The sequence below is a fragment of the Schistocerca gregaria genome, chromosome 2 (assembly GCF_023897955.1).
Source record: "Schistocerca gregaria isolate iqSchGreg1 chromosome 2, iqSchGreg1.2, whole genome shotgun sequence".
Taxonomy (NCBI): domain Eukaryota; kingdom Metazoa; phylum Arthropoda; class Insecta; order Orthoptera; family Acrididae; genus Schistocerca; species Schistocerca gregaria.
In genome coordinates, this window is record NC_064921.1 from 184,196,055 (window position 1) to 184,340,233 (window position 144,179).

General features: G+C 42.7%; 2 protein-coding genes across 3 annotated transcripts; both read right to left on the reverse strand.

Annotated features, from left to right (window-relative positions):
• Positions 1-20,904: 20,904 nt before the first annotated feature.
• LOC126335615 (putative mediator of RNA polymerase II transcription subunit 26) lies at positions 20,905-74,665 on the reverse strand. The gene is made up of 3 exons (XM_049999068.1): positions 74,472-74,665; positions 47,831-49,495; positions 20,905-21,743 (listed from the first exon to the last, which is right to left on the reverse strand). Exons 1-2 carry the CDS (start codon positions 74,585-74,587, stop codon positions 48,094-48,096), a joined length of 1,518 nt encoding a protein of 505 aa, XP_049855025.1. The 5' UTR covers positions 74,588-74,665; the 3' UTR covers positions 20,905-21,743; positions 47,831-48,093.
• A 29,634-nt stretch (positions 74,666-104,299) lies between these two features.
• Positions 104,300-137,615, reverse strand: LOC126336646 (dehydrogenase/reductase SDR family member 11-like). 2 transcript variants are annotated; one of them, XM_050000569.1, is made up of 6 exons: positions 137,447-137,614; positions 127,900-128,062; positions 116,059-116,188; positions 114,687-114,816; positions 109,569-109,715; positions 104,300-104,644 (listed from the first exon to the last, which is right to left on the reverse strand). In XM_050000569.1, exons 1-6 carry the CDS (start codon positions 137,582-137,584, stop codon positions 104,603-104,605), a joined length of 750 nt encoding a protein of 249 aa, XP_049856526.1. In that variant the 5' UTR covers positions 137,585-137,614; the 3' UTR covers positions 104,300-104,602. The 2 variants fall into 2 exon arrangements, with proteins under 2 accessions (XP_049856526.1, XP_049856527.1); XM_050000570.1 differs by lacking the exon at positions 109,569-109,715 and having other exon boundaries at positions 137,447-137,615.
• Between the last annotated feature and the right edge of the window lie 6,564 nt (positions 137,616-144,179).

The window sequence follows — 144,179 nt, forward strand, 5'->3', positions numbered from 1 at the left end:
TGATATGAAACTTCCTGGCAGATTAAAACTGTGTGCCCGACCGAGACTCAACTCGGGACCTTTGCCTATCGCGGGCAAGTGCTCTACCATCTGAGCTTCCGAAGCACGACTCACGCCCGCTACTCACAGCTTCACTTCTGCCAGTTTCTCGTCTGCTACCTTCCAAACTTTACAGAAGCTCTTCTGCGAACCTTGCCGAACTAGAGCACTTGCCCGCGATGGATACAGGTCCTGAGTTCGAGTCTCGGTCGGGCACACAGTTTTAATCTGCCAGGAAGTTTCATATCAGCGCACTCCGCTGCAGAGTGAAACTCTCGTTCTGGAAACATTCCCCAGGCTGTGGCTAAGCCATGTCTCCGCTATATCCTTTCTTTCAGGAGTGCTAGTTCTGCAAGGTTCGCAGAAGAGCTTCTGTAAAGTTTGGAAGGTAGGAGACGAGATACTGGCAGAAGTGAAGCTGTGAGTACCGGGCATGAGTCGTGCTTCTGTAGGTCAGATGGTAGAGCACTTGCCCGCGAAAGGCAAAGGTCCCGAGTACGAGTCTCGGTCGGGCACACAGTTTTAATCTGCCAGGAAGTATCAAATTTTTTCGTATTTAATGTCCCAAATCTACTAGTAAAACAGACGATCTACGACTATTTTTTGTTCTGCACTTTTTTTTTTCTTCCGACGGTTCCGCAGGTTTGAGCTATCCTCAAGTTCGGTAAATTTCGTTGACATTTTTGAAAAACTAAAAGATGATATCTAATGTAATGCGAAGCATTTCTGAAGTTATTATTTCGTTTAGAGTAATTAATTTTATACAGATTTCGCCGTATTTCTATTAGTCAAATATTTTGCTGAGGGGCTCTCGTAGTTCTTCTTCTCGCATGCTTTTCAGATTATCAGTCATACATACAGGATAATCAGTCTATTCTATTGTCTTCCACAGTTGACTGTGTTAACATTATCTGAAATGTTACAAGGTTTATGCGTGTTACTTGCGGCACTCCGAAATTTTATCTAAAAAACATAAATAATTCCCACAAACGGTACTGTAATATCTAAATAATGTATTCTTAAAGTCTGCTAATTCTTAAATTTCAGCCTTTTATCTTTGTGTGTTTTAAAACTTCAACGGATTTTGGAACTTCTCTAAAACCAGATCACGCACTGCATTCAAGCTTTATTTTTTAATCCTGTGTGACTTCATACCAGTGGTCGTAATAACGATTTGTTCATAGAATTTATACTGCATTTTGTATAATTGTAAATATTATCGTCTTAGTGACTTACGGACCATTTTCCATTTCTTATAAGTTAAATTTTATCCCTGAATATTGCACTCAATTATACGTTTCTACTGTCACTTTTAATGGGCTTTCCATTATATTGTCTTAGATTTATATAGTATAAAACTTATATTTTCTCTTAAATTTTAGAACGTCTCTACTGTATACTTTCTTATATTTCCTAGCTACTGTATTTTCCTCTTTGTTGATCGAATTTTTGTCTTTTGGCTGTAATCATTGCTTTTCTAATTTACAAAACGTTTGCCCATTCACTGGTCCATAGTAAACGTTTAGTAGAAACGGAGGAAGACGGTCTTTATTGATTTCTATTTTTTATAGATTCCGATGCACAGATCATAAATATCATTATTGAAATTATTTCCTAGTGCAGGGTTACAAATAAGTTGGGACATTATGTTTCACTTGTATTGCTACTGTAATAAGATACGTTCATAATTGAAGTTACCAGATTTATTCGCGCTGTTTCTTTACCCTCTTCCTCTTGTGGGTGGTGTCTAGAGCTAGCCTCCAGCAGAAATCGCCCAACACGGCAGTAGTCTACTAGTCTGTGTTCCATCAGAGAAATTTCCACATGGAACCGATGCACATCATTAACTGGTAAAAGATCGAGGTGGAAGTGAAGAAAATGCATCTTCGGGGTCATGCTGTAGCCATTGACCTTACAAGCATAAATGAGTTCGTCTGTAAGGACTCCGCGTTCTCGGCTATCTTGTTTCCCAATTACAATACTGTGACGTTACGAAAGCAGTGTCATGCATGCAGTTGATGCAGGGTTAGAATGGATTCAAAACCTGTGTCTCACAACAGCTAGCACATCTGTGGACCAATGTCTCTGTGATCTCTGTACTGACAAGTGGAAATTTCTTATATAAACACTGAAATGCTGCTTCATTCCTGTGCACAGCCTTCGCAAATGTTGTCACGACTCATAGCTTAATGTGCAGTGGTGGAAAAACTATTTTGTTAGTATTGATTACAGGTTCTTCGGCAATATTTTGTGACTCAGGCACAAAAGCTGTTTTTGAAAGTGATTCCCTCTCTGTGTTGTGTTTATCCCTTTCACTAAAGTCCCAATTTCACTGGTATCAGCAACACTTAGTATCAATCACCTGCAAACCCAACAGCATACAAATGACTTTGAAATCTGCACGTATTAGCCATTACATAAGGCAGCAGATGCGACGGGGATGAATGATCTTTCATTCCAGTGTGTAACAGCACTACCTTCAGGCTTATTTTTGAGAAATTTATAGTGTGTTTCCACTCGCCTGGTTTGTATGTAGTGTTCAGGTCTTCAAACAAACCTTTAATGTCTTCAGTCCTGAAATGAGTCACGTTTCTTCTGACTCTCCCAAAACACAGACATGTCAGCTAGAGATTCCACTGCTTAAATCATGAGGCCAAGAGTTCGTTTCACACTTTGGAAGCTCTAAATTGCTAATCAGATAACTGGTTTCGCACTGTGTGTTTTTGTGTGGTTCTCCAAATGACAACGCTCATGTAACTGTAGGGTCTGTATCACTGGCTGTATGTGTCGGTTCAGCATCGTCGCTTGATGTGGGGGAAGAGGCAATTGGCAATTATAAAAATTTTGGAAGTACTAGAACCAAAATCATAAAGCTCAGTAAGAAAATTAAATTTCATAAATTATGTCTCATCAAACACATCATACTAAAGTATGCTAAAGTTAATATCCAATCTAAATCTACTGTTGCAAAATATGTACAACAAAAGAGTAGCATTTTATGGATTAAATCCGAAACTAGAGAAGCTTTAAGGAGAAAGATCTTTTAAATGTCTAAATGTACAATTTACGTTTGTTGTTAAGTAATGAACTTTTGCCTCTAACTTTTCCACGTTCCTGGGCAGCACTGACGATAATATCCATTTTTTACGTAAAAAAAATTATTAAGGGACACAAGAGAAAAATTGACTCGCTTATGAGCCAACAACAAAATCAGCCTTTAGAAAACTCAGTTGTTTCAAAGGACAATGAATCTTACAGACTTACAGTTACAACAGCTGAAAAGTCTGTATTAGAAAAAGGCGGGAAATATAATTTAATACCGCCATTAAATAATACTAATATTAAGCATTTAACTGCCGATGTCATAGCTACAAGAAAAACTTCAAAGATAAATAAATCTGACGCATGCAAGGTAGCCCTAACAGCTAAAGATCTGATAATGAAAGAGAAGAATAAATTACAGGGAAAACCGAAAATAAAAGACATAAAAATATTAACAATAAATTATTAGTCGGAAAGGCTATAGTCGTGAAAGATGACAAAGGGAATACACTTGTCTTTAAAGAAATAAAATCCCGAAATAAATTAAGATCTGACCCCTAAGTTTTAGATGAAGATTAAAAAATTAATAGTTAACAATAACAATCTACTGACCCTGGGGAAAAAATTCTATAAAAATAATGAATCCCCAACTACCAAAATTAAGGTCCCAGATCATGTTGCACAAATAAGAGAAGTCGATATGACCCAAAGTTAATAATAAGAGTTTCTCATCATATAAATTAAATATGAAACTTGAATCTTGAAAGCATTTTCTGTATATGAAGATATATGAAGATATATAAGATAATGAATAGTTGTCACCTAGCTCAAAAAATCCATAATATAGAGATGGATAATGCTTATTTTGCCACGTTGGACATTAAAAATCTATACACAAATACACCTATTAATGAGATGATCAATATAATTAAATACAATTTATTAAAACATAATGTTACAAATAACGATGAAATAATTAAATTTATAGAATTACTTGAATGTACCATTAATTACAATTATTTCTCCTTTAATACTAAAATCTGCTGTCAAAAAGATGCCTTAGGGATGGGTAATTCTTTAGCTGGCACAATCGCAGATATTATGTAAACCACATTGAAATTAATTTTTTTTAAATAATCCAGACATTGCAAACAAAATTTTGTATTGTGAACGGTATGTAGAGGATACTTTAATACTTTATAATGGTCCAAAAGATGAAATCGATAGGTTTACTACAAAATTGAACTGTGTACATCCAAAACAACAATTTACAGTTGAACATGAAAATCCAAAATGTATTAACTACCTGGATCTCGTTATATCCAGTAACAATGGCAAACATTGCTTCGCCATGTACAGAAAACCTTCTACTACTAATGCCATTGTTAATGCTAGGTAATATTATCCTGATAAATATAAAAAAGCATTTCGTAAGTCAATGATCCACCAGATGCTAAATTTGCCCGTTGAAGAAAACTATTCTAAAACAGATTGCGAGGACCAACTTTTTGAAATGCGTGAAGTTGATATTATGTTCAATAAAATACAACAATCACGAAGTACACCACAAATAGCTCATAAATACACAAAAATGACTACATGGGGAGCATGTAAGAGAGGATCAGTAATTTATCTAAGAATTTCTGAATAAAAATAGCATTTGAAACTAACAATACTTTGCAAAATAAATTAAGACATACTGTAGGTAATGATAGATTTCTCAGATCAGGGGTTTACAAGATCCAATGTGGTGATTGTAGAAAAATATACATTAGCCAAACAGGTCAGAGCTTTACTATACGATACAAAGAACGTACGTCAGGCACCGCACAAGCAAAATCAGTCTTCAGCCATCACATAACTTTTAATAAGCATTCCGAAGGGATGGTACAACAGATTTTGCAAGTACTTCGTTACGCTAATAAAAGCTTATTATTAAACGTTTTGGAGGAGATCGAGAGATATGCCCATTATAGAGAGAAACCATCAGTGCTTCTCAATATACACTTGGATTTTCGTGAAAAACATTTTTATGATCTCTTTGACGAAATTCTGTTAACATGTATGTACTCTTTCGTCCAGAAAATCATAGGACCTAGTTGTATGCACGGCAGGAATGTACCTTACAACAGTGCTTAAATATTTATATCACAGTCAAACTTCCAACTAGAAACATTACGAAATAGGACTCCATGTCTAATAAACCAGTTTTATGACTTTTAAAAAGTGTATCTAAGATCATAGCATTATGCAGCTGATCATTCCATTATTACATATATCACCAGTGACAAATAAAGTTAATATAAGACACCCACACTGAATTTAACATAAGTGTATACTTGCAGTCGAGTCACAACTCGCATATCGACATGCTGCCGCAATGCCAAAGACCTTCACAACATCGTTGACTTCAAAACCGTTGTAGTAGTACCACCTTAGCCCATAGAGGGCACACTGAGTATACATCGTCTGTACAGTTATTTTAAAGCTTTTAATTGATATTTTATACAATATTTAAGTAGTTCCATTGTCGTAAAGATATATTTTATACACAACTATTTTTATGTTATTATTGTACCTTTTTTTACGTTTTGACAATTCTGTGGACCTGTTTTACACAGATTGTTTGACGTGAGGAAGAGGGAGTAGAGGTAAGCGGGGCATCTTCATATTTAAGCGTATGCCCACCTGTCACTTGCTGGCACCAGTTGACATCACAGCAACTGAGAAGAGTGCTCCACCTTCCGTCTTCAAAGGAAGCCATGGTTATAACAAGTCTTATCGTATTTTATCCTCATAAGCATTTTGTCAAATTTTATTGGCAATCTAATAAGGTTTCTATTATTTTCTAGACTAAATTTCAGGTATGCTGATCGTCATGCGATATGACCGAAACTGGTCAACTATGTTCTTGTACCGTATGTGGTGCCATCAAGATTAATTTAAAATTTGAAGAATTTTAATCATTTGTTTTAGTTTGCCACCACCAAAAGCCCTCAGCTTCTTACTGTTAACCTCTTAGTTTCAATATATACTGTCAGGAACTTACTGAATTATCTTTGATGTTTGTATTTCAGAGACTTTGAAATCAAATTTGCTTTGTATTTAAGGACTTCATTGGATGTCATGTGTCAGAGATGGAATCGAAGGCTTTGGTTTATCAAATTCTCCCACTTGCAACTTGCGCATTAATAACGACTTTTCCTTACATAATACATTTATATAGTTTCTTTCATTTCATGATATTGAAATTTATAAGCGACGTAATAACATCGTCTGTAACTGGCTGTTCAATTTGGAATAGAAATCTTATTAAATAAAAACAGGATGAATAAGAAATATCAAACACAACTCATGTACGAAAAATTCATTGCACTACAGCAACTACAATATTTATAAGAAACTACACATACAGGTATTGTTTTACACTTCGTTACTATTATCTACTATGAGATGTCTTCTGTAGTGGGAAACATAAGGTTGTCATCAACTACTACTGGATCGATCAAATCATTTATAAGTGGCCTCCTTTAAAATCTGAGCGCATTTCTCTTGTATCCTCCAAACGTAATGAAAACTGAAAAATTCCTTATTGCATTGCGTCATCGTTCTATGTATTATCCCTGAAAATTATTGCACCCACAAATATTTATGGGTTGACAACTTCCAACTCTGAGTTGTTACTCACTAGTTTTTGTAGTCTAATGATAATTACCATTTATTCGTTTTCTCAAACACAGAATGCCATATTCCCGAACATGTAAAGGAAGTAGCCAGTCTCCACATTTTGAGTTCTTAACAACATCCGACAATATCTGCGGAATTTTCTTAAAGCAGTATTGCGTTACAGGTACCATGGATATTTTCAAGTGTAAAGTTTCTAGTTTATTTTTGGCATTCGACGAAAGTGATGTGACCTCTTTTTATTCGAAGTGTCTTATTTCGTACTGGTACACCAGATGTTGTTCAGACAGAATTTGGTATATTATGCCAAAGAGATTCTGAAAACAGGTCATTTGTTATTTGGTTGGAAGTAATACTGCCATTGACACTGTAGCATTCAGAGTGAAGTAAGTGATAAATTCGGGTCTTGTTCATACTGCTGGGCAGTGTGGAATTAACTAGCAAACCGCAGAAATGCAAATGCGTAGGATGTTACTTCTTGGATACATGATCTTGTGAGGATTGAGTTAAGAGGTGCAGAGATATTCACGTAATGTTGCCAATGCATTGATTGCTCGAGTGTAGTTTATCAGAATTCAATTTCAGAAAGACTAAGATTATTATATAGAGAGATATCCGTAAGTTGAGCAAGTCAATAATGAGGTGGATCTTTTTATTCACGTAGTTATTTGGCTTGAGACTGAGTGATGGAATTGTTGGAAGAATATCACACCGAATTCTGTCCAATAGGAGCGTTGTATTGTTAGAATATAATGATCGTTGGAGGGCACCACCCATAACCATCAAAAAGGTCTCAGCTAGGAAGAGATGAGGTTTTGCTGGCCAAGTACAGTTTGGAAAGCATAACAACAAGCAGTAGAAACTCTCGCAATGTGTGGGTAGGCATTATCATGCTGGACTGTAAGCCTAGAATGACTTGTAAGAAGGGCAACAAAACGGGGCGTAGAATATCGTCGACGTACTGTTTAACGATATGTTTACGTAATGTGTATACATAAACATACAGTTACAAATGTCCCCGTTCGTAGTCGTTAATTATAACAATGTTTACTTTTGTGCTGTAACATATAGCTATAATCAGCGGTGGAAATATACTTGCGAACGCCGACCGTGTGCGGCTGTTTCTTGTTGGATCGCCTGATCAGTCGGAAGTTACATTGCAGACGAGAGTAAATGCCTATTCAAAATATAATTATTTTTGGGTAGCTCAACATGAATTTCCTAAGGGACTGTAGTTTATCATGCATTTACCAGTAGAATATGGCACGGAGAAAATATTTCGTCGCATACAACTTCCGTCCAATTTCGACGAAAGAATTCGTGACTGTGAACACTCTATTTGGCAGAAACATAAATAAAATTAAATACCTTCATGAAGGAGTGAGACATAGATTCTATATTAAATAAATAGTCCATATACCAATTCCATTTAAATCTGAATTTATGGCAATTAATAGATGAACTTACACTGCAATGAAAGATTCAACATGGATGTCGTTTTGACTGGCACTTCTCTTCTCGTAATAAAAATAATTCCTTTAACGTTTTCACATACAAGTCGCACAATAAATCTACTGCTGTGCAGTATTGCTCTTTTAGTATTGCACTTTTACTTTACACTAAAATATTATTTTAACGATAATAATACGGCGGCAAGACATGAGCGTCCGCCACAAGTTACTAGAGACAAGAGAAGAATGAGTAACTGTTCATCGAGAATATCTCGTACATAAAAAAAGGTGTAAAAGTGTTCATCTGTCCGTTTCTCGCACCACGCTTTTCAAAGTCAATAAATAACTAACTGCATCTGTGACGGCGGTTCGACAACAAACAAGTTACGTCACAGGTCGTTTACCTTTTACATTCTCGCAACATTATTTGCTAACTGTAGCTGTTGCCGAGCGACTACTCGATTAGTGAATGATTTAAAATAAGGCAATAACATAATGTTACAACTGCTGTCCTGTAAGGGCTTCTTGAATGACAATCTAGGCGATCTTGCTCTGAAACGAATTTGCACCTCAGATCATTCCTGGTTGTCAGACTGTAGGAGGAGTGACAGTCCGGTTGGTATCCTACTGTTAAGCTATTTTCATACCACATTTTCTTAAAATATGAGTGTTCATTTGATGTTTCATGTTTTTGTTAACCATCTTTCCTTCCATATTTTTCTAATTTTGTGCTGTTCCTGTTCTTGAGACTTGTACGTCTGTGAGTTGGAGTATGCCCTTGTGTTGGTTACAGCTGTTCGTTTGTACTTTTTGTAACTTAAGAGCATAGCTAAACCATAATTTTCTTTTTATTGTTTCTATCAAACAAACTTCAGTTAATGTTGTCATTGTAATATGGGTTATTAAGCTTAATTACTTAGACGCAACTCGAACTCCAATTTCGGAAACATTTTTAATGACTATATTGTTAAAATTAATTAACTGTCAAATTATCATTCACGGCATAGTCTGAATTCACTAAAATATGAGGTGGGGCATTCCCAGATAATGACGTGGGAAAATCATTACTATAGTCTACATCTGATTCACACACAATTTATGGTTCATAGTAAGTAAAAAATTTGCAACCCCTTTACACAACTAAAAATGTGCAGCCGTTTTGCCATAACTGCAGCAGACGGAAAGTAGTACTGGAGTGGCAGATACGTTCCATCCTCCACAATACCGTTCCCTATTCTGAAGTTCCTCGTGCTTGCAGTAGCGGCATTCAGAAAACCATTACGGAAGCCAAACAAGTCATAAAAGATCGCACCAGCTTGACAACCCTTCCCCCCCTTACACACACAATCATTGCTCTCAGTGCTGAACACATGAAACCACTTCTAATTCTGTTGTGATGTTTTATAAAGTGAAGTCAAGTAGAAGAATGTCAAGGCAGTGAAAGAGGAAGTGGTTTCACCAAAGTCGAAAAACTGTACAAAGTTAACAACACAGCTACGTTTCTTTCGACATCAGCCTCTGCTAGCAACGGAGGGAGAGGCAGTATTTTGAAGAGTATTTAAAGATGAGGCAAAATTGCAGTAGGTATGCTATGTACTACCTTCATAAGGAAACAACTTTTTTTCAATTTATTAAGTCATAAATGTACAGCTTATTATGTATCCAAATTTCCGGAATGACAAAAAAAATGTTTCGTAAATACGAGGACAATCAAATGAAAAACCGAACACCCGCCACAACGGGTCTATGGAATGGTTCCATTCAAAAGTAATTACAACACTTAATACATTCATCCCACAACGAGACGGTACGATCAACTCAGGTTCCGTAGAACGTGGACGGCCGCTGATAGATCCACAACCACATCTATGCTTGCATTCCGTCTTTTGGTTGAAACCGACCTTCACACATGTCTTCCTTCAGGTGGCCAAAGATATGAAAATGACATGATTAATTATCGGGGCTGCACGGAGGATGTTGCAGTGTTTCCCAGCCAAATCGCCTAAGTGTACCATTCGCCCATTTGGCAGAGTTGTAGTGGGCGTTATCATTGAAACAGCATTCCTGGATGTTATGACTTGATGATGCTTCGCGGTTTCTTCCCCGTCTCTTCATAGCACTGGGTACTGATTGTGTTTCCAAACTCAAGGAACTCGAGTGACAGAGAGCCCCTGCAACCGAAGAAGAAAGTCTTCATGACCTTAAGTGATCGCAACATTTAGGGTCCGAAAGGAAGACGGCACAGTCAACAGTGAAACCATCCCAAATCTCCATCTCTAAAGAAATTCAAAGCTGTCCAAAGAAGTTCTCGTTGAGATCGTCGATAACGCCCTCCCATGCTACCTGTCGGACGAACTGTGAGTTTCAGCTATTTGGCTGGGAAACACTGTAACGCCCCTCTCGTACTGCACAGATCGTTCACCGTCTTGAAGACCTGAAGAATGACAAGAGTGGACATTTGTTTCAGTCGGACGAGGAAGTGCAAGAATGAGCGTGGTTGTGGAACCGTCAGCGCCCGACCGCGTTCTGCGACACAGGAACTGACCGACTCCTCTCGCAATGAGACAAATGTCTTAATGTGTATGTTAATTACTTCTGAATACACCATTCCATGGCCCCGTTGTCGTGGATGATCTGTTTTCATTTGACTGCCCCTTACAAAAGAGAAAAACACATGCCGTAAGAGTACACATTAAGACTGGCAAATCAATTGTAATTGATATAATTTGTTTGCTTTCCACATAACAATGCTTTTCTTTCTCATTATAACTGATCAAAAACATTTCTGCGTATACATCGTAATGTAATTAAGAAACATGCATGTGTTTTTTTTTTAAGCTGCAATATTTTAATAAAAATAAAAACTGTTTTGTAAAACAATATAGTAGATTCACTGACAGTCTGAGAAATTCAGTATTGTATAAATCATGCAACAAGTTGAGTGGTGGAGTAAGGTAGTCCTTGAAGGTATATTAAAAAAAATATTTTAGAAGTACGAGCAAGTAGCAGTCGTGAGGAGCAATGGTGGAATTCCGAGAGAGAACAGACGCAAGACTCCTTAGCTCTGGGGCCTTGGAGTCGAGAGCAGGAGATTCTTGCATCAGTGGTCGCATGGGGGGATACGAGGGTCACAGTATATGGGCAGCCAATTATTCATCTCCGACAGTCATGACAGGAAGACATACTGTCCAGTAGTAGCAACCACTTGGCCACTGCAACTACCAGGAACTCTAGCATAGAAAACCGTATTGTGGAGATATTCAACGTTATTGCCTCTGGGGTACTACTTCGCGTCTGCTGCAGTAAAAACGTAAGACCAAACTGCAGCAGACGTTCAGCTGTATAAAATATTTGTCACTGTTTACATAATATGAACAATATAAGTTGTGCATTAAATGTAAATGTAGACATCAGTAATGATTCCACCAATTCATTGTTACCTGGTCAGGATCAAGTTTCTAATGTCCTCAATAACAAGTCTTACGCCATGGATGATAATTTGACAATTTTAATAACATTTACATATTGTAAAACAAATTCTTCCTAAGTTCGGAAGTTCAGGTTGCCTGTAAGTAATTTAGTAGATTAATCCTAATTAGAATAACATAAACATTATTTGCTAACACTGTTCAAAAGTAGATGATCCGCTAAATTTGTCAATTTCTTCTGTTGTAATCCAATTATTAATTTTTGTACTCAGTGTCAGTAGTGGACCAGTGGGCATATGGGAACAATTGGCCAGTTTTTCCTCTCCGTTCAAGAGTCAATGTCCTCCTTAGCATCAAGGTTGGTCATTCCTCTCCCCCCCCCCCCCACCCTACCCCATCCGCACCATTTGGCCAATTGTTTAACTTTTGTCAAAAGCCTAGCCACTACAAGAAATTTGAGTGCCAATGGATCCATATGTCTAAAGACGGAGACTAGGATAAGCTACATCATGAGGTGGAATGCATCAGTGCCCCGATGATGACCGAATATTACAAGTCTCATACTTCTATCATTATCTGTCTCTGACATTATTGCATCCATTATCGAGTTTTATGGAAACGCAACACTTGAGACTTCTCCATTTATTTCCATTATACGAATGCTAGGAATTTGCGTGATCGGTAAGATGCGTTATGGATTGTGAGATATGGGCTCAGTCGCAGACAACAGTATTCCAGGGCTGTGTTCAGCGACTTTGTAAACAATCTGTGAGACCAGAGTGTTTTTGTGACTGACTTTAACAGTTGACTGGGATGTCATGCAGTAACAAACTAAGCTACTACCTAGCATCCCGCCTTTCCTACCCACCCAGTATTAAATCCATGAACATGGAAGTTACAAACGGAATACATAAATTTTTTGTTGCTTCCATTTGCTTAGCTGTGATACAGTGCGCACGTAAATTATATAACAAACAAGTGCTTCGGATATATTGTAGTGTTAAGTGCTGTCGTAAGGGGAGAAAACAGGCAACAGTAACATTGTATGACAATATTTAATAATATTTTAAGTAATTGTTTTTATTTTCCCAAATGCCAACACGTCATTTAATGTGATTTAAGGTTTTATAGAGATGTGCAGTCACTGTAGTCTGTAAATAAGATACAAGTTTCTGAAACTGGTCACACAAAAATAGCTTAGCCTCGCTACCAACCTCAACAACTTGCTAAGCTGTGGGTTCCGTTCAGTCTGACACTGTGAATGTAATTGGTTCAAATGGCTCTGAGCACTATGGGACTTAAACATATGTGGTCATCAGTCCCCTAGAACTTAGAACTACTTAAACCTAAGGACATCACACACACACATCCATGCCCGCGGCAGGATTTGAACCTGCGACTAAGCGGTCACGCTGTTCCAGACTGAAGCGCCTTGAACCGCACGGCCACACCGGCTGGCGTGAGTGTAATTCATAATATTTATAAAGGTTCGTACATAGAAATAAGCACATCACTCTGGAACATTTGAGACACCCAGTGAAAGCTCTGTGGAATATAACATGACAAGGGTATCAGTTACTTAGAAAACAAGCAAGATTCTGTTACGTTCAAACTACGATGCCTTAACGTAAATTTCTTATAAATACTAAAAATAACCTCACACAATGTTTCCGATTTAATCCACTCAAACAAATAATAAGTTTTAACACTTTCCTCTGGCTTCTCTTCAGGTCCGCGGCCCATCAGTTACATTATCATGACATATTCAAGGACAATTAATTGCAAAATATATAGAAGGCTGGACTTAGTAAGATTTCTTGAATACACAAACATTGTGCATTTGTCATTGTCCTTTAACAGTGAGCTAAGGAATGTGTTTAAAGTACAGGCAAACACTTCAGTGCTTAGCCCTTGCAGCATACATCATTGCTTTCACTTAAATTAAAAACTAGTAACTACAGCTCTGCAATTGTTAGATTTAGCGTCAAGTATCATAATTTCAACGTGTACAACAGAATGGGATGGCACAAACAACGGTGATCAACTTGCCATGTAGACTATTGTACTTTCTTTTGTGAAAGGCAAAGAAGATATATAGCTGAACATTTTTTGAAGTTGCATGCACTTTAGTAAGTGATAGGTATTAATACAGGCAGAGAATAGTACCTGCTGTCCTAGTCACGTGATAACTCTCGAAGGGAAAAAATATCAAAACGTTTTGTAGCAGCGCCGCTCTCATCCTCGATGCAGCACTCACGTAAGTATTAGTGACAGTGATAACAGTAAATAATGCTGTTTAATGAAACAAAGTTTAAAATAAATGAGAAAGTATGTGAGTAAGTGTCGTAATTATGTCAGATCTCTAGTTTTAATCCGTGCTTGTATTCGAAAATTCGCAGTGTAGTGAAATGGAAGTGACATGATCCTTGGATGAGTCGATTCATCTAGGTGATATTGCAATGCCAATTTCTGCCGTGTTCTGTTGAATTAATCAACCTCAATCAATGATATTAAATGATCGTTTGGTTACTGTGGGGTACTTCCCACTAACAGTTGCAGTTTCTAATTACACTTTCTAACGAGAGAGAATACACTCATGTGCAAAGGCATACGCTTAAAACCTTAGTATTTGGTAGTTACGCTAGCTAGCATGCTCTATGCGAATGACTAAGCTAGCAATCACGTATTTACAGACACAATGGGAAAATGTGGATCAATTTGTAGGAGTTAGGTCTTCAAACTCTGCGTCTTACAAAAGAAATAGTCGCTCAACTTTACGACGTATGTTCTGCATCAGTAACTGCAAATGTGTGTTCTGAGGACCGCATTGACCTAACCAAATTACTTCCACGCTTTCTCGACCATTGCTACATTTGTTCACTTCTCATTTCTACTCGTTTATTGTCATTTTTCTTCTGTGTCTTGTTTTGTCTTCTTTGCGGCGCAACTGCTTTTTAGGAATTGATTTAATTAATGGTGAGCAAATTCTGAAACTGGGACCAGAGAGTAAGATAATGGTGTTGAATAGAACGCTGTGAGATTGGGCTAAACGACCATTTAACAAAGCTTCATCCTCAAACACAGCATTTTGCACTGATACAGTGAAGGGTGTTAAAGAAGTAATGCAATACATTATTTTCCTCCGCCAGTTACGGCTGGCAGAATTTGGAATTTGTCGTGGAACGTCGTGACGTAATCCCGTTTCATCGCCTACAGTTTCACGAAGTCCTAGTAAGTGGCGTCGCTGTAAGTAGCCTTCAATATGGCGTCAGTAACGGAAGGGCGTTCCAAGCAGAGAGCTGTCACTGAGTTTCTTTTGGCTGAAAACCAGAGCATCATAGATATTCACAGGAGCTTGTACAACATCTCCAGAAACTTGGCTGTGAACAAATGCGCGGTGAGTAGTCGGGTGCGGTGTGTGTGTGTGTGTGTGTGTGTGTGTCAACAAAGCCGAGCGAACCTGTCCGATAACCCGCGTGCCGACTGGCACCACAGACTCTCTGGAAATGGAAGAAACGACTTAAGCATTTTCGTAGCCTCAAAAATGCAAACAAACTTCACTTTTCTGCGTGACAACACAAGGTCTCAAACAATTCTGCGCACCTGAGAGGAGCTCACAAGAGAAGTTCTGAGATCATAGCTAATCAATGGACCGATGGAAACTTCACGCGTGTTACAAATCCAGCAGCTGGTTTCGCTGTCGGACAGCTGTTAAAAAAATCTCCTTACTGTAACCACATAGTACTGAACAGCCGTTATGCAACTGCATCGGAGAAATATGGGCCGTTGCCGGCCGCGGTGGTGTCGCGGTTCTAGGCGCGCCGTCCGGAACCGTGCGACTGCTACGGTCGCAGGTTCGAATCCTGCCTCGGGCATGGATGTGTGTGATGTCCTTAGGTTAGTTAGGTTTAAGTAGTTCTAAGTTCTAGGGGACTGATGGCCCGCAGCAGTTCAGTCCCATAGTGCTCAGAGCCATTTGAACCAAATATGGGCCGTTAAAGAGAGTGTATGTGATTGCCTCCCATATGGTGGAGTTCTGCTTCTGAAGAAGGTATTGAATAATAGGGGGTAGAGATCAGAAAGAAGCTCCATAGACTCGCTTTCAATTCGCCAGCTACTCATGTGACATCTCCTAACTCGCTGTCTCCGTACGCCCGTAGACCAGCGAGTCTCCTCCGCAGCCCACTCGTTACCTGTGCCAGTTGTACGGCACAAGAGGACTCGACTCGCTGAGAAAGGAGAGTCGAGTACACGAGTTCGTACGTGTAATCGCCAGACTCGCGGCATTCGAACTACGTGTGTAACCATTTTGACAGAAATATCCGCCATTAAACTGTAAAGTATTATTCATTTATTTCACACAATCAATTTCGGCTTTATAGCCATTCTCAGGTGCAAGTTGAAAGCCATAAAATACCTGACCTGCCACAATGACAGAAGCAACTTACACATCAATGTAACGATTTATCGGTCAGCAGTGTATACTGTTTTATTTATAGTTTCATCTATGTAGATAAAAGATTTTCGATTACAGCTTTACCTCTGATATTTAATATCTAGTCAGACAACGTCTAAAAATGACGATGACACGCAATGATCAGCAAAAACATCATGACCGCTGCCCACTTCGACGTTGGATGCCCCCTCGTGGCACATAGGGTAGGTGACGCGGTAGCAAAAATATGAAGCTGAGCAGGCATAGACGGGGGACACTAAAGCGAATATATGGGCTGCAAATTGGGAAATCCATTGAGACAAGCGACTTCGACGAAGGGCAGGTTATTATTACGCAGTGTCTGTGAAAGAGTATCTAGGTGAAGATGGTCGAATGTACTGCTGGTGAGCATCCACAGAAAGAGGTAGGACGACAGCGAAACCACTACTTAGCTCTAAATGGTTGTACCTCCAGTACTCTTCGCTGAACGTGGGGTTCCGAGTCTTGTCAGCTCCAAGAAGTAGGATATACACTGACCTGTGGCATCTCTACCGAAAGTGCTCAGTAGTGGTGCAGGCACCAGTGTTTCGGAGCACACCGTTCATTGTACATTGTTGAACATGGAACTCCGCAGCAGCACATGACTATCGGAGCTCGACTGTCTATCAATGGAAACCTATCGGCTGTTCTTGTGAATCACGTCTTTGCTACAGTACGTCGGTGACCTTCTCCACAAACATCGTGAATGAGGTCAACGTCGGCTCTAAAGGTGCAGCGCACCACGGTCGTAGCGGTAAAGTGCTATGGGAGACATTCTCCTGCTTTTGAGTGGGGACTGTTTAAGTAATCGAATACACGCTGAGAGGTCTGATTGAGGTCTTCCTGGGCGGCGATGTGATCTTTCAGCCGTATAAATGTCCATGTCTCGGAGCTACAACCATGCTACACTGGTAGCACGTTCATGTCTCGGCGACCAGATTCACCCGAGATAAATCCTAAGGAACCCGTTATGCGACGCTATCGAGCGCCATCGCCGCGTGTGCAAATCAGCGTTATTTAAGCTAATTGCATGACCTGTCTGATCTCTGGTACGCTGAATCAGTGACGTATTTCGTTCCAAAGGCGGACAAACAAGCCATTGGGCAGGTGATCATAATGTTTTGGCTCAGCAGTGTATATACACTTTCAAGGCGTCACAGAATCGGTAACGACGGTACCAGGAATCATGACACAGGTGTGAAGTGCAGTCAGGCAGTGGAGATTAATTATCAAAATAAGGTACAGACATGAATGATAAGCTATGCAACTCGCTTTTACCACCAAAAACTAAGTTACCATTACCAAATGAATACACAAATAGTGTCCTTTTCGTCATAGGGATATAACAGCGACGTTGCGCTGTGCCCAGATTTCGTAAGAAACATCACATAAGATTTCTCATGGTGGAGGTGGAATAAACAAGAATACAAACATATGTGGTTGCATTGGTCGAAATTTGTTGTTTTTCGTCTGAAGCGTGCACTACATTCCAGATATCACTCCACCTCTAACGGAGCACATTTGCAACTGTATACTTAGCATAATTTTCGTCTTACACCTTCCATGCTGTCAGAAAACACAGCTTTCTTAGTGGTCATCTGTTCTCGTCTTCATAGTGTTACTTTACAGCAGCTAGATTCTGTGATCACGTTCCTTGCTAACGATAAGTTACGTCTAGAGTCACACTCCTGGATGTTTCATAAAATAGAACGAGTGTGTGAGTATAGAGGCGACTACAGTGTGTGGTATCACGTATGCCTACCACTACGAGAGTCAGACAATTGGAAACGGAATTGCAAGTTTCAATTAGACGTCGATAGCGGCCGTCTGGGATCCAGCAGACCCAATGGCGCACGCCTACTGCAACACGAGGCCAGCATCTCTGGACTACGAGCGCCCTCCACTGCAGGAATATAGGACGGCCGGCGGCAGCAATGCGGCCCACTTGAACTTTGAGTCTCTTTCCTACGACATCATCGTTAATTCTTACATTAGGGAGCCTCATCCTTGTTGACGTTGTGAGCTGAAGAAATACAAATTAGGTAAATTTTCGATTTATAGTGTTAACTTGTCCCCTAATCATTTCTGGTCCTGTCCAGCTTTCCTACCACAGTAGCTGCGCCACTCTCTACACCTCTTCTCCTTAATGTTACGTACGAAGTCATACACGACACGTTGGGCCACAGTTCCCAGACTTGTAATGCTCGTAGAACTACAGTGGGAATAAAACTGTTAACACTGCTCTAAGAGCGGCGCTCTGATTTATGAAATGTGCAACACAAACACTAGACTCTTACACTCTATGTTCCTGGTCTCTAGTAGCGGGAGAGTGGGCTATAAACACCACACCCAGCAGTGCTACACACATCAAAATGTTTGCATCACCTCGGTTCCTAGAGTTACGGAACCTGTACAGAAAATTGGAACAGAGATCAACATCAACATTATTCCCGCCCTTTTTATTGCTCATGAAAAGCAGACATTGCATGTTGTACCACCATACAGCGACAGCTTCAGGTGTGGTGGTCCAGATTGCTGTACATACCGGTAGTTCTAATACCCAATAGCACGTCCTCTTGCATTGACGCATGCCTGTATTAGTCGTGGCATACTATCCACAAGTTGATCAAGGCATGTTGGTCCAGATTGTCCCACTCCTCAACGGCCATTCGGCGTAAATCCCTCAGAGTGGTTGGTGGGTCACATCGTCCATAAACCACCCTTTTCAATCTGTCACAGCATGTTCGATAGGGTTCATGTCTGCAAAACATGCTGGTCACTCTAGTCGAGCGATGTCGTTATCCTACAGGAAGTCATCCACAAGACGAGCTCTATAGGAGCGCGAATCGTCGTGCATGAAAACGAATGCCTAGACAGTATGGTGCCGATATGGTTGTACTATCGGTCGGAGATGGCATTCACGTATCTTACAGCCATTACGGCGCCTTCCATGATCGCCAGCGGTGTACGTCACCCTATCAGAATGCCAACCCAAAACAACACGAAATCTTCACCTTGCTGCACTCGCTGGAAAGTGCGTCAACAGCGTTCAGCCTGACCAGGTTGCCTCCAAACACGTCTCCGACGATTCTCTGATTAAAGGCAAACGCGGCACTCATTGGTGAAGAGAACGCGATGCCAATCCTGAGCGATCCATTCGGCATGTTGTTGGGCCCATCTGCACTGCGCTGCATGGTGTCGTGGTTACAAAGATGCACCTCGCCATGGACGTCGGGAGTGAAGTTGTATAGCATGCGACCTATTGCGCGTAGTTTGAGTCGCAACACGACAGCCTGTGGCTGCACGGAAAGCATTATTCAACATGGTGACGTTGCCGTCAGGGTGACTCCGAGCCATAATCTACATCTACATCCATACTCCGCAAGCCACCTGTCGGTGTGTGGCGGAGGGTACCCTGAGTACCACTATCGGTTCTCCATTCTATTCCAGTCTCGTATTGTTCGTGGAAAGAAGGATTGTTGGTATGCTTCTGTGTGGGCTCTAATCTCTCTGATTTTATCCTCATGGTCTCTTCGCGAGATATACGTAGGAGGGAGCAATATACTGCTTGACTCTTCGGTGAAGGTATGTTCTCGAAAGTTTAACAAAAGCCCGTACCGAGCTACTGAGCGTCTCCCCTGCAAAGTCTTCCACTGGAGTTTATCTATCATCTCCGTAACGATTTCGCGATTATTAAATGATCCTGTAACGAAGCGCTGCTCTCTGTTGGATCTTGTCTCTCTCTTCTATCAACCCTATCTGGTACGGATCCCACACTGCTGAGCAGTATTCAAGCAGTGGGCGAACAAGCGTACTGTAACCTACTTCCTTGGTTTTCGGATTGCATTTCCTTAGGTTTCTTCCAATGAATCTCAGTCTGGCATCTGCTTTACCGACTATCAACTTTATATGATCATTCCATTTTAAATCACTCCTAATGCGTACTCCCAGATAATTTATGGAATTAACTGATTCCAGTTGCTGACCTATTTTGTAGCTAAATGATAACGGATCTATCTTTCTATGTATTCGCAGCACATTACACTTGTCTACACTGAGATTCAATTGCCATTCCCTGCACCATGCGTCAATTCGCTGCAGATCCTCCTGCATTTCAGTACAGTTTTTCATTGTTGCAACCTCTCGATACAACACAGCATCATCTGCAAAAAGCCTCAGTTAACTTTCGATGTCATCCACCAGGTCATTTATGTATACTGTGAATAGCAACGGTCCTATGACACTACCCTGCGACACATCTGAAATCACTCTTACTTCGGAAGACTTCTCTCCATTGAGAATGACATGCTGCGTTCTGTTATCTAGGAACTCCTCAAGCCAATAACACAATTGGTCTGATAGTCCGTATGCTCTTACTTATTTCACTAAACGACTGTGGGGAACTGTGTCAAACGCCTTGCGGAAGTCAAGAAACACGGCATCTACCTGTGAACCCGTGTCTATGGCCATCTGAGTCTCGTGGACAAATAGCGCGAGCTGGGTTTCACACGACCGTCTTTTTCGAAACCCATGCTCATTCCTACAGAGCAGATTTCTAGTCTCCAGAAAAGTCATTATACTCGAACATAATACGTGTTCCAAAATTCTACAACTGATCGACGTTAGAGATATAGGTCTATAGTTCTGCACATCTGTTAGACGTCCCTTCTTGAAAACTGGGATGACCTGTGCCCTTTTCCAATCCTTTGGAACGCTCTCTTCTAGAGACCTACGGTACAAGAATGGGGCCAAAATCTGTAGGCAACGGTCATCCACTGCAGTAGTAGCCCTTGGGAGGCCTGAGCGAGGCATGTAATCGACAGTACCTGTATCTCTGTATTTCCTCCATGTCCGAACAACATCGCTTTGGTTCGCTCTGAGACGCCTGGACACTTCCCTTGTTGAAAGCCCTTCCTGGTACAAAGTAACAATGCGGACGCCATCGAACCACGATACTGACTGTCTAGACGTGGTTGGACAACACGAGCCGTTTACCTCCTCCCTAGTGGAACGACTGGAACTTATCGGCTCTCAGACTCCCTCCGTTTAATAGGCGCTGCTCATGCATCGTTGTTTACAGCTTTGGGCCGGTTTAGTGACATCTCTGTACAATCAAAGGGACTGTATCTGTGAGACAATATCCACAATCAACGTCTATCTTCCGCAGTTCTGGGAAAAAGGGTGATGCAAAACGTTTTTGATATGTGTATGTACTTCATTTACTCTGGTGACTCTCACTAAATTTTACCACAGTGAGGTCGATTTTACAATTGAGAGTGTGTTTGCAGCGGATTACATAGACATGCCGGATTTGTATATGGGTATAGATATGGATATAGATATGGATATGGGTATAGATATGGATATGGGTATAGATATGGATGCTTAATTTAAAAGCGATAATTTTTTGCGCCAAATGGGCGCACGTTTTACTTATGACAACTATTTAAAATTTAAAAGAATAGCAGTAAGAATAAAAGAGAATGTCACTGTCGATGCGCAACCACACTCGTAATCGATGTGGGACAGCGACTCACGTAGCCGCCACGTGTCCCTCGCAAGCGACAGTCCGTCAGCCACCAGGTCAGCATCCGGCCAGTGTCCCGGCTCAGCAGCAGCGAAAACCTGCAAGGATACGAGTCACGTGGGTGTCTCTCAGTCACCACAATAAGACTTAGTTTATAACAAGTTTAGAAGTTTTATGAGTTTGTCGTAGTTGTCACGAACTGTAAACGTCAGCTAAATGTTTGAAAGATATAACTTCCAGTCAAGGGGACACTAACTACGACGTATAACCTAGGAACTAAAAGCTCTTACACATTGTCTATTAATTCTAATTCTAGGGAAATGACCCGTGCAGTGTCTCACTGTCAAAAATAAATACTTTCAATGTAAAAATTGTGGGAACAAAATGCTTTGAACACTTCATTGCCTACTTTCTACAAGACGACTAAGTTGCTCCTCGATCAGCCAATAATACTACAGATTTTTAGAAATTTTTTGGAGAAACAAATGAAAGTCAATATAAATCTTACTGCACAAAATTTATTGATTGTAGGACTGAATTTTTTAAAATGATAATTGAATCGGAACCCTTAGCTGCCGACAGGTGTTGATATACATCAATAGGGACAGCTGAAAGTGTGTGCTTCGACCGGGACTCGAACCCGGGATCTCCAAATTTTTTAAGGAAATTGAGTCATCATGAAGCCCTCAATCCGAGGAGTTACAGCTACTCTGTTCAAAACGAGGTATGTATGTGACCGAAGCCCTTATTTGAAATCAAAAGGGAAACAGTCTTCTTAGTTTCGAGTATTCCGTGCAATTGGCTAGTTTCATAGTGTGTATGTATATGTGTGAGCCTGTAAACAGTTGATGAATAAACCAATGCCATCATTTTTGAACGTGGTACACGTACTTGAAAAGATCGAATATAGAAACTGCTGAAAAGGTACTTAGACCATGTTTTCATTCTCAAAATGCCTTGAGGCTTTTGACCACATTTTTTGTCTTCTTTATGAATAGTCTATTGCGCACACTGTACCTGAAGCGGACGGAATGGACTGTGGGGACACTCGTAAATGCATCTCTCTTAAATTTGTCTCAATTTCACACTTAGGTCATGTTTGCAAAACGTAATAAGTAATATTTTAATTTTAATATATTCATGAGCGAAAACACAACTCGAAACTATGTCTTTGTTTCAAAAGTTGGCCTTTTATTGTCAAATTTAAAAATAAAACTCATTATTCTCTGCGTAGTACCCTTCGGATCAAAATAAATGTTTTTTATTTCAGGTAAGATCTGCCGACTGCAGGACGTCCGTCAATGACACACCGTTTTGGACAGATAAAATTCCTCTCCTCGGATTGGGTCTTACTGTCATCGAGTTTCCTTACAAATCAGAAAACGTTATCCAGCAATCAATAAGAAGTTTCATTTGTTTTTCCAAAGCGAAATCGTAAAAATGGCTGATATTGTAGGCTGACTGAGAAGAGTGAACACTTAACAGTGCCAGATTTACATCAAGCTATCTGGACACAGTAACGGAAAATGGGAGAGAGAAACCGTGAAATGTCAGGTCGAATTTATCAACCTTCGTGAAGATTATTGCCTCGTAACGGGAATTAAATATCCGCCTCCGTAGCTCAGTGGTCGGCACGGCCGACATCCACGCAGATGACCCATGTTCGACTCCCGAAACTGCAGGGACTTTTCCCTGGTGGGAGGACTAGAACGGGGAGTACTGAGTCTCGTGGTGCCAACTGCGGAGTCATCACTTGGCCCATTATTAGTGGCTACAGGCCACGAAAACCGGCAATGACTGCCAGGACAGCTCTGTGCAAAGCCCACTAACTTCGATGTCGCATCCAATGAGATGTTATTGGAAGAGAATGACAGGGCGGATGGCCGGTTCTTATGGGCCTGCAAGGACCTATACAGGACTTAACGTAAGGTAAATTGAATGACTACAGTTGCCCATCAACATCGTTCTGAGATTTGACTCCCACGGACAGATGTAGACTTTTATTCATGGTGTACGAAACGTAACTGCACCCGAATATCTTCAAGAATTTCTTGTCATCCCTGAAACATATACTGTATAAAATCATCAAAAATTCTGGTAAGGGAGTTGTGCAAAAATGTAAAACTTCCTATCGGTCTGTGGCATACAAATCAAGAGACAAGACAGTGTTTTCAAGGAGCCTTACATTCCTCAAGGCGTTTAAAATATGAACTACGCAGGGTGGTTTCACATTAGCCCGCTGTAACACGCCGTTTGAAACCCTAGTCTTCAATGGTTTGACAACAGAAGTGACCATCCTTAAACAATCGCGAGGATGCAAAGCGTGCTTCAAAATTCCAATACCTCACTGAACGAAGATTTCACGGTTGGAGTAGTTATAGACCTCTAGAGTGACTACTTCGTGTTATTTACAATAGTTTGTTTACACATAAGTTTCCATCGTTCGGATTTACGAACGGCAGCGGGATTTATCCTGACAGCCTTAGAATGCCACTCAATACTTCGGTTGTACACAATGCAAATGTTTTTTACCCATGGTATGATGTCAGTAGTGTACGAGAGATGTTAGTACGAGTTACCAGTCCGCAGCTCGTGGTCATGCGATAGCGTTCTCGCGCCCCGCGCCCGGGTTCGATTCCCGGCGGGGTCAGGGAGTTTCTCTGCCTCGTGATGACTGGGTGTTGTGTGCTGTCCTTAGGTTGGTTAGGTTTAAGTAGTTGTAAGTTCTAGGGGTCTGATGACCATAGATGTTAAGTCCCATAGTGCTCAGAACCATTTAAACCATTTTTCAACGAGTTATCAATCCAGTTACATGCTGCTGCAATGCTGATAGTAATAGCCCGGACTCCAGCTGTTATCGTCCGTATATTCGTCATAGCCTTCGAACTATCCTGCAATCCTCAGTAACGTTAGACCCACCCAATAGTCATCACGGCCTCATACCTTTCTCAATCTGTAGAAATTGGATTTATTGTACTGAAAGTAAAACCTTCTAAGGAAGAAATCCTAATCAACATATCTCACAGACAGTACGAATACTTGAGTACCACTCAGATGTCTTTTGATGATAATCGCAGCACGTTCCAATTAAATTAGTGCACAAACAATTTGTACAAATGAAAACCAGACCAAACCATCAGCACATAGAACAATGTAAAAAAAAAAAAAAAAAAAAAAAAAAAATGACTGGGGGAGGGGAAGCTAGTAGTGTGATGCGGAGGCCATGCAAGTCAGAATATTCCTACACAATATTAGCGATCCAATGAAGTTCAATGTTGTTTGTTAGCCGGCCGCAGTGGTCTCGCGGTTCTAGGCGCGCAGTCCGGAACTGTGCGTCTGTTACGGTCGCGGGTTCGAATCCTGCCTCGGGCACGGATGTGTGTGATGTCCTTAGGTTAGTTAGGTTTAAGTAGTTGTAAGTTCTAGGGGACTGATGACCACAGCAGTTGAGTCCCATAGTGCTCAGAGCCATTTGAACCATTTGTTGTTTGTTACATTTACTAGATTAAATGCATATTATGTTTATTAAGCATCAACTACTCGAGAGCGATCTTTGCTGTCATATTTGCTCCCAATGATCGACTTCTAATTATCCACAGCTGCACGTGCTACGCTTGTTTCTCTGTATAAGATCCTTGAGGTGAAGGTAGCCTCGACTATCAGCAGTGAGAGCATTTAGACGCGCTTTATGGCTGGTGAGTGTTAGAAGAAACAAAGCGTCCTTTAGTTTGTTCGAGACAGATGTTGAGGGTAGGTGTGCTTTTGTCTATGTGCGATATAATGTACTAAGGAGTATGGTCGCGTTGAATTATAATGGCTAAGAGCCATATACGAAAGTAGTGATGGGTTTTTACTAGCGAAGTTACAATATATACAGCTCTATTGATATATACAGCTCTACTGACCCTTCTACTCTCGAACACCGGGTAATACAGGGTATCCAGGCTAGACGTGTACACAAAGAAATGCTTCAAAATAAAAACTCGAAATTTTTTGGGGTAAATCCGGAATCGACCCTCTCCAAGATGTGATCCTCACCATTTCATGAACAGCATTGCATTGTGTGACGCAAGTGCACAATTTTCTACTGTGCAACAGGCAGACATATTCCTGAAAGTCAGTACGTGGACGCAACAACGGAAGACGCAATGGGTGCTGTGGTTAGCGGAGTTAAAATCTCTTGACACATATTCTGATTAGTAATGTAATATGAATCCTCGCACATGTAATATCATTTACCAATGAGACCGAACTCTTAGATAATCGGGAAATTTTATTTCAGATGTTGGAAGACATACTAAATCACATGTGGATGAGGAGATCATAGAATGTGTGCATGAAGCATTTGCTAGAAGCTGGTGTAAATCTGTTAGACAAGCAACTAGGGAACTAGCTGATCCCCGTTAGATACTTCATGACCTAGTGCGCAAATGTCTCTTGTTGCCTGCTTACAAACTCCAAATTTTGCATAACCTTTAAGTTTGAGGATCGCTCCAGATGAAGTGATTTTGCTGTTGGAATGCTGCATCTTTTAGACGAAAGTAGCTAATACCTTATGCAGCACTGTTGAGTGATGATTCTGCCTTCCACGTCTGTGGCAAACTCAACCGACTTAAATGCCCAATACTTAGAAGTAAGACTTCTGGAGAAAGGAACACACCAAACTTCAATTTTTATTTAGGATCTCACAAAAATGGTGTGATTGATCCACTTTTAAAGGGTACATCTATCTCGACATGTTGGCGAACAGTTCCACAGAGTCCTCCCAATGTCATTTTCAGCCCGTTTATCATGGAGCTGTTACCACTTTTCCTTATGAAACGTTTCCCCACTGCATGGCCCGTTCGTGTGATATTTCTGCCTCGAACAGCCGGCATATATAGCTCCAAGATTCTTTCCTCAGAACAGTGGAGATTCAAGCATTATGCATACGCCGAAATCAGTGATGCTAGATACCAGTAGCAGATGCTGACCTTTATCGTGCAACGACCGCCAGAATTTTAGTCTATCAATGTCACTGACTGACACATTCGAAGACAGCAGTCCAAAATGTTTTCTTTCATTAATATTTTAATAACAATAATTAAATTTACCTAACATTCTGGAATAGGTATGTCTAACTAGAAGCTATCGCCTACGTATTTCGGTAGTTAGGTCTTCATGCAAAACTAAAGACGAAAGTTAAATGAGAGGAAAGATTAAGCTCTTCGGGTTTCCTCAAAGCTTTGTCTAAATCATGCTTCCTAGTGAAGTAGCGGCGTTGCCTAATCAGATTAGGCATATCTTTGGGTGCAGACGTGCTGTTTATAAAGAGTTATATTAGAATGTACTTAAATTCAGTGAAGTGCTAATCTTAGGGAAGGAGTAGTCATGGGACTAAGGTGTGTTGTCTGATGCAGTCAGTTATATCTTAATTTTACATACAAATGTTGAACAGGTCAGTTTAAGAATTAGCCAAGTGTTTTTAGTAACTGGTGTCACAATATGAAGCTGTAAATATGTTAATAACGTGAGAGCACTTCAAAAGACAGTCGATGAAGTTTGTAACTTGCAGGTTCTCGTGTTCTGCTTAAATAAATACAAGTGGCATCCATGAGCAGCGAACGAACCTGTTATTTAGATAATTTCAGTTCTTCGCGAACAGCTCATTAGAGCCTCAGGGTAACGAATCTACAGTTAACGCACGCTGTCTGCACATGGAATGTCTCTGTCGGAATTAACGGAAGTCGATAGGTAGCATTCCTAACGGCCGTCAATGCATTAGAGTATTCCGCGTCGACGCAACTCCTCACAAGAACCGACTATCTTTAAATTTCCTCTGTGCTATTCAGTTTAAACTTTTATATTTCGTTCATGTTTCGTGTTTGTCAGGTCGTCTTTAGTATGGATAGGAACTGTGATTGCTGAGATGCGATCTGAACTGTCGACCCTTTCCTCACAGGTCGAGGCAGTGTTGGCTTCGGTCATCCAGCTGGAGGCTGTTGCCAATAGGCATGGCTTTGGGGATCGGACGTGGAGACGTCCAGCACGTATCATGTGTCCCGTTATCAGTGAATGCTCGAGTTACTACCGCAATGAGGGTGACTCCCCTTTGTGTTCAAAATGGTTCAAATGGCTCTGAGCACTTTGGGACTTCTCAGGTCATCAGTCCCCTAGAACTTAGAACCAATTAAACCGAAGGACATCAAACCCATCCATGCCCGAGGTAGGATTCAAACCTGCGACTGTAGCGGTCGCGCGGTTCCAGACTATAGCGCCTAGAACAGCTCGGTTACTCCGGCCAGCCCCCTATCTGTGGTTGACGACAAGTTGTCTCAAGATATGACAGGCAACGAAAGAATTAGTAGGCAAAGCCGATTGGAGGGCCTCCCCATTAGCGTGACAAACTGTTTTGGTCTGGACAGTCACTTGAGGTGGGATTACTGGTAGTTCGAAGCGCCCTTATCAGGCACATGATGGATATGCCTACCAATATGGGGAAGGAATTCAGTATGAACTCAGTGGGCATACTGGGAGGAGTCATTCCAGATGTGGAAAAAGTGCTTCCAGATGCCATGAACTGCAGGTGGTGGCTCATGTCAGAACCAGTGATGTATGTCGCTTTGGATCGGAAGAGATTTTCTCTGATTTCGGATGGCTAGCTAAAGTGGTAAAGGCTGTCAGTCTCGCTTGCTCGATGAAGACGGAGCTCACCATCTGTAACATCGTCAACACAATCGACTGTGCTACTTTAATACAGAGGCGAGTGGAGAGTTCATATCGGGGGCCCAGACATTTCTGTGGCTGTTTAAGCTTCGGGCTCCTCGACCTGTCACATGGTGGTGGTGCTCCTGCTTCCATCTATTTGGTCAGGGGTCCACCACACAGAGGTAACTTCTAAGTAGGTAGCGGATGCCGTGAGGGGGCGAGTGGGTGGTCCTCTAGATAAGAGGCTTTCTGGAAAATATAGGAAGGGCGTCAGTCTACAAAGAGCAAGGTAACAAAGGACGAAGGCAGACCTAGTAACATTAGGTACTGTAGCTGTAAAATGTCGTAGCTATGTTTGGGAAAACCAGAGCTCCGAATGCTAATAGGAACCACGGAATCTCAAATCAATATAGGCACGAAAATCTGGCTAAAGTTGGAAATAAATTCAGATGAACGTTTTATGAACGACCTAACTTATGTATAAAGGAGAGAAAACGTAGTTGGTGGTGGAGTGTTTAATGCTGTTAGACGTTATTTACCTCTTAATGAAACTGAAGGAGATAGTTCCTGAGAATTAGTATGACAAACAGAAAAATTAATAATTGGTTCCTTCTACTCATGCCCAACTCAGATGATACAATTGATGAACAGTTCAAACGAAACTTGAGTCGTTCCAAATAGCTGCTCCACTCATACCAAAGTGACTGAGGTTAGTTTCAAGGGTGGAGAGAAGTGGGGGGGAGGAGAGAGAGAGAAGTGGGGGGGAGGAGAGAGAGAGAAGTGGGGGGGAGGAGAGAGAGAGAAGTGGGGGGGGAGGAGAGAGAGAGAAGTGGGGGGGAGGAGAGAGAGAGAAGTGGGGGGGAGGAGAGAGAGAGAAGTGGGGGGGAGGAGAGAGAGAGAAGTGGGGGGGAGGAGAGAGAGAGAAGTGGGGGGGAGGAGAGAGAGAGAAGTGGGGGGGAGGAGAGAGAGAGGAGGGGGGGCGAGAGGGGGGGGCGAGAGGGGGGGGGCGAGAGGGGGGGCGAGAGGGGGGGCGAGAGGGGGGGGGCGAGAGGGGGGGCGAGAGGGGGGGGCGAGAGGGGGGGCGAGAGGGGGGGCGAGAGGGGGGGGGCGAGAGGGGGGGCGAGAGGGGGGGCGAGAGGGGGGGCGAGAGGGGGGGCGAGAGGGGGGGGCGAGAGGGGGGGCGAGAGGGGGGGCGAGAGGGGGGGCGAGAGGGGGGGCGAGAGGGGGGGCGAGAGGGGGGGCGAGAGGGGGGGCGAGAGGGGGGGCGAGAGGGGGGGCGAGAGGGGGGGCGAGAGGGGGGGCGAGAGGGGGGGCGAGAGGGGGCGAGAGGGGGCGAGAGGGGGCGAGAGGGGGCGAGAGGGGGCGAGAGGGGGCGAGAGGGGGCGAGAGGGGGCGAGAGGGGGCGAGAGGGGGCGAGAGGGGGCGAGAGGGGGCGAGAGCAATTTCATAGTGGACCAGTCAACACATGCAAATGTGCCATGTTTGTAGAAGTGTTCTTCTATCACTATGGGTCTTGGGGCACACAAAACAGAGCGAGTGGTGAGGTATTTATGTATAGAAGATGTGATAGTGATACATTCATTATACCACAGCTGGCTAAGGAAAGGTACTAGCAAGCCCTGTAGAGAAATTAAATTGCGTCAAGATATAAACGCACACAGGAGAGGCAGCATCTCTCATAAGACGCTAGCAAAAAATTGACAGAGGTACATTGCGTTCATTGCTGGGGACTAAGCTGTAAGTTCAGTTCGAAGAGGCTTGTTATGGGGACGGATTACAAATTTGAGTCTCAGAAAGCTGTGAATGAAGTGCGTTCTTCCATAGCAAAATCTGCCTTGGAAAAATTGTTTGCTGAATATGAAAAGTATCAGTGCTATTATAATGGAACAAGTGAATAATAAGAGTGAGATCTATAACAATACGAATAAGAGGCAGAGGAAGAGAACTGTGCTAAACCAGATAATTGAATACGACGAATTAAGAGACAAACCAACAGCTTGCATATCGTATCGAGATGAGAAATAACGTATATAAATGTTGTACATTTGAGCAAAATTAATAAGGCTAATTAGTTTCCGCTGAAATTAATGACGGGACGGTAATGCTAGTAAATTTTATTGTGAAGCGAGGATAATTAGTACACGACAGGTTAAGTCAGCCAATGGAGAGACGAAGAAGACGACTTACGGTCGTATTTGTAGTATTGGAATGCATCATACGACAGGTAAGTTGGAGAGTTATTTAGGGAAACTAAAGATGATGTTTATAGATGACGTAATTTCCGCCAATTGCTTATAAAATATGATGAAGAAGAAAAATATTATTGAGCTATACACTATGTCGTCAAATGTATCTGTTCACCCCCAAAAAACATACGTTTTTCATATTAGGTGCATTGTGCCTCCACATACTCCCAGGTACTCCACATCGGCGACCTCAGTAGTCATTACACATAGTGAGAGAGCAGAATAGGGCGCTCTGCAGAACTCACGGACTTCGAACGTGGTCAGGTGATTGCGTAACACTTGTCATACGTCTGTGTCGGAGATTTCCACACTACTGAACATCCTTAGGTCCACTGTTCCCGATGTGATAGTTAAGTTGAAACGTGAAGGGACACGTACAGCACAAAAGCGTACAGGTAGACGTCGTCTGTTGACTGACAGAGACCGCCGACAGTTGAAGAGGATCGTAATTTGTAATAGGCAGGCTCTATCCAGACCATCACACACAATTTCCGAACTGCATCAGGATCCAAAGCAAGTACTATGACAGTTAGGCGGGAAGTAAGACTAATTGGATTTCATGGTCAAGCGGCTGCTCATAGGCCACACATCAAGGCAGTAAATGCGAAACGACGCGTCGCTTGGTGTAAGTAGCGTAAACATTGTACGATTGAACGGTGGAAAAACTTTGTGTGGAGTGACCAATCACTCCCTGTTCTGCGCTCATAGGCAGCACTCAGCGCCTGGTACACGCGGCGCTCGGGGACCACAGCCCAGCTACGATACCTGAGGATGGGCTTATAACAGTCCGAAACAGGTCGTGTGAAAATAAAGTAATTTAAAATGGAAGCGGTATTTTCAACCTTTACTAATGGCAATGAGTCCAGTAACTGAAGAGTCCGCCGCAGGGCAGCCTGAGAAGGACAGCTCGCCAAGATATGGACCAATGTCAGCAGGGCGCCGCACCAACACTGAGGTGGGTCATCACCGCACAGGAGACAGCTGTGTGTCACCCAAGCATGGCTAATGTGCAGCCGGCAGAGAGCCACGGAGTCCCTGCGAGAGGCCCGCATGGAGGACTGCCACACAGTCCTGGTCACCTTAGTGGCCAGCAGTTTGTTGTGAGTGCTGAGGTTATGCCATTTCGTCCCCCAAAACCGCAAAACCTTCCTGAGTAGCGCTGAACGCAGATCAGTTGCAGAGAAACCGATCTTCATAAGCGGTTTCCACGTAACCTTTTGGGATAGCCTGTCACCAAGTTCGTAGCCTGGGATTCAGACGTGTCCTGGAGTCCATACAAACACCACTGAACGACCGGACCATTCCAGGGCATAGATGAACTCCTGGATAGTCGCTAACATAGGATGACTTGTCGTTAGCCTTCAAGCTGCTCAAGGAGTCATTACACAGAAGAAACTACTCCCCAGGTCATGAAAGGATGCACTCAAGAGCACATATCGCCACCACCTCGGCAGTGAAAACAATGCAGACTTCGGGCAAGGAATGCTGTTCAATATGTCCTCCATGGACATACGCGAAGCTGACGTGTGCATCAGCCATCGAGCCGTTGGTGTAAACCACTTTGTGGCCTCGGTACATGTCAAGTATAAAGATGAAGTGGCAGTGGAGAGCCGCAGGTTGAACCGAGTCCTTACGGCGAAGCCGCGGCCTACGTGTACACCATGGAGTTGTAAGCAAATGGACCTCCAGTACAGCTGGTAAAGGCAAGGACTCCAGAAGGATGAAATCGGACACCATCTACAATTGGAATCCCTGACCTGGGCCGTCGATAAGGAAGATGAAGCACCATGGGTGGGAAAAGGAGACGGTGATTCAAATGCAGAGGAGAACTACGAACGTGTGCAACGTAACTGGTCAGCAGTTGTGCACGCGTGGACTACAGTGGACGGACTCCAGCCTCCACAAGGACGCTGGTCACCGGACTCATCCTAAAAGGGCCTGTCCGCAGGTGAACGCCACAGTGGTGCACTGGGTCGTGTAAACCCAACTCTCAGGGGGCCGCCGAACCATAAACTAAACTTACACAGTCAAGGCGGCATTGAACAAGGGCTCTGCTGAGCTGGAGCAGCGTAGAGCGATCTGCAACCCAGTTGGTGTTGCTCAAGCGGTGGACGGCCTTGATGTGCTGCCACCACTTCCGTTTAAGGTGACAAAGGAGAGGAAGCCAACTCAATCGAGTGTCGAAACCCGCTTCTAAGAATCTATGTATCTCCACTACAGTGACTGCGTCGTCATTAAGGTAAAGTTCTGGTTCATGATGAACGGTACGACGCCGACAAAGTGCATGACACACGACTTAGCACCCAAGAACTGGAAGCCGTGGGCGAGAGCCGAAGACTGTGCCTTATGGATGGAACCCTATAAGCGCCGCTCAGTAATACCAATACTACTGGAGCAGTCAGAAATCCAGAAGTCGTCTACATACAAAGACGGTGAGACACACGGCCCTACAGCTGCTGCTAGACCATTAATTGCAACTAAAAATAGAGATACTCAATACAGAGCCCTGAGGGATCCCATTCTTCTGTATATGTGGGGAGATCTTTGCGAGCACCAACTAGGACACGAAAGTACGAAGCGACAGAATATTTTGGATAAAAATCGGGAGCGGGCCTCCGAGACCCCCACTCGTATTATGTGGCAAGCATATGATGTCGCCAGAACGTGTTATATGCTTTTCGTAAATCAAAAAAACCGGCAACCATGTGTCGGCGACTGGAAAGGCTGTTCGGATGGCAGACTCGAGGGACACAAGGTTATCAGTGGTAGAGCGACCGTAGCGGAAGTCACCCTGACATGAGCCAGTAGGCCACGTGACTCCAGGGCCCAACCAAACTGCCGACACTTCATATGTTCCAGCAGCTTACAAAGAACGTTGGTGAGGCTGATGGGCCGATAGCTAGCCACATGAAGGGGGGTTATACCGGGTTTGAGCACCGGAATTATGGTGCTATCCCGCCATTGCGACTGAAAGACGCCTTCGCACCAGATCCGGTTGAATATGACGAGTAGATGTCGCTTGTGGTCAGATGAGAGATGTTTAATCATCTGACTGTAGATTCGATCTGGTCCACGAGCTATGATGGGGCAATGTTCAAGGGCAGAGGAGCTCCCACTCTGTAAATGGGGCGTTATAGGATTCACTGCGGCGTGTAGTGAATGACAAAACTTTTTCTTCCAGGCACCGTTTGAGAGTGCGAAAGGCTGGGCGTGATTCTCCCACGCAGAGGCTCAAGGTGAGTGTTCAGCAATCGCGTTTGCGTCGGTAGATAACACTCCATTTATTTTAACAACGGGAGCACCTGTTGGGTGTGGTACCCGGAAACATTTGATTTTCGTCCAGGCTTGAGAAGGTGGCGTATGGCACCCAATGTTCGAGACATATCTCTCCCAACACACGTGCTTCCGTCGTTTGGTAAGTTGGCGAACGCGTTCATGGAGCTGTTTGAAGGCTACGAGGTGCTCCAGGGAAGGATGCCGCTTATGTCGCTGTAGAGATCGCCGACGTTCCTTAATTGCTTCAGCAACTTCCGGCGACCACTAAGAGACTGCCTTTCGCCGAGGGCACCCTAAAGAGTGAGATCGTGTTTTCTCCCACAGAAACTATTGTTATAGTCACCTTTTACCTATCACATCGATATTACCGTTTGACGGAGATCCAACGGTGACAGCAGAGGTGACAGTTTCCCAGTACGCCTTGTTTAAAGCTCATCTGGGCAGGCGTCCTTGGGCCTGACACCAGGGCAGTGACAGGAAGATGGGGAAGTGGTCACTATCACACATGTAGTCATGTGCTCTCCAGTGGATAGATGGGTGAAGCCTGCCTGCAAAATTGGTAGATCGATGTCTGAGTAACTACCCTGAGCGACACTGAAATGCGTGGGGGCCCCAGTACTTACGAGGCAGAGGTCGAACTGCGACAGTAAAGTTTCGACATCTCTGCCTCGACCAGTAAGCATGGTGCCACCCTACAAGGGATTATGGGCGTTAAAATCTTCCAAAGCTTGATCACTCAGACAGTCAATATATTCAGGGGTATGGCACAGTCTGGAGGAAGATATACACTGCAGACAGTTATTGCATGCGTCGTCCTTATTCTGGCAGCCACAGCTTCAAGAGGGGTTTGAAGTGGCACAGGTTCACTACAGACTGAGTTTAGGACATGAATACAAACTCCACCTGAGACTCGATTATAGTCGCTACACCTATTGCAGTATCTCATAGCCACGGAGGGCAGGGGTCCGCATTGCCATGAACCAGGTTTCCTGGAGGGCAATGCAGAAAGCAGGTGCAAAGCTTAACAGTTGCCACAACTTGGCCAGGTGGTGGAAAAAACCGCTCACATTACACTGGACGATGACATCATTGTGAAACTAGGAGGCACTGAATATTCAATGAGGCAGTTTACGCTCAGGGTTCTCTGCTGCCACCGAGGTTTTGCCTAAGCAGTCCATATCCTTTGTGTGTGAGGGTCTTTAGTGGACACCAAATCTCCACCTCATCCGCAGACACAGAGTGGTTGCCACCGAAATTCCCTTCGTCTAGAGGATCATCTTTTTGGGTTTCTCTCGCTGCTCCTTGGGTTTACCTGGCTGGGATTACTTCACTGCATCACTCTCCAGGACAGAGAATGAGCGTGAATCCCTATGACTAGCTGCTCTTTGGCTTCAGGCACTTCTGGGTGTCATCTTTCCCACTATCAGAAACCTGGGCAGGGAGTGACCAGGGTATCCCTTCCTAGCGAGAGGAGTCGAAGAAAACTTACACTTCCCTGGCTCAGAAATGGGGATTGTTATCCCCAATGGTCGTGGGGTATTGCTCGAAGAAGGTAGTGATGGAGCAACAGGGGGCAGGTGTAGCCTTCAGGTTTTCAGAGGAGACAGGAACGCGAGGAACTGATGGGGGTGACAACTGTTTTCGTAGTGGCGGCGTAAGAGATGGTCATAGCCACAGGATGAAGGTGCTCAAATATCATCTTAGCATCAGTGTAGGTCAGTTTGTCCAGGGTCTTCAATTCCATATATTCCTCTCTTTCTGTAAAATCCCGCAGTCTGGTCAGCAAGGTGAATGATGCTCACTGCAGTTGACATAGGTTGGAGGCGGGGCACATGGAGTATTGGGATGTGTTGGACATTCACACTGGAAGTACAGCGGAAAGACATATGGTCGAACTTCCAGTACTTAAAGCAGTGCATTGGGGAAGGGATACATGGCTTGACGTCACAGTGGTAGACCATATTGACTTTCTTGGGCACCCTCGAAGGCCAAGATGAAGCACTGGTGGCAACGTAATTATCCCACGGATTTTGATTGACGCGCCACACGAAGAACAACTCGCCACTCTAAACTGGCGCTCAGCTTCGTCGTCAGAATTCAAAAGAAGGTCCTTGTGGCATATAATACCCTGGATCATATTTAAGCTCTTACGTGGTGTGATGGTAACAGAAACATCGTGCAATGCCAGTGACTGGGCAAAGGATGCTGTTTTTATCAAGGCTGACCCAGAGCGCATTTTGTACCAGCCCTCCACCTCCCCAATCTTGTCCTCCAAATTCTCCAAAAGAAACTGAGTCTTCATGGACATGAAAGATTCCCCATCGGCACTAGTTGATACGAGGTACCAGGTTGAATAAACTTCATTGACTTCCTTAGCCTGGCATTCCTCCCATGGTGTGGCCAGAGAGAGGAACGCATTGGGCTCATATTTCTCAGCAGTGAAATTAGACTTTAAGCACTTAGAAACTGCTGACAGAAGACCACCGGCAAGAGAAGACGTACTACGCTTCATGACTCCTCATCCGCCCTGATGCCACCCACTCCCACCAGGGGTCTCTCCATGGGCGCCACCCAGCCGACACAGCCTCAGCAAGGGCTACCTGGCAGGATGGCCGTTTCTGGGATTCCCAATGCCCCAGCGATATGGTCGTCTACTCCATGTCATACGTGGGAAAGTAACCGCGAAGGCATCAGCAGAGGGATACCTATGTTGTCAGGGGGCTACAATCAACAGGGTACATGGCAGCCACACCACATACCATTCTGGGTATGAGGTGCTAAAATGTCCATGGTCATCGATGGCGCATAAACCGACACCGCACAGTTTAAGGTGGAAAACGCACACAGGTAGGTGTCCTCGCCCGAGAGATGGAGAATGAGTGGGATTGAAATGCGACGCCGAGAAAGTGGCCTAAATATTTCAATGCACGATGGACACGTTGCACCATGTAAGGCACCCTTCCCCAACTGGCTCGCTCTTCGGGAAAATTTTGAAAGATGGTGGTCAAACCCTACAGGGGATCATCACATAAAGGCCGAAACGTGCGAGACTCCTTTTAGTTGCCTCCTACGAGAGGTAGAAATACCTCTGGACCCGTAGGGGGAGGGGGGGGGGGGTTTACACGTATTATATGGATATGATGCCACATGAGACGAACTACATGAAGTAACTTTATGCACTTGACCTCAATGATAGGAAAACAAGAGTAATGTCTGACGATAGGAGACATAATCAATCCCAGAATGTATTATAAGGCTAAATGTTGGTACACAAGAATACTATGTACACATACCAGTTCAAATGGCAATGATGACGACAACAACAAGAGTAGAAAATGAATAAAACTCATACTGTCGAGCGAAGCGAAGGGCTGCAACTCAGTTTTGGTTTGAATTTAACAGCAGTACAGCAATAGCAGTGTTCTTTCAATGTATCTTTGAATCGCAGCGTTATGACTAAGGAAAAGCAAAATAGTGTTATGGTCAACAGTCAAAGGCAAATAATTAAAATCCAAAAAAATCTGTGAGAAATGTCATCCTAAATGTGGCGTAATAGTGAATTTACCCTGATTAGGGACGTACGTACATGTAGATGCTTTGAGATTAAACATTATTTACATTGATCTTTGTGATTACGAGCAAAGCGGACAAGTAACGCTGCAGAAGGAAACAAACAACTGTTAAAGATCATATCATATGATTACTATGTTTAGCAGCCAGTGTAATGGACATAGAGGGTCATTAGCGACAGATGGTTGCTAGTACTCAATGATGCCGTTAGTACGTTATGAGAAATGCCCTGGTAGTCGAACAGCTATAATGTTTCAATGTCACACAGCCACGCTTAAAAAACAGAAGACAATAATCGTATGTACTTATTTATATTCATGTGTAATATATGGACGTGTTTCAGATGTTTGTTTAGAGTTGTTAAGAAACTAATCTCAGTAATTTGGAATTGCTACATTAAATGCTGCGGGTCCTGTATGCTGACGGAAACAGGAGGGCTCTTCTGAACCAAGGACCAGTTTGGGCATATCTGAAGTCACGCAGCGTGAAACCACACCTCAGTCAACGGTATCATGCCGGTATGTTTCTGTCATGGGTTGTCTGCGTGTGTTTATATCAATCTGGATCCTTCGAAACAACGTTAATACGAAATGTTTATAATGCTTTTGGTTTTACTCTGTTAACTGAAACGTCTGGTTTAAGAGGAAGTGTAGAATTATGAAAACGTCAATGGACTGTTACGTAAGTGGTGATGAACTTGTAAAGACATCTGAATGATGCGAGTGCTTAAAAAAAAACTTTAAGCACGACAATGCGCCAGTAGCTGAATAATTCTCTTAAACATTTCCTTTATAATGTCTTTCATCACAAGCATAATTGTAACAAAAATCATACATAATTAAGTGGTTAACAAGATGCTGCTCTGAACTTATGACAGCAGAATAGTTCAAACTGTATGATTAGCACTGAAAGGTGTTCATATCTTTACTTGGAAAGTTGGCTATTGATTCTGCGGTTGCGTGCATACATAAACCTTGAGTCTGGTACATCATTATCACGAGACGTAAACAGTGAACAGTTGCTGGGAACAGTCGGTCGCAGCCTGGCGTGGGGGGAAGCCGCGCGTCAGGAGAGGTTTCAGTCTGGCCTGACCGTGCTAGTGGTGCCAGAGGTGATTTCTGTACTGATCGAGAATTTTTATTAATATGCCTTTTTGATGCATGTAGCTGTTGCTTGCTTTTGCACTGCAGGATTTTATCATATTTGTGTATGCATATACTGAAAGTCATATTCATATCTTTGTTCTGACCAGATACGTGCTTTTAGATTAAAGACATCGTGTAATAATTAAAGTTCTTGCTAATCAAACTCCCCAAAGAAAAGGAAGATCTGAGTGCGGTTTTTCAGAGTGAGAGTCCCCAACTTTCAGACTATAGTGAATTAAAGGTTTTTATTGATTCCTTCACTACTTACACCTTATAAGGCTTGTTGACTGAACCTTTTTTTTAAGGTAGGGTGTAATTGTGTCAGACGTTGTGATCATGTATTGTACTCTGCATGGACCGCAGTGTTCCTGCCCAATTATTTTAGTAAGTTCCTGGATTCACAATATCCATGCAGTTGCAGTGGCGAGGTTGTCCGTTGCCAGCAGAGCATTACAATACAATTGTTAGAAATATCAGAGAATATTTTAAAAATCGCAGTCAGGTATAAGAGAACTGATTTTTCATGATTTAGACGAAGAGTAATAAATATCAGTTCTTTTCCTTCTTTTTCTTCTCTATCAGAATACTAACGTGACCAATAGTACGATGTTCCAGAAAATGTTTCAATATTGGCATGTCGGATTAAGTTGTTTCATAATACAAGTTGTACAGATACATACGAGATTTTATTTGATAACGATGAATTCACTGGATAGCCTAGCAGGTTTTAGAGAGAGAGTATACATAACGATAATATTATCAGAGATACAGCTTCACACTTTTTCGTGTGTGTTGTCATAACAAAATTTTTTTACATAATTGTTTCACCAGGCTAATATTATTAATAATTATTATATTTATAATAAGTAATTACAAACCACAGATCGTAGTCCACTTTGTGCGATCCTCTGTGGATCTAAACAATTGAAATATACAAAATTATTATTACTATTACTATTATTATTATTATATTATTATTATTATTACTATTATTACTATTATTATTATTATTATTATTATTATTATTATTATTATGTTGATAAAACTTTCAGTACCGATGCCCTGATGGAATACCGACAGGATGACATTATTATATTCTAAGAAAAAAAGGCACGACGAAGGAATTATCCAAATGAGATGGAAACCGCTAGATGTAATGCACATGTACAGACAAACGAATGTTTACTATTCCAGAAAAGTTGGATTATTTATTCAAGGGAACGAACTTCACAAACTGCGAAAGTCAACAATGCGCTGGTCCACCTTTGCCCCATATACCAGCAGCTAAGCTGTTCGGCTAGGTTTTCATTGACCGAGTTGTTGGATTCTTTTGAGGGATTTAGTGCCAAATTCCGTTCAACTGTCGCTTTAGAATGTCAAACTCTCGAGCTAGTTGGAGGACCATACATATAGTGCCGCCTTTTTTCCGCTGAAATGTAAGCGCATAATGGCTTGTCATGAAGGGCAGGAAAGAGGGCGTAGAATAGCGTCGACGTTCCGCCGCGCAGTAAGACAGCCGCGGAGGGCAACCAAAGGCGCACTGCTACGAAAGGAATGGCATTCTAGACAACCAATCACTCCTCGTTTTTGGACAGCATGGTGGACGACTATCATGTTGGTATCCCACTCTGTCTGGTGGGTCTCCAGACACATCTTCACTAATCAAAATATCCGCGGGTGTACTGCCGGTCTATAGTATCCAACGGGCACAATATTTCGGCGATCAAACATGTCGCCATCATCAGGTGAACTGACGGACTGAGCTCCTGTGAACGTGCCGGCACGGAGATCCGTACGCTATGGCTGCTCAGGGGGAACTGGGTTCGGTCGCGGCGGCGGCCGATTTAAATACTCTCCGCCCGCGGCGCGCTACCGTGGCTTGAGGCGCGGACGGCGGAGAGAGCGCGCCGCGGGCGGAGGGTATTTAAATCGGCCGCCGCCGCGACCGAACCCAGTTCCCCCTGAACAGCCATAGCGTACGGATCTCCGTGTCGGCGCGTTCACAGGAGCTCAGTCCGTCAGTTCACCTGATGATGGCGACATGTTTGATCGCCGAAATATTGTGCCCGTTGGACACTACAGACCGGCAGTACACCCGTGGATATTTTGATTATCAAATACGCCGGGAGAAACTCAAGAATCACATCTTCACTGATCTTCGGGGCTCAGTTTGTAGCGGGCCTCATCGCCGAAGACAAGTCTGCTCCAATCAGTGAGGATCCACGATACATTCGCAGGATGCACTCCAAAATGGTAACTGTTCAAACAAATTTCGGACTTGCACCCTGTCGTTGTTGAATTCATCTTACGATATTTCGACTGGGTACCTGCCAGCCCATTACCGATCGCTGCGGCCATTGGCGCACTCACCTTCGATTACACCAAATGGTGGAGATCTTGGAGTTACATGACCTATGCAACTGGTAACCACTACAACGGTTCATTAACTTTTCTGCCCAACCTATTCCCCCGATTTTTTAATAATAATTCTTGTCTAATAATAATAGTGTTACGCACTACAGAACTCCTCCCCTTTATTCAAGGGATCATTAAGATGTTAAGGCTACATGATTGTGTACCATCAGCACTGTGTGGTCTTCCAAAAATTCGTAACTGAAGTGTTGTATTATGCCCAATAGTGAGCAACAATGGAGCTCCTACAAACGATTTAGCCAAACATCTCGGTTTCCTTACTGAGATCATTGACAGGCGGATGCTCACACACATCCGTAACTCAGCTGACTTTATCAATAGACTGGGGGCTCTCAATCTACGCAGCTGTGACCATTTGGTTACCTTTGATGTATCACTTTTTACAAAAGGCCCCTCTCGCAGATTCTTTGGCATTAACTGGAAAAACATTTCAAGGGAACATCACTGCTTTGTTTCGGCATGCTCTATCTTCAGCCTATCCAATTCAACCAAGAATATTTTGAACAGCCTGACTCCCTGCCTCAGTTGCCATCCTTTTTATGGAGGGTTTCGAGGAGGGAACACTTTCATCAGCTGCCCTTAAGCAACTGTATTTTGGAGGTATGTGGATTATACTTTCTCAGTGTGACTTCATGGAGAAGATGAATTGATGGAGTTTCTTCACCACCAAACCCCATTTGTAACAACATTCGGTTCATTTTGGAAACAGAGAAAGATGTTTGTCTGCATTTCTTTGATGTCTTGGTTACACGAAAGAATGATGGCTCTCTGGGCATTCAGTTTATCCTACGACCACTCGTACTGTTTTGTCTTTGCAGGGGTTCAGTTAATAATAATAATAATAATAATAATAATAATAATAATAATAATAATTATTATTATTATTATTATTATTATTATTAGGGTTGAGGGGGCGCTCGACATGATGGCCAACAGCGCCCTGACGAAAAATCAACAGGAAATCTCATGGGTGGAGACGAAGGCTGTGCCCACAAGCAGAGCAGTTTATAATGTACTGAAGTCTGCCGCCCTTCCCCACCAGTTTAGGGATGAGGCCTGATAGATCACAAAATTTCACCACTCTGTTTAACATTCGTATCGGTATCTGCGAGGACGGTGGGCAGGAACTGAAAGCAGCACGCCACAAACTCATAGAAAGGTGGATCCTCCCCCCGGAGGAGAATTTACCTAATCACCATGCAATCATGTAACTATGTAGCCATCTTATTGTTCTGAGCAAAACACTTTTGTTTATCGGATCCAGCAATTAGAAGGTTAATGAGAATCTCTTACCTAAAATTCGTTTCGTTCATCACCGTATTTAAATGTACCATAACATTTCGAGATGACTGAGTAAGCGTGAGACACTAAACTAACGCCTTCCATAAAAAAGCAAGATAGTAACAGTTTCCGAAGTCTTTCACACTGTGCGCACCGGTAAGGTTTCTTCCCACTTACGCAAATAATTTTTTCCGATCGCAGAAGGTAAGTTTGCCTTGAGAACTTCAGAGAAGGTGCGTTTTTGTCACTCTAATAACATATTCCTATAGCGTTACATCACTATCTCACAACAAAAAAGTGTTGTAAGTTCATGGCTGGATTCATGATTTGTTATTTATATAAAATGAAACCTGGAGGTCGAATTCTGAGGTCTCTTATCGGATCCAAGTTTGGGTTTAGTTATGAAAGAGTTAATTAATGATGAATAGTAAGTCGTTTCAGACGCCAAAGAATATCCGTTGCGTCAACTATGCACGTCTGCGACGAATTGTACCCGAGGATAGTCAGATTACGTCATTCACCCAAATTGAGGAGCAAATCTCCAAGGTCATGGAACGTGTCAGTACATGAACTTACAACATAAAAAGTAATAACAGATAAAAATAAATGTTCATGAACCTGAAAGAAAATCAGTCCGTAAGTTTAAGCAAACGCTATCAGCAATACAATGAGAATCATCTTAATTTTTCAAGGAACTCCTCGACAGAATAGAAGGAGTGACCAATGTGGAAACTCTTCAGTTTCGATTTGAAAGCGCGTGGATTACTGCTAAGATTTTTGAATTCGAGTGGCAGCTTATTGAGAATGGATGCAGCAGTATACTGCACACCTTTTTGCACAAGAGTTAAGGAAGTCCGATCGAAATGGAGGTTTGATTTCTGCCGAGTATTAACCGAGTGAAAGCTGCTTATTGTTGTAAATAAACTAATATTGGTAACAAGAAACGACAATAACGAATATACATACTGAGAAGCCAATGCCAAAATACCCAGACTCGTGAAAAGAGGTCGACAAGAGGTTCGTGAACTCATACTACTTATTGCCCTAACCGCCCGTTTCTGAGCCAAAAATATTCTTCTAGAATGGGAAGAGTTACACCAAAACATAACATACGACATAAGTGAATGAAAATAGGCAAAGTAGACTAATTTCCGTGCCGAAATATCACTCACTTTCGATACCGTTCGAATAGTGAAAATGACAGTATTAAGTCTTTGAACAAGATCCTGAACGTGGGATTTCCACGACAGCTTTCTATCTGAACACCTAGTAATTTGAACTCTTCAGTTTCACTAATCATTTGCTCATTCTGTGAGATTAAAACGTCAGGTTTTGTTGCATTGTGTTTTAGGAACTGTAAAAACTGAGTCTTACAGTGATTTAACGTTAGTTTACTTTCTACAAGCCATGAACTGAGGTCATTTACAGCTCTACTTGAAACCAAGTCAAAGTTGCACACAACATCCTTTACTCCCAAGCTAGTGTCATCAGCAAACAAAAATATTTTAGAGTTACCCATAATACTAGAGGGCATATCATTTACATAAATAAGGAACAGGAGCGACCCCAACACTGATCCCTGGGGCTCCCCCCACTTGACAGTACCCCACTGAGATCCCACATCACAGCCGTTATCAACATTGTGAATAATGACCTTTTGCTGTCTGTTGCTAAAGTAAGAGGTGAAGCAGTAGTGAGCTACTCCCCTTATTCCGTAATGGTCCAACTTCTGGAGCAATACTGTGTGATCAACACAGTCAAATGCCTTTGTTAAATCAAAAAATACGCCAAGCGTTCGAAACGTTTTGTTTAGCCCATCCAGTACCTCACAGAGAAAAGAGAATATAGCATTTTCAGTTGTCAAAATATTTCTAAAGCCGAACTGTACATTTGATAGCAAATCGTGTGATATAAAAAGATCAATTAACCTTACATACACAGCCTTTTCGATGACTTTTGCAAACACTGATGGCATAGAAATAGGTCTAAAATTATCTACATTATCCCTTTCTCCCATTTTATAAAGCGGCTTTACTACTGAGTACTTAAATCGCTCAGGAAACTGACCATTCCTAAAGGAAAAATTACAAATATGGCTAAATACAGGGCTAACGTGTGCAGCACAGTACTTTAATATTCTACTAGACACTCCACCATAATCGTGAGAGTCCTTAGTCTTCATTGATTTGATCACTGTCTCAATCTCCCTCTTGTCTGTATCACAGAGGAGTATTTCAGACGTCTATCTCGGAAAGGCATTTGCTAAGAAATTTATATGATTTCCTGTAGATACAAAATTTTTATTTAATTCACCAGCAATGCTCAGAAAATGGTTGTTAAATACTGTACATATACCTGATTTATCAGTAACAGAAATATTATTACTGCAAACTGATTTTATATCGTTAACCTTGTGCTGCTGACCAGACACTTCCTTCACAACTGACCATAGTGCTTTCATTTTATCCTATTAATTAGCTATTCTATTTGCATACCACATACTTTTTGCCTTGCTAATAAGATTTTTAAGCACCTTACAATAGTGTTTGTAATTGGCTACTGCAGCTTGATTGTGACTACTTCTAACATTATGATATAATTCCCGCTTTGTTCTACATGATATCCTTAGCCCACTAGTCAGCCAACCGGACTGTCCATTACTGCTAGTACCTAGTTTAGAATGTTCTAATGGAAAGCAACTCTCAAAGAGCATGAGAAATGTGTTATGGAAAGCATTGCATTGATCATCTATATTATCGGCACTATAAACATCTTGCCACTTCCTTGACACGTTATCCACACTGCGGAAACGCGACCGTTACGTTGGCGTGATCTAGTTGAAATATGTCACTTGTGAACGAGACTTCAGACGTGACGGCCGTAAATGTGTGTACTGGTTCACGAGGCTCAGTCGTGCGTAATTCAGATTTAAAATGCAAGTTGATTGGGGGTGGGGTTGTCTGAGGAAGGAGATCAGACAGTGAGGTCACCGGACTCATCGGATTAGGGAAGGTTGGGGAAGGAAGTCGGCCGTGCCCTTTGAAAGGAACCATCCCGGCATTTGCCTGGAGCGATTTAGGGAAATCACGGAAAACCTTATCAGGATGGCCGGACGCGGTATTGAACCGTCGTCCTCCCGAATACGAGTCCAGTGTCTAACCACTGCTCCACCTCGCTCGGTAAAATGCAAGCTGGAACCGAGTCAGGTAAGATTAAACGTACAGACCAGCATTCCTACATCAAAATCTAATCCCTACGTTGAAAGAAAGCAAAGGCAATTTAGAATGCTCAGAGAGATGTGTGGGAGGAATAGTGTAGTGGATCGAAACACACTATCGCGGTGATCTGCTGGTTTATTGATAGAATATTTTGAGAGAAGTTCGACGAAATACACGAGAGTAAATTGCACGTGAGACCACAATATCCGTAACCTAAATTTACAGAATCGTAATTGAAAAGTCAAATGTCAGGTAAGTTGCTGCCAGAGTGGTTCCGCATAGTATGAGAAGGGCAGGTAGCAGGTCACAAGAGAATTGCAGAGGAATTGCTTCAGTGATACCGAATAGAACGAGAACAGTTTCTGAAAAGTGTATGATTTTGTTTACAGAAAATCCGCTGCTGAGCTGCATTGTGAGACTCAAAATATCCAATTCAGTCGTTACTTATAATTTACTATAAATGTCACAACTGAAGCGCGTATTTTCCATGTCATCAGTTTCTGAAAGGGATTGTTGCTCCTGATGGAATCTGGATACGAGATTTTGTGCCAGAACTGGAAAAGTTGCGACTCTCCACACCCGAAACAATTCCGCCAGCAACAACGTAAGGATAAATCGTTCATGATCTTTGCGTTTGACATGAATGGAGTCATTGCTACAGAGTGCTCCAGAAGACGGCTGTAGCAGGCATGTACTATGAGCTGTTTCTGAAAATTATTTTGCACCCGAAGATTCGTGAATGAAGGCCTGATATTCTTCCAACCGGTGTCCATATTGTGCAACACTAGATGTTTTGCTACCAGTGAGAGAAATGCTCAACAAATATGGATGGGAAATACACCCCACCCAAGATACTGATTTAGTCCACTGGACTGATTCGTTTTCCAAATTCAACGAACAACTGCGTGGAAAACGTTTTTGATACAATTGATGAAGCTTCCCATGAGGTGACCCGAGTGATCAGATAGATGCCCTATTTGAGTACAGTAGTTGTCACAAAGGTTGAAAGCTGTCATAAGTAAAAATGAAGATTATATTTGATGTGTGAAACTTATTTTACAGAATAAATTGTTTCTTCACTTTCATCTTACAGAGTGCAGAATTTTTCAAGTGACACTCGTGCCTTCTTTGGTGGCTTTATTCACTCCATAGAGAGTGCATCTTTAATCAGAACAATTTTAGATGGAACTTAAACGTTCACCTCTATACGTAAGTTTACAAACACGCTCAGACGCCATGGAGTTCCTCGATGGCTGGTGGTTATGGAACGAATGGTGATCATGTGAAGGGGGGTGGGGGGAATCAAAGAGGATGTAGTACTGCAGAATTCCTTCTAACCTGCCTGAAGATCTCACTGGCATTTGTCTTATTGAGGCAGGTGGTGCAATGGTCTCCACTCTTTCATGCAATATCCTGCTTCGCGTGAGCAAATATGCATAAGACCATTCTAATCGCTAGGACCTAAGAAGTAGTCTAGCACTGGGAAAAAGGGCATTCCTGGCCAAGGGAAGCCCATTAGTGTCAAACTTAGGTCTTAAATTCGGGAAGAAATTTATGAAAATGTACGTTTGGAGCACAACATTTTATGATAGCAAAACATGGACTATAGGAATAGCGAAACATGAGATAATCGGAGTATTTGGGATGTGGTGCTACAGAAGAATATTTAAAATGAGGCCGGCAGGTAAAGTAGGGAATGAGAAGGTCCTACGCAGAAAATCAGTGGGGAGAGAAATATATGGAAAATACTGACAAGAAGATGGAACAGGACGGTAGGACATCTGTTATGACATCGCTGAAAGGCTTCCGTGGTACCAGAGGAATCTAAAGAGGGTAAAAACTAGAGCATCCATGACAGATCGGAATACGTTCAGCAAGTAGAGGATGTAGGTTGCAAGAGCTTCTCTGAGATAAAAATGTTGGCATAGGAGAGGAATTCGCGGTGGGCCGCGTCAAAACAATCAGGAGATGGTGGCTAAAAAGTCTGAAGTTTGGCAGCGCTCAAAGATCTTAAATCCCTCTTAATGGCGCTACGATAGTAGTTTCATAGTACAAGATGCCATTTTCCTGCTGCGAAGAATAGGTAGAATAATAAATTTGGGTTCAAGCAATTGAGGTTGTCTCACCATTGCAGCTCTCTGCTGCCAGGGAATACTAATTTGCCGTGTCAAGTGAACGCCAGTACACATTCAGCTGCAAAATTTTTGAACTCTTTATTAAGCTACCAGTTTCAAAATTTAGGACTGAATGTGTACTGCAGTTTACTTCAACCCGACTGGCCGAAATACCAAGCACTGTCCTCTACAAAGATGGACAAACAATAACTTACTGTTTGGTGGCCCATCCTCTTCCTGCCTCTGCTGCTTGCTTCTACAGAATCGTTAGAACTCTTGTCAGTTGCAGCTGACATTTATGCTGCTGATACTTCCACTGATGCTGCTGCTGTTGTCTAGACACAAACTAGCATCTGCTGTGATACCATAATGGCAGTTGCCTGGTACTCGTTTGGCGGCTGCTGCTGCTGCTGCCACGCCAGGGTAGCCACATGTTGTTGTTGTTGTTGTTGTTACTGTTGGGCCACCATTGTAGCCATCATTCCTGCTGTTGTGGTTGCATCGCCATGGCAGCTATCTGCTGTTGCTGTGGTTGTTGTTGGCTCACGACGACAGCAGTTATCTGCTGTTGCTGCCGTGGTTGCGTATGTGATTGGCTCACCATTACAGCTGTCCCCTGTTGCTGTGGTTGCGGCTGGCTCACAACCACAGGTACCTGCTGCTGTTGTGGTTGGCTCACCATCGCAGATGTCCCATGTGGCTGTGGTTTTGGTCGGTTCACCATAGCAGCCATCCGCTTTTGCTGTGGTTGTGGCTGGCTCACCACAGCAGCTACCTGCTGTTGTTGTATTTGTGGTTGGCTCACCAATGCAGCTGTCCCTGGCTGTGGTTGTGGTCGGTTCACCATAGCAGCCATCCGCTGTTGCTGTGGTTGTCTCACCACAGCAGTTACTTGCCGTTGTTGTATTTGTGGTTGGCTCACCATTGCAGCTGTCCTCTGTGGCTGTGATTGTGGTCGGTTCACCATAGCAATCACCTGCTGATGCTGTGGTTGTGGTTGGCTCACCACAGCAGCTACCTGCTGCTGTTTTATTTGTGGTTGGCTCACAATCGCAACTGTCCCCTGTGGTTGTGGTCTGTTCACCATAGCAGCCACCCACTGTTGCTGTGGCTGGGTCACTGTGGCAGCTGTCCGTTGTCGCTGTCGTGGTCGGCTCACCATGGCAGCCATCTGCTGTTGCTGCCGTCCTGGTTGGCTCACCACAGCAACTACCCGCTGTTGACGTCGTCGTGGTTGTCTCACTGCGGCACGCATCTGTTGTTGACGTGGTTGAGGTTCTGGATGTCTCACCATGGTAGCAAACCGCGGTTGCTGTAATTGAGGTTGTCTCACCATTGCAGCCCTCTGCTGCAGCTGTTGCTGGTAACGTATCATAGCAGCTATCAGCTGCTGTTGAGGAATGTGACTGGTTAGGTGGTGGTAGTGCTGCTGCTGCTGCTCCTCCTCTCGTTCTGGTTGCTGCTGGACATGCACATTCAGGCCCATGTAAGGATCAGAAACCAGCTTCGCTTGTTCACACGCAGAGGGAGGAGCTGCTGTGTGAGGTACCTGTTTCTGACTTTGGCGTTCAGAAGGTACCGGCATCTGTGCAGGCATTAACGGTCCACCCACTCTCCCTGCCACTTGGGATGCAGCGCTTGTTGCTGGAGGAAGATCCATGGGTGATATTTGCACAGGCACCACTTGTCCATCCTCAGCCAAATGAAAAGGGGCAATACAATGAGGTTCGTTCGAACCACACACTATACAAGGTTGTTCGAACAAAAGATTAAACGAAGTCTCAGGCGGCACTGGACTTGAGCGAGCTGCAGGAGGCATGGGTGCTCTGTGTCCAGCGCGTGGGGCTGCACCTGCTACAGCTGGGGCACTAGTGCCATCTCTGAAACACAAAACAAACTTTATTTACACTAGGTTTCTGGTGCGAGCCCAGAAATAACCGTTTTAACTCTTAAACAGAATTAGATATAACTAGCTGTGTATTGGCGATCAGATTTAGATCGTACATGGAGAAATTTACACTGGCGTATTAATTATGTGAACAGACCTGGTTGGTTGGTTAAATGTGGGAGTATGGGACCAGACGGCGAGGTCATCAGTACCGCGATTCCAAAGTGGGTTACGTAAGAAAGAGCGTCTCTAAATGTGGACAGATTCACACGAGTCAAAGGAATGAACATTAAACACAGTAAAAGCACAAAAGGTGAGACCAAACCCAAAAAATGGAAAAAGCGGAGGCAGTCATGGCCTCACAGACCGTGAAGGCTGCGAAAGGAGTCCTGACCACAACCAATCCGCCCCTGCTCCCAGACTAAAGGAGAACCTAGTAGCTGGAAATGAAAACCACTTTCACAGAGGAAACCGAGGACCAGGTCAACCATCCATGGATCATCTACTAATACTAAATTTAAGGAAACAGGAATACTATACTTAGCACGAAGGGTCGAAAGAAGGGGACATGCCACCAATATGTGAGATGTCGTTAGTCAGGCACCCTAACTACACTGTGGGGATTAGTCGTTATGTAGGAGGAAACAATGGGTGAGCCACGCGTGGTCAATGCGTAACTGGCATAAAACAGTGGGCTCGTTCCGAGATGAACGGAAAGAAGTGCCCATAAAGTGCAGTAGACTCCTTGATTGTGCGGAGTTTATTACTATGAGCAGTAGCGCTCCAGACGGCATTCCACTGTTGGGCAAAGAGAGATCTGACACACATCCGCATATCCAGAGCTGGAATTGTGGAATAAAATGGGGTAAGCATCTCCTTCTCTAGCCAGTTTATTCCCTGGGATTCCCACATGACTTGAGGCCCAGAGAAAGACGACTGAACAGGCGGCATGCTCAAGAGCAGAGAGAAGGTCATGGATGTCAGAGACCAAGAGGTGACGAGAGTAGCATCGATCGATAGTCTGCAGGCTGCTCATGGAATCTGAACACTATGGAGGGAGGCCTGAGAAACAAAAATGAGGGCCCTGTTAATGGCTAGAAGCTCTGCGGTAGACACACGACATGATCCTAGCAACAAATGGTGCTCGAAGCTGGTAGGAGACATGAAACTGTATCCCACCTTATCAGTAGTTTTAGAACCATCAGTGTAAAAGACGGTGGCATCCTGGAACTCTCCAAAGCTGGCACATACAATAAGCCAGTAAACAATAGGAGCGACAGACCTTAAGATCCTAGAAAAGATCGGTCCTAATCCATGGTCTAGGCACCATCCAAGGGGGATATTGGAGGAAAGACACGGGATGTAGTCCAGTGAGTGCAAATTGAGATTCTGGCAGAGGGTAGAGAGACGCATGCCAACTCGCAATCCCACCTGTGGGCTAGTGTTAGGAGGGAGACATCCTTCACTGACGAAGATCAAGAGGTACACAGGATGGGCAGGGAATTTGTGAATGGCGACTGCGTAAGAAACAAGGAGACGGCGCCATGAGATGTGCAGAGGGGGGAATCCCTGCTTCTGTAAAAAGACTATCAACAAGAGTAGTGCGAAAGTCACCAACAGCCAGACGCACCCCACAGTGGTAGACAGGGTCAAGGAGTTTCGAAGTCGAAGGAGCTGCTGAGCCATAAATCTGACTACTATAATCGAGTGTAGACAAGCCCAGAGCATGGTAAAATTAGGGAAGAGTGGAACGGTCTTCATCCCAAGACGTCTGGGCCAGGAGGTGGAGAGCATGAAGCTTAAACATGCATGTAGTCTTTAGGTGGCGAATGTGGGGAAGCCAAGAAACGGGACTGTGCTACATCATCAAGGAGCTGGTTACCTAAATAAAGTTCTGGATCAGGGAGTACTGTGGGTCGACGACAAAAATGCCCAACCCGCGTTTTGGAGGGGGAAACCTGGAAGCCATGGGCGGTGGCCCACACAGAGGCCCGTTGGATGGCACCTTGGATCTGGCGCTCAGCGGATGTCACCGAGCGGGCGCTGCACCAGACGCAAAAATCGTCTATGTACAATGCCAGGGTAACCAGAGGCCCAACGGAGGTCACAAGCCCATATATGGCAATGAAGAAGAGTGTGACACTTAGCACAGAACCCTGTCAGATACCATTCTCCTGAATCTGAGGGATGCTGAGTGAAGTACCAACTAGAATCCAGAAGAGTTGGTACGATAAAAACTCGCGGATAAACATCTCAAGGGGACCAGGAAAGCCGCAGTCATAGAGGGTACTAAAATGTGATGGCGCCAAGCCATGTCATACGCCTTACGTAGGTCAAAGAATACTGCCACAAGGTGCTGGCAGTGAGTGAAAGCCTGTCACCTGGCAGATTCCAATCGGAGAAATGGTCAGTTGGAGATCGTCCTGGCTGGAAGCCACCGTGATAAGATGACGAACGACCCTGATATTGGAGTACTCTACATAATCTGGAGTTGACCATCCTTTCATGTAGTTTACAAAACACATTCATAAAGCTAATGGGGTGGTAGCTGTTAGAGACATTCGGTTTTTCCCACGCTTAAGGACAGGGCTAACAATACTGTCTCGCCATTGTGATGGAAAAGCACCCATGAGCCATGTGATTGAAGACCCTGAAGAGCTGTTGCCTGTGGGGAACGTCCAAGTGTCTGATTATATAGTTGTGAATGGAATCTTACCCTGCGACTGTGTGTCGTGAAGAACTAAGAGCCTGCACCAAATCCCATTCAACAAAAGGTGCATTATAGGGTTCAATGTGGTGCAGAATCAAATGGAGGGTTGGTTGGTTGGTTTATTTTGGGGTTTGGTGGGGGCTAAACATCGAGATCATCAGTCCTCTGTTCCAAACAGACATACCTGTAAAAGGCCTATACAGTAAAAGCGTAACCTCTGCACCCAGAGATAAGGAACACCAAGGAGTACAGAGCTAAAATGGACACCGCAATAACACAAAGTAGAGGAGCAGAGCAGAGAAAATAGTTGACTGAAGTAAAACAAGCTACAGTAGTTGATGGATCAGATAAAAGGTCAACCACTCAACTACAAACGATGAACCTCAAGTTGGAAAGCGTTGATAGAGGTACCAACACAACTTGTTCCCATAAAAGTCACTATTTTGCTATCCATATCACAATTAAAAGTCGCTGGAGTGGGTGTAGCTTGAGAAATCATGCGAGAGCGCCCAGCTTCACGGATAAAACGTAAAACCGAGTGAACTATAGAGGCATCGTCACCTAGAATTAAAGGGATTGCAGCTGGTAAATTAAAGAACTGCCGCAAGGGTGCAGTCCATCAGAATATGGGCCACTGTCAGCCCTGCTTCATAGCGACACTTGGGTAGGTTCTCAGGGAGAAGGAGATAGCTGTGGGTCAACCGCTTATGTCCAATTCGGAGACGGTAGAGAACAACTGTGTCCCTACGGCTCAAGGATGAGTGCCATACGGCCATGGACCAATTTACCATGTGGAGCTTATTTGGCGTGTTCAAGAGAGACCATTCAGAGCTCCAGACATCACGGATCTTGTGATGTAGGGCTGAACGGAGGTCTCTTTTCACCAGACCAAGCTCCAGGTGTGGCGAAGTGGTGGCTGGTTTGGCCAACCGATCGACATGTTCGTTTCCTGGAATGCCAATTTGGCCCGGGGACCACACAAACGTCGCTGAACGACCACACTCGGAGAGAGCAAAAACAGCATCTTGAGTACCGCACACTAGAGGGTCCCGAGGAAAAACACTGGTCGAGTGCTTGCAATCCACTCAAGGGGTCACTGCATATGACAAATGACTTCCCAGGGCAGGAGGAAAGGTGAGCAACCAGCTCCGCAGTGAAAACACTGCTGCCACAAGGCAGGGAATGCTGCTCAGTCGCCGTGGATGAAAGCAAACCCAGTGCGCCCATCGACCATAGAACCATCGGTGTGACTACATCTGTGTCGCGAAACGAGGCACGAAGAGCCATGAATTGTTGAAAACTGGCAGGTGGATCGGAGGACTTGGAGTCGCAGGTCAAATCCAAGTAAAGCCGCAAGCGAGGGAGGGACCAAAGAGGGGTAGAAGATGGCCGGAGGGCTGGAGGAAGGGGAAAGAACTCGAGTGACGAGAGAAGGGAACGAACGCGGACGGCGGTCGGGAGACTCGACCTAGGCCGCTGTCGTGGGGAGAGGAGTGCAGATGACGGAAAAAGAAGGCTGCAGTTTGGGTGGTCGGGCGAGGCAAAGACGCGTGCAATGTATGACGCAAGCAACTGTTGTTTGTGGAATCGTAGGGGAGGTATTCAAGCTTCTACAAAAAGGCTAGTCACCGGACTAGTGCGGAAGGCACCTGTCGCCAATCTGACGCCACAATGGAGAATCGGGTCGAGGATCTGCAACGTTGAAGGTGTTTCTGAGTCTTACACCACGCTCTTTTAGTCGAGACGAGACTGGACTAAGGCCCTATAGAGCTGTAGGAGGGTTGTTCGTGTAGGCCCCCAAACGGTGTAACTGAGGCAGCGAAGGATGTTGAGGTGCCGCCAGCACCGTTGTTTACATTCGCGAAGATGAGGAGCCCAAGTGAGCTGAGCATCAAACAGCATGCCAAGAAAGCAATGCGTCTCGTCAATACGAAGGAGTTCATTGGCAAAGTAGAGCTCTGGACGGATATGGACCGTTTAACGACGGCAGAAATGCATCACTCGGGTCTTAGAGGCTGAAACTGAAACCCATGGTTGGAAGCCGAAAACTGTGTCTTACGGATAGCTCCCTGCAGCCGCCGTCAGCGACACTGCTGTTTGTGGAACTGTAAGAAAGACAAAAGTCATCAGCATATAGAGAGGAACAGACCGATGAGCCCACCGCAGCCGCAGGACCAATAATCGCCACCAAAAAGAGGGGAACACTGAGAATCGATCCCTGCAGGACACCGTTCTCCTGAATATGAGCATAGTTAAAATAAGCGCCAAATCTAACCTGAAAGGAGCGATTGGAGAGAAAAATCAGCAAAAAAATGTGAAGTGGATCCTGTAAGCCCCATCCGTGCAGCGTAGCAAGGATATGATATAGCGCCAGGTGGTATCGTATGCCTTCCAAAGATCAAAGAAAACACCAACTAGCTGTTCTCGCCGAGTAAATGCTGTACTAACAGCCGACTCTAGCGATCTAGCGAGACTAAATTTGTCGATCGCTGAGCGGCCCTGACGGAAGCCGCTCTGTTGCTGGGCCAGGAGGCCCCGAGCTTCGAGGATCCAAATGAGCCGCCGACTCACCAACCGTTCCAAGAGTTCGCACATAACGTTTGTAAAACTGATAGGGCGATAGCTATCAACCCCCAGCCGATCTGCACCAGGTTTCAGCACCGAGATGGTAACACTATCCTGCCAACGACTTGGGAAAACGCCCTCCATCCAGATGTGGTTAAACATCAACAGGGCGAGTAATTCACCCTGACAGTGCGACGAGAGATAGCGAAGAAACTGGTTGTGAATTCGGTCTGGACCTGGAGAGATATCGGGGAAAGCTGTAGGGGCACTTTGGAACTCCCATTCACTAAATGGGGCGTTGTATCGTTCCCAATGGTGCGTGCGAAACGACAACTGCGTACGCTCAGCCTGCTCTTTTATGGCACGGAATTCTGCGCTGTAGCCTTCTGTCGCGTAACTACGAGCGAGGTACTCTGCCAGGTGTTTGGCGATGGCGATTGGGTCAGTATAAAATGTACCCAGAAGAGAAAGGCAAGGGACAGTAGCAAGAGGGCGGATGTCAAAAGCGCACCGAACCCGCGACCACACCTGAGATGGGGAGGTGTGAGAACCTACGGTGGCAACATGTCGTTCCCAGCAGTCCTGTTTGCTCCGCCGTATTAACCGCCGAGTCCGGGCCCGCAACCGTTTAAATGCAACCAGATTCTCTAAGGAAGTATTACGCTGGTGTCAATGCATGGCTCGCCGGCAGTCCCAGATAGCTTCTGCAATCTCTGGCGTCCACCAAGGGACAGACTTATGCCTTAGGGTACTTTAAGAACAGGGGACAGTTGCCTCGGCAGCAGAAACCATGGCTATAGTGAACTCGTCCACTACCAAATCAATGTCACCATGGAGCGGAGCAATGACCATGGCAGTTGAGATGCAGGCTGCCAAATCAGCTTCATGAAGAGACCATCGTGGCAGCTAGTCAGGGGGTTTGAGATTGAAGAAGAGAAACCAGGATAGGAAAGTGGTCGCTACCATCGCTACCACAGAGGTCGTCGTGGACCCTCCAACTGAGGTACAGAAGAAGACCTGGGCTACTAAGAGAGAGGTCAATGGGCAAGTATGTGCCATGAGTCAAGCTAAAATATGTGTGAGCACCAGTGTTAAGGAGGCAAATGTCCTGCTGTGCCAAGAGAGCCTCAACGTTCCTACCCTGGCCTGGTATCTGGCCCCACCCCATAAAGGGTGATGGGCATTAAAGTCCCCCAAAAGGAGGAACGGCGCGTGGAGCTAGGTGAACAAGGCAGCTAGGTCAGCAAGAGGGACAACCTCATCCAGGGGAAGGTAGAGGGAACAGATGGTAAGCTCCATTCCTGCCCGGATTCTAACAGCCACAGCCTCAATAGCCCTGTGAAGTGGCCCTGGGGTACTAGGAACAGTGGCAAGAACATAAACACATACACCGCCAAACAACCTGCTCTAGTTTAAGCGGTTCTTATGGTAGCCACAGACGGAGGGGGTCTGCCGAAAACAGGAAACCAGATTTCCTGTAGGGCCAGACAAATGGCAGGGAATTGGCACGAAAGCTGTTTCAACTCAGCAAAGTGGTGGAAAAAACCACGGCAATTCCATTGAAGGAGAATGGTCTCCAACCAAAGACATGAAAGAGCTTGGAGGGGGGGGGGGGGATATGTCATGCCTTAGAAGCGCTCGCCACCACCGATTGCGAAGTAGCCTGATCAACTTCTGTAGGAGCTGAGCGCTGAGGCTCGAGCAACATCTAGCTCCTTAGTGGACGCTAGATGGTCCTCATCATCTTTAGGTGCAGTGGTGAACTCCTTTTCTGTATATGTCCTGATTTTTCTTCTTTTTGGTAGGGTCCCGTTTGTCCTTCAGTTTATCAGGCTGGGTGGGCTTTTCCGACCCAGTCTCATGGACCGAAGAAGACCTGGAAGCCCTACAACCCTCATGTGGTGGCTTTTTCAGCCACTGGCTAACTTCTGGAGGCCCAGTAACCGTGGAAGGGAGGGCACCAAGCGATCCGCGCGAGGGAAGCCAGAGGAAGCGGACACTTCTCCGACTCAGAGGTGGGGACTGAAGTCCGCAAAGGAGGAGGGATTGTTACTCCCAATGCTCAAAACAGGGGAGCAACTGAAGAGGGTGTTCCCCAACTACCAGGGGGGAGGGGGCAGGAATAGACGGCCAGGCTGGAGAGCCCACAAAAAGCGGCTGAGCTTGGGGGCTCATTGTCAGGGATGGCGACATCAAAGCCGCTGCAGCATACGTCGATCAAATGCGCACAGGGTGAAGTCAGCCGTGTTTAGCTTCTGTGTAAGTGAGCCTGTGCAAGGTCTTATACTCCATAATCTTCCATTCTTTTTGATAAACCGTGTAGTCTGACAAGCAAGGTGAATGTTTCTGTCCGCAGCTGACACAAACAGGGAGCGGTGGCGGTGTGGAAGGCACATCCATAATCCGAAGAGAAAGGGTTGGCGTCACATCTCAATGACATATGCCCAAACCTCCAGCACGTAAAGCATCGCATGGGAGGAGGGACGTAAGGCTTTAAATAACATCGATATATCATCACCTTGACCGTCTCGGGCAGGGTGTCACCCTCAAAAGTGAAGATGCAGGTGCCGGTCGCGACCCGACTATCTTTAGGTCCCCTGAAGACACGTCGTACAAAGTGTACACCGCGGCGTTCCAGATATGCACGAAGCTCGTCGTCAGACTGCAACAACAGGTCACGATGAAAAATAAGTCCCTGAACAATATTGACGCTCTTATGAGACGTAATGGAGACTGCAACAACACCAAGCTTGTCACAAGCAAGCAATGGCCGTGACTGTGCTGGGGATGCTGTCTGTATGAGGACTGCTCCAGACCTCATTTTAGACATGCCCTCAACTTCTCCAAACTTGTACTTTAAATTTACCACAAAAACTGAGGCTTTATGGTCAGAAATGAGTCCATATCTGTTCGGCTGCAAACAAGAAATCGAGGAGAATCCGTTGCACCAGGTAATTTAGACCGCCATTCCTCCCCTGGTGTGTGCAGGAAGGGAACAATTGAGGTTCATACTTTGAAGCATTCACCTTTCCTTTCTTAGAGACTCGGGCCTGCGCACTATTTATATTTCTTTTCAGGGTGGTCCCATGAGCAGCTACGGAGAGCAATGTCCACCCAGACAGAGCCCCACTTGCCTGGGTAAGCCTAATAAAATCAGGGGTAGGCAGGTTCCCCAGAGGTCGCCCACTAGCAACTGTTCTACCTCAACATCCATACGTCTCCTCGTCACGCAGCACACCTTGAGATTTAAATTTTTTATAGATGTTTATACAATCCTGGCGACCCAGGTAGACAAGCCAAGATCCACGGGCTCTGTACTGTACAACGTTCCACCGTAGCACCTGCCGGTGGTCGTTGAAGCACACTCAGAGCTTGTGGTATTGAGGACTGGTGGCGCTTCCCAGTCCCCAGCTCAGGGACCCCAGGGTCGCCAAACCCATTACCAGCAGCTAAATGCTGCGTCCTCTCAGGGGTGAAATGGATGGGGGTTCTGTTCAACTCTGCATGTCTGGAGGGTAGGAAGTATAAGAAGATGACATCACAAAGTGTGTCGTAATGGATCAGTGCTCAAAGCTCCTTAGACGTCCAGACCCTGGACGGTAGACTTGCTGGCGGCCCAGAACACTATGGAGCTTTCATGAAACCTGTGATAAAGAGGCATACATACCCAGGGAGGAAACACAGCACCCCCAGAATTCCTTTTTACTCCGGTTTACAAGGTAACGAGCCTTACCTCGGAGACGCTTAAAAGTGAGTTGGTTTGGATGGGAGATGTGTCCCTTAGATCGCTGCAGCGCCCGTCAGCTGACCTGGACAGTGACTGCGCCATCCTTGGTCCACCATGGTACGGGACAAAGGGGGGCCCTGTGGATAGGGGTACAGCAGTGGCAGCAGCATAAAGCGGAGTGGTAGAGATGCCTTGTATGACTACATCAATGGAATTCGAGAGGGAGAGGTGTCAAAGCACACAGCAGACATGTATAAAGGCCAATTGGCCCAAGAGACATTGGGGCATGACTGCCTGGCAGCAGCAGTGGAACGAGTATTACTGGAAAGGGAGGAGATCGTGAGATCGATAGCAGAGAAGGTGCCACGAGCAGCACTGGAGTGGGTAGGGGAACCATCGGTGAGCAGACACAAATCGAAGTCCAATGCTAAGTTGGTCGATTACGATACCCCGACCCATTGACATGACACTCCCCTCACAGTTGGTGGGCATAGAAATCTCCAAGGAAGAGATATGGGGCCAGGAGTTGCTGGATTAAGCTAGATAGTGCAACATAAGCAAGTGGCACACCTGTAGGTAGGTAGACATTGCAAAGGGCGATTGTCAGAGCAGTTTGCACTACCACTTCCAAGGTGGTCACTAGGGACATTAGAGCAAACCGAAGTGCAGACCCAACCAGATGCTATCAAAGGGCCAGCACAGTTCTAACAGGACGCCCGATAACCACAGAATGTGAAGTGGTCATCACAGAAATGTGTTTCTTGGGGAACATCTAACGCAGTATAAGAGACAAGACAGTACATTTCCAGTAGGCAACCATAGTATCCATTGCAGTTCCAATGGAAGATCGCGTGGTGAGAGTCCAAGGTAGGCATGAAGGATCTGAGGAGGAGGTAAGGCCAGTTTGTCAGTAGTTGTCACTGGCAAGGATGGGGTGACATCTGAAATGTCATACTCAGGTTGCGAAAGGGGAGTTGGCACCTCCAGGGGCACTGGGGGTGCAATGTCATGGGATTTATGTTTCTTCTCCTTCCCTTTCTGAGGTGGAGGACGGCAGGACATGGGGAGTACAGACGTCTGCAAGACTGGGAAGCAGAAGAGACGTGGTGACCTTGGGGCGCACAGATTGTGTGCCTTGTGGTTGATTGGTGGTTACAGTCTTCTGGCCTGAGAGACACTAGGGTGACGTTTCCTGGGGGGGGGGGGGGGGGAGGCTGATCACTGACAGATGCCGAAGAAGGGGGGCACTTCTTAAGCCAGAGAGGGGGAATGACTCCCTGGCAGCAGGTTGTGGGACCTGCAGGAAGGCTGAGGGGAGAGAGAGATGGGGCTGGGTTAAGGACGAGGGAGGAGCAGGCGGAGGAGGAAAGGAAGATACAGAAGCAGAAGTTGAAGATAGTGACACCAGAAGGAGTGCCTCATACTATCGGTGAACCTCAGCTTAAGAGAGGCGATCCAGCGACTTGTATTTTTGTATTTTGTTTTCTCTCTTGTAAGCCGGGCAATCCAGCGTGAGAGGTTATCAGCACAGTTGACACACACAGGCTGCGGAACGTAAGGGCTTCCCTCATGGACTGGGTCGCCATAACCACCACACAAAGGGTCCGCTGTACAGCCGCAAGATATATGCCCAACATGCAAGCACCAAAAGCATCACATAGGTGAAGGGATGTACGGCTTCACGTCCTATCAGTTTCACATAACCTTGGCCTTCTCCGGGAGAGTATCACCCTCGAAAGCCAGAATGAAGGCGCCAGTATCGGTGCTGTTGTTTTAGCTACCCTTCTGCACACGTTGAACAAAATTAATGCCATGTCACTCCAGATTAGCCAGGAGTTTGGCTTCAATTTGCAGGATGAGGTCCCCATGAAAAATAATGCACTGGAGCATATTCAGAGAGTGATAAGGAGTGATAGATGATGACAGGCACGAAGAGCTGTGGATTAGGTGGCAGATGAACCATTGATCAACAGGGAGCCCTACTGCATATTACTAATGGACTTCACCAAACTTGTCCTCTATATTTCCCACAAAAAACAATGGCTTTATGGCCCTAAAAGTGTCTCCATTTATTCTAGTACAGATGAGCTAACGAGGAAAGGGTTTCAGCCCAGACGGCGAGCCTGGCCCTCCTCCCATTGGGTAGCCATGGAAGGGAATGCTGGCAGGTCATACGAGGCAGCTTTTAAGGATCCTTCACCATTCGAAGAGTCGGCCATGTAAGAACGGCCAGATTTTTGCAGCTTGATACGCTTCCTGCGCCAAGCATCCGCCCTGATACCACACACTGCAACCAGGACCAGGGACCCTCAACATGGGCGCCACCCAGCCACAGCAAGCATCGTCTGGCGTAGTGGCTCTTGCCAAGAGTTCTGATGCTCCAAGAAGACAAATAACCACTCCTTTTCATAAACGGGGAGGGGACAGCTGAGGTATCAGTAGTGTGATCCCTGTGTTGTCAGGAAGCTCAGCCATTTGGTTACATAACAGCCCCATGGACTGGCTACATGTGCTGGTGACCTAGAAGGAGGAAAGCGGGCTATAGTGGGGAAGTGAGGGAGGAGAGGATACCACACTGTAGATGCTAGGGATGGAGTTCTTGCCCATATTGCTCACACTAAAAACAGGAAATTGTGAAGAGGAGGTCAAACCTCAGGTGGGAAGCAAAATGACAAAAGGGTGAAAAAACAGGCAAAAAGGGACAAAATTGCTACCAATACAGGAAACCAGGGGAATAGCCAAGTCGACATAAATCAGAACACCGAGAGAGGGGAAGGATGTGGCAACGAGGAAGGAGCAGGGATAGGGAGACGGGGCAGGGAGGAGAATTCACGAAACAACCTTGAGCCCCCTTGGGGGGGATCAGACGTAGAACTAGGGGCAAATTGTTTATGGAAAGACAGGAGGGGCTCACTTCCAAGGCAATTAGAATAACTGCTAACTGGTTCAAGTACATGGTAGAGAGGTAGCGTCGTTGCCAGGTAGTCGAAGCCTCCAGGGTCTTCGATTGTACGAGTAATGATCAACGGTATGAGGATACATGGGCTGCACAAAACAACTGCATGAAAGACACAGAATATACAGGGTATACATAAAGTCCGGGAACACTTTCAGTTATGTATTGCTCAAGAACCAAACATTTGCGGATAACATACATATCATTTTGAAAAGAAATCCTGAAGGTTTTTTTTTTCCTTCGCGTATACCACCACAGCGCAGTTTGGTAATTTGCTGTTAGTGAACGCTATTCGCCAACATGGGGAGTTCAGGAGCGGAGCGAGGTTTCTGTGTGTTGGAGTTCGACAAAAACAAGTGTGCTACAGCTGTTCAGTGGATGTTTAGAACCAAGTACGGTAATAAGCCACTAACATGGATGGCCTTTTACCACTGGCCCAACACATTCGTTACACCGGGGTTTCTTGTGCCCGGGAAAGGGAAGCGGACGTCCTAGTAAGAGTGTACTGAATGTGGAGCACCTACAAGAGAGATGATGGGACTGGTATGGCAAGAATTCGATTACCGTATTGACGTCTGCCGGGTCACTATGGTTCGGATATCAAATGCTTTTCTTTAAAAAAAAACTTCCAGAGTTTATCTTCCAAACACAATATGTATGAGATGAGTACAATGTTAATTATTGTGCAACAAATAATTTGAAAGTTTTCCCGGACTTCATGTACACTCTGTATAACCACAGGTCATGTGACTTGTAATTGAAAAAGTATCATGTTCTCTCAAATGGCATAAGATTCTGGATTTCTTCCCCATTCCGATCTCCAGGAGGGAACTGTCAATGGGGAGTTAACCATGAGGTAAGGATTAAACAACCAACAACAATGAAACGTCCTACGAATTCATGCGTGGAATATCGGCAGTAGGAACGCGGTACTGAAGCTATATAATACGAAAGGTGAAACGGGAAGGCTCGAACTCGATGGAGTTTAAATGAATTAAAGGGTAATATCACCTGCAGCTTAGAGAGAGAGAGAGAGAGAGAGAGAGAGAGTGTGTGTGTTACTGTGAACACTTCACTGATAGGACTATCTCCGTAGTAGAAATGAGGGAGGAGGAAACCTACGTTCTGCACTACGTTTCAGGTAGTGATAGAGAACACACTACTTAAAAAATTACAGGAGGAAGAGACATACTTGCAACGTACCTGGAGACAAGGAAGATACCAGCAAGGATACACACACAGATCACACATACATTCCGAAATCTGAAACTGGCTTGTAAGTCGCACATAGGACCACATAAAGACTCATGTAAAAACTTCGTATTATTGAACAGTGGAGTGAATTTTGAGAGAGTCGTCTAAAATAATAAATGAGGAAGTAATTGTGTACTGAAGTAATGAATACGTATGTCTGAGGTTCTTAAAATTGTCGATACTGGTTAACACCATAGGCAGTTCAGTTACAGATCAATAGACATCCCGAGGAACGGCAGTATGAAAAGCTGGACGTAGAACTTAGTTACATCGAAGGTAATTGCGAAGAAACGTTGGGTAACTGAAGGAACACTTCAATGATCGACGAAAGAAGTAAGTACAAATATGTTTAGTGAAAGGAAGGAATGTAAGTCGCTTAAGAATGAATCAAATAAGAAGTGCCGAGATCCAGATAAAATGCGAAGTATTCTAAAAGTAAGAGGCCATAAGCAGGATTGAAGAACCATGTATAGCAGTACTACTTTCTCTGAAATTAAAAGCAAAGGAGCCATCATCAAAAGTTAAGCTGAATTACACGATTAAAAGCGGGAGTGTATGGGTAGGTGGAGAGAGTAGACTGGAGATCTGTATAAGGGTATGAACTATCTGAAACCTGATGAAAGAAGAAAAGACACTCTACATAGAAGTTGTACGACAGCCAGCATTCGAGTCCAGGTTTAGCAGAGCTTTGGGAGACCTGTGTTCAGATAAAGGAGGAGGCACAGGTAATATTCCTTCGAAATTTTTGAATTCCTTTGGTGAAGTGGCTACTAGTCGTCCATTCGAATTGGTTTCTATAATCATTGTTTTTCTAGACATCTGCATCTACATACATACTCCACAAGCCACTGCACGATGTGACGAACAGCGCGTCTCCTGTAACATCTGCCACTGGAGCACAGGGTGGTACTACTACCAGCCATTTCCTTTCGTGTTGCAATTGCAGGTAAAGAGAGGGAAAGACGACTGTTCGTACGCCTCCCTATGAGCCCTAATTCTTCGCATCTTCTCTTCGTGATACTTACGCGAAATGTATGTTAGTGGCAGTAGGATTGTTCTGCGATCAGCTTCAAGTGCCAGTTGTCTAAATTTTGTCAATAGCTCTCCTCGAAGGAAGAAAAAGTCTCCTTCCCTCAAGGGATTCCCATTTCAGTTCCCGAAGCAACTACGTTACACTTTCTAGTTATTCGGAGCTACTGGTAACAATCTAGCAGTCCACCTCTGATCAGTTTCGATGCCTTCCTTTAATCCGACCAGGCGCAGATCCCACACACTAGATCAGTACTGAAAAATAACTCGCACTGGCGTCCTACATGCGGTTTTCTTTACAGACGAACGACACTTTCCTAAAATGCTCTTAATAAATTAAAGTCGACCATCGCCTTCCATACCACTACCCTCACATACTTGTCCCATTTCATATCTTTCTCCAACGTTACGCCCACATATTTAAATTATTTAAATGACATGACTTTGTCAAGCGGAACACTAGTAATGCTGTACGCGAACATTATGGGTCTGTTTTTCCTATGCATCCGCATTAACTTACATTTTTTCTACAGCTAGAGCCAGCTGCCATTCACCATACTAAATAAAAATTCGTCAAGTCATCTTGTGCCCTCCTGCAGTCACTCAACTTTGACACCGTCCCGTACACCGCAGTATAATCAGCGAACAGTCGCAGATTGCTGCCCACCCTGACCGCCAGATCACTTCTGTATACAGAAAATAATAACGGTCCTGTCGCACTTTCCTTGGGCACCCATGACGATGCATCAGACGTCTTGAAAAACCTCCACTCGATTCCTAAGATAGCAAGGGTTGAAAAGTGCGAGAAATATCGCAAAATCACTTTAACAGCTCAAGAGACTTGAGAATCTGTTTGTTCATCGGCATTATAATCCGCAAGCGTCGTGGAGGGTACTTATCGTACCGTTGACTGATCCCTCCCTTCCCTATTCCCCTCCCTAGTGTCGATGTCGTTACCCCTCTGAATGAGCCCAAATTTTTCGTATCTCTTGTAATCATTTCGTCACATGTATGTGACAGTATGTGTTGTTGTTATTCGACTGTTCCCCTAAATAGCTAACTACAAATTTCTATAATAAGCCTCTCTATGATGCACAACGCCTCTACTGAAACGTCTGCCACTTGAGTTTGTTGAGCATCTCTGTAATTCTCTTGCACCAATTAAACGAATCCGTGACAGAACTAGCCTCTATTCATTCAATCGTTTCTGTATCCTTTATCAGTCCCGCCTACTATGCGTCCCAGACTGATGAACTTTGCTCAGGAACCGGTCAAACCAGCGCCTTGTAAGATGGAAATAGTGGTAAATTCCAATGGGACAAAAGGTCATCGGTCCCTAAGCTTACACACTACATAATCTAACTTAAATTACGAGGCCCCAGGGAGGACTACAATCTCCGACGGGGGAAGCCGTGCGAACAGTGGCAACTCACCCCAGACCTCGCGGCTACACCACTTCTTTCGTGGCTGAGCTACCTTCTTATAAATCTCAGTCTGGCAGTCGCCTTTCCAACTAGTCTTACGGTTCCGTCCTTCAGGTGGCAAGAGCGGAACCCTTAAACTTCTACGTCAAGCCAAAAAATCTACTGCCATTTAGGTCGTGTGTTTTGGTGTCTTTCCAGTACTGATATCGATAACATGCTAAAATCGTCGTAATTATGGATTCCCGTCATGGATGGAATATCAAAATACGTAACTTAAGTTTGTACGGAACCCTCAGTGAGCGAACCCTACTCGTACCTATCCGGCTTTATTTGTGGTCATTCCACTTAAGATCGCTCTTCATATTTACTCCTAGATACTTAACGGTAGATACTGTTTCCAGTCATTTATCGTCAATAGCGTACTTCTGCAGCAGTGGATATCTTTCCCTTTATATTCGTAATATGATACATTTATTTCCGTTCAGGGAAAACTGCCAGAGCCTGCACCATTCATCGATGCTCTCCAAGTTCTTCTGCAATTAGATATTGTCTTCTGGCGTTGCTACTTTCTTACAGAATACCGCGTCATCTGCAAACAGTCTTAAATAGCTTCCGACGCTTTCTACTGTATCATTTATATAAATTGTATACAGTAACGTTCCTGTCACACTTTCCTGGGGTTCTCCGGAAGTTACTTCTACATCAGTCGATTCTATTCCGTTACAAGCGACATGTTGAGTTCTATGTGCAATAATGTCTTGAATCCAGTCAAAAATCTGTTCCGATGTTCGGTAGGCTCACATTTTTTCACTAAACGGCAGTGTGAGACTGTCAGTGCCTTGCTGAAGCCAAGGAACAAAGCATCGACCTGAGCGCTGTAGTCTACAGCGCTGTGTAATTGACTGGGTGGCAGAGCGAGCGAAGTTTCTCCCATGCTCTGTTTGCGGAATCCGTGTTGACTTTTATAGAGGAAATTTTCGTTGTTAAGTGTAAAACACGTTCCATAGCTCTGCAATAGACTGACGTCAACGACATAGGCCTATAATTATGTGCATCTGCACAAAGACCCTTCTTTAAAACGGAATGACTTGCGCTTTTTTCTTTTATTTTTTATTTACAGTTGTAGGTAAGCCATCCTTGTTGCAGCGACATACCATAAACGGCTGACAGGAGGATAGCAACTCCTTTCTCATAATCGTTGGAGAATCTTACGAGTATCTTATCTTGTTCTCATTTCTTGTTAAGATTTTACGCGGCGAATATTTTACGAAAACTGAATTAAGTATTTTGGGCCTCTCTCTTATCTTTGAACCAGTATCGTCTTTGAGTGAATGTTTTCGAAACGCTTACTGCATTTACATTAGTCAGAACGTCTTAGGGCTTTTACTCAAATCGGTTGACAAAATTTAATTTCAAAGCCACTGAACGCTTCTCTCATTGTTCTCCTTACTCTCATTTTCGCTTGCTTCAGCTTCTGTTTATTCAGTTGCGTTTCGACTTTCCTTTAATCTGCGATGAAGCTCTGTGTGCTTACGTAGCAGGTTCCTAACAAGCATATTAAACTACAATTTATCTTTCCCATCCCTTAAGACCTCACTCCTAAAATACTATGCTTGTCTAAGGTGTAGTAAACGGTGTTCCGTATTTTTTTTCCATTTCTGTGCCAAATTATCTTTACCTTGAATTATCGATAGTAATTCTGGGACATTCCCTTGAATGATTCTACAGTTGTTAGATGAATATATGTTAGAGGGATCGGAAAAGAAAAAGCACTAGATGCAGTTGTGACGCTGTTCGTGATAACAGAACCAAAAAAAAAAAAATCAAAGTTCTTAAAGTTTATTTAACCGTGAATAAACGTTCGTCAATGTAAAATAGTGTAAAATGTTCGAAATCCTGAGAAAAGTGTGTGTAGCCCACAGGGAAACCAATTTTATGTTCAATATGTACGAGAATCAACAGGGAAAAATAAGAATGAAAGGTGAAGAAGGTGCTCGAATTAGAACGGGTATTAGATGGGGATGTAGCCTTTCTCCCTACTGCCCTATCTACGCATTGAAGAAGCCTATCTACGCATTGAAGAAGCAATGACGGCAATAAAAGCAATTATCAGCTATGTTACAGAACTTTATGGTGTAAGGATATGAGTAATATGTAACACTAATCACAAGTAAGGAAGAATTGCAAGACCTGTATAATGGATGTGGATTGAGAATTACTCGAGTGGAAACGAAACAATGAGGAATAGTGGAAATCATATCAGCGATAAACTTATATGTGAAGTGGAAAAAGAGGACATAGAAAGTTGTCCACCACAGGCTGAGATGGAGTTCCTGGCCAAAGGAAACAGTGTCAAACATCGTTCGTAATGAGAGGAATAAATTTCGTAACTTTACGTTTAGGTGTGAATCATGAACTGTGAGTAAAACCGAAAAGCAATGAGGATCGAAGCGTTTGACTTGTGGTGTTAGAGAAGGATAATGAAAATTGGATGGACTCTGAAGAAATAATAGCTTCTGCGCAGAATTGGCGAGGAGAGGTACACGTAGAAAACACTGAAAAGAAGAAAGGAGAAGATGACAGGGCATATGTTAAAACAAGAGAACAACTTCGATAACGCCAGAGGGATCTGTAGACAATGAAAGCATACACTATTATCTATACAGGAAGTAACTGAGGATAGTGTGTGTGCAAGTGCTACTCTGAGATTAGATTTGAAAAAGTAAGTTTGTACATCAACTCCTCGTGTTAAGTTGCATGTATACATACATACGACAAATTGACGGGACAATTTATGCATTTCGTCTGGAGTAAGCTCTGGTAATAAACGAAAGTAAAGGGTATCAGCCAAAAAAATGACAGTATTGAAAAGGAAAACATATTGAAAGATGCTACCTAACAACTGTGAAAATGTAACAACCTGGTTTACATTGCAAATGAAGTAGGACTGAAAGCAAACGCCAACACTAAGCATGATGCAATCATTTCATTTGCTTGTATTGCCTACTAATATAAGATATATATAATATATCCACTATCGGCTGATTTTAGTCCATTCGCCATTACAAAATCCGCCAAAACACGTACCTGAACGCTGAAGCCTACATTCGAGAACAGTGCATAATCAAAGCGGGTACTCTCGTTGTCAACTTTAAAACTCGGTGTGTGACCATTTACATGTTTGCATATTCACCCCTGACACCACAAAGTCAATCACTTTAATTGTAAATAATCCTAGTACGTGTAGATACTCTGATATGTTCAAATGTGTGTTAAATCTTATGGGACTTAACTGCTAAGGTCATCAGTCCCTCAGCTCACACACTACTTAACCTAAATTATCCTAAGGACAAACACACACACCCATGCCCGAGGGAGGACTCGAACCTCCGCCGGGACCAGCCGCACAGTCCATGACTGCAGCGCCCTGAGACCGCTCGGCTAATCCCGCGCGGCACTCTGATGTGTAGATACATTAACTATGGGTAATATCCACGGCATGACATCCTTTTGTACTGATGTGCATATTAGTGTAATGTCCAGTTTTATTTTTACGCTCACTCCGTTTTTTGAATGGGAGTCATTTTTTATGTACTTACATCAAAGCTGTGTAGCATGTTACCTACTTACTGTTGATAATTACTCACTTCTTTCCCAGCATGCCGACAGAACATGGAAACATAACTGTACTGAAGTTCAAAACAATATCTGTGTAAGATGTACTACGCATACATGATTAATGATAATCTATCAAAATTTATTGCGACAGTGTTCAGTCGCAAACACAGCCGTAGTGCAGTACGGTAAAACGATATCTCTCGTAAAAACTCGTTTGTAGAAGGTTATATTGGTTATGGCAGCATGCAAGAATTCTCTGAACGGGAAGTAGTATGGCTTAACACTAACGTAATACCCTATGATCGCTTTCTAGAATAACATTCGCTTAATTTTTAGTAAAATGTCCGATATTTCTTCTTTCTCTTCTTATTCCTAATATTTAATTCTGAGATGTTCTTACTGGGCCATGACTGTGGATGAAGAAATTCTGGAAATACTTTAATTCAATATGGTTGAGTAATTCATCTCGTGCAGTAAAAAATTTTATTTTTTCAGAATTATTTCTACCTTCTGTTAGCGTAGTGCTAAAAATGGACATAATGCCCGATTTCAGTTCAAGACTAAATGTCCATACATATAAGCTAATGTTATGGCAGAAATTCTCTGGATTCGAAATATTCAATCGACTGAGCACCAGCAGTTTAAATTTTTTATAACCAATCGGCCGAAATATGCCGGCAGTGGAAATGGCATAGAATACAGTACTTTGCTCCTGACGACCAAAAGACCACGTAAGAAATATTACATTTTAGTTTCCTTCTTGTAAGTACTACGGCAAGTATTCTACTCATAGTTCTGTACATAATCACGGAACAAGAGTCAGTCTGGACTTACATTTAGCAACCGAAAACAAATAAAAAAAGAACTGAATACTGCATTTCCTTTCAGTTAATAAAATCAAGTAGGAATTGCCCAATAAAGGGGTTCCTAAAATACATCTGTCTAAACAATACAGCTATAACATATTTCTTCAGTAATATATACTGAACGAAGAATACTCAGAGAACTCAGATTGGGAATTAATAACGAAACGGGACAATCGCAACACCCCCGTCACATAGTACTCGAAAACCATGTAATCCTCTGCGAGAAAATCGTTTGTGTAGATCTACAGTAATTGACAGTACTGTTTAGTCATTCTTCTGAACTCAGCATCTCACTCTTTAACGAAGGAATTTGACTCACTTTGTCAGACGGACTGGAGGGACGTTAAGACGTGCATGGGGCGTAGTTGTTTTCTCACGAACGTTGAGTCCGTTTTGCGGACAGACTAAGGAGTGCAAGAGGCATAGCAGCATGTTCGTGATCCAGGTGTCGCCCGTAGCGATTTCAGAGATAAACTACGTTTTATATTATAAGTTATCTAGTGCAAACTGTGTACAATCGAAAGAAAGTGGTAAAATTTGGGGACAACCGAGTGAAGCAGTTCAGAAGTATTGATTTCCTTTGGCCTATCGTTATGATTGAGTGTTCCCTGGTGTTTCTAATTCATTTCAGCAAATGCCTGGACTGTTCCCACAGCAAGACCACTTCCTGCCATCTCTCCTATGCCCGTAAAAATATATCTCTATATTTCATGAGTTAGTATTTTGAGCTGTCTGTGTTCCCTGTTTCATAATAACAGTTCGTGCATCATTATGAGATAATCGCTGGATGAATGAATAAACTAAAATAAACTAATTAAGTGCTTGGAGGTTTGTAAAACGATCAAGTACTAAGTAACTTAAAATAGTCCAAACGTATGCGCAAAATTGCTCGACATACAATCAAGCTCACTGGCTGAAAATGCCTGACTATGTAAGCTTCCAAAGATTGCGCTATTACGTCTATCGACTTTTCCCCAATTAATTTATATATTATTTATTACACAATAATTACGTTCACATCAGCTCCTGCATCTGTTTCCCCGTAAAATGATTTTCCCAAACAGTTTCGGGTTGGTGAGTCTAGCACCACCTAACTGTGGTTCCTAGTTGTTAGTTACAGCTTCCACAACCTGTTTTCGGCACTTTGAGTTATGACAGTGAGCTCACAGTTCCATGTCGAGAGGTTACTCCATAATTGTAATTAATGGTCCGAAGATGGACAAGTGGCCCTAAACTAGATATCTGCAAATAAAGGGAAGCGATCTGCAGAGAAATTAGACACTTTTTCTGTATAAAGTACAAACAGTTTTAGCTAAAGGTGCCCTTCTTACACCATCAATAGCTGGTGAAAAAATATTAGATAATCCTATTCAGAGGAGTACTCATTAGGAAGTTTTCTAGCCATTCCTAGTCTCCAATACCCCAGCCTCCAAAACAATGGTAAAAAGCGCACTTCGGTGTACCGAGTCTCCTCTGTTGCGTGACGAATCACGGGAAGTGAAGACTACGAACATATGTGGATTGTCAGTCACGATGTTCGTTCGCAATACCCTATTATTCGTAAATGGAGTTGCCTGTCTTTTGTTCCTGTCGCATAAAATTAAGATGCCCTATTCGGTAAAATTCTAATCACAACTTCGGAAATCGTGACATATTGTGGAAAAGCCGCAGTAGAGCGGAAGTGCAATTTAGCAAATAACCCTCGACTGTTATGTTAGACCGTGTGTCACTTCTCACTTTTTCCACTATGCACGTGAGCTACGTGGGTGTACAAGGAATGTTCGTACACATAAGGTGGCATGTAAGAGATTTTGAAACAAATTCGTGACCCACCTCTTCTCGAGTTCACTAACATCCGCAACACAACCGTACTTCACTGAAAATGTAACTAAAGTAGTAACTTCATTGTTCTGACGAAATGTAAACAGCTGATAACCTACGATATATTATTGGTGTAGTAAAATCAGCTCCAGCCTTACTTCTCACATCACAGCGGAAAGTAATGTTTCCAAAATTCGTATTTCTTTCTTCGGAAAGATGTACGATAGGGCTGCGCGTTCTCTCCTGTCTTGTGCAATGGATATTGTCAGAGGGCAAAAGATTAAAGAGAAATTAGGAGCTGTGAAAGTACTTTAAGTCCATGGAAAGATACCATATATTCAGATTTGCTGCCGATATCTCAGTGTTAAAGGAAGACGATCAATTACATGCACTGCTGGTCCTGATGGAAACAATCTGAGCTATTCCTATAAAATAAAAATTAATAAAACTATAAGACCTTAGTGGTGAGCAGAAGAAACACTGTTTCTCAACGATCACTTGCCAGGGTTCAAAAAAATGGCTCTGAGCACTATGGGACGTAACTACTGAGGTCATCAGTCCCCTAGAAGTATTTAAACCTAACTAACCTCGGGACATCACACACATTCATGCCCGAGGCAGGATTCGAACCTGCGACCGTAGCGATCGCGCGGTTCCAGACTGAAGCGCTTAGAACCGCTCGGACACTCCGGCCGACACTTGCAAGGAACTAGTGACCGTCGAATAATTTGCCTACTTAGGGAACGAAAGTGCATCGGATGGAGGACACGAAGCATTACGGGCCGAGAAATTTGTTGTTGCATAAATCTAGAAACGTTGTTCAGTCTTGACCTGTTACACGCCTCTTGGGGTCATCCCATTTCTGATCTGATATTGAGGACCTGTTTCAACTCACTGGTGTGGGCAACTTTTGGCCCAGAAGAGGACATTTTCTAGAAACTTACAGTGACTTTGTCGAATCTCAATAAGAACGCTTTAATAACAGACAGCAGTGAAGCAGGTGATGATGATTGGTATGCTATTCTCGGAGTTCTTGAAACCCAACTTTCTACTCAGAAGCTACCGCTAGACAGCTAACGAGAATTTCTGGAGTAAACGATGAGCTTTCTTTGCGGTATCCCAAAGTACAGGATATCGTTTCGCATCCCAGGACTTTTAACTCATTCTATATGGATGATAAGTTAGACATGCTTCAAGATGTGGAGAACATCTCATTAACAGGAGTGTGTACTTTTCTTGCATGCTTGTACGTTAAAGACGGATTTCTGTCAACGGAAAGAATTAGGGCTCGTTACAATTATTTCCCATTCATAAGCCAATTTACAGATTGTCGGGATATTGATGCAGTAATCATTAAGACTGCTGCAAAAAGAAAATTCACATCACGTCTGGTACTCGGCTTCAGAAATTGGCTTTAGCTTTCTTTGATGACAATGTTCCAACAAAGGACAAGTCAAATATCGCTCGAGTAATCATGAAATTAAAAAAAAAGGTGAAGATATTGACTTATCTTTTGTAACACCTGTTACGAAAACGTTTTCAGGTGGTTTCCTATCTGTTCAAATTTTCTCCACAACATCCCTTCAAGGCGGAAGAATTATTCTCGTCACACAAGTGCAATTCGAAAACTTAAGGCTATCTTTGTTGTGAATGATGTTGCACAACTAGACATCAAACTCAAATGAAAGTTTCTTTTAGATATTGTTGCTGGAGATTGTGAATAGTAATCAGCCGCTATTAAGTATTCTCTTAGGAGGGTATAGTGTTCAGTGTTCATTCAGTCGTATTATATTAAAATTCTACATAAATGAAAGCTGTAGAATGAATATTGTAAATACAACATATTTTTATATCGAAAATGTGTGCATTATCGAAAATAAACGTGATATTTCTTTAACTTTTCACTTTGTTTTCTTTTAACTCCTCAAAAGTCGAAGTGATTTTAAACAATTGTTGAATTTGCCTGAATGTGTCACATACATTAGTCTCACGGAAGATAGGTATACAGTGGAGATGAAGACCAATGCAAGGCGCTTTAACGGGAATAGATTTGGGGATGCTGTATTCCAATTCAAAGGCGTTTGAGTGTCGCCTAGAATTTGTTGAATTAAGACGTTATTTTTCAGATTTTATTAACTGGAAGAGAAGTGGTGGGGAGGAGGGAGGGGCAGGGAAGAGGCAAACATTTTAACGATTACAAAGTACATGTAGTTAAGGGCCACCTGCTGTATAAAAGTATTTGGCGTCATGACTGAACAGAAAAACTCAAACTAATAGCCTTCGGTCCGCGGCGCGACAGGAGAATGCTAAACATGTCTGGGTAGACAAGGTATGAAACGAAGAGGTACTTCACAGAGTGAAGGAAGGGAAGCCGTGTCTTTGGAGGTGGAACAGAAGGGACGCTGGGACGGCCACCTGCTAAGACACGATCGTAACTTAAAAAGTATCACTGCAGGGCCAGTAGATATAATGTGTGACGAGGGCCTCCCGTCGGGTAGACCGTTCGCCTAGTGGAAGTCCTTCGATTTGACGCCACTTCGACGACTTGCGCGTCGATGGGGATGAAATGATGATGATTAGGACAACACAACACCCAGTCCCTGAGCTGAGAAAATCTCCCACCCAGCCGGGAATCGAACCCGGGCCCTTAGGGTTGACATTCTGTCGCGCTGACCACTCAGCTACTGGGGGCGGACAGGGCCAGTAGTCGAGGACACAAGAGACAGAAAGAAAATGGAATACATCAATCCAATTATGGAAGAGATCCGCTGTAGCACCTCTCCAGTGAAATAGCGAAGAAATAGAAACACTGCGAGCTGCTGCCAACATACTGACGGCTGAAGATCTAACAAAAAGAAACGCGGTGATTATGGGACAACATGAGGGCAGTTTGTATAAGGCACCCACGCCAGTATAGGGACGTAACGTGACATCCTGTAGATAATGGACCAGTGTAACGTGCTGTGTCGATTCTGTCCAACACGTTTGCTACACTCACCGCGAAATGTCAACGGCATCTTCCTCGTCAGAGGTGCCCCATTGTTGCGATGCTGCCTCCGCGTCCGAGACAGAGGTTGAGGGCGACGGTGGCCGTTCTTGGGCTGATGGATCCATCACGCGTTGCCCCTAGCGTAGAGTAACCTGTGCACTGTGTGTAGCAGCGGCTGCCCAGTGCTACTCTGGCTAGTCATCCAGTTTACCGCATGGCGCCACCATCTACGCAAAAGCGACTGGACTGTTTTACTTCGGCCGGTGTCACACTATCAAATTTCTTTGTCAAAGTTGCTTTGTCGAAAATATTTGACGTGGAGTAATAGGGAACTAAATGTTGTGTTTCGTGAAATTTATTGAACCAAAGCTAACACCTTTCCTTAAGGCCCCTATACACGTACCAAATTATCGGCCAACCGACCGACCAATTTCGTGGCAGCCAAATCGCGTCCCGACTGACTGCACTCATCCACAAAGCGCCACCCTGCTGTGGTTTATCTTAGGGTCAGCGAGATTATGTTCTACGAGAACCGGCTTGGGTTTACACATGCCTGTATTAGAGGTAACAGGGGAAAAAAGCCGAGAGAAAGCTGTGGACAAAGAAGTGCCTAATGCAAGAAAAAGCATTCGCCCAAGTCCTGTTACTTAAGTAGCTGAGAGCCAATGACTTGAGTAATTATTTAAGAATGGACGAATCATGTTTTTCGGAGCTGATGAACATCATCGATCAATCTTAACGAGGCAGAACATAGTCATGAGAGAAGTTGTAAGCTGCGAGGAGAGCCTGTTGAATGCATTACGACTTCTAGCCACTGACAGAAGTTAAGTGGATCTCAAATTCAGTGCTGTTGATTCCTGAAACATCCAACGTGATTTACGAGTGTAGTTAACTAAGGATATACATGTTGGTAAAACAAAATAAATAAATCGAAAGACGTTCTTATAAAGTTGTTTAATTTATTTATGTATGTAGCACAAAAGATGATCTGTAAGTTTAGGAAACTCATTTCTAATTCGAAGAAGGAAGACTGAACATAGTGTTGGCAAACATCGTATGATAAATATAACTGAAACATAATAAATGAAGAACTTAACAACTGCTGGAATTGAAAAAAACACAACTTTGCTCATCATAGGAGAGGGCCTGGATGTAGGCCCGACTTTTTTTTAACACTTGTAACAAATAAGCAACTATATGTTATGAATTGACGCCCATTGAATGTAGACTTTTCGGTTTTTAGATTCCACTTCCGGTAATTATTGGAAGTACAACTTAAAGACAGAATGACTGCGGTTTCTTATTCTCTCCATGTGCCACAAGAAACCGTTATGGATTCATTAAAAAATGGAAAACGTACTTCATTTCTTTCCTCTGTATTGCTATACTCCTTGCGCGATGTTTACACGATGGTCCCACAAACATGCAGTCCTTAAATTTCTTCAGAATCTCTGTCGCGATAGTATCGCCCGCCTCCTTCCCTGTCGCGTACATTAGAACATCATTTCATCCGAATGCAGTGACAAAAGAAGAACTTTTTTGGGGCGATTGGCGCGAGACGATGAACACAGCACAATTTATGGGGTGTAGTGGCGAAGGGGTCGGATCCGCCTGAAATCCCGACAAGGATATTTCATCGGTCCGTCGGTCAAAACGACTACACACTTTCAGTTGTAGATCGGTATGTCTGTTGGTGCACATGTAGAATCCTTTACATAGGATCATACAGAAGAGATATCGTATTCTGTTTACTGCACCCACCTGACATCCCTACAAGGAAATTTCGTCAATATGTTGGTCAAAACACCAACATACTTTCAGTTGTCAATCGGTCGGTTGGTGCGTGTATGGGGTCCTTTACATTTGATCAAAGAGCGCGATCGTCACCTGTTTACTGCAAGCGGCAGGTGTGTATAAACCCACTGAAACCCTTGTGTGTTGTGTAAGTGGAGTGGAGAAGCAGATTCAGTGGAAGTTTTAATTCGGAGAATACTGTGGCGCTATAGTTGGAGAGGCACTTTATAATTTGGGATGAAATAAAATATTTCTCCTTTTGTAGCCACCAGTCTGTTTCTTCAAACAGAGCTAGAGTAAAAAGGTCTCGAGTTCGAGTCTGGGTCAGCCACATAGTTCAATGTTTCAGGAAAGTTCATATCAGCACACACTCCGCTGCAGAGTGAAAATCTCATTCTGGAGAGATATAACAGTCTACAAAAATAGATTTATACAAGACATCAATAACAGGAAAGATTTAAGGCAAGTTCATTACCACCACAATCGGCGTAAAGAATAGGAAAGTACTTAGCAAACACACAGATAAGCTCTTTCGACTAAGCAGGATGGCACATCTTCATCTACATCTACGTGATTACTCTGCTATTGACAATAAAGTGCCTGGCAGAGGGTTCAGTCAACCACCTTCAAGCTGTCTCTCTACCATTCCGTTCTCGAACGGCACGCGGGAAGAACGAGCACTTAAAATTTTCTATGAGAGCTATGATTTCTCTTATTTTATTGTGATGATCATTTCTCCCTATGTAGGTGGGTGCCAACAGAATGTTTTAGCAGTCGGAGGAGAACACTGGTGATTTAAATTTCATGAGAAGATCCCGTCGCAACGAAAAACACTTTTGTTTTAATGATTGCCACTCCAATGCACGTATCATGTCTGTGACACTATCTCGCCTATTTCGCGATAATACAAAACGAGCTGCCCTTCTCTGTACTTTTTCGATGTCATCCGTCAGTCCCACCTGATGCGGATCCCACACCGCACAGCAATACTCCAGAATTGTGCCGACAAGCGTGGTGTAAGCAGTCTCTTTAGTAGACCTGTTGCACCTTCTAATTGTTCTGCCAATGAATCGCATTCCCTGGTTTGCTCTACCCACAGTATGATCTATGCGATCTTTCCAATTTAGGTTATTTGCATTTTTAATCCCTAAGGATTTAGTTGAATTTACAGCCTTCAGATTTGTGTGACTTACCGCGTAATCGAAATTTAGCTGATTTCTTTTAGTACTCATGTGAGTAACTTCACACTTTTCCTTATTCAGTGTCAGCAGCCACTTTTTGCACTATACAGATGTCTTATATAAATCATTTTCCAAGTCGTTTTGATCATCTGATGACTTTACAAGACTGTAAATGACAGCATCATCTGCAAACAATCTACGACGGCTACTCAGATTGTCTCCTATGTCGTTAATATGTATCAGGAACAATAGAGGGGCTATAACACTTCCTTGGGGAGCGGCGGATATTACTTCTGTTTTAGTCGATGACTTTCCGTCTATTACTACGAGCTGTGATCTTTCTGACCGGATATCACGAATCCAGTCGCACAACTGAGGCGATACTCTGTAGGCAAGCATTTTGGTTAAAAGACGCTTGTGAGGAACCGTGTCGAAAGCCTTATTTTAAATTTTCCTTTTTTGTTACTCACTCAGCGAGACACTGAGCTTCTGGAGAGGGAATGGTCGCCTGTCTTGGTTTATTTGATTGCTTTTTGTGATTGCACAATCCCTTTTCGTTACGTGTCATGTGTGAATGAGAAAAGAGAGCATTTCAAATCTCGTTTCATGTCAGTCGGAGCGTGTAGTAGGTACTCTGTAGTAGCATTGACAACTCAAACTCTTGGGCAGTCAATGCGCGGACCATGATAGACAACTGGGTGGCACCGTCAAATCGCACCTTTTCGTGCGCAATTGTGGGTGGTTGGCACCGTGCCTTCCCATCCCAGGGCTGGCCCGGTTAACCCTGGAAAATCATGGCGTAGTATGTGACTCTACCGCAGAGGGACACTTAAGGCGTCGACGAGAAGGCTGATCGTCCCTTAGATTTTCTGAAAAAAATATCCGCTCCAAATCACAGATTTGTTAAGTTCAGGCTCCAGAGTTTTGCTCGGATGGTAGCAATGTTTCGGTAGTCTGCTTAGTTTTGCGAGTAATATTTTATGTGAAATTCGGAATTTTAATGCATTTTTATTTGGACGACTAGTAATCGTTGTCGGTTTCCCCTAACCACGTGGCTATCAGAAAATCACCCAGCAGAGCATAATTAATTTAAATGAATTGCGTGTGCAAAATTAAGCAGTAATATGCATCTTTTGTTTCTGGATTTCGAAATTTTGATGTAGTTAACCTTGTACGTCTTGTTTCGCGGCAATCCCGTCGCTATCAGAAAATCAGCGTGGTAGACTGATGCAGATGAAGTGGAGCTGCTGAAGTTAAGCTAGAATAGGTACATGCTTAGCGAAATGTGAAATTTTAACGTACTTTTCCTCGTATGAATTGCTATCGTTACTGGTTCAGAAAACCAACACCATGCTTACACTACAGTGAACACAATAATCTACGCTATACGCGTGGCAATACTTGATTTCACATCTCCCCATAATAACACGTCTTTTGTAAGTACGTTATAATAATTGAAGAGCTCGTGTTATACTTAATTCTTCCTGAAACTTCGATGACTAAACCTTATTTTGGATACCTTTTCTGTTTTGGTCTTTTGAACAATGTAAGATTCAGGATCAAATTTCAGTTTCACAGAGCTAATGCCAATGGAGTTTTAAGACCTAAGACTGTGCCAGCCATCTGCCCCTTAATCCAATAAGTTCATTTATGACACAGCAAATTGATGGGGCCTTGAGTGAGATATTCAATGCACGAGTGCACTTCCTTGTGGCCCATGTATGTACATCTCCATCCATCTGCCATTTCATCGCACTACTTTTGTTGAGTAGGGATCATTTTGGTAGTACGATATACGGGTTCAAGGAAGATAATTTATAAAATGTCAGTATTGCTGGAAAAATACATCATAGTATTCTATATTGAAAATCAGAGCTCAGTACTATGTAACTAAATAACAACCTCCTTCACCCCATCCCTCAGCAACCATTTAAGTGAAGTTGGTAATGAAACAAAATAACAGCCGCTGGCCAATTTTAATATCAAAAGTGGAAGAAAGTAAATGTGTTGCTGTGGAAGGCGTTAGCTTCACTGCTCTTTACAAGCCCGTTGCTCTCAATTTCCACTTGATACTGTCTTTATTGCCGTAAAATAAATACATCGAGCCGAGTCAGCATTTTGACTGTCACGTACGTAAGCATCCTGTCTGATTACCTGCATCCATTCAGCATTTCTAACAGGGCAATGCGAAACCTCACATGTCCACAATTACTTCACAGTGGCTCCATGAACAGTCTTCTGTGTTTAAATACTTCAAGCACTTAACGTCTGTAGACGTCTCTCCATTGAGAACAACATGCTATGTTCTCCAGAATGAGATTTTCACTCTGCAGCGGAGTGTGCGCTGATATGAAACTTCCTGGCAGATTAAAACTGTGTGCCCGACCGAGACGCGAACTCGGGACCTTTGCCTTTCGCGGGCAAGTGCTCTACCATCTGAGCTACCGAAGCACGACTCACGCCCGGTACTCACAGCTTTACTTCTGCCAGTATCCGTCTCCTACCTTCCAAACTTTACAGAAGCTCTTCTGCGAACCTTGCAGAACTAGCACTCCTGAAAGAAAGGATATTGCGGAGACATGGCCTAGCCACAGTCTAGGGGATGTTTCCAGAAAGAGATTTTCACTCTGCAGCGAAGTGTGCACTGATATGAAACTTCCTGGCAGACTAAAACTGTGTGCCCGACCGAGACTCGAACTCGGGACCTTTGCCTTTCGCGGGCAAGTGCTCTACCATCTGAGCTACCGAAGCACGACTCACGCCCGGTACTCACAGCTTTACTTCTGCCAGTATCCGTCTCCTACCTTCCAAACTTTACAGAAGCTCTTCTGCGAACCTTGCAGAACTAGCACTCCTGAAAGAAAGGATATTGCGGAGACATGGCTTAGCCACAGCCTAGGGGATGTTTCCAGAAAGAGATTTTCACTCTGCAGCGGAGTGTGCGCTGATATGAAACTTCCTGGCAGATTAAAACTGTGTGCCCGACCGAGACTCGAACTTCGGACCTTTACCTTTCGCGGGCAAGTGCTCTACCATCTGAGCTACCGAAACACGACTCACGCCCGGTCCTCACAGCTTTACTTCTGCCAGTATCCGTCTCCTACCTTCCAAACTTTACAGAAGCTCTTCTGCGAACCTTGCAGAACTAGCACTCCTGAAAGAAAGGATATTGCGGAGACATGGCTTAGCCACAGCCTAGGGGATGTTTCCAGAATGAGATTTTCACTCTGCAGCGGAGTGTGCGCTGATATGAAACTTCCTGGCAGATTAAAACTGTGTGCCCGACCGAGACTCGAACTCGGGATACTGGCAGAAGTAAAGCTGTGAGTACCGGGCGTGAGTCGTGCTTCGGTAGCTCAGATGGTAGAGCACTTGCCCGCGAAAGGCAAAGGTCCCGAGTTCGAGTCTCGGTCGGGCACACAGTTTTAATCTGCCAGGAAGTTTCATATCAGCGCACACTCCGCTGCAGAGTGAAAATCTCTTTCTGGAAACATCCCCTAGGCTGTGGCTAAGCCATGTCTCCGCAATATCCTTTCTTTCAGGAGTGCTAGTTCTGCAAGGTTCGCAGAAGAGCTTCTGTAAAGTTTGGAAGGTAGGAGACGGATACTGGCAGAAGTAAAGCTGTGAGTACCGGGCGTGAGTCGTGCTTCGGTAGCTCAGATGGTAGAGCACTTGCCCGCGAAAGTCAAAGGTCCCGAGTTCGAGTCTCGGTCGGGCACACAGTTTTAATCTGCCAGGAAGTTTTCATGCTATGTTCTGTTTGCTCACTCTTCAATACAGCCACACAGCTGATCAGATATTCCGTAGGCTCCTACTTTGTTTATCAGGCGGAACTGTATCGAACGTCTTCCGGAAGTCAAGGAAAATGGCATCTTCCTGGGAGCCTGTATCTAATATTTTCTGGGTCTCATGAACAAATAAAGCGAGTTGTGTCTCACACGATCGCTGTTTCCGGAATCCATGTTGTTTCCTACAGAGTAGATTCTGGTTTTCCAGAAATGACATGATACACGAGCAATAACATCGATATGGTTACGAACCCTGCATAAGTGCTGCAGGCGATGTCGTGTGTTAGCAAAGGCATTCGCGTTGGTCGTCTGGTGCCATAGCCCTTTAACGCCGAGTTTCGATGCCCTGTTCTAAAGGATATATTCGTCGTACTTCCCACATTGTCTTCTCCAGATACTTCACGCACGGTTGCTTGGCTGTTAGCACTGACAAGTAAAAGCATACAGCGCTGCTCTCGGTCGTTAAATGAACGCCGACGGTCATTTCAGTGTCCGTGGTGAGAGACGTTGCCTGATATTTGGTATTCTCGGCACACTCTTGATACTTCGGGTCTCGGAATATTGAATTCTTAAATGGGATGTTCCATGTGCCATTATAGGTTCAAAGTCTGATAATTTCCATCGTGCAGCCACAATCAGGTTGGAAACTTTTTCATATGACTCACCTGAGTACAAATGCCACCTCCGGCAATGCACTGCCCTCTTACACTTTGTGCACGCGACACTACCACATTTGGTATTTATTGTAATATTATTGGATTTCAGATACTTTGCATATCTACTGTAAAGAATTTTAGCAAGTAATACTAACTTGATTCACGAAAGCAATAATATTATGACTACGCGTGTGTCGCGATGATCCTCACGGGGTCATCGCTCCTCACGCGGGAAGCAATGTAATATTATTGGATTTCAGATACTTGGCATATGAGGTATTTGTCATAAAACAAAAGGACGGCCAACGAACCGTGGTTCGTAAAGATGCTAAGCATCACAGCGCGAGAGTAAAGAGCCGAAATACTTTTTCTAAAGTGGGCGTATACAAAGACGCGCGTCCAGCGTTCAAATACTCTAAATAAACTCCATGACCAATTGGCGCAGATATTTAAAATCATTACCTCGGCACTTGATAGCAGGAAGTTGCGAAATAGAAGAAAGAACTATCTATCTTTTGTTAAGAAATATTCTACAGACTACATTATACCTTGTATTTTTGATCGCCGACATGTTAAGACGTACTACATAGCATTGCTACAAGTTGTACTTTCATTTTGTGTCAAAACTATGTGAAACGACGAACAAACATTTCAGTAACTAGGGTGAGGATACAATGTACTTACGCACATGCATTTAATTTTAAGAAGATACGGACTGACAAAGCAGCGATTATTGGACTGCGCCATGTACAAAAGAAATTTCAGATGTAAGTCATGCATTTATTGTGTATTTGTCAGTGTTTTTCCTTATTCTTTTCTTTCACTAACCAAGAATGATGTTCAAACCGTATATGAGCTTTGTTACAGGTCGCTCTTTATCGCCGTGTCTCGATTGTATTTGGGAGACCATTAATGTGTCCAACTTCCGATATGCTAAACTTTCTCTTACGAAATTCCACTAATTTGCTTTCATTTCCTTTTTCATATTCAAATAGGTCCCTTAGGTATTAACATCGAAGATTCTGATTGCGTGAAGGCAATCCGGGTCAAAAGGTCATTTATTCGCGTAACCAATCCGTATGTCTCCTGAACACAATCGAGAACGGACGCATCGGTGATCAATTAATAATCTCTGTCTCTTTTTAAGTCGTACTAAAAAACGGCTACACAGGATACCCGTAAGTACGCAATCTAGCGTTAGGTTCCATTTTGTCAGTAAATATTACCAACCAACAGTTGCAGCATCACTATTATTATTTACTACCATTTCTTAAACAAAATAAGCAAGTTCCTAACGCCAGTTGTGGCGCCCGAACAGGGACATGACCAAAAACTAATCTGTTCTTTTTATTTTTCATGCTACCATCTGGAGGACATTTGGAAGAGCACGGCAAAAGAACCAGTAAAAAAGGACGTATATGCAGAAAACCGCAGTACGAATCCACAACAGCAGTAAATAGCAGCGCTCAAGACAACTAAAGTGAGCGCGACTTTTCATTACGTTTGAAGGCTTGCGTGTCGAGCATTCAATAGGCTACGCTTATTTCCTCTTCCTCACGCTATTTAATTTCCACACTTCTCCGTTTCGCTGTTAGATCCGCCTCTATCACATCATTTCGTTTAAAATAGTTAGAAATAATCAAAATTTCCATTGGTGTAAATGTTAGTGGATCAAAATGGCCGTTATCTGCAACAGTTTCAGTACTGTATAAGTGTTTTTCATTTATTTTATGTCTCCATTTGCCATACTGGCATCTTCGTGTGCTAGAATTTCAACTGTTCATAACGCGCAATCAATATCTGAGAAATCAGGACGCGACATCATTGGCGCGCCTGACTTGTGAAAATCATCATTATAAACTATCTCTTCTGGCTCGTGTGGGGTAACTACGCTAAAATTTAAGATGGCAGATGAGCAACCCAGACAACTTAGACCGCGTGCAGGTGTAAACAAACTTGAATCTCGTTGAAGGAACAACGGATGAAGCGACACGCGAGGTGTCCGCGTCGCAACCGCGTGAATGCTCGTTGTCTGATGCACTAAAATTGTTTGCTGATAGACAACTAGTTATGAAGCACGCGTGGGACACTTAACAAAGACAAGTGACAATACTGAAATGCAGATCAGTAAGTTAACAATCAAAAGTGACAATACTGAAGTTCACATGGGTAATCTTAGAAGCCAAATAGCGCATGTTGATATCAGATTACAGGAACAGAACAGAGCTGTAGACAGCAGGTTCAACAGTTTAGAATTGAAGATAGAGGACACTCAAATGCGACTGTCCAATATAAATTCTGTTATTACCGACATCCAAACACAAATCAAAAGTGCAAATGACACCATGGAGGAAAAAATTAAAGACATTACCACTGCTCACGCAAGCGAGCTAAACGGAATCGTACATGCAAAAATAGACAGTGTTCTTTCCATGGTGGATTCCGCCGATACCAACATTGGTAGAAAGTTTACAGATTTGTCGACCCAAGTCGATGTGTGTAAATCAACAGCGAGTGACTCTTTGCAAAATTACAATGATATTCCAAAAAGAGTAGGTCAATTGACAGAAGATGTCAGCCACATTGGCGAGTGAGTAGAAAACCTTGCTCAGCGAATATGAGATGTCAATATTGACAAAAGGATCGAAAATGTCACCGCAGAATTAAGCACCACACTTAATAGGGAATTGGAAAAGTGGATACAATCAAAGGCACAATACAGTGAGAGTAAGACACACTCTGATCTAAAAGGTGCAGTTAAATCCGCCTCAGTAGAAATCCTAACCGTTCCCGGTATTTCTGGTGACACTTTAACCAGTGAATTAGGCGACGATCTTCCGGTATGGAAGCAACGGCTGACCAATGACATAGATCAGCTGAAAAGGCAAGTTATAGAATTGCATGGTGCCAATCAAAACGATTATTCACTACTGCCAGAATAAGGTACTCGTCAGTATCCCGAGTATCAGGTATAATTCTCACCAACAGTAAATAATACGCGTGACAAAGCTTTAACGTCATGTAGTCATACCGATCAACTGACACTCATTGAACTAATGCGAGATGAGCGTGTGTTGAAACACAAGTTTTCCAGCCTTTTATACCAGAAAAACTAAATATACACCCCATTTCTAAATCATTCACAGGTGCTTTTCCTGAATCATGGAACGACAGACGGCGAATACAGTTCATATTACGATATGTACACGGCGAAGGATCAATTTGGGGTATTGAAATAATAGACAAACGTCACACCTACGCAGATTTCGAAAGGTATTTTTTGAATATATTCTGGAGTTCTGGTATACAACAAAGACTCCGAAAGGAGGCCTACAACGCAGAAACTTTCAACACCAAGGGAGGAGATTTGAGGCGTTATTTCGAAAAATATCTACGTAAAATTCAGTATTGGGGCACGTCCATTTCAACCAAAGATGTCATCATGATCTTAAAAGTCAAAACTTCTTGTGTGAATAAGGGAAAAACTAGTTAATGTGAGTGAAGCCTTTCTTTCCGTTCTTGACAATTTGGATATGATCTCCGAGGACGTGGCTGCGAAGCGTGGAATAATTACAATAATGGACCGCCCGCTTCGCAACAGCACGTAGCAGAGAGTGTCAACGGAATGTCGTACCAACACAACACGGGACAACCAAACGCTCGAATTTACTGCAATCATAATAATTTCAACCGCCGCAATGGAAAACCATATAGTAAATATCCAATCCAGAATAGATACAACCCGATTTATCAAAACACACAGCGAAAATATGGTAACTCACCAATAAATCACAACAGTAATTAGCAGTATTCGGACAACAAGAAATATAATGAGAATCGTCACAAGGGAAAGAAATGGAACAATTATAAAGGGCCACAACAGTACAGTCAGCCAAGTCACGTCACTCTCTCACATCAAATGATTCTTTACAGCCTCAAAATGCGACATTTTCTCAGCAACTAAGCCAACATTTGAGCAACAATGATCAGGACAATCCGCCACATGATTTTCTTAACACCCCCACTCATAATAGCCACAAAAATGAGACCATTTTTTACAAACAGGCGAACCAAGCATCAAACGCGATGTAAATGACATGCAATTAAGTGATGCACAGTTCGTATGGGATACGAATGCAAATTTTCAGCCTGCTATGACTCAAAATACTAATCAAGTAAAAATAACTGACATTTCAACTCCACCCAAGTCGGAAAATCATTAGCAGTTCCTTTATGCCTCCACGGGGAAGCTGCAGAACAAAATTACAACACCCTGAAGTAACATTAGACGACAAGTTAAGACAACCTCTCGTATCCTTAACCACTCAAGCCAACCTAAGAAAAAAGGCACATGACAAACACATTAGCAAAGTCTTATGGTATCGTATAAATGAACAAGGGGTATTACCCACTTCAAACCATCTTTGATTCATCATAAGAATCGCAAATGCCACCACTTGTATGAAGCACCACGTATTATACTACGAAAGCCACACATTGCTTGCTATCTATTAGCTGACCCTGTATCTGGACCAATAAAGGATTGTTTCATCACGCAGACTTAAAGAAATACTGAGTCAACCACTGAAGATATCTGCTACGTTAAGCTGCTAAATATAAATATAGGCATATAATTATAAGTTGTCAAACTATGTTTGAAGTATAAGCGTACATAAAAAAATGCACAGGACTAACACTCTGTTGATCTGCCTCCACAAGTGAAGTAATTTATGTGAGGATCTGAAATAAAATACATTTATTGTAGAAGAGCAAGATTTGCCTTACATGTAAGTTACTTTTAAGCTAATTGAGCAGTGAAAGGCCACAGCCAAAGAGCAGATGAATAAATAATATACTAGGGACGTGCTAAGTGCCACATGCTACCACTAGTTTTAAGCATAGCAAAGCTCTCTCATCTTGAATGAAATAAATTAAAACTATTATTCGGACCAGAATGATTGCTCGTAAATAAAAGTCGATTAAGGTCGCTTACTCTTATGAGGTAAATGTTATGTTATGTATAAGAAGTGTTTGACAACAATTTTTATGAGACCACCTTTTGAAAAGCAGCAGACAAAGGCCGCAGCTTAGCATATAAGAATCAAATAAATCAATAACGATCCTGGTAGCAAGAAAGAAGTGCGCAACTCAATTATTTTTGTTACAGTGCGGAGAAATCGGTATGCGTTCATAAGAATTTTACGGCACAGTGCAGCTGAAATACTTACAAATATCATTTATAAGTAAACTAATTTAGTACCAGAAGCAACTGTTTCGGGTCCTCGAGATAAGACGACTGTTTCTTTTCTTTTTTTTCAGAACATAAGATAGCTATCAGACACTGTTTACTGCTAATGCATGTTGTAAGCAATTTTAGATATGTATAGAGAAATGTTGGACAGGTGGATCAGACGATACTGAGACTACTATATCTATTTAATTACGCTAACTACTTGTCATGAAAAACTAGGCTGATAATGCACAATTTATGTTAGTATCATCATTTCATACTGCATAGTCACATCGAATCTATTCCCTCCATAAAAGTCCATTGTGTTTTCCTCTAATCAGTATCCTTACCTCCCTACCACACCCAGTAGAGAACTGAATTTTACGGACTGATTGCATGCTTGACACGTACAGACTGCACGTATGGATGGTCGTCACACATTGGTTGTCGAGAGGCTATGCTTATTCTCCGCGAACCGCAAATTCAATTAAGGTTTGTTATGTGCTAATGTACGACAGAGAACACCTAGCTTTCCAATTTCCCTAATGGAAACTTGAACATCAACTGTTCATCACGTAAACAAAGCCACATGGACTACGTCTTCAAATGAACTACGTTATTAACGGTGAAAAAATAAAAGAGCTGAACTTGAGAAAAGAGTAATTATTGTAAACAGAAAAGAATAACAAGATTTCAAACAAGATGTAAACCTAAAGTGCCTTCGAAGCACAAACTATGAATAAGAGACACGTTTCTTCGTCAGGCCTCGTAGTCACACAGGCAAATTTTTCTTTGTAAATATTTTTACACATAATATGAATACCGAATTTTAACTGCACATTGTAGTAATAATGCAGTCTTCAATTTATGGACACGTAATGTGCTGCTGCGTGTGAACCGACTATAGACAAGCAATAAACAGACACATATAACAGTGGCGCGTGTGAACTTTAACATGACGACCAAATACATGTGAACACGAAATAATCATAAAGTGTAAACTGAAAGGGTGATGACTCCACGGATACCTGTGAAATTCCGCGTGTGATGTAATGTTATAAGTACTTGTACCACGAAATCACGATGTAGAAAGCCGAATTGTGCAAGTGAATAAGTGTTGTACTTACCGCAACCGGTACTGTACGCCTTTCTGCGGGCACATTCTTTGACACAGCTGCTTCCGCAATTCCAAGTCGATGAAAAGCTGTAAAAACTCACAACACCACTACTCCACATCAAACGTTCTGCCTCTGTCAGAACACTGCTGCCAGCGTTGTGAAGCCGTGAAGGTACTATCACGTGACTGTGACAAATGGACGTAACACACAGTACGCTGCGCGCTCAACAATCCAGATTCCTTTGCACAACGAGCGCGGGCGCCAAATGTGTTTGAAATACTTTCAACATAAAATCTGATAAAACCATGACTTACATACCTTCTAAAATCACCAAGACACTAATCTGAAAAGTCTTAAACTCGACTTTGACAATTACTACCGAATTTATAGACCAGGCCAAGTAATGATGGAAACGTGTCAACCCAAATAAAACCAGAATAATAAATAAATACGAGAATCAAGCACTCCTAAGAGAATGAGACCTTATGTACATAAACAATTGTTATCCTTACTTAATCCAGTTTTCTTTTAGACTAAGTTATTAGTAAGAATTTCTCTGTATTTTTCATGTACGAGAACATTAATGGAAGCTCGAACATGTGTCAAGTGAAATAAAGACCGCCACCAAACGGCTTAACACGTTGCAGAACCAGTCTTCCAGTTCCTGATCCACGACGCATTTTCAACGCACCATCACATCCAGACAACCACTTCCACGTCCACAGTGAAAGTGATGTCCTCCACTGTGAAAGTGCTATCAATTTCCCTCACTCAAGTGCAGTGCTACCATTTGTACCCGAAATTCTAGCATTCCCAGTGCAAGTCATACCTGCCCAAGTGTAGTGAACCTATTTTTTTTGCAGGTAATGAAAGCCACAAATCAGTAAAGTGCTACGTGTTTACTACAAGAAATCTTAGTCGAAACCGCGGTAAAAAAATATTCCTATAATATGTCATTGTAAAACAAGTATGTCATTTCTTTGTAATATATTTTTCCAGGAGTGCACAATGCAACAAGACTTCCTGTGAAGTCAAATAATTTATTTCTTTATTATTTTTAATATTTGTTATGCCGTGTATAATGTATCTATGTATGTGTATCTTTATCCTAATTTCGTCCTTACCGAGAAATGAACATTTGTTTTCCTTGTGTAATACATTAGAAAGAGTACGGCTCAATCGTCATGTAGTTACCCTATGAACAATTTACCATCAATTTCAGGCGTACAAATATATTTAGCAGTTGTACTTTATACCAACCACTTTGTCTAATGTCATACATGTAATCTATTGTAGAGAATTTTAGCAAGTAATACTAACTTGATTCACGAAAGCAATAATATTATGACTACGCGTGTGTCGCCATGATCCTCGCGGAGTCATCGCTCCTCACGCGGGAAGCAATGTACTGTTATTGGATATCAGATACTTTGCATATGAGATATTCGTCATAAAAGAAAAGCACAGCCCACTAGCTATAGTTCGTATAGATGCTAAGCATCACAGTGTGAGAGTAAAGAGACGATTTTTTTTTAATGTGCGTCTATACCAAGACACGCGTCCAGCGTTTAAATACCCTAAATAAACACTGTGACTCACTGGGCGCAGATATTTAAAATCAATGCTGCAGCACTTGATATCAAGAAGCTGCGAAACAGAAGAAAGAACAATCTATCTTTTACTAAGAAATATTCTACAGACTTCATTATCCCTTGTTCTTTAGGTCGCCGACATGTTAAGATGTACTACATAGCATTGCTACAAGTTGTATTTTTATTTTGTGCAAAAACTATGTGAAACAACGAACAAACATTTCGGTAACTCTGGTGATGCTGCAATGTTCTTACGCACACGCAAGGACATTTAATTTTAAGAAGGAGCGGACTTACAGAGCAGCGATTATTGGACTGCGCCATGTACAAAAGAAATATCAGATGGAAGTTGGGTTGTGTTGTGTTGGGGGAAGAGACCAAACAGGGAGGTCATCGGTCTCATCGGGTTAGGGAAGGATGGGGAAGGAAGTCAGCCGTGCCCTTTGAAAGGAACCATAGCAGCATCTGCCTGGAGCGATTTAGGGAAATCACGGAAAACCTAAATCGGGATCACCGAACGCGGGATTGAATCGTCGTCAGATGGAAGTCATGCATTTATTCTATATTTGTCAATGTCTAGAAGTTTAAAGCCAATTTGTTCAAAATATATTAATATTTTACGATGCAGTAATTTTCCTCTAATTCTTTTCTTCCACTAACCAAAAATGATGTTCAAATTGTTTATAAGCTTTGTTACGGGTTCGTTCTTTATCGCTGTGACTCGATTGTATTTGGGAGACCACTAATGTGCTCAACTTCCGATCTGTTACTCTTTCTCTTCCGAAATTCCACTAATTTGCTTTCATTTCCATTTTTATATTTAAGCTCCTCGGATTTAAACACAAGCGAGAATCTGTGGGATCACCTTGATCGGGCTGTTTCCTCCATGGATGCACAGCCCAGAAGCCTAGCGTAACTGAGCACGGCACTGGAGACGGCATGTCTTACATCTCTGTCGGTATCATCCAGAACCTCATCGACGGGGCTGCGCCTCTCGCAGCAGTCTGCCCGGAAAAGTTGGTTATTCAGGATGTTGACAGACGGCCACATTAATGTGACTGTAAAGCGGTTAGGAACTGTGAGAACTTTTGCAAAGTTTCAGGTGGCAACAAATCATGTCGAGAAAAATTTTTCCAATAGTTCAACGGGACATAGGTAGTGAGGAAAGGGCATTATAATCTCGTCTTTTGCCATACTATCTTACGTCTGGCTGTTAGATATTTCACAAATTAGGCTCCAGCTTAAATGTCTAATTACTGTGCTACCATCTTGTGAATTTGCTAAAAAAAATGTCAATGTACCAAATTATACCAGTGTTCGAAGTCATGTGTCTCAATGTGGTCACCTACCACATTACATTCATTTACACCGGTCGGTAGAGCACATTTCATTCTATTAGAAATACCCACTTCCATTTTGGTGTCTCCTTGGGCAAGGTGCCAAAATTTCGCCTAAAATATGAAATTTTGTTGATTGATTGCTAACTTTTTAAATACTCATTGTGCTGTTTATTTGGTAGTTAAGGAAAATTTAAGCCTGGCAGTGATAGGTGAATTGCTATATTTAATTGTACTAAATGTGCTACATAAGTCCTTCGTGAATACTAATTGCATGCTTATTAATTTTAAATCTTTTCTTTATTTAGGACTCGATAATTTGATGTTAGTGTTTGAAGCTTATCAAATTGTTGTTGAAATGGAAAAACTAGATTGTCAATGCATGCAGCTACAGAAAAGCTGATTTCCCATACTATTTAATGACGTACAGTGCCATAAAAGGACTGAAAGCTATAAAGTAACTTCCGTTAGAACAAGAACAAATGCTTACTTGACGGTGTGGTTTACACACTAGAAATACGCTCAGCTATGCTTGCTTCATGAAGTTTTACTCCTACAAAGGTTTTAATTTTTTTATAGATCATGCTGCAGCCCTTTTGGTAGGAAAATCCAAATACACTCCTGGAAATGTAAAAAAGAACACATTGACACCGGTGTGTCAGACCCACCATACTTGCTCCGGACACTGCGAGAGGGCTGTACAAGCAATGATCACACGCACGGCACAGCGGACACACCAGAAACGGCGGTGTTGGCCGTCGAATGGCGCAAGCTGCCCAGCATTTGTGCACCGCCGCCGTCAGTGTCAGCCAGTTTGCCGAACTGCTCAACACGTGAGGCGTGAGGTCTCCACAGTACATCAATGTTGTCGCCAGTGGTCGGCGGAAGGTGCACGTGCCCGTCGACCTGGGACCGGACCGCAGCGACGCACGGATTCACGCCAAGACCGTAGAATCCTACGCAGTGCCGTAAGGGACCGCACCGCCACTTCCCAGCAAATTAGGGACACAGTTGCTCCTGGAGTATCGGCGAGGACCATTCGCAACCGTCTCCATGAAGCTGGGCTACGGTCCCGCACACCGTTAGGCCGTCTTCCGCTCACGCCCCAACATCGTGCAGGCCACCTCCAGTGGCGTCGCGACAGGCGTGAATGGAGGGACGAATGGAGACGTGTCGTCTTCAGCGATGAGAGTCGCTTCTGCCTTGGTGCCAATGATGGTCGTATGCGTGTTTGGCGCCGTGCAGGTGAGCGCCACAATCAGGACTGCATACGACCGAGGCACACAGGGCCAACACCCGGCATCATGGTGTGGGGAGAGATCTCCTACACTGGCCGTACACCTCTGGTGATCGTCGAGGGGACACTGAATAGTGCACGGTACATCCAAACCGTCATCGAACCCATCGTTCTACATTCCTAGACCGGCAAGGGAACTTGCTGTTCCAACAGGACAATACACGTCCGCATGTATCCCGTGCCACCCAAACTGCTCTAGAAGGTGTAAGTCAACTACCCTGGCCAGCAAGATCTCCGGATCTGTCCCCATTGAGCATGTTTGGGACTGGATGAAGCGTCGTCTCACGCGGTCTGCACGTCCAGCACGAACGCTGGTCCAACTGAGGCGCCAGGTGGAAATGGCATGGCAAGCCGTTCCACAGGACTACATCCAGCATCTCTACGATCGTCTCCATGGGAGAATAGCAGCCTGCATTGCTGCGAAAGGTGGATATACACTGTACTAGTGCCGACATTGTGCATGCTCTGTTGCCTGTGTCTATGTGCCTGTGGTTCTGTCAGTGTGATCATGTGATGTATCTGACCCCACGAATGTGTCAATAAAGTTTCCCCTTTCTGGGACAATGAATTCACGGTGCTCTTATTTCAATTTCCATGAGTGTACCACGAAAAAGTTTGCGCTCTATCATGGAAACACTTGACCAGCTAAAATGGATAACCACGTCTGATATTAAACCTGCCCAAAAGATGAGCCCATCCTATAGAAAAGAATTTGATACAATGAAATATTCACGAATGGAAGCTACACTTCAGATGAAGTCAATGAGATTAATTTTTCTCACAACTGGAATACAAGCTTAATAGCTCATAGAATAATACCATTAAACTTTCATCGAATTGGTGCAAGGGATGCCAAAAGTTATACAAAGAGAAAAATGTATCAAGTTGAACGTACATTTACTAAGAATATTGCAGCTGTTGTAGTTTAGCGGATGGAGTAGCTGATTTTCCGAAGGATCTCTATATTTCTGAGCGAATGTTTCAAACCTGGAGACTTGTTTTAATTTTGCTATTTTAATGCTTTATTGAATTGCTCTCTCCGTACCATATCTTCCATCTCATATTTGTCTACTTTCTCTTCCTTACCATAGTATGGCCATCATACTAGGACATTACCTTTCGCTGGCAAGTGGTCAACTGACTGAGCTACCCAAAAAAGACTCCGTCCACATAGCTTTAATTTCGCCACTACCTCATCTCCTACCTTCCAAATTTCACAGAAACTATACTGTGAAACTTGCAATACTAGCACTTCTGGAATAAAGAGTAAGCGGAGACATGACTTAACCACAACTTGGATGATTTTCATTCTCCAGCCGAGTTGCGCTGACATGAAACTTCCAGGTAGATTAAAGATGTTTGCTGGACCAAAACGCGAACTCTGGACCTCTGCCTTTCGGGGGCAACTGCTATACCGACTGAGCTCCCTATGGACGTCTTACGACCCACCGACATAGCTTTAATTCCGTCTGTACGTCATCTGGTACAGAACTTTAATCCTCCAGGAAGTTTCAGAATACTTGTACTGGTGTGTTGGGTTTTGAAGTTGTGTCTATCTCTCCAACTGCTTAATAATGTTGCTTATAACCAGAAATACCTCTGGTGTGGAGTTAAATTCATAATTTATTATCACTTCAAGAATTCTTTAAGAAGGATTCGCATGGAGAATGAATTGATATTCTACCTTTTTTCCGAAGATGATTAACTCTTTTCTGCCTATCGGCCGAGTCAAGGCGTAGTTCTGCGACAACGTTTCGACAAGTTTCCTACTCCTCATCTTCAGGCGAAGTGTGCAGAAAATCGGCAGCAATTAGCGGTAGGGTTGCACTTCCCTCACGTTGAACGATTCTCTACAGTCGTCGTTGGTCCCGCTATTGAAGGACCTTTTTCCAGCCACAACGATTTCGGAGATTTGAATTTTTACTGCATTCCTGATATTCGCGGTACACTCATGAAGTGGTCATACGGGAAAATCCTCACTTCATCGCTGCCTCGGAGTTGCTGTTTTCCATCGCTCGGGCGCCGCCTGTAACACCATTTTCAGACTCATACCTGCTATTGTAGCAGCAGTAACCGATCTAACAACTGCGCCAGACACTTGTATTATACAGGCGTTGCCGACAGCAGCGCCATGTTGTGCTTGTTTACTTATCTCTGTATTTGAATACACACGGCTATACCAGTTTCTTTGGCCCTTCAGTGTAATTTTAGTACAGCATATAGTCAGTGAGTTAGCATATCTGAGGAGTGGGATATCATTTAGCAGGTTTTACGTCGAACAAACTGGGCTATAAGTCTGCCGCTGTGTGCTACCATTGGGCGGCAGTGACGTAAACTTCTGAGTGGCAAGGGCTAGCTGTGCACATCGTGAACCGTGCACGTTGTTAATCAAATCCGTATGTGTTTGGCCCATAAGGCAATTACGTCACGTGATTTGTGTATGCGCAAAAGAACCTTAAAACGTGCACAACCGTAGGTGTGATCACGAGCCTGATGACAATTTTCATGGAATCTAGAGTAGCCATGCAGCATAGCGCAGTAGATTTAGTGCCGTGTATTTCAAATTACCGCATCTATGTTACCTTTAACAATGTACAAAGAAAAATAGTGGAAAATCTCGCAAGATGTCGAAAGTTAGAGCGTTCACGTGCTTTTGTGCTCTTACACACCTGCCATCACTGGTACTTCGAATAGAGTTATAATACTGCGAAAATATTTGAGCAAAAGAAAGAAATAATTTAAAACACTGCTAAGGACATAGATTGGTCATGTAAATTAACGATTTCCTGAAGACAAAGGACCTGATTCCAGTGTTATGGCCTTATGTTTTCAAAGAAATTGCCAAACTTCGGAACTGGAATAACGCCAAAATGTCCATTTCATATTGTTCTTTAAACTTTGGAAAGCCCATACTTTTACATTCCATATGCTCACCTGCAGAATGTTTTCCTTAGTTTCTGAAAAGATAAGATTTTGTAGTAAGATCCTTTCATAAATGGCTGGATCAATTACAAACAAGTGATGAATCACACCATACCTCCATACCTTGCTGAATGGTCTAGTTTTGGCAAATGCCTAGGGAGCGTCCCCTGCCATCACATGTAATGATAAAAGGGATATACAGAGCAGGTGGTGTTGTAAAAAAAGGCGCTTTCCCTAGTTTGGATGTGGTTCCGTTATTGCGCATAATAAAACATTAGATGCAGAAGAATGTGAACACATTTTACACCATTGTATACTGAGTGCAATAGAGGAATTGTTCGGATTGTTTTATTGTATCAATATGACAACGCACCCTTCATAAAGCAGTACGTGTGAGGCAACGGTCTGCGGACAAAAATATTCCTGAAATGGACCTACCTTCCCAGATTCCTGCCCAGGGAAACACCTTCGGGATTTGGACGTGTTAGAAAGCCGCTCCAGCATCCAGTGTCCAAAACCATTTTCTTTCGGCTTTGGCTCTTGGGGAGGAATAGACTGCCATTCCTCTACAAACTTCCACACAGTTCTCTGAAAGAGTCGCCAGCAGAGTTGAAACCATCATAAGACGAATATTAATAATTAATTAATTAATTAATTAATTAATTAATTAATTAATTAACAGTTAATATTATTTTATTAATATTTACTGTTAATATTTAAGCAATTAGTTAACTAATATTGATATTCACAAATATGTGTCCAGATACTTTGGATCATAAAGTGTATGTCTTAAACAGGACAGGTGACGCAGAACTGCCTAGACACAAACACTTGTTGACAGAAAACCTCCTAGGTAGACAAGTACAAATATTCGTTCCTGACATGGAAGCATTGTACGAGGGTAAGTCGCATGAAAAACTTAAATATTTTTTAAAAATATTATTTATTGTGCAGAAGTGGTACTAAGCTGTATCACTCTTCTACATAGTCTCCTCCAAGCTCAATGCAAATCCTCCAGCGCTTAAAAAGTGCATAAATTCCTTTAGAAAAAAAAATCTTTTGGTAGTCCGCGCAACCACTGATGCACCGCGTGGCGTACCTCTTTATCAGAACGGAACTTCTTTGCTGCCATTGCGTCTTTGAGTGCTCCACATATATGGAAATCACTTGGGGCAAGGTTTGGTGAGTATGGTGGATCAGGATGAAACTCAAAATGAAGGTCTGTGATTCTTGCAACTGTTGTACGAGCAGTGTGGAGCCTTGCATTGCCGTGTTGCAAAAGGACACTTGCCGACAGCAATCCACGTCGCTTTGATTTGATTGCAGGCCGCAGATGATTTTTTAAGAGATCTGTGTATGATGCACTGGTGACATTGGTGCCTCTAGACATGTAATACACCAAAATGACGCCTTTTTCGTCCCAAAAGAGAGTCAGCATTACCTTCCCTGCTGAGGGTTCTGTTAGAAACTTCTTTGGTTTTGGTGATGAGGAATGGCGACATTCCTTGTTCGCTCTCCTCGTTTCCGGTCGGTGGAAGTGAAAAAGCGCCGAAGAAGTTCTTCATAAGCATCAACACGTCGTTCTCTCGTTTCAGGAGTCAGCTGCCGTGGCACCCATCTTGCAGACACTTGTGAAACTAAAGCACATCGTGTACAATGCGGTGTGCTGACCCATGACTAATCTGTAAACATTCATCAGTGTAACTCGGCGGTTTTCCTTCACTATGGCTTCAACTAGTGCAGTGTTCTGTGGAGTCGCAACTCGTTGTGCCTGACCTGGACGAGGTACATCTTCAACTGAAGTCACACCTTTTGCGAACTTCCTACTCTATTCATAGACTTGCTGTTGTGACAAACATGCATCACCGTACTGAACCTTCATTCGTCGATGAATTTCAATAGGTTTCACACCTTCACTGCACAAAAAAACGAATAGCAGACCGCTGTTCTGCCCTGGTGCAAGTGGTAAGTGAGGCGGCCATCTTTGTACTGTTACTGCGACGGTATGTGTACATCAGCACTATGCTGCCACCTACAGACCATTCTGCACGCTGTTTGTAGCACGCTTACCAACTTACAGGATAACGTCACGAAGTTTCGATTTGTTATTACAAATTTAAGGTTTTCATTTGACTCACCCTCGTACAAATTTTTGAGGGTCCTTATGAGAACGTATGTTTGTTTCCTGTGCTACTTTGCAGGGCATTTGTAAGTGTACGATATTATATGCTTTACAAAGGTCTACAAAAAAGTATCGGTTTCTTGGTCGGTGTTTGGCATTTTCTCTATTACTTGGTTTAACAAAACACATAGTTGGAGCAAATGCTACCAGCTCTGAAAGATGATTGTCTCTCATTGTTGATCTTTGTATTCTGATTTCACTAGACCTCTAAGAATCCTTCTACACAATCGACTCATAGATCATTCCATTTCGATGATGTGAATATTGTCATGCTAGGCCCTTGCAAAATGACCCTTTCCATTTTTTGAGGTACAATTCGATGTCGAAGACTGTACTGCTTCACTGCCCTTTTCAAGAAGAATCTCAAAAAATTGTCACTTGTGAATTAACAAAATCGAAGAAGCAATAAGGACTGGAGATCAGAGTTCCGTCAATATATAATAGGTTAACAAATCTTAACTCCATTGAGAAATGTTATTAGTTCTTAAATGTTTGCTCCATATATTCTCATATCGTACCTGTATATACTGCAAACCTCTCCGTCATTGTATATCATTAGACATCACCTCCAAAACATTTAGTATGGTTGTTGTTATAGAACGTCATGTATGTCTGGGGAAGATGGTCCTAAACTTCCCTCCAACGCGTTGCATCGTCCATTACAGCTACACCTTTCCTGCCTTTTTTCGCCTCTGTTCGGCTCTTTGTGCTGCTTTAATTCTGTTTCCTGTTGTCATCTATTCCTCACAAGGAAGGTGGCTGTCCTTTGGCTAAGTCATCTGCCATCCTTCAATGGCTTTCACTTATTCATTCAGTTGATTTTACGCTGTCCAGTCACATTTGTGTGGTCACCTGACGAAAGCCTGAATAACCACCTTTTGCAGCATACATCTTTGTGGTGCGTGCAGGAAGACAGTCAATCAGGTTCTGGAAGGTGCCGACACGGATGTGGAGCCATGCTGACTACAGTGCTGTGGCCAGCTGCACTAGGGTTTTCATTTTAGGATCTATGACACGAACTGCTCGATCGCGATGGTCCCACAGCTTCTCAACTGGGTTTAAACCCAGGTAATTTTGTGGCCAGGAGAGTACGGTAAACTTATCCTGGTGCTCTTCGAACTGCATGTCTTTCACTGCGTACCTGTATATACTGCAAACCTCTCCGTCATTGTATATCATTAGACATCACCTCCAAAACATTTAGTATGGTTGTTGTTATAGAACGTCATGTATGTCTGGGGAAGATGGTCCTTCTGCTAGTACGAGGGTAATCCCAAAAGTAAGGTCTCCTATTTTTTTATAAGTACATAGACCTGTTTATTTCTACAATGGTTTACACCAGTTTACAGCTTGAAAATGTAGCTATTTTTCGGCATAATCACCTTTTCTGTCGATGTATTTTTGTAGACACTGTTACAGTTCTTATATGCCCATGTCATAGCAGCTCGCCACCATGCTGTTCAGAAAGCTATGAACTTCTTCTTTCAGCTTGTCATCGCAGCTGAATCGCTTTCCGGTCAAATGTTCTTTTAACTCAGGGAACAGGTGATAGTCACTGGGTACCAAGTCAGAGCTATTGGGTGGGTGGGTGATTATGTTCCACTGAAACTGTTGCAGGAGAGCAACGGCTTGCCGAGCCATGTGTGGGCGAGCGTTGTCGCGGAGAATGTGTACACCCTTATTCAACATTTCTCTTCTCTGCTTCTGAATTGCCTGTTTGAAATTTTTCAGAGAGTCACAGTACCTGGCAGAGTTAATTGTGGTCCCAGTGGGCATAGAGTCGACCGACATTACCCCTTTCCGATCTCAAAAGCGGTTGTCGTGGCTATACCGGCAGACTGTCTTTGTTTGAATTTCCACGGCTTTGGCGAAGAAGGATACCGCCACTGGCGGGATTGTTGATTGGTCGTAGGTGTAAAGTGGTATGCCCAGGTTTCGTCGCCTGTGACAATTGAGTCCAGAAAGTTGTCCTGTTTGGCTGCAAGGCGGTGAAGAAATCCTTGGGAAGTATCAACTCGTTGCCGCATGTGGTCCTCAGTCAGCATGCATGGCACCCATCCTGTGCACACCTTCCGTTAAAATTCTGTGAGCGGTGCTTCTTGAAACCTCAGGAACTAACGTGCAGAGATCATCCAGGGTGATCCGCCGATCTTCAGGCATGCTTTGCTCAACCTTCAACGCTGTCTCCTCAGAAATTGACGATCTCCCGCTCCATTGTTGGTCGTGAATTTCGGTCCGACCAGCTGCAAACACTCTACACCACTTACGAATATTTTTGACATCTATGCGATGGATTTCAATCGGCGCAGTGCCCTTTACGTTCAAAAACCGAATAACTGCTCGCAATTCGCACTTGACGATAACATCCAACGGGAGCTCCATTCTCAACGGCTGCCACGCCAAGACTGAGCGTCGGAGCGCGGCGTGCGCATGTTTGCACATTGCGCGGGAAGCACTCTTCTTAACAGTGTGACCAACTGTCACACAGACAGCGTTCTGTAGTTATAAAAATATAGGGGACCTTAGTTTTGGGATTACCATCGTAGATGCCATAATACAAAAGAAAAAGAAACTGCATAGGGAGGTGGACATGATCCTCAAGAATAGATGCATACATAGGTTGACCCATTGTACCATCTGCCGAGAGGGTACCACAAACACATTCCACTGACCTTATAGCTCCGACGATGTTTGCAGCATGTTTGCTTTCAGATATTTCACGCCAATGGAGCATAAATGTGATTCATATGAAAAGCTCATCTGTCACCACTCAGTGGACGTTAAACTGCGGTATTGACGTGCATGAACCAGGTGCCTGAAGCAGAGGTCCATACGCAGCAACATTTGCTGATCGACCGGTAAAGAAACACCGTTGGTGGCTCCTGGGTTCATCTGAGCAGTCAGTTGCTCAGCAGCTGCATATCTATTCGCATCTCTGTAGCCATCGTTCGCCTTTGTCCTCTATGACCTGTGGTGCACCACATTGGTTACATTGCAAGAATGACTCCACTGTTTTCTGTTTCCCCTGCACACGCTTTGTACGCCCTTCACTGCTACTGCTGCCACAAGGTAGTAGTGAATGGTTACTGTGCATTGACACTGAATCTCACTGATCCATGGCCCCCTTTATTTGTAAACCGTTTTAAATTTAATTATTGCATCTTTTTTTTATTTGTTGGTGGTTTGGTGACTTACTATTTACCGATACATCGGTTTTATGTACTTTTCATGCAACGCTTGATTGTAGGCGCAGATTAAATGTTGGTAGACACTAAAATTTAATCTACAGTGTGTTCCAAAAGAATATGACGGGGTATTGAATATGGTTGAGACCCTAGCACGCTACTGTCGCAGGTTAGAATCCTGCTTCAGGCATGGATGTGTGTCATGTCCTTAGGTTAGTTAGGTTTAAGTAGTTCTAAGTTCTAGGGGACAGATGACCTCAAAAGTTAAGTCCCATAGTGCTCAGAGCCATTTGAACCATATTTTTTTAATTACTACATAACCTATTGGCTAGAATGAACACTTTATTGCAGCAATTCCTGCTGATGTGTCATTATAATAAATCAATAAAGGCTACTTGACATGCTGTAACAAAGTTTGTGGTCAATCAGTGGCAAGATTGTAATAATGATGATTTGTAATTATGACACTCAGGAGCATGATTGTTTGCTATCTTTCTAGATTATAACAAGAAATTAAAATTATCTGTTAAAATTTTGGATCATTAACACATTCATTCATGATGTATATTTAGACCTGTTTCCTAATGTTCTGCGGAGAACCAATTTCAAGTAACAGTTTGCAAAATGAATAGAGCAGAGAATTGTCACTGGTTCATCAGCAGCTAAACCGGGAGCAAATTTCTTTATAGGCCTATCATTGCAATAGTGTTCAGATGTGATATACCTGGCGAGTGTGTATTCGTCCTATCAGTAATGATAAAGTTATGTCTTTAGCAGCATGGTTATTGTGATGCGATACACGTGGATGAGGATGCCATTTCAGTGTTCACCAAGAGACGTTTCAGTAAATGGGAGGCGGAAAGAATCGAGTACACATGCAATTCATATTCTCTTGAGGATCACTATCGAAAATCTTTGAGTACTGACAATTTTGTTTTGCTAGAATTACAACTGTGTGGTATTCCCTAATGTGTTACGCATCAATGGAACATTGATCTCTGTTCCAGATTCTTTCATCGATTTAGACAATTAGTAAGTGAAGATTTTTTAAGTCACTGTACATTGAAAAACTGCAGTGTTCTGGTAGCAGTGAATAATGGAGCAGTACACATACAGACATCGAACTGTAAGCAACTCTCAAAACCTAAAAGAAAAAAGAAATGCAAAGTGGGCAGTATGACAGTGTTCAGTCTGTCGAGAAGAATAAATCGATTTTTGTTTAATTAAATTACGTTTCATATATGAACCTCAGTTACATTGTAGTGCATATCTCAAAGCATTCGCAGTTAATCTCTCTGAGAACACATTGTGGTTCATTTTATAGCTACAGTTTAACTTTTCCATTAAAACGTATTTAAATGGCATAGACAAGTATGGTTACCAGGCACCATAAAGTCACTGGAAAGAAAATAATGGATAGTTTTGACTACCAGCAATTTCTTTTGATGTATGAATATGTATTACGCACACTGTATGTGCAGTATGGTGTAATATTAATGGATTTCAGATACATTGCATATGAGATATTTGTCATAAAAGAAAAGGACAGCCATCGAGCTGTAGTTCGTAAAAATGTTAAGCATCACAGCGTGAGAGTAAAGTGAAAAAATATTTTTTTTAAATGTGACCGTATACCAAAACGCACGTCCAGCGTTTAAACACTCTACATAAACACTATTAACCGCTGGTCGCAGGTATTTAAAATCATTGCCGCAGCACTTGATAGCAAGAAGCTACGAAACATATGAAGAAACATCTATCTTTTGTTAAGAAATGTTCTAGAGACTTTATTATCACTTGTACTTTTGGTCGCCGACATGTTAAGACGCACTACAAGTTGTATTTTTTATTTTGTGTAAAAACTATGTGAAACGATTAACTAACATTTCGGTAATTCTGGTGTGGGTACAATGCACTTACGCACAAGCAAGGGCAATTTTATGTGGGAACGGACTGACAAAGCAGCGATTATTGAACTGCGCCATCCACAAAAGAAATATCACATGTAAGTCATGCATTTAATGTGTATTTGTCAATGTCTAGAAGTTTAAAGCCAATTTGTTCAAAATACATTAATATTTTACGATGCAGTAATTTTCCTCTCATTCTTTTATTTCACTAACCAAAAATGATGTTCAAATTGTATATGAGCTTTGTTAAAGGTTCGCTCTTTATCACGGTATCTCGATTGTATTTGGGAGACCACTAATGTGTTCAACTTCCGACCTGTTAATCTTTCTCTTACGAAATTCCACTAATTTGCTTTCATTTCTATTTTTATATTCAAATAGGTCCCTTAGGTATTTTAAGCGAAGATTCTGATTGCGTGAAGGTAATCCGGGTCACAAGGTCAATTATTCGCGTAATTAATCCGTACGTCTCCTGAACATAATCTAGAACCGACGCATCGGTGATCAATTAATAATCTCTCTCTCTTTTAAAGTCGTACTAGAAAACGGCCACACAGGATAGCCGTAAGTACGCAATCTAGCTACAGGTTTCATTTTGTCAGTAAATATTACCAACCAACAGTTACAGTATAACTATTATTATTTACTACTATTTCTTATACAGAATAAGCAAGTTCCTAACGGCAGAATGTGCATATGGCTTGTCCATTTAAATGGACTGAAGTGCGTAGTGACACTTTTCTTCGAATTTGTCGCGCGTTTCGCAAAGGGTTCGAGTAACTTATCATTAACATTATGATGAAACTGTATGTAATGCTGTAGAAGTATCAAGTAACATGGCTCACGTAAACTCAAGTCGGTGTTTAAAGGACCACTTGACAGGGCAGTGACCCTTTCTTATTGTGAGTTTTCATTGTGAGAGAAAGCCGCAAAGCATGTAAAGGTCGCCGAAAACAAGGGTCGGGACTTGGCTGGCAGTTAGGTACTTTGGTGCACGATGTAGAAATCATAGCTTTTTTCTCTCCATTCGCTGATTTACACAATGCTATGCATTTTTTTCGTTTTGGTTTAGGTGAAAAACTGCCGCAGCTTAAATAAAGAAACTTAAATTGTGTAGAGTCGTCATGTGAAGATGTTTCCCATAAATGGATTATTAGGGTTTGAAACCTCATTCTGTAATTCCAATTTACTAATTCCATGTACTCTACTGTTGCTCCTTCTAGAACGTCTCTCTCCATTTACTTCTCTTTATGTCCAGTTTCCTTTCCCTTAGACATTAAAATACATGTAGCTCTAAATTTTATTTTATTTCGTATATGATAAACTACTGAAGGGATGGTAGAAATTACCTGAATACAGTGCTTGGCAGCTGTAACATGAACTTATTTTAATACCTTCATGTACACCTTTCAGTTAACGTAATTTGAATTTAGAAAAAGTCCTGTACATATAGGACCTGCTATTTACAACTATGTCCTTGGTTGTGACCTTAAACTCTGTATCAAGAGATATGTTCCCCACCTCTTATTTTTTACTTACTTTCGAATATTGAAATTTTTGTCTATTTTGTATCCCTAAAAATATTTGATCCATTGAAGTACATTATGAGGTCCTGATTATCCTTTTCTTAAAACTGAAAGACAAATTCCTTTCCATTTTTATTTGTTTATTTTTATACAACTTAAATAGTTCTACAAAACAGAAAACATATTTAGTTTTACTTATAGTTGCAAGTATAAATAAGTTGCATCTTTAAATAATTTCCATTCTTTCTTGATGAATGTTGATCACCATCTGTTGCATTGGTTGTCAAGAACAGTGTGGAATATACACAATCCAGATAAAAGTTCTAGTTTGATGTGCAACTATCTCACACTATTACACTCTGATGTGAATTCTGTACAGATTAATGATGTGTTTGACATTCTTCAAGTGACTGTTGGCAGCTTCAGTAAACACTACCTGTAGGATTCATAATGACGTCATGAATCTGTAACAACAGTAAATTTTATTTAGTCGGTAGCATAAGAAAGGAAAATGTTACACAAATAATAATGCAAGTATTTTACACATGTCTCTCCCCAAGATGGATTTCCAAGCTTGAGTGAGATAGTAACAGTGTCTACCTTTGTGAAAGAACACAATTTTGTGTTTGGGTTCCTAGTCTTGTGTCATTACAGTTCTAGCATCGACAGTGCATCTTTCTTTATATACATTCTTACTCTTTATTTAGCGTTTCCTGTATCTGGAATTTTTCGCAGTTTTCAGTAGTATTCATGTTTTCAGTTTTCCATATTGCTTATGACTAAATTTAGGAAATAGCATGCATTAATTACACAGAAATGACTAACTTACTTGTCATACTGTTTGTTTAAGTATTACTGTGGGAAACATTTTGATAATGTGATCTTTTAATTCTGTAAACATGCATTTATATTTTTTCTCCAGGCAATTCAATATGCAATGTGAACATGTGTTTTAGATGCCTAAATACAGGACAAGCTCTGGACGCCAAGTAAAACGAAACAAAAGTCACAGATGGGGGGAAGGGGGGGCAAATTTAATAAACAAAGAAATATATAGTGACACTGTAATGGCACAACTGTGTCTCTGTAAAGCAAGCATAAAACTGTATCTTTGCATGGAGTCGAACGCTGTTAGCCTGTATCTACCAAAACTATAAGGAATCAGAAAATGTGATTATGTCTTAAGCAAACATAAGGTTTTCTTGTTTTACATCCCATTCATGCTTCAGAGATGTTTCCTCATCTAGAGGGTGTTTCATTTATTATCTTATTATCACATATTAGTGTTCAGATGTCTGTTCCATACCTCCATCACAGCTAATATTATTCCCTTCTAGTATTTCATTTATTTCGAACCATACATTTTTGTGCTTCTACAGGGTGTTGGGAGGAGCTTCCTAACACACATTGTTTCAATGTTTTGTGTGATCTTATGTGAAAGAATCTGTCAGATTTTAAAATACATTATAACTCACAGGCTAAAATCATATCAAGACAAAGGGGACAGCCCAGAGAGATGGACTGCACCAGAATGACACCTTTATTATAACCATGGATTGTATGTATCATTATTAGTGTCACACCAATGTATTTGTTTTCTATAGTGACAGGTTTTTATGTAAGATAAGGGAAGTGAAGAGATTTCTTACATACAGCATATTCCAACATAGATACCTGCTCAGCACATACTGTCAGAAATAAATTACTATCGAATGTGTTTTGGAGTAGTCACAAAGAAAAAGATATTTGAAATTATAAAGCAGACGCTCTCAAAATGGTCAGATGGTTTGGCCTTGAAAACAATATGCACAAAGCAATTCACTTTTCAGGCATTCACTATTATTTGAAACTAAATCTCTATATTTCTATGGTGTATGGGGTTCGGCGAAGTGCACTGTTTTCTTCTGGTGGCAGTGTATGTGCTGAATAACTGCAGTGTGTACATGTGCTGTTGCTTATGTGTTGAATATGAATCCAAGATGCTGGACTACTTCATTGATTGCACTCTAATAATATACTGCCATTTCACAAAACATGTTTTTCAGAACACAGGGTCAGTGACTTAGTCTTTCCTGTTTTCTCTTGATTCATGTTTTAGTAGTATGTACAATGGAATGTAGTTTGATCTGTTTGTTGTCTCTGCCCATTTCTAAGGAGGACTTGTCATCTTCCAGTGAAACAAGGCATGATATATCCTTCATTGCTTTCAAAAACGTTATAGTTCTTAAATGTTTGGTAGTTAAATCAACTTGAAGCAACTCTCTTCCTTTTGCATATCCTACACCGTTTATTAAAACAGTAATATCCTAAATATTTTTGCCTGAATTTCAAAAAAGGTTATAAACTTATGTATAGTTGGGCAAATTAGTGAATAATAGCACCACAGTGCATTCAAGAAACAGACGCATAATTACTATAGATATATTGGGTATAGAAACTGATTAAGTCTTGAGAACACTAAGTTGTACTATCCAGAGAAAAAGAAGTTGGATCCATTCCAAATCTAGTACTACCGGAAAATGTTACAAATTATCAGATAAGGTATCAAATGACATAACTGAAAACAACAGACAAGGAAAAAAGTCTGTGGCATACCCTTAGAAAAAAGAAGGGACCGATAAGTGAGGCATCTTCAAACATTATTTCGAACATAACCTAGAAGCTGTCCTAGAGACGCGCAAACCTATTCACAGCTGCAGTCGGAACCCACACACTCTTGACGATGTGCTGCGCATTACATGAGGTATGTGACGTACTTCTCTTCGTATTTAGTTGGAAGCATTTATTGGCGGACGAGATTAATTGTCAGCACTGTTACACTTTCAGAATCAATGTGAATATGGGTAGCCACCTTAGCTTTCCTCTGCGAAAAAGGGTTCACTTCATTTAGTAATTAAATACACTATATCAATTCAACTACTTTCATAAGGATCCCGAGGTCTCACCACTGGACCGTAACGTGTTCACTTGCAAGTTCGGTACATCTGCTCCCAACTGGTTGATAGAAAGGCCTAACTAAAAAGGAATGCAGTTCAAACTCCCTAGGGAAAGAGTCACACAAAAAACATTGCTCTCAGATTTGCATGGAAACCAGTGAATTTTTATGAAACATAAATTAACTCTAGGCCAGTTCGTCTCATTCATTAAAGCACTACCAACCAAGTAGCTAATAGCTGTATGTTATGCTCTGGGCCCTCTCTTTTTACTAAACAAGACCACAATAACTGATCTGCAACACTCGACAAGAAAAACACAGACGTTTCCAATCAGAATTTCACATTTCCTTCAGATTTCCTCACAGGAATGCACTTTTAATTGATTTGTAGGCATCCCACACTGGAAAAGTATTTTCACTGATCAAGAAGTATCACTAAATTCAAATCTCTGAAATGCTAAACCATTTTACACACACATTCCATCCCAGAGAGCCTATGACTTGCTACCTAACGCAACACAAAACTTTTGTATAGCCTTTAGTTAGTCTCTCTATATTTAATTATAATACTTCGCTTGGGTGACATGTAGAATAATTAAACTCTTCATTGTTATAGTATTAATTTATGTTTATCATGATCCATAACTTATGACCATAACCTTATGTTGCCTTCGGGATAACAGCATAATTGTTTTCGAGAGCTCATATGGAGACAGCGGATTGCGACGTCGGTGCGGGATTTAAAAAAGAAAAAAAAATTAATATCAAGGGCGCCAGGCTCCTCAATTTCGCAAGCTCAAAAACCGTACCACAAAATTATTTAAGGTTCAGATCTTCTACCTAATATGAATCTGGAGCAGAAATGTAGGCATTCTCATTGGCCATTCGTGCTCCTGGTTATGGTCTGTGTTGTCTGTGTGTGCGTGTATCTTATAGGCACTCACCGACTAGGTTATCAGCGCCCATATGAAATTAGTAGAAATCAATGTGATTAAATGGTGAAAATGCAGTACAAGAGATAAAAATAAATCTGGATAAACCCACACTCACTCTCCCCCAGTTACACCATAATCACTCAAAAAATCGCACTAGCTTACACCATGAATTAGACTGTTGAAACTATTCAAGTGCATCTAAGATGTAAGAATATGCTTACTAAATCTAAATAAGACGAGGTGAAAACTGAAATAGATTGACAGGAATATATGGCTTGCTGATCGTTTATAAAAATTGCAGGTAAACCAGCCACCCTGTTAACACGTTAAAAATATCCTCAAGTTTTGGGGAACAATCTGGACAAATCACAGAACCTTAAAAGTCCTTCCACATTCGTCTGATTGTTAATTAAATCGGTAAGATGGTAAATATGTAGCAAGTGAGCTTCCGCCTTTTGTTCCAAAAATAAAACTCATTCTAGTAAAATGTGCCGCCCTGTGATCTGTACACCAAAAGCAACACAAATTAGAGAGAGCTCTCTGGCTGGAGCAAGATGACATGGGTCATGGTGCTGATTACAGTGCCTTTGCAAGGCATTGTTTTCTGGTGCAATCTTAAGAACTCAAACTGCAAGGAGGGTTGGAAACGCCAGGCTTCCCGAGGAAATTATTTTCCGTTCAAATCCGGATAGTCGATTCCGATCACCTCCCTCTTAGGAAGACTAGGGAAAAATTGGCCCATCATCTTCGACCTGTACAAATACCCTCCCCCCCCCCCCTCCCCACGCCCCACCCGTTCATCAGAAGCTAGAAAATCTCTGAGGTGACTGCAGGAGCCAACTGGGCTGCCATGGGCAGCCAGAAACACTTAACCTGGCGCTAAAAGAAGCGACAAATGGGGTTAAATAGCATGGGCAGACTAGAACATGCAGATAAACTTTACACGGGACCCTGGGTGTAATAGTTTTGCGTAGATGAAAAGACTGGCACAGGATAAGGAAAAAATGAAATGATATCTTTGCATTCTTCTCCAGTAAATCCCATCTGGTTTGTTCGGCCACCTGGTGCAAGTCCTTCTATTAGATGCTACTTTGGCAACAAGGGTGTTGGTGATGATGAAATGTTAATTAAGGCAACACAACACCCAGTTCCCAGTATTTTGAAGACTCCTTCCTCATTTGGTTCGCTTCCTGTTATTTATCTTTTGTATGGCCCAGCTCGGCACTAGATAGCAAAGTCACCTGCCGAACTGTGTGTGGCAATCTGCTCACATGTCACATGTCTCGGGAAGACTAGTCAGTACTCTAAATCAGTGATCGTTATCCCAGAAAGTTAATTTTAAGAAACTCCATTTCAAGCGTATGATGTTGAATAGAGAAAATAAAAATAAAATGTAATTTCCGGAATAGCGATGCCAATAAAACGAGGTATAAAGATCATGAGCGGGGCGATTCAGACAAACTGCAAAACACAGTACAGACTCTAACAGAATATTTCGATCAAGTAAGACGGCCTTACCTGAACTCTTGGGTCTTGAGACAGCATGCAGATGACAACCTCCGCTACGTCCTCTGCCTCGTGCACAGGCATCAGTTTGTACATCTCCGGACTAAATTCTTTGAAGTTTGAGGCGAACTCCGTTCTGACAGGTCCCGGGGAAACAGCCTATTGTAATGAATGAATAGCATCAATATGTTACATGCATATCTCTTCAATGTGTGTGTGTGTATTTGTGTGTGTGTGTATGTGTGTGTGTGTGTGTGTGAGAGAGAGAGAGAGAGAGAGAGAGAGAGAGAGAGAGAGACGTTTCTTCATTCCGAATTACAAAACGTCGAAGCAATAAACCTTTATTTTGGAACGTCCTACTCACAAGTCACGTGATAAACTATTTGAAGAAGTCTAGCAAGAGACAGTTCACAGTAAGGCTCTGAAGGCTAATGTGCACAAATGTAGCGACAGATCTGTTCAGGACGGGAAATTTCGAGCTTGTCAGCGAGTGAGGCAGAAGATCTCGACTTCATCAAGACCGAGACTCGTTCATGGACACCCGAACTTCACGTGCATATAAAATGTATTACGGAAATATTAATTCTTTTATACTCAGTGATGCAATAAAATGAGATCACCTTAAGGTTCTTTCTTTTTAATTATCAATTACTCGACCTGCTGATAAAGTCCTCGATCACTTCCCTTTGCTATGGTAGTCCATTCTGCACTTTAAGTAATCTGCGTTCTAACATTTTCGATAATCTGCATTAAATATAGTAACGATTCTTTCTATTAATAAATTTTCTGTTCTACTGCTCCTTTCAGGGCTAAGTATACTATAACTGAATGCTTTAAATGTGCTCCTCCAACAGTTCTCTTCTCCTCGTCACCTTTAAACCTTCTCGATATGTCTGGTTCATCATTCAGGTTTCCCACTGTGTATGTATAAATTTCTGTACTATTTTATGCTCCACAGTGAAATATAAGTGTGAATAAGGCAATGCTCCACGAACAGGAGCATTAAATGTTCGAACACTGGCATTGGGATGGTACTGTAATTTGCATTACTGACTCAAAAGTTATCACACTTGCAAGTTTTTATTTAGTTTTAGTATTTATTGTGGCCTCCAAAACACGTGGCTAGGTCTGAACATCAAATTTTAAGCAGAGAAATGAGATGGTAATGAAATTGCTGGATAGGTGAGGCTATTCTGATAAGCTACAAGATTTGGTGACTGGAAGACTCTCGGTATGAACTGGTGACAGCACTCAGCAAATAATGGAAAATTATTGTCAGCAAAATGTATGTTAAGGGGAATTAAATGCTAATATTTCAGTTTGCTAGAGACGTTCAGTGTCTTGCAAAGGTGTTACAAAGATCAGCAAATACAGTCAGAGGAAATTCTATGACAGACGTTGCTGGTTCCACATACATAACAATGTGAGCGTTTAGAAAGGTGAGCTACTTCTCCAATTATCTGTTTCATCTAATGCCAAACACCTGTCTCTAGTTCCACATTTCAAATTCACCGACTACTTTGGTTATTTTTAATGGTCTCTGTTCCACTTGCATATAGTACTGCTCTCAGAACGTACCTTATCACGCACTTATAATGCAGTTTTGTAACATATTTTTGATAGCATTATAAATATTTTGTTACAGAGAGCTGTCTTCGCCGTTATCAATTTATTAAACACACTTCCTGGCAGAAAAAAACTGTGTGTGGAGTCGTCACTTAAATACTCAGCTTGCCTTTCATGAGTGGTGTTGTTACTTATTGACCTGCCATAAGGTGAGTCATATTGTTAATTACAGGTCTGTTGGTATCTTTTCCCTACTTTCCAAACTTCCCACAAGATCTCCTGTACATCTTGCTTGATTAACACACCTGGGACAGACTACTTCAGTAGTTCGGAATTTGGCTGTAAATAACCCCTGAAGTTAAAAAGAAATTTCCTGATGGCTAAAAGCAAAAACAGGGTTCAGTTGTGTTTCGGTCAGTTACTAATAAAAGATCATTACTCTTATCAGTTTTTGGTAAGATTAGAATGCCGATTATGTAAGTTATCAATAACGCAATTAATTTCTTTTATTTCAAATACGTGCCACCACTATCTCATCATGTAGTCTGGAAGAAGTTACAGCATATGAAATGAATATATCAACGTCTTCTGCACATAGTCCACCCACTAAAACGTATCCTTTTGGTGTACCCTACCTGTATAGCAGTAAAATATGCTTAAATTTATCATGAAATAGCCTTCTCCGAGATGCAGGTAGTTCCCACAAAACATCAAAATTGCTTTATTATTCACTTCACAACAAGAAACAACTTAATCGACAGCACAACAAAATAGCAACTATGCAGTGGCTACTACGCTGTTGTAGGGCCTACACAATATTATTGTTATTGTTATTATTATTAATGTTATTACTGTCATGGGGCAGCGGTCAGACACAAAACATTAGCACTCTGAAGCCTTACAAGTATTTCCGATTTCATGAGTGAGGACTCCAGCAATAAAGACATTAACAAAGAGTAAGTGTAGTGTACCCGTTGTACCTTGACTGATTTAAAGAGGTTGCAGCCTATGGGTGAAGAAAGTGGTGCTACGGAGACCATTGCTGCAGGGCAAGCATGTTTGTAACAACTGTCTACTCTCAATGTTGATAGCTTTCTTTCTTGAAAAGAAATTGTAGGTAGGACTGGTGGTGCCGTGAGAACTGATTCATCATTCTAAAACCTAGGTTGTTAGGAACAAGCAGTATCAGTTGTCACATTGACTCACTATTTCCTTGTTCAATAAAACACAAAAACTAAACATCACTTCTATTTAATCATTTTAAAAATAAAAGTGTTAAAAATAATTTAGTTAGACGCTAATGTTGATAGCGGTGGGAGGCTAGTGGTGGCAGTAATAGTTGATATACGGTTCCACTCAATTGTAATGACGTCAGAAAGGTGAGGAACCACTGGCCTAGGGGGTTGTAACCAGAATGAATCTACCAGTTTTCAGTGGAATGTGTATTATGTTGGAACCTTCAGATAAGCTTTCTAACACCGCCCTTGCTTTAGTAATAATGGATAATTTTGCTTCCTAGGTAGAAGAATTACTTGTCTTTTATTACTACTGTGTCTTCTGTTTTGACACTGAGTTTGTGGATATTTCTTTCTAGTGTCCATCTCTTTCGTTATCTTTATTTATCCTTAATCCATATTTTCTATTATGTCCATTACCAAACATAAAATGTCTATATCCCCTTGTTTATAAATATTTATGTCTTAGACAATCCAATAATGATTGCTCTGAGCAAATAAGAAGTAGAGGTAATTATGAATACACCACATCGTCTTGACAAAAAGCATATACATTACAGTGGAAAATTGTCACAACAAAGCCTCCATGTGACAACCACCACACCCTGTGGTACATTACAATGTAATGCACTGAGAGGACTGAACCTTGGGTTCATTATCATTCGGCTCCATTGCTAGCATGTGTTGTTTGTGCCTGGGCTGTAATATCTGTCCCATCAGCATTTTCTAGGCTGGTTTCTTCCAAATAGGCATTTTACCACGTGAACAACTCTTTCTCGAGCACCTCTGTCGTGTCAACGATTTAACCTCTTACATATTTTCGTCCACGGAGAAAAGTTTCTTCCCTTTATGATGAGGTATGTTGCGAAAATTTTCTCTGTACAGTCATTCGGTTTCCTGACGCTACTTTCTACTGAACTTTACATAACGTAGATGTTGCGAAGTCATATCATTACTAATGTTCCATCTTCGAAAATCAGCCACTAACTGCCCATTTTATGTTATGGTGCTTTATTTATTGTTACACACTGGAAAGCATTTTTATGTAGTGATAGCCTGGTTAATGCCACTCAGGAAATTGAAAAAATAGAAATGGTTTTGTTATTCTGTATCTTTTGAGTAATTAATATACATGAATTAATTTATTAGCTAAAAACGAATTATAAACACTCCTCTCTTGAGAGAATGAATTACATGAATTACTTTATAAATTTTAGGTATACTACTGGAGTTTGACATTTTCAGTCAACTACAAATATGAGGATAAAATGCACTAGGTGCAACAATGTAATGTGCAGTACACTGCAAATTGTATTTATTTCTACAACAAAATATTCTGGTTGTAACTATGGCTGTATTACATTACATAACAAAACTTGTTCCGAAATTTGCCTTTCCACCACACATTACGTTATTAACAAAGTAGTAATATCCCCTCATTCTGTTAAAAATTACATTATGGTCAATTTTCAGCTCACTTGTGTTGCTCATCACTTTGAAACAAAATAATTGGTTATAGGTTGGAATTAAGTGGAACATTATTTTCCCCATTCACATATAAATTATTTACGGTAAAAAAAATCCCGTTCGTTGAACAGAGGTTGTCTACATTTAGAATGCCACGATGTATCTGAGCTCCTGCTCAATCCCTAGAGGCCCCAACACCAACAGTGACACTCAAGTGTCTCTCTATCAAATGGGGCAATGTCAGTCCAGCCTACCAAATTAAACTTATTCAAACACGCATGTGTCCATATTTCCCACGTTATTGGATGAGAGCAACAACCAGGTTTTTATTGCAGTTAAATTCTTATGTAAACAGGTTTTGAGCGATGACTCATTTTCAGTAATTCCTTGTCAGATGTCTGGGTCAGTGTTCTAGGATGAGCTCCACATAAGTGCTAACTGACAATAAAACTCTGATACTGCAGTTCGCCAATACGTGTCTGTGGGCTACAGAAACCAAACAACTGCGGTTGAGTAGACACATCAAAGCTCAATAATTAATGAATTTTTTTGCATTAAACTTCCATTTAATAATGATCAGCTGTTTATACGTAGGACCCTCAACACGTCTGAGGTGTATTGCAGTGACATTATCAAGCGTTATACCATTGTTTGTGAAAATATTGTACCTACAATACACAAAAAATATAACAAATATTCGTATCATCAGTCTGACAATGGCTACTTACCCCAACACAGATCTTGCTGTTCCTCTTGGCGAACATTATCAAGCGTTATACCATTGTTTGTGAAAATAATGTACCTACAATACACAAAAAATACAACAAATATTGGTATCATCAGTCTGACAGTGGCTACTTACCCCAACACGGATCTTGCTCTTCCTCTTGGCGAGGTCTTTCCGGAGTCCGTCCAGCAGAATTTTGACGGCGTGCTTGCTGGTAGCGTACATCGATATGTTCCCCATGGGCGGCGACATGTGGGCCAGACCACTGCGGACGGAAGAGATGCTGCTCAAAACTTTCATGTTGTGTGAGGCAGTAGACTGACAAAGCTGCTGTTTAAACCTCTCAGTCGAAAGGAAGGTTCTTAATGATTTCATCCTTTATGGATTACAGTGTAATATTGTAAGTATAATTAGAACGAATAAACACACATTATATATATATATATATATATATATATATATATATATATATATATATATATTTGTGTGTGTGTGTGTGTGTGTGTGTGTGTGTGAGGTAACGGTTATAAGCGCAGTTATTCCTATTTGTGACCGAGGACAACGTACTGAGCAACGTTGAATTAGTAGTTACATCATTTGCGGACTAGTAGCTATAGTCATTAGGCACAGTAGGTTTTTAGGTTTCAAGTACAGGAGCAATCTATCAATGTGCCTTATCCCCTGTACAGGAGGTCAGATGTTGCTGTGTGGACACCTGGATGCAAAACGGTGAGTCTATACTGACAGTTCACTTAGTGGTGCAGTTACGACTGTGCTGAAAACACCAGATAGCAAATTATGTGACATTTTAATAGGAAGGTGCTGAGGAAAAACTTGTAACACACTGAAGTGGATATAGACAAGATTCCAATGATCACAATGCACTAAACACATTAGCATCATACTGCTAATGTGTAGTATATTTTGGGAGATGAATGTCAAACTATATATTTAAAGAAGCAAGTCACTCATAGAAAAACAAAAGTAACTGTGCCTAGAAACCCACATGAGTTTTAAAAGTTTGCTAGAAAGATTTCGTAGTAGTCGATCGAAATAAATCATGATAAACAATTACTGACACTGGCTATGCATCAACTCTCGTAATGGCAGTCTAAAGGCGATATCTTGAAACAAAGCAATAAATACAGGAAATTAAAGAACATAGGAGATAAAAACTAGTCAGGGAGAGAGGAAGCGAGAAGCTGAATAAAAAGAAAATAAATGTTACATGTATTTGCTGTTAGTGAGGAAATAATTGAATACACAGATGATAGGTGAAAACCACTTGCGAATTGAATGGGAGCTGTAAAACAACCAAAGAAAATGCCGAATTACTGCATGTACGGAAGGAGGTAAATTGACCGACAAAGGAAGTAAATGAAAAACTTCCTGAAGGTGGCACACGAAGGTGTATAACCGTTATATGTCAGACTTCGACGAACAGGACGCGTTATATGTAGGCCATATCGCCTTGTCACAAGGAGTACCAGTTGCTGGCGCTGCCTACCTGCTGATGTGAATGATGACGCCGTCGTCGACGCCCCTGCTCAGCATGTCCTGCACGGCTTCCCTGGTGCAGATGCTCAGGCCCAGTACGTTCACATCCAGAATGCGCTTCCAGTCTTCTGTTTTACCAGCTATTAAAAAATAAAGCTCTTAGCAAGGGTCCAGCGTACACGAAACAGATGCGGCAAAGCTTATAGTTCAACGTCTCAGAAGCTCGACTTAAAAAGCGACGGTTCTTGTGCATGTCTCACATCGCTTGCCCATAGCTTCCGTCAATGAATGGAACTAATGAAGTGGACTTGGCAGCATCAGCGTCGACCCTACTTGCATGAAGCAGCCACTTTGAACACTGATTAATCGAAGCTAATCGTGGTGATGCATGTGCATGGGAAGGGCAGTACAACAATTACACTAAATACTATTCCTTAGCTGAGATACAGTGTTCGTTGAACACTTACAAAGCAATAGGAAACGAGTATTAAGTGCTTAAATCAGAACGAAAGTGTGCGCTGGTGTTCACAACCAAATTCAGATATTATAAAGCATCAGTTAATATAAAAGTTACAAAAATGTAATAAAAAAGCTCGGTATGGTTAAGATTAGCTTGAGACAGAAATGCCAGCAATGAAGAGCAACGATGGAGCATGAGGTGCTTCACCTAGCCTGACGTATGTGTTTGATCATGTACATGGAGAAAAGATCTCGTTCCTGTGGAAGTAAATCAGATGTGAGCTTTTGAACGCTCAAAAACATAACGAAGTGAACCATATGATACCTTTCAGCCAGAACACGCGACGGATGACATACAAACAACGGAAATGAACTAATACTTGGACGAGATGTCTGAAAGTAACTGACACAGCTATATCAAAGTCCAAAGGCGCTTGTAAAATGGAAATAGTGAGCTTGGTATGCATAAAAAATAAACAGAAATCAGTGAAATTTTTATTTCTCAGTGACAAAATGGAAACCGAAGGGTCATTTGCACAGAACAAAGATGGTTGAAAGTCTCTTACTGCCATCACGATAGAACGTAAAGGAGTCGTACGACAGTTTTATATCATTCCAAAGTAGTTTGCACCAGAATATTCGACATCTGGCGCGACGAAAACAATTTCTCTAAATTGTGCACAGGCAGCAGTTGCCAAAATTAAATAAATACCACACATCTTTGCTTGAGATCCAGGTCTAGTAAGGTAACTAAATAAAAGTGAAGTTGACAAATCTTCCTCTGCGGGTAATTCCTCATCTTCTATTCAAAAGGAATAAGTTTCAAACCATCATCCGGTAACTACAACGAAAGCTTTCGTGCTTTTTCAAATACTCTTGAGACAAAAATCAGGATGCTCAGCATTAGAGTCGACTCTCTGAAATATCTTAATCCAACTGAGAATCAGTGGTCTGACAAGGGAATGAAGGAAGAAGGAAGGAAGATCCGGGTTTAACGTCCCGTCAGCATCGAGTTCATTAGAGACAGAGCATAAGCTTGGATTATGTCAAGGCCGTTGAAGGAAATCGGCCACGCCTTTTTAAACGAACCATCCCGACATTTGCCAAAAACGATTTAGGAATATCACAGTAAACTTGAATCTGGATGGCCGGAGAAGTATTCGAACCGTCGTCCTTCCGACTGCGAGTCCAGTGTTAACCACTACGCCGCGTCACTCGGTGACTCCATTCCGACACGTCGAAACCCACCCCGAAATTTTTTGCGCACGAAGAATACATTGAAAGAAATGCACGTCAAAACCTTAGATGCTAAGATGCACTAGAATTTTTGTTGTTGTTGTTGAAGTTATTCGATTTTGTCGCACGAAGAACCGCTTATGACAGGGCTTTGTAAAACCCTTCCTGCCTGTCGTGCAATCGGCCGTGACTAAAGAGCGTAGCGCCCCGTTGTGTTAATATCCGCAGTGACATAGGAGAATTTGAAGTTTCTAAACCATACAAAAAATGTCACGTGTCGTTAATGTTGTAAATGGGAGATAGTTCTTATCGACAGCTAAACTGTTTCATATGTAATTCTTAAGAAGGTGACTAGCGGAGGAACGTAAATCAAGGCAGTTCTTGATGTTACATTACAGATGACTTTCACTAATCGTGACTTTAATTTATTGAAATGAAATATTTTTTTACACATACATCACTTCATAACAATTACTGTTACACAATTCTTAACTTAATTGTTGAATTCTGTATATCTTAGTAACAATGAAACAGTTCCTTGTTTATTCCCTACAGTCGTCACAATAAAGGGAAGTTTCAACTGAATAACGAAAACAAAAATTTTCCTAACATCAAGCACACCCGACGAAAGAAAAATTTTCCTAACATCAAGCACACCCGACGAAAGAAAAATTGGTGTTCCAGGCACAGTAGCTACTAGTTCTATTCAGACAGAATTACTGTGGAGTGAGAAATGGCCTTAGCTGTTGCTTTGCTTAATGCGCTCCACATCGAGCATACGTAATGGAAACCGTAAAAGAAAGGTGCCGATGCAACTGACACTGAACAAGTGACTTAAATTTAAAAGTATTGTTCTCCTAATGAACCTCAAATGACACCTAGCCATCGGAAATTAAACTGTCCGACAATTTCCTTAAAAATAATTTCCATAATCGAAACAATTCTTTATCGATAGTCACATTGCTTATTGCAGGTTGATTCTGAATTATATCAACAACCTTTTCGTTGTCCCCCTGAAAGACAAAGGTATAGTATCGGCCAAGCCAAGAGTCCAACAAAAGCAAATAATTAATATCTGCAAGTAGTTAGAAACTGTTTCGAATGAAATGTTAAAATTATTATAAGATTTTGACCACTAAACAGATTTTTATTTTTATTTTTGGTCCTAATATGCCTTGATGTCCCTGAAGGTAAATATAGAGCTTCAAATACAGTACAGGGAGGTACTCATACTTATCACATTCATTGTTGTATATGAATGTGTCATAGATTAATCTATTACACTACAGACTGTCTTTTTCACCTCAAAATGACGAAGTGCGGTTTGCACGCTGTTCTTTCAAGAAGCGTGACTGATCGGCGTTAGACACAGCAGATCTGGGGATAACAGCAAGCTTCATCTTCACGTTGGCAACGAATAAATCGCATCTCGTCTACATCTTTACTTGAAGTGGACTTCGTTACTTTGCATCTTCCTATACTATATGATGCCTTGACTCTACTTAAAGAGGTTGAAGCAGACTTCAAATTGGGAGCGTTCATCTCAACTGCGATTCAGAGGGTCCATTCTCATGGACCTCCATCAGTAATGGTGTACTGTCTCTCACGAGCAGCTCTACATTGTTCACATCTCAAGCAGATTCCTCTAAAGAAATGTTGTTCATGTTATTTATTCAAGTTTGTGAATTTATGTTGGTTATTAACGGGGTGTAATGAAGTTTTGTGGTCACCTGTACAGCAAATCTTTCGGACTGTTTTTCTTTCACAGTTCTGCGATTTTCATTTTTTCGTCTATTAATATCTTAGTGCTAGTCTTCATTTCATTTATCCACTTTACATTCAGATTTGACGAAGCAAAACCCGGTTTGCACATTGATTAACATCAAGTGTTAAACACAATGGATATCAATTTAGTTTCATATCCAGTGGTAATACCTGCGCTGCCGCAAAAACATCTGGTATTTATTACGGATATTAAAGGAGTTTAACATCTGAATGAACAGTGACTGCGGACAGTCAAACCATCAACGAAAACTTATGTGGCAGATGCACACGTAAGTCGAAGATCGATTGTGAACTTATGCAGCATGCTGGATGCACCGGGATGGAAGATTGTAATCTCTTTGGTTATAGTTGTCTAGTCCTCAAAAATTTGTAAAGTTGTGTTATACACATAACTGTTAATAGTGGAAGTGCTCACATCAGAAAGTGTGTTAGAGAATCACTGAATATAGTTCTCCAAAGTGGTGACCCTGACGTGATGTTGCAAATGCACACATAAATCGAGGATCGATTGTGAACTTACCCAGCTTAAGTTCACAGTCGTTCTTCGATTTATGTGTCAACCGGCACATCAACTCCCTCTCCTTTTTTTGAGAGAGTTGTAGCTCGGCCATATTTGCCAAATATTCATAACAATCGGCACAAAAAGTTCTTATTATAATATTACAGTGTTGTGGAGCTGTAAGTACTATGAGTGCAAAACAATGCAGAATACAAGAAAAGATAAAGGTATTGCGAGAGCAAGGTAATAGCAGATAAAAGGATAATGATCAAGCAACTGTGGACACAAGGGAACACCGCTGACCACTGGCTTGCAGGAGCGTGACTGCACTACTTGTGGGGCAGCCTGTGAAGGGGAAGGACTGTCGAAATGCTCAGAAGAGGGATGGCTAGGGGCAGACAAGAACTCATGCTCAAGGGCAGGCTGTTGATCCTCAATTTATGCCGGTTTAAGGCGGTCAACTGCATCGTGTCCCGCTTTCCTTCCTATCAATTTCTAACAATCACCAGAAAAGAACTCACATGCTGCGGGGGCGAGTGGTGGCTTGACCATACCGTCTTTCATCCTAACTACTTTACAAGTAAAGACTTACCTGTGGTAGAAAAATTGCTTAGTACCATGTCGGATAGGAGCTATACGCTGAAGGCCACGCATGTGAGATTGGAAGTGTTGCAAAATTTCGGAATATTCTCCAACCAATAAACGTGAAGGAGGGGTAGGGGAAAAATTCATTAGCTACACTCAGAGCCTCATTGTACACCAGCTGCACGGAGGAACATCCCAAATCGCCCTCGATAATAGTCCTTAAGCCCAGTATCACTAATAGGAGTGCAGCGGTCCAGGACTATGCCTGACAAGACAGAATAGCCTTTAAAGTGCGGTGCATACGCAAAGACTGTCCCATTACTGGCGCGGTGGAAGCTAGTAGTTTTGACATGCTTGCATCCGCACAAACGTAAGAGTTCCTCGAACTGCTGACAAACTACCTGCTTCCATCTGACGCTATCAACTGGGGAATACCGAAACGGGAAATCAGGAGGAAGGAATAGCAGATGGGACTCAAATAGCTCAGATATCGGAAACAAGAATCGCCTCAGGCCACCTAGAGAATCGGTATACCATAATAACCAAGAAACGGAGGCCCTCTGAGGGTGTTAGGGGACATATATACATGGAGGTGAGCAAATCCTTCTGATGGTTTAGGAAACGTTTCTACAGGGGCAGATATGTGTCGGGAGATCTTACAGTTCTGACACTGAATGCAACTTCATGCAAAACGACGAGAATCTTTCTGCATCCCTGGCCACAAAACTTTATCTGATATCAACTTTGCGGATGCCCTGATTTCATGATGTGATAAATTGTGGAATGCATAGAAAACAGCACGACGCCAACCTGGTGGGATGAAAGGACGGGCCCTGTCGCTCGGCGTGTCACAACAGAAATAGAGTGCCGGTCCCTGTAGTGGCCCTTGCTCAGGATGCAGTCCAGTGGAAGCAGGGATTGACCGGCCGTTCGGGAGGAAACGGTCAGCCTCGACAGCAAGTGCTGCCTGTCAGTAACAGACATGTCTATATAGTTACGGGATACACAGTCAGTTATCGCATTCTTTTGTCCTCGAAAGTGTTGGATATCCGTAGACAATTGCACGATAAAATCAGCTTGACGTACCAGGCAGGGTGAGTTGAGCTCAGTAACATGTATAAAAATAGCAATCAGGGTTTTGTGACCTATGTAAATCTTGAGCACTTGGCTGTCCAGACATGGCCAAAAGTGTTTAAACTGCCAAGTAAATAGCCAAGATTTCCCTCTTCCTCCGACAGATTCTTAGAAAAATATGACAAAGATTGCCATGTGGACGAAACGAAGTGCTGTAACGCAGCACCCACGGCGGTCTGACTCACATTTGCCATCAAGGCGATGGGGGGCCCAGGGACGTGGTGACCAAGCAGTTGTGGCACCTGCTACAGCTATTTTCAAAGCCTCGTAAGCTTTAGTGGTCTCCAGATTCCAAGGGACTTTCCTGTTACCTATCGTGTTCTTTCCCTTAAGCGATTCATTAATAGGGGCTTGCATCTCAGCTAAATGTGGTAAATGTCGTCGGACGTAACTGAGCATTCAAAGGAAACGGCGGAGCCCTTTAAAGGCTACAGGATGTGGCATCCGCATGATATCTGCTACCTTAAGTGTATTTGAAGAAATGCCAGACTCTGTGATAATGTAACCTAGGAACTCAATCTTCTGTCTTCCAAAGAAACACTTGTCTATATTTATCTTGATGCTGTACTTGTTCAACCCTCATAGTACTGCACACATATCTTTGATGTGTTCCGCTACTGTGTTAGAAAATTCCATCATGTTGTCATTACAACAGAAAATGAAAGGCAGACTATGCAGTGCTTCGTCCCTAAAACGCTGCTAAATATGGTGTGCGTTTCGAAGGCCAAAAGGCATAAAATTATGCTGAAAAAGACCAAATGGCGTTGCCACAGCTGTCTTATGTGTGTCTCGATCTGCCATCGGAATATGTGCAAAAGCCTTCGTGCAATGAATGACACTGAAGAAACTATCACCAGTCAAATTATTGTTGAAGTCAGACACATTGGAAACTAGGTTTCTGTCAGACACAGTGCGATCGTTGAGACCCTTATAATCCCCACAAATGCGCCATGTTCCGATTTTTCGTTTTTACCATTTGCAAGGCGATGTTCAAGCACTGCGTGACCTAGACACTGCCACATCATAAATCATTTCATCAAACGCTTCTTCAGCGGTGTGGAACTTTTCAGGAGGTAAGCGCCCAGGCCTACGAGCCACGGGTGGACCAGGAGTTATACGTATGTGGTGCGTAGTAGAGTGCGTCACTGCACCCTGGGCCACAACAGGATTTGTCAGTTCTGGGACTCTGGCGGAAGCAGCTGACCGAGGTCGTTGTCCCCTGCCGGCGAGTCCAAGAAGGAGGGCGCAGAGGAAGGGGAACTGGCTCCATCAAACAGGTACCGTTACTCCGCAAGCTTGTTTTCTAACTCCTGTTCCCGTGTTGCCTCATTCAATTTCAAATCGGTGTTTTCTTCACGTAGTGTAGCAACATTCCGCACTTCCTTGGCGTACAAGACGTTGATCTGATTTCGCAGATTTTTCCGTTAAGCGTTGCATATTCCACCTGTAATAAAGAAAGCTCGGAATTATCAAGCGACGGTTGAGAAAAATCAATCTGTCAGTACCCGACGCAATGCCACGCAGCATGAAAATGGTTCCACTTGCGTAAGCCAAAGCTGTCCTCATGTGGACCACAAGAGCGGAATTTTAATGTTTGAAAATCTGTTACCGTCGGTGTCCTGGTCAACGTATGCAGAAGCAGCAGACGCCTCTACAACACCAAAAGCGGACGGCAAAACTGGATCTTTGTCTTCGCGTCGAAAGGGTTCATTGGTGAATAGTGTGTAGCACGACGGAGAAAATGAGAAAAATCCTTTCAGTACGGGGTCACCACTTTGGAGAACTATATTCATTAGGTACTCTCAAAGCCTCCCCGTACACCAGCTGGGTCGAGGAACATCCCAAAGCGTTCTTGACAACAGTCCTTAAGTCCAGTAGCACTAGTGGGAGCGCAGCAGTCCAGGATTCTGCCTCACTAGATGGAGCATCCTTTAAAGTGCGGTGCATTCGCAACCGCCATTCCATTACTGGCGGAGTGCTAGCTCGTAGTTTTGAGATGCTTACATCCACACAAACGCACAAACGCAGGAGTTCCAAAGACAACTGACAATTTGCCTCCTATCTGATATCAACTGTGGAATACTGAAACTGGAAAACCAAGAGGAAACAATAGTACGCGTGACTGAAACAGCTGAGGTGTCAGAAACAGAAACTGCCTCAGGCCACCTAGAGAATCAGTGCACCACAGTAACCAAGAGACGGATGCCTTCTGAGGGGGGTAGGGGACAAACAATATCTACATGTAGGTGAGAAAGTCTCCCTGCTGTTGTAGGATTATACAGGGACAAATATGTGTCGGGAGATCTTAAATGTCTGACAGCAGCTTCATACCCAACGACGACAATCTTCCTGCACCCCACGCCACACGACTTCATTTTGCAGATGCCATGATCCCTCGGTGTGATCAATTGTGGAATGCACAGAAAACGGCATGAATCCTACCTGGTGGAATGAAAGGACGCGCCCTGTTGCCTGACTTGTCACAACAGATGCCGAGTGCAGATACCTGTAGTGGCACTTGCTCAAGATGCAGTCCAGTGGAAGCAGGGTTTGATCGGCAACTGAGGAGGGAAGGGTTAGCCTGTTGCGCGGCAGCCACTCCTGCGCAGTCAATACCAGATACAGTTACAGGACTGACAGTCAGTTGCCACATTCTGCCGTTCTGGAATGTGTTGGATATCCATAGAGAATTGTGCGATAAAATCAGCTTGGCCTACCTGGCGGGGTCAATTGAGTTTACTAACATGTTTGAAAACTGCAACCAGGAGCTTACGATCTGTGAAAATTTGAACGCTTGTCCCTTCAACATTGGCCAAAAGTTTTTAAACCGCCAAGTGAATGGCCAAGAGGTCCCTGTCGAAAGCACTCCAGTGCTTCTGTTTCTCCGATATGTTCTTCAATAAATTTGCCAAACGCTGCCATGTGGACGAAACCATTTGCTGTAACCCAGCATCCACGGCGGTCTGACTCGCATCTACCATCACAGCAATGGGGGCCCCAGGGACAGCGTGAGCAAGCAGCGTGGCGTATGCTAAACCTATTTTCAAAAGCTATTTTCAAAGCTCTCATAAGCTTTAGTGGTCTCCAGGTTCCAAGGGACTTTCCTGTTATCTAAGGTGTTCTTGCCATTAAGCAGTTCATTAATAGGGCCTTGCGTCTCAGCTAAATGTGGTAAATATCGGCGGAAGTAATTGAGCATTCCAAGAAATCGGTGGAGGCCTTTACAGGTTATAGGAAGTGGCATCCGCATGATATGTGCTACCTTAACTGGATTGCATCTTGAGCAAGGGCCACTACAGGTATCTGCATCCCACATCTGTGAACTTATGTGGCATGCTGGATGTACTGGTATGGACGATTAATCTCATTGGTTGTCTATTGTTTGATCACCAAAAAGTGTCTTGAAGTTGCAAAGTATATAAAAATTCACTTGACGCCTTCCTGAGAGACAATCTCCACTCATTCCAAATTAATGATATAATTGTAGACCAGATGTGGCTTAAATTCAAAGTAATAGTATCGGCAGCAATTGGGAGGTTTATACCAAATGAACTAACAAACAACGGAGCTGATCCTCCTTGGTACACAAAACGGGTTAGAACATTCTTGCAGAAACTACGAAACAAACATGCAAAATTTAAACGCAAAATCCCCAAGATTGCCGATCCTTTACAGAAGCTCGAAACATAGCGCGGAGTTCAATGGAGACTTTGTCTCGAAACCTGGCAGAAAATCCAAAGAGGTTCTGGTCGTATGTGAGGTATGTCAGTGGCAACAAACAATCAATGCCTTCTCTGAGCGGTAACAATGGCGATACTATCGAAGACAATGCTGCCAAAGCATATTTACTAAACACAGTCTTACGAAATGCCTTCACAAAAGAAAACGAACTAAATATTCCGGAATTCGAATCGAGAACAGCTGCCAACATGAGTAACGTAGAAGTAAATATCCTCGAAGTAGTGAAGCAACTCAAATCACTTAATATAAGCAAGTCTTCTGGCCCACACCGCAGACCAATTAGGTTCCTTTCGGAGTATGTTGATGCATTAGCTCTATACTTAACAATCATATACAACCGTTCGCTCGACGAAAGCTCCGTACCGAAAGACTGGAAAGTTGCACAGGTCACACCAATATTCACGAAAGGTTGTAGGAGTATTACAGGCCCATTTCGTTAACGTCGATATGCAGCGGGATTTTAGAACATAGACTGTGTTCGAACATTATGAATTACCTCGAAGAAAACGGTCTATTGCCGGCCGCGGTGGTCTCGCGGTTCTAGGCGCGCAGTCCGGAACCGTGCGACTGCTACGGTCGCAGATTCGAGTCCTGCCTCGGGCATGAATGTGTGTGATGTCCTTAGGTTGGTTAGGTTTAAGTAGTACTAAGTTCTAGGGGACTGATGACCACAGCAGTTGAGTCCCACAGTGAACCATTTTTTTAAAAAAAAGCTCTATTCACACAGTCAACGTGGGTTTAGAAAACATCGTTTCTGTGAAACACAACTAGCTCTTCATTCACATGAAGTGTTGAGTGCTATTGACAAGGGATTTCAGGTTGATTCCGTATCCCTGGATTTCCGGAAGGCTTTTGACACTGTACCATGTAAGCGACTCGTAGTAAAATTGCGTGCTTATGGAATATCGTCTCAGTTATGTGACTCGATTTGTGATTTCCTGTCAGAGAGGTCACAGTTCGTAGTAATTGACCGAAAGTCATCGAGTAAAACAGAAGTGATTTCTGGCGTTCCCCAAGCTAGTGTTATAGGCCCTTTGCTGTTCCTTATCTATATAAGCGATTTTTGGGATAATCTGAGCAGCCGTCTTCGGTTGTTTGCAGATGACGCTGTCGTTTATCGACTAACAAAATCATCAGAAGCTCAAAACAAACTGCAAAACAATTTAGAAAAAATATGTGATTGGTGCGAAAACTGGTAGTTGACCCTAAATAACTAAACGTGCGAGGTCGTCCACGTGAGTGTTAAAAGGCACTCTTTAAACTTCGGCCACGATAAATCAGTCTAATCTAAAAGCCGTAAATTCAACTAAATACCTAGATTTTACAATTACGAACAACTTAAATTCGAAAGAACACATAGAAAATGTTGTGGGGAAAGCTAACCAAAGGCTGCGCTTTATTGGCAGGAAACTTAGAAAATGTAACAGACCTACTACACTACGCTTGTCCATTATCTTTTAGAATACTGCTGCGCAGTGTGGGATCCTTACCAGGTAAGACTGACGGAGTAAATCGAAAAGTTCAAAGAAAGGCAGTACGTTTTGCATTATCGCGAAATATGGGAGAGAGTGACACAGAAATGATACAGGATTTGGGCTGGAAATTATTAAAAGAAAGGCGTTTTTCGTTGCGACGGAATCTTCTCACGAAATTCCAATCACCAACTTTCTCCTCCGAATGCGAAAATATTTTGTTGACACCGACCTACATAGGGCGGAACGATCACCATGATGAAATAAGGGAAATCAGAGCTCGTAAGGAAAGATACAGGTGTTCATTCTTTCCGCGCGCTACACGAATTTGGAATAATAGAGGATTGTGAACGTGTTTCGATGAACAGAAAGAGGATCGTTGAATATAGTTCTCCAAACTGATATTCGCTTTACAAATTACGATCGCTTTGACTTGTGTTATCTATTTACCGGTGCGCCATCTACCAAAGATAAGCGCGTCCCATATTTTTCATGTGCAGCTTGGTACAACTCTTGTAAAGTTGTACTATTCTCTAGCCACCTGCTGAACTACGAGTTTGACAGTTTCCAAAATTTTTTATTTATTTGCTGTGCGTCTTAGTAGCTAAAATTGGGACAGGATCTGTCTTAAGACGTCTTCTTCCTGCAAAAGAAATTTCAGAGCATGTTCCCATAAATCAGATTGTACAATTCCCTTACGAGATGACCTTGAAGTCGAAAGAACGTTGTATTCTGAACTTCCATTCAGTCCCCTTAGTTACGGACAGTGTCTTTGAAAATCACATCACAATGGTGAAATTCTAATGCAGCTACAATAACTCACACATGCTTAAAAATAATAAAAAACTAAAATTCCAATGATTGTAATCGCGCTCAAGGATTGTTGCTCAAATACCTATAACGCTGCTACGTATCTATAGGAATGCATTTGGATACTTACAGATCAGATCAGCATCATTGCCAACGCCAGCGTTGTTAATCAAGATATCGACACCTTTCAAGTTCTCTTTGATCCATTTAAAGGCTGCGAGAATGCTTTCCTCTTTGCTGACGTCACCCTCAATAGCATGAAGCTTCCCCGGGGCGTCTTTCAACTCGAGGGCCTGAAATGAAAGACTACATTGATTTCTACTGTCCTCCAGTCCAAAATAAGTGTTTTAAAAAATAATCCCATGACTGAAATGAGCAGTCCACACCACATCGCAAGCTGGTGACATGGAGAAAGTGTATGAAGAATCTAATCAACTAGTCAAATGCATGAAAGGAAAGGAAAATACAGGTGTCGTGAGAGACTGAAGTGGCACAGAAATTTTATGCAAGGGTACATACAGGGAAAGGGACGAGGACGGGAACTCATTGGGTTCCTTTCAACAATTATAAGAAACACATTCTTAAATAGGCTTAACCCACATGGAACTACGATTCCAGCCGACGATCAAGTTAAGGAAATAGTTACTGGACTGAAAAGCTGAAAATCATAAAAATGTGAAGGATTAAATATATACCAATATCGAAAAGAATCTGACATTTGTGAGGTACTTGTATGTAGAACTGAGGGAAGTCATACACGACTCGGACTTCATAAGGATACTTACAGTAATTATACCTATGTTCATATCATTTGTAGAGTTGAAGGAAGCTCTTGACAATGTTGACTGGAATGAAATCTTTTGAAATTCTGAAGGCAGAGAAGATACAACAACAGGAGCGGATGGCTAGCTTCAACTTGTACAGAAGCCAGATGGCAGTTATAAGAGTCGAGGGGCATGAAAGGGAAGCTGTGGTTACGAAGGGAGTGAGACAGGATTGCAGGGTATACACCATGTAATTCAATTTGTACACTGACCAAGTAGAAGAGGAAACCAAAGAAAATTTTGGAGTAGGAATTAAAGTTCAGGGAGACGAAAAAAAAAACTTTGAGGTTTTCCGATGACATTGTAATTCAGTCAGAGACAGCAAAAGACTTGGAAGAGCAGCTGAATGGAATGGGCAGTGTGTAGAAAGAAGGATATAAGCTGGAAATCAACAAAAGGAAAATAAGGATAATGGAATGTGGTCTAATTAAACCAGGTGACGCACAGAGAATTAGTTTAGGAAACGGGACTCTAATAGTAGTATTTGAGTTTTACTAATGGAGCAGCAAAATAAGTGGTGATGTCCGAAGCTGGAAAGATATAAAATGTGGAATGGCAACTAAAGAGTTTCTAAATAAATGAAATTTGTTCACTTAGAATATTAATTTAAATGTTAGAAAATGTTCTCTGAAACTGAAATTTTCTGGCAGATTAAAACTTGTGCCGGGCTCTGACTCGATTTCGGCACCTTTGCTTGCGCTCTGCCGACAGATCTACCCAAACACGCCCCGTCATCACAGCTTTACTTCCGCCAGTACCTCGTCTCCTACTTTCCAAACTTCACAGAAGGTATCCTGCGAACCTTGCAGAACTAGCACTCTTGGAAGAAAGGATATTGCGGGGACATGGCTTAACCATAGCCGGGGGATGTTTCCAGAATGAAATTTCCACTCTGCAGCAGGGTGTGAGCTGATCAGCAGGGTGTGAGCTGATATGACACTTCCTGGCAGATTAAAACTGTGTGCCTGATCGAGACCCGAATGAGGAACCTCTGCCGCGTTCGAGTCTCGGACCGGTACACAGGTTTAATCTGCCAGGAAGTTTCATATCAACGCACACTCTGTTGCAGAGTGAAAATTTAATTCTAGAAACTTCTCTGAAAGTATTTGTATGGATTGTAGCCAAGGATGTGAGTGAAACAGCGACGATAAACAGTGGCAGCGCGGTTTGAGTCGCCATGTCACGGATTGCGTGGCCGCTCCCGCTGTAGGTTCGATTCCTCCTCGGGTATAGATGTGTTTGTTGTTCTTAGCATAAGTCACTTTAAGTTGAAGTTTGTTGAAGTAGTTTGTAAGGCTGGGGATCGATGGCATCAGCAGTTTGGCCCCTTAGGAATTCACACACACACACACACACACACACACACACACACACACATACACACGCACGCACGCACACACACACACACACACACACACACACATACACACACACACACACACACAGGAAGAAAACCGAATGTTATAAAATGTGGTGCTACAGAAGAACACTAAAGATTAGAAGGATAGATTACATAACTAATGAGGAGGTACAGAACAGAACTGGGGATAAAAGACTTTGTGGTACAATCTGACTAGGAGGTATAGGTTGGTATGACAAGCTCTGAGGCATCAAAGGATCCCTGATTTAGTGTTGTACGGAAGTGTAGGGTAGTAAAAATCGTAGAGGGAGACCAAGAGATGAATACAGTACGCAGATTCAGAAGGAACTAAGTTGCAGTAATTATCCGGAGACAAAGAGGCTTGCACAGGTTAGAGTAGCAGGTAAGCTGCATAAAATCAGTTTTCGGACTGAAGATGATGACGACGACAACGACGATGACGACGACGTCAGCGACAACAACAACAATAACAGCCAGTCTTGATTGGCATGGTGAGAAATGTCGCGAAACCGAAGAGGATGCAGCTGTAGGGAGAGTTCATCATACAGCTTGAATGCTTTATGATCAGAGATGCTGTTGGTATCGTAAGTGTTTCAGATGTACGGGCATCAGATGAGAATGACTGAACCTAAAGTAAACGAAGAAACAAACATAATTTGATGCTTATCACGGCAAGAAACAGTGAGAAGAAATTAATGCGGCTTTATGAAGCTGCACATTGGATGAAACGTTTTTGCCGAAGCGAGATCTTCAACATTAAAATTGTTTCAGCATACTTTTCTACTCTGTTCGCTTCAGGATACTATGCTGTAACCGCGTTCTGCGGCACATACCTCATATATCGTGGATACTGTGATTAGAGGTAATGCTATGCTTGCTAGGAACATTCCTGACGTTAATTTCGTTTCCGTAAAACATTACTGAAATATTTAGCGGACCGGTTACATACGGGCGAAGATTTTCCAGAAAATAGTACGTTGATTAGAAGTGACGAAGTGGTAAGGAACTCTCACTTTTCTTCCGACGATTTCTCCTCATTAAAAAGTGATAATGAGTTGCGTTTGTCATCAGTCCAATCACAATCTGCCAGATAAATCTGAGCCTTCCATGCCATCCGTTGACTTCGAAACATGAAGTCATAAGAAGCTCTAAAATATAGCACGAACGTGATTTCAAAATGGTCAGCAATTTCGTTGGCCGCTCCCATGGCGCCCAAATGATTAACATGTAATACAAAATCGTACAAATTCTTAGTAATAAGCTAGTGGAGCAAGGTGAAAAACTCGGGTTTATGGACGTAAACAAAAGTAACAACCCTAAAATTACAACAGAAAAAATTACAAATGAAACAACCCGAGGAACGCTGCAGAATTGTTGGCTTCAAATACGCAAAGGAAAGAAAAAGAAAATACGCTAACCAAATTTAAGAGCAATCGAAAACATCACATGATGTAGCTCAGTTGAAAATGCGGATACAAAAATCGATAGCACTAACGAGACACAGTATCGAAAAGATCACTTGGGCGTAGCTCAACTTAAAAAAACTATACCAACATAAAAACGCAAAAACCGATAGCAATAGAAAAAAATTATAATAATAAATATACCAACACAGGTAGACAAAATTAAAGAAATGCCATGTAGAAATAATCACTTCATCTACTTCACTCAACTGAACAGACTGATGCCAATTCAGAAAGCTAAAAAATGCTAAAACTAAACTGCGCCCGAACAGGCCATGAAGGCCCAACGGTACCGACCGGCCGCCGTGTCATCCTCAGCCCTCAGGCGTCACCGGATGCGGATATGGCTGTCGGGTTGGACTGGCACTTGATTGGGTAGGTCTGCCCTACGCTGTTGACGTTACCAGGAGAAACGTTGTTGTGATGCCTCGTGGAAGGAGGAGAAATACGTACCATCACGTTTCCGACTTCGATAGCGCTTAACTTCTGAGATATGACGGAAACCGGTGTTACCACTGCGGCAAGGCCGTTGGCCAGAAAGCTAAAAACGGAAACCAATAGCGAGAACAAACGAAAGATGCTTAAAATTTACAGCTCCACCCCAAAAAAGAAATACCAATGTAGAGAGCCAAAACTCGCGCGTACTAAGGAAACATAATGTCAGAAACATGATTTGTCCTGTTATACAGCTCAAATTAAAACTCCGTTATCAATACTAAAATTCAAAAACGTATGGTAGTACAGGAAGACAAGAAAACGATAATTCACGAAGCGAAAATATTCGACAACCAGCGAAACGCTGTATCGAAAAGATTAATAATGGTCATACACTCCTGGAAATTGAAATAAGAACACCGTGAATTCATTGTCCCAGGAAGGGGAAACTTTATTGACACATTCCTGGGGTCAGATACATCACATGATCACACTGACAGAACCACAGGCACATAGACACAGGCAACAGACCATGCACAATGTCGGCTCTAGTACAGTGTATATCCACCTTTCGCAGCAATGCAGGCTGCTATTCTCCCATGGAGACGATCGTAGAGATGCTGGATGTAGTCCTGTGGAACGGCTTGCCATGCCATTTCCACCTGGCGCCTCAGTTGGACCAGCGTTCGTGCTGGACGTGCAGACCGCGTGAGACGACGCTTAATCCAGTCCCAAACATACTCAATGGGGGACAGATCCAGAGATCTTTCTGGCCAGGGTAGTTGACTTACACCATCTAGAGCACGTTGGGTGGCACGGGATACATGCGGACGTGCATTGTGCTGTTGGAACAGCAAGTTCCCTTGCCGGTCTAGGAATGGTAGAACGATGGGTTCGATGACGGTTTGGATGTACCGTGCACTATTCAGTGTCCCCTCGACGATCACCAGAGGTGTACGGCCAGTGTAGGAGATCTCTCCCCACACCATGATGCCGGGTGTTGGCCGGGTGTGCCTCGGTCGTATGCAGTCCTGATTGTGGCGCTCACCTGCACGGCGCCAAACACGCATACGACCATCATTGGCACCAAGGCAGAAGCGACTCTCATCGCTGAAGACGACACGTCTCCATTCGTCCCTCCATTCACGCCTGTCGCGACACCACTGGAGGCGGGCTGCACGATGTTGTGGCGTGAGCGGAAGACGGCCTAACGGTGTGCGGGACCGTAGCCCAACTTCATGGAGACAGTTGTAATTGTCCTCGCCGATACCCCAGGAGCAACAGTGTCCCTAATTTGCTGGGAAGTGGTGGTGCGGTCCCCTACGGCACTGCGTAGGATCCTACGGTCTTGGCGTGCATCCGTGCGTCGCTGCGGTCCGGTCCCACGTCGACGGGCACGTGCACCTTCCGCAGACCACTGGCGACAACATCGATGTACTGTGGAGACCTCACGCCCCACGTGTTGAGCAATTCGGCGGTACGTCCACCCGGCCTCCCGCATGCCCACTATACGCCCTCTTTCAAAGTCCGTCAACTGCACATACGGTTCACGTCCACGCTGTCGCGGCATGCTACCAGTGTTAAAGACTGCGATGGAGCTCCGTATGCCACTGCAAACTGGCTGACACTGACGGCGGCGGTGCACAAATGCTGCGCAGCTAGCGCCATTCGACGGCCAACACCGCGGTTCCTGGTGTGTCCGCTGTGCCGTGCGTGTGATCATTGCTTGTACAGCCCTCTCGCAGTGTCCGGAGCAAGTATGGTGGGTCTGACACACCGGTGTCAACGTGTTCTTTTTTCCATTTCCAGGAGTGTAGTTATGGTGATATTAAGCTATATCTATAATACAGATACTGTGCCTCGACCTCTCAAAGCAAGTAGGCTAGCATGTCGGTCACGGAAGTTTATTTCGACAGGAAAACGTATTCGTAAATAATTCCACATACATATAAACGTTGTTACTGCTTCCGCTCGTTACTAGGGCAACCAAAGATAGTGTTTAGTCACAACGAAAGAAAATGTTTAATTTCTGACTGATGAACCATGTTATCCACCGCAAGAGTACTTCGTCACGGCCCAGATCTAACGGGCTAAGTTTAAAGCTCAAGTTAAGCCCCATTGTCTGTTAGTATATTCCGTATAAACACATTTTGTTTGCTAGATGACGGTGCAGAAATGTATATGTTTGTTTAGAGTTAACAAATACTTATGATACAGTGAAGCACCAGTAAAATCTCGGTTCTTAAGAGACTCGAACTCTCAAACACAAATCAGCTTTAAGTGTCTGATTAATTTGCTGTTGAGATAGTACATTAAACACTACGTGAGGATATATGCGAGAAAACGTGTATTAAGGGTTTTAAATAATGTTTAAAGTTCGTTTGAAGTCGCTAAGCGCTGTCGTTATCAAACGCTGGATGATCATAGTTTGGGAATTGGCACCCAGTTTCGGTACAATCTAGTTTCAACGCATCTCAAGTTTCATTACGTCATATGTCGTGAAATATGTGCCACAGAATAATACAAGGTTTCACCTACATTCTGTGGTCTATATGGATAATATCAACGAAATGTGTTGCTAATAGAGTTAGATGTAAGGAAGTACTACATTGAAACGTCACTCATGATGAGGCAGTTTTACTGTATGAACAGCGAACATATGGTAAGCGATAAAGGTTTCTCGTTTCATCATTCCGTCGGGGTTAGCAGCGAGAAAAAGTGTTACACTGGTGAGAAATTGCGGGTAATGTTTGTTAAAAGTCACTATCTGCTCTTATTCCCAATATTGGAAGAACGTATTGTGGGTATTTGCGCCATGAGTTACACTGCCTCAAGACATATACACAGTTTCTAACTGTAGTAAACCTTTAACATAAGGTTATACCTCATAATATGTAGATTATGACAAAACTAAAATTTTTAAATTTGGTCAGTTATTATATGAAATACTGAAAATTACATTTTTATTGTCGCAGGAAGGCGCCAGATAGGTGACCTGAAATTTGGACCAGGTGCCATGAACCGGGTTAATCATTCAATAGTGCTGGTAGAGAGTCATAAAATAGATAAAGTTAAAAAATACTGTGGACTATTGTAGGCTATCGTATATAACCATAGACTACGGTAATTTCTGTAGAACCTTTGCTCAGTTAAGGTCGTAAATATTTCAGCTATTCGTTAAGTTCATTGCTTACCTAACTGACATTATTTCATGACAATCACTCACTTTAAGTACGCGATCAGTGCTTATTTATTTACACGTCAAGTTGAGGAGCAAATCTACAAGGTCATGGAAAGTGTCAGTACATGAAATTACAACATAAAAGTAATAACAGACAAAATGTTAATGAACCCGAAAAAAGTCAGACCATAGGTTTAAGTAAACGCAATCAACAATACAGCAAGAAGGAGCTTAAATTTTCAAGGAACTCCTCGACAGAATAGATGAGTGACCCATGAGGAAACTCTTCAGTTTAGATTTGAATGCTCGTGGATTACTGCTAAGATTTTTGAATTCTAGTGGTAGCTTATTGAAAATGGATGTAGCAGTATCCTGCACACCTTCCTCCACAAGAGTTAAAGATGTCCGACCCAAATGAAGGTTCGATTTCTGCCCAGTGTTAACTGAGTGAAAGCTGCTTATTCTTGGGAATAAGCTGATATTGTTAACAAGAAACGACAGTAAATTATATATATATATATATATATATATATATATATATATATATATATTGAGAGGCCACTGTCAAAATACCCAGAGTAGTGCGCAGGCAGAGGTCGACAAGAGGTTCGCGAACTCACACCACTTATAGCCCGAACAGCCAGTTTCTGAGCCAAAAATATCCTTTCGGAACGAGAAGAGTTACCTAGAATATAATACCATACGACATAAGCGAGTGAAAATAAGCAAAGTAGACTAATTTTCGTGTCGAACGATTGCTTACTTCAGATATCGTTCGAATAGTAAAAATTGTAGCATTAACTCTTTGAACAAGATCCTGAAAGTGGGCTTTCCACTTCAGTTTACTATCTGAACATCTGGAAATCTGAACTGTTCAGTTTCAGTAATCATATGCCCAGTCTGTGAAAATAAAATTCCAGGATTTGTTGAAATATGTTTTAGAAAATGTAAGAACTGAGTCTTACTGTGATTTAACGTTAGTTTATTTTTTACAAGTCATGAACTTATACCATGAACTACTTGAAATCGAGCCAATGTTGCACACAACATCCATTACTACCAAGCTAATGTCGTCAGTAAACAGAATTATTTTAGAGTTACCCGTAATACTAGAGGAAATATCATTTATACAAATAAGGAACAGGAGTTCATATGGCTCTGAGCACTATGGGACTTAACGTCTATGGTCATCAGTCCCCTAGAACTTAGAACTACTTAAACCTAACTAACCTAAGGACATCACACAACACCCAGTAATCACGAGGTAGAGAAAATCCCTGACCCCGCCGGGAATCGAAGGATCAGGAGCGGCCCCAACACTGATAGCTGGGGCACCCCCCACTTGACCGTACCCCTCTCAGACCCCACTTCACAGCCATTCTCAACACTGTAAATAATGACCTTTTGCTGTCTGTCATTAAAGTAAGAGATGAACCAATTGTGAGCTACTCCCTGTATTCTGTAATGGTCCAACTTCTGGAGCAACATTTTGTGACCAACACAATCAAGCGCCTTAATTAAATCAAAAAATATTTCTTACTAGATTCTCCTAAAAACTGAAAGCGGTGAACTGTATGGAATGTGAGTGAGGATATACAAAGGGCCGCAAATCCTAAGATGCATTTGTGTCCTACATAGTTATCCTCCTGTCTGTTGCTTAAAAATAAACAGTATTTATAGCAAAATTTAAATTGTCAATGATTAATTCACGATTTATTCGAAAATTGTTGATATGTGAAAGGAAACTGATGAAATAAAGAAAACAATACAGATTTATCATACAGCGGTAGAAAACTCAGTGTCATCAACAAGAAGGTAAATTGAAACATATACAGAACAAAAAAATATTTAAACGTCGCTTCGGTACTTCGTTCAAATGATATAAAACAATTTTTTCTCATACATAAACAACTTTTATATTTATCAATAACAACTTCATGACGAAGAGTACAAAATAAAAATAATAGTATTAATTACTTTTTGTTTTTGCATGTGAACTGTACATGGATCAAAAGTAATTATTTTAGTTATATAAAAGCGCAAAAGTTACGCTATCAAATAATTTTTAATACTTGTAAAATCAATTTACGTTCAGTAAGGATATAAAATACACAATAGGCTAACACTGGTTGATGTTGAGTTCCAGTTGCATGCAAAACAAACACCCAAACAAACGAAAAACAAAGAGCAATAGTCGAATTCCAGCTTGTCTCTTACACATTCCTAATATTTCTTTCTCTAGCAGTGCTACCAATAGTACCGCTAATCCTGCTACTCCCTACGTCTTTTATGTGGTGTATCAAAATTGCCGAACTGTAGTTTTTGGTTGAGTGCAATTGTAATTCATCTACCTGGAGAACGCGAGAGGCGTTTTTCAGTGACGAGCCGCCTACCTTAACCCTGTCGACCCTCCTGGCCAGTCCCACGACGGTGAGTCCCTTCCTGAGAAGCGCCTGCGCGATGGCGGCTCCGATGCCGGAGCTGGCGCCCGTCACCAGAGCAACGCGGCCTGCGTACCTCTCGATGCCCATCGCTGCTCTACTGATCTGACTGCCGGCTGCCGGCACGAGCTTCGCTTTATACAGGCGCGGCCTACTGTTTGTGCTACGTCACGCCGGCTCCTCTCGCAGCACAGCCACGAGACTGTGACGTAACACACGTGTTACGTCCGCCACCTCCACACCTTGCTTCACCTATCCAGCCCGCCTTGCGTGCGCACCATCTTCATTCTGCTGAGCCGCATACGTAGCAGATAGTACCGGCACTGCTATCAGACTGTTCACTGACGGTGCTGTAGTCGACAGCCAAGTACCCTCACTGCGGCATGGTAAGGAAGTGCAGAAGAACTGGCCATTAAAATTGCTACACCACGAAGATTATGTGTTACAGAAGCGAAATTTAATCGACAGGTAGATGATGCTGTGATATGCAAATGATTAGCATTTCAGAGCATTCACACAAGGCTGGCGCCGGTGGCGACACCTACAACGTGCTGACGTGAGGAAAGTTTCCAACCGATTTCTCATGCACAAACAGCAGTTGACAGGCGATGCCTGGTGAAACGTTGTTGTGATGCCTCGTGTAAGGAGAAATGCGTACCATCACGTTTCCCACTTTGATAAAGGTCGGATTGTAGCCTATCGCGATTGCGGTTTATCGTATCGCGACATTGCTGCTCGCGTTGGTCGAGATACAATGACTGTTAGCAGAATATGGAATCGCTGGGTTCAGGAGGGTAATACGGAACGCCTTGCTGGATCGCAACGGCCTCGTATTATTGGCATTTGAGATGACAGGCATCTCATCCGCATGGCTGTAACGGATGGTGCAGCCACGTCTCGATCCCTTAGTCAACAGATGGGGACGCCTGAAAGACAACAACTATCTGCACGAAGAGTTTGACGACGTTTGCATCAGCATGGACTATCAGCTCGAAGACCACATCTGTGGTTACTCTTGACACTGCATCACAGACAGGAACGTCTGCGAACCTGCATGCACGAATGACAAAACGTCATTTTTCGGATGAATCCAGGTTCTGTTTACAGCATCATGATGGTCGCATCCGTGTTTGGCGACATCGCGGTGAGCGCACATTGGAAGCCATACTGGCGTATCACGCAGCGTCATAGTATTGGGTGCCACTGGTTACACGCCTCGGTCACCTCTTGTTCCCATTGACGGCACTTTGAACAGTGGACGTTACATTTCAGATGTGTTACGACCGCACGTTGCAGGTCCTGTACGGACCTTTCTGGATATAGAAAATGTTCGACTTCTGCCATGGCCAGCATATTCTTCTAAATCTCTAACCAACTGAAAACGTTTGGTCAATGGTGGCCGAGCAACTGGCTCGCCGCAATACGTCAGTCACTACTCTTGATGAACTGTGGTATTGTGTTGGAGCTGCATGGGCAGCTGTACCTTTACACGCCATCCAAGCCCTGTTTCACTCAATGCCGAGGCTTATCAAGGCCGTTATTACGGCCACAGGTGGCTGTTCTGGGTACTGATTTCTCAGGATCTATGCACCCAAATTACGTGAAAATATAATCACATGTCAGTTCTAGTGTAACATATTTGTCCAATGAATACCCGTTTATCCTCTGCATTTATTCTTGGTGTAGCAATTTTAATGGCCTGTAGTGTAAATGTGTTGATTATTTTCCTTGCTTTTCGATTTCTTTACAAACGTCCTCCACCTACTTTCCATCTTCCGAAGGAAAAATAGCATCCGGAACACATACAAAAAAATTAAGTAAACAACATCGACTCCTACATCATTTTCGTAGTTTCTAATAGTTCTGTAATAATAGAACTGATATGTTACGCGTCGTTTTGGTGCCAGTTACAAAAGTTTTATCATCACTGGACATCCATCAACAACAATACATGTACCGGGTGTTTATAATTAAAGTGTAGCTACTGACGGAATTCCAGTGTGGACTGTAATTGGCGTATGTCAGTGAAACTAGGTAGATACGCTATTGCGTTAATGAGGAATTTAGTTCCAGTTGTGTTCACCAGGTGCAAATCTGGCCCTGTACACTGTTTGTATGACGGTATGACATCCATGCTGTAATTTGACAAGGCATCACGTGTTTGAACAGTACGGCTATCGAAAGGAGAAACCGTGTGCTATTAGTGAACTGTTTTATGGGAACGGTAGCAATAATAGGACTGCATTGAGAGAGTATCGCTGACTGAAAGGTCTGAGGAGAGGCCCGACGTCATTGAATGGTTTGAAGAAGACTATAACGAAATTCGACAACACAGGGTAGCTTGGTGTGGCAGATGTAAGAGAAGGCGTCCTACCCCGGTGCAAGTTATTGATGCGGTTGCTATTGCTGTAACTGATATTGCAACTCGTATGCCTGGTAGCGCTAGTGTTCCTAGAACGTCACTGAATTGTCCATCCCAAGTGTATGCTGTCTAATGTACGCTGTTAACTGTATAAGATCCAGATGCTGCAGCAACTGCTACATGACAGCGACAATAGTTTGAATTTGCTCTTCGGTTTCTGGCTCGGATCAAAGTTGATGACATGTGCCCCTGAAATATTCTACGGAGTGACGATGCACATTTTACACTGCAGTGAGCAGTGAATACACACAACTGCCTAATTTGAGATACTGTTAAGCCACGTTCTGTGCACGAAGTATCATTCTCAGTACGTTCTTCTTTCAAGAGAACTCATCCAGAGGGCCTGTCAGGCGTACCGTAATGTCTGCACGTTATGAAGACGTCCTCGTATAGCACGCTTTGGAAGAGCGCAACTATGTGGTATGCTCTGTTTACATGCAAGATGGGGCAACGTCTTACGGCCGTCGTCTAGTGAAGGATCTGCTAAACGCCACCTATCTCCACAGGTTTTCCATATGCACATGACCTGTGGCGTCACCTGATCTGAATCAATATGATTTTGGCTCTGGGGTATCTAAAAGAATGCGTTAGCCAGGGACATATCGCCGGCCGGGGTGGCCGTGCGGTTCTAGGCGCTACAGACTGGAGCCGAGCGACCGCTACGGTCGTAGGTTCGAATCCTGCCTTGGGCATGGATGTGTGTGATGTCCTTAGGTTAATTAGGTTTAATTAGTTCTAAGTTCTAGGCGACTGATGACCTCAGAAGTTAAGTCGCATAGTGCTCAGAGCCATTTTTTGAACAGATTTGCACCTGGTGGCCATAATCGTAACTACTTTTTTTTTCAGTTTTATTGGGTTCCACATTAACGCATTAGAACGTCTACCGCGTTTCGCTGCTTTATGATAATTGCAGCACACCGTGTACCTCTCTGAGCAGGTCCACTTTAATTATAACTTCCTGGCTGTTATACACTCCTGGAAATTGAAATAAGAACACCGTGAATTCATTGTCCCAGGAAGGGGAAACTTTATTGACACATTCCTGGGGTCAGATACATCACATGATCACACTGACAGAACCACAGGCACATAGACACAGGCAACAGAGCATGCACAATGTCGGAACTAGTACAGTGTATATCCACCTTTCGCACCAGTGCAGGCTGCTATTCTCCCATGGAGACGATCGTAGAGATCCTGGATGTAGACCTGTGGAACGGCTTGCCATGCCATTTCCACCTGGCGCCTCAGTTGGACCAGCGTTCGTGCTTGAGGTGCAGACCGCGTGAGACGACGCTTCATCCAGTCCCAAACATGCTTAATGGGGGACAGATCCGGAGATCTTGCTGGCCAGGGTTGTTGACTTACACCTTCTAGAGCGCGTTGGGTGGCACGGGATACATGCGGACGTGCATTGTCCTGTTGGAACAGCAAGTTCCCTTGTCGGTCTAGGAATGGTAGAACGATGGGTTCGATGACGGTTTGGATGTACCGTGCACTATTCAGTGTCCCCTCGACGATCATCAGAGGTGTACGGCCAGTGTAGGAGATCGCTCCCCACACCATGATGCCGGGTGTTGGCCCTGTGTGCCTCGGTCGTATGCAGTCCTGATTGTGGCGCTCACCTGCACGGCGCCAAACACGCATACGAACATCATTGGCACCAAAGCAGAAGCGACTCACATCGCTGAAGAAGACACGTCTCCTTTCACGCCTGTCGCGACAACACTGGAGGCGGGCTGCACGATGTTGGGGCGTGAGAGGAAGACGGCCTAACGGTGTGCGGGACCGTAGCCCAGCTTCATGGAGACGGTTGCGAATGGTCCTCGCCGATACCCCAGGAGCAACAGTGTCCCTAATTTGCTGGGAAGTGGCGGTGCGGTCCCCTACGGCACTGCGTAGGATCCTACGGTCTTGGCGTGCATCGGTGCGGTCCGGTCCCAGGTCGAGGGGCACGTGCACCTTCCGCCGACCACTGGCGACAACATCGATGTACTGTGGAGACCTCACGCCCCACGTTTTGAGCAATTCGGCGGTACGTCCACCCGGCCTCCCGCATGCCCACTATACGCCCTCGCTCAAAGTCCGTCAACTGCACATACGGTTCACGTCCACACTGTCGCGGCATGCTACCAGTGTTAAAGACTGCGATGGAGCTCCGTATGCCACGGCAAACTGGCTGACACTGACGGCGGCGGTGCACAAATGCTGCGCAGGTAGCGCCATTCGACGGCCAACACCGCGGTTCCTGGTGACATGTCCTGTGTGCTGTGCGTGTGATCATTGCTTGTACAGCCCTCTCGCAGTGTCCGGAGCAAGTATGGTGGGTCTGACACACCGGTGTCAATGTGTTCTTTTTTCCATTTCCAGGAGTGTATATCAAACACATGTTCTACCATAACAGTGAATACATAACAAAAAAATGGTTCAAATGGCTCTGAGCACTATGAGACTTAACATCTATGTTCATCAGTCCCCTAGAACACAGAACTACTTAAATTTAACTAAGGACAACACACAACACCCAGCCATCACGAGGCAGAGAAAGTGCCCGACCCTGCCGGGAATCGAACACGGGAACCCGGGCGCGGGAAGCGAGAACGCTACCGCACGACCACGAGAAGCGGGATGAATAATTAACAATTGCCCAAATACTTTCGCCTACGAGAATGCTTCTAAAATGAATTGTTTCATTGAATATGGGCTTCATTCTATACTGTTTGAAAATATTGATTCTTGTTACAGTCTGAATACACTCATGATTAACTTTATTTTTGGTTCACATCTACTCTCTATCGTCTGTGATCAATGATATGTATGTAAGTAAATTTGCTTATGGGGGTAAAATAAAGAGAGTTGTCAATACGTCACAGACTTGAAGCTGACGTCCGCCATTTAAGTGCCCCAGACATTAGCCTTTTTAAGTTTCCCATCAATCCAACTCAAAAAGTTCACTGACCGAACGCAGTGAGAAGGAAAGTTTGCGAACAGATTTAATATTGCAAAATAGCTCTCAGCAGCATTTTCGGGAAGAAGACACAGGAAAAATCAATTTCGTCATATCGTATTAATAATATTGTAAATTAGTGAAGAAGCCTGTTCACATCACATAGTTCTCTTCTTGGTTACATATTCGAAACATATCACGAAAATAACGTTACATTAACGAGGCGAAATGCGTCGTATTACTGGATGAAACATGCACTTGAAGGAAGAAAAATGTCTAAAAATGCCTTCCTGACTCTGTATTATTCACGAAAGCACCATAACATTTTCTGTCTAAAATTGTTGCCTGCATGCGACGTAAATTACGAATAAGAAGCAATCGTAATCAGTAGTCTGCTAATGTGTAGGACATCTAACATGGCGGCGTCGGCATCAAAGCAACGTACAGCGTAAGTTTGTAGTGACGTCTCCCCTGATCATTCCTCGATGATTGCCCCTTCCTCCCGGCTTATGAAGACGGTGAGAGATGCTACAATCTCTGTAGCTGTATCAAGTATGGCGACCTCTCTTTCATGAATGTTATCTAATTCAATACTTTATCAGTCTTCAACAACTGTAAGAACATTTGTAGAAAACAATCAGCAGTCAGTTTTACAGAAATTTTATTTCTTTACTGGTCTCCCTCGACCGTCTCCAGAAGATGGTACAGAGAATAACGCCACAAAAAAAAAAAAAAAGAGATGGCACAGTGCTTACATATGGATCGATACCGGTATTAAGCATTGCTTAACTATAAGCGTTTTCTCCCTCCTTCGTTTAACCAAAACATTAACAGCCTTTTCTTTGTCACTGAAAGCGATTGTTGTAATGTTTCCTTTGGACTACTAAGATGCCGTACTTCCGTTCTAGACTTTGTCTCTGAGCACTATGGGAACTTAACATCGGAGTTCATCAGTCTCCTAGTACTTAGAACTACTTAAACCTAACTAGCCTAAGGACATCACACACACCCAATCCCGAGGCAGGATTCGAAACTGCAACCGTAGCGGTGGCGCGGTTCCAGACTGAAGCGCCTAGAACCGCTCGGCCACTCCGGCCGGCTTCTAGACTTTCATTAGCACAAAAGTCTTCGCTCGAGTCACAATTTATGGCTTCGTCGGAATTATCTCCAGTTTCTTCTAAAGCTTCCACAAAACCTACCGAAATATCGACATCATTCGAATAAATGTTCAAGAAATTAACTGCTAAATAACACATACGTGGGACTTCAGGAGAAGTAGGTAATTTCTATTATATACCACGTTCCTCATATCTCAT

Bases quoted from the DNA above. Each gene is read 5' to 3' on its own strand.
- LOC126336646 (XM_050000569.1), bottom strand. From the start codon at position 137,584: ATGGGCATCGAGAGGTACGCAGGCCGCGTTGCTCTGGTGACGGGCGCC. The intron at 128,063-137,446 runs GTAGGCGGCTCG...CTTTCATTTCAG, and splicing joins GGAGGGTCGACAGGGTTAAG to GCCCTCGAGTTGAAAGACGC. The intron at 109,716-114,686 runs GTAAGTAGCCAC...TCATTACAATAG, and splicing joins AGAGCAAGATCCGTGTTGGG to GCTGTTTCCCCGGGACCTGT.
- LOC126335615 (XM_049999068.1), bottom strand. From the start codon at position 74,587: ATGGATCCATCAGCCCAAGAACGGCCACCGTCGCCCTCAACCTCTGTC. The intron at 49,496-74,471 runs GTGAGTGTAGCA...TTTGTGTTTCAG, and splicing joins GATGCCGTTGACATTTCGCG to AGATGGCACTAGTGCCCCAG.